Source organism: Pteropus medius, unplaced genomic scaffold (genome assembly GCF_902729225.1).
Source record: "Pteropus medius unplaced genomic scaffold, Ma_sr-lr_union100, whole genome shotgun sequence".
NCBI lineage: Eukaryota > Metazoa > Chordata > Mammalia > Chiroptera > Pteropodidae > Pteropus > Pteropus medius.
Window position 1 is genome coordinate 42,977 of NW_024349802.1, and position 135,555 is coordinate 178,531.

Here is a 135,555-nt window from a genome sequence, read left to right on the forward strand (position 1 = left end):
GCCTGCGACAAGACCAGCACACGCCTGTGACGTCCAAGCACGTGGTCCTTTTCCTAGTAATTCACTTTTATTATATTTTTTCAAACATTGGCCCATAACAGATTAGAAAACAACAAAAACCATAAATGAAACCAACTCTTTACTCCAGAGAGTCTGAGAAGCACCTGCCTGGGTTAGGCCCGTCTCTGTAAATGCCCAGCTGATGCCTGACAGACTGCGGGTCCTGTCACGGTAGGGCTGTTCAGATGTCCTTGACTGTAGAGACATTTGTTTGTTTGTTCACTCTGCTTCACGATGCACAGCAAGCAGCCTATTAAAATCGTCCAGATTTCTTGCTGTAAGTCTGCCAGTTTTTATACATTTGGAGCCCTTTTTATTGGATGCACTGAAGTTAGCTCAGTGATGCACAGTAGGAAGCCCAGGCTGCAGGGTTGCTCACGCACACCCCTAACCGTCTGAAGGGGACACGCATCTCTGCAGGGCGCGCTTGACCCCTGTGTTCCTTAGAGGATGGACGAGGGGTTTGGGGCAGGCTCAGCTCATGGGCAGCACTTTGCTTCTCTTGGGGCCGTAGCTAGAGGCAGGGCTGGTGCAGGCGCATGACCCCGTTAGGTTATACAAGGGACCACAGGGTGGAGGACGAGTCCTGCTGCCTGCCCTTGGCCGACGGATGTGCAGGATGCTGGTGGTGATGCCACCGTAACACATCACGGTGAGGAGGAAGCTGACCAGCAGCAAACATCCCAGAAGGTGTCCTACCCACCCGTGCCTCCCCCTGCCAGATGTCACACAGCAGGGGACGAGTCTGACAGCAGCCTGCAGGGTGCAGGGTGCAGACAGGCTAGCCCGTGGCACACCGCAGCACGGTGATGACGGACAGTCACATGGTGGTCGCAGACTGTGACCCTGAGTGGCAGCATCTTGGACCCAAGAAAGCCCGTCTGGCAGGGGAGCTGGGCCGGGCAGCCCTGCTGGAGGCGCCGCCGCCCTGGCCACCGGCAGCCAGAGGAGGACAGATGTGCAGCTGTCTACAGCGGCCAGGCTGCTGGGAGAGATGGGGCCCGCAGGGGTGTGGAGGCTGGGTACAGCTGGTGGCCGTGGCGACGAGGCCATGTCCCACAAGCACCTCAGGAAAGGACTGGGGAGCAGCAAAGGGGAGACCCAGCCCAGCACCCTCTGAGGAACTGTGGACACAGAGTCCCTCGGCCAGGCAGTCCGTGGCCACTGGGCGGGTGAGCCCCTCTGGTCCCTGGGACGTAGCCCGGCCTGGCAGAGGAAGGCACGGCTGGGTGCGACAGCCTCTGGCGATGCTCGCTGCTGAGAGCACACGATTAAGATACCGGCAAAGGGCCCTGCATCCAAGGACACAGCCAGAGAATTAACTCTGCCTGCTGGACTTCCTGGGCGCTCTGAGCCCTGCAGACCCCTCCGATGCTGCCTCCCTGCGGGCCACTGTCACAGCAGGTGACGCAGGAGGCGCGGCGCGAGCCTCCCCTCACTCTGCTGTTGCACACAGCCTGCACGTCAGGAGACATGGAAGCTTACTTGCATCAAGTCTCACCCTGTCACAGGGTGAGAGTCCTTGCCAGCCAGGCACAGCACCCCAGGTTCCCAGAGGAGAACCCAATAGCTGGGGCTGGGCCAGAACTTAGATAGAGCTTTACCCTTGGGGGCTACAAGGTGGGCACTCGGGGGAGAACAGGGTCCCGGGGGGAGCGAGCAGCTGAGGGCACCATGGGCCTCGGGCTCTGTGGGGAAGGTCCCTGGCCATCTGGGTCAGCTGTGGGTTGGCCTGGCCCAGTCCCTAAGTTGAAAGCACAGCTGCCCAAGCCCACCCGGCCACCCCAGGCTGCCCCCTGGGAGGGCGGGCCCCTGGCGGAGTGAGGCCATCAGCCTGGCTCCCGGTTCCAACCACAGCCTCTGCTCCGGGCCCAGCAGGAGGCTCGTCCCCTTGGTGGGGTCAGGCTGTGCCAGGGGCTGGAGTTCAGGGAAGAAGGGCACAGACTGAGCTCAGCGCGCCCCACGACCCCAGCCGACCCCCTCCCAGGCCCCGGCCAGCACAGCTCCCCTCTGTTCACACACCCTCCCAGGCCCAGCGGCTGCGGGCTCCCTGCTGGGCCAGCCTTCTCGGAAAAAGCCGACCTACTTAGAGACCAAACCGCAGGCTGGCTCCTCCCTCTGATGGGTCACAGATGAGCAGATGCACAGAGGCCTCGAGGGACGTCAGCAGCTCCAACCCAAGCGGTAAAAGGCCAGCAAAGCGCTTTTGGCATCATTTTTTTCGTAGTAAAATAGGTCAAGGAAAAAGTGAATCTTTCTTTTCAGAAACATCAAAAAGAAAATGAGGATCGAACTGGGTGCACAGAAAGAAGCCCATAGAACGACGGCCAAGTGATTTTGACAAAGCGAACAAGTCAGTTCAGCGGGGGAAAGAACAACCTTTTCAACAATTTGTGTTGGGACAGTTGGACGTCCACATGCCTCACACCATGTACAAGAATTAACTTGTACACATGAAAAGGCTCAAAGACCTAAGAGCTGAAACTATAAAACACCTAGAAGAAAACGTAGGGTTATATCCCCACGACGCTGGGTTCGGCGATAGAGTTTTAGACACAACGCCAACAACGCTGGCATCCAAAGAAAACAGATTGATTCGACTTCAAAATTTAAAACTATATGTCAGAGGACTCTATCAAAAACTTGAAAGACAACCCACCAAATGGGAGAAAATATTTGCAAATCATATATTTGATAAGAGACCCATATCTATAATTTTAAAAATACTCTTAGGATTCAATAATATGAATGATCAATTAAATGAGTGAAGAATCTTTTTAGAAATTTCTCCCAAGACACGTAAATGGCCACATGAAAGCACATGAAAGGGGCTCAGCATCATTATTCATCAAGGACATGCCGATCACAGCCACAGGAGATACACTCCACGCACATCGAGATGGCTGTGAACCAAGACAGAAAACGGCAGCTGTCGCCAAGGACGTGCGGAAGCCAGAGCCCTCGCACTCCGAATCCGGGAATGGGCACCGGGCGGCCACTTTGGAAGACAGTCCTGCAGTTCCCCGAGCATTAAACGAAGGTATCGCGTGACCCAGAGACCCCACTCCCAGGCCTGCGCCCAAGAGCAACGGAAGCGATGCACGCACAGACCTACTTCGATGTTCACAGACGCACCACTCACGAGAGCCAAGAGTGGAAACAGCAACTGCCTGCAGCTGATGAGCAGACAACAGAGTGGCATGTCAACAAGGACACGCAAGACCCACACGCTGGGCACTGCGGATGCTACGGAGACGCGACAGCATCTGAACAGGCGGAAAGGCGCCCTGTGGAAAAGAAGGGTCCCCGGAGCACACGACGGCATGGGTGGACCTTGATGACACCATGCTAGGTGGGAAAAGCCAGTCACGACACACTTGCAAGTGTTAAGTGATTCTGTTCTGGAAACATGCAGAGCGCGCCCACGCACAGGGCCCCGGGCAAAGGTCCCAGGGCCCCTCCGCTCTCTGCAGATGCGTGGCCCCGAATAAAGCTCCATCTGACCATGACCCTCACTCGGGATCCGCAGCAGTAAAAGTATGAACACGTGGATACCCTCAGGAGAGCAGCACGGTGAGACAACTCCGCTCACGGTGCCTGCGACATGCCGAAACATGGCGGTGCCACTCAAACCCGTCAACTCGAGCTGATGGCGACCCTCGTCCTGCTGATGACCCCACTGTATAGCAGCGCCAACTGAGGCAGAAGCTGGTCTGAAGAGTCCAAGGCTCACACTGCAGCAGGAGTCAAGTCAGGAGCCAGAGTCCCGTCCTGCCCAGGACCTGCCCACAGGAGGGGCCCCCGTCAGCATTCCCGCTGGTCCTTCCTCTCAGGGATATGGCAGTGCTGGGTGGCCCCGGAACCACATGCCCTCTGGGCTGTCTTTCAGGGGCCAGTGACCAGGCTCTCCGTGTCTCTGGCCAGGAACTCAGCTTCGTCTAGACGATTGGGGACTGCTTTCTGCGGGCTGCTGCATGAAATGAAGGAAACAGACTGAAAATGCTGGTCTGATCCTCCTTCATCCAGTGGAACCCACGTAGCTGCCCTTTGCCTGGGCAAGCGGAAGCCCAGTGTCCAGAACGCTGGGCGCGCGGGGCTGCAGCGAGGCTGGCAGGGGCATGGGCCCTGGGTGCACAGACCGAATTGTGCGTAGACAGAGCGAGTTTTTCACCCACCCGAGACCCACCTGGATTTGTCCCATCCATGTGTCAATCCTTTCCTGTCTAACAGCTGACACACTGAAAGCCGCCTGGGATTCCACCTGGCCATGATCTAAAAGAGAAACCAGAATTCAGAACTAGAGAGTGAAATAATGAGGTAGAGATGAGAGGATCAGGCTTAAATTCCCTTTCTTAGCTCAGTCAAAATGCAGTACCAACGTATCCCACACAGAATAAGTCCAAAATCACACGCGGTCTCACTCGGAGCTCCTGGGACGGAAGCACCAGATGACGACCCCCGCCATGCGCCTCCAGGCCACGCGGTCTCTGTGCGAACTGTCCTCGGGGGACCCTGCGCCAGGATACACTGCCTGCCCCTCCGGACACTGTGTGGGAGGCTGACCTGGGCAGCCCTGTCTTCTCTCCCTGGGCCCCGTCACCTCCCACTGGCCCCCCCCGGAGTGTAAACTTCAACCTGGCCGGCCCTTCGTCCGCAGTCCTTTTGATGGGTATGTACGCAGTCATGAGTGACAGGAGAGAAGGCCCAGCTCTGTAACCATAGAAACCTCCCCTGAAGACCTCCCTTAAGGACCTCCCTGAAACACCCATTTTGTGGTTATAAGTCACCCTAAGGCACAAAGGCCACAAATGCTGCCGGCTTACAGCTGCCACAGATGCATGCACAGAAAGTACTGCTCTAACTTGCCCATAACCTCAGCCTCCTTCTACCATCGTTATAATATCACACATGTGCCCGGAAGGTCATGAATCTAATTATAACAAGCTGAATTCTGGGTAAGCACATACACTGTAGGCAAAGGCTTATATGAAAGCCAACTGTCAATCAAAATGACCTCACATGCCAACCATCGGGCACCACTCTCAGGCCCTCCCACCATGGCCCGCTTCTGCGCTGTCACGGCCCTCCTTGCTGTAACCCGTCCCCACCTCGGAGTGAACTCTGGCTGCTTCTTTTCACCTCCCGAATTCCACAGGGCTGCAGCCTTCCTTGGCACGGCCCGTCTCCTCCTAAAAATGCATTTTCAACAAATCTTACTTTTTCTAAATCTTCCTGTAATTCTTTATTGAGTTGGCGGGGAAGAACCGAGGACCCCCTCCATGTGGCTGGGGCGACGCCGGATCTCACATCACCCCGTACGGTGGCACCTCCATCAGAATGTCCTCCATCCCTCTGGGTTGGCCGGCTGCTCTTGCTCAGAGCCCGGCACCCACCTCGCTGGACAGACTCCAATACTGTGTTTTCAGTAAGTTTTTTGAACTAGAGAAAATATTAGCAGAAGAGTACCCCAATAAATGTGTGCAGTGCGAAACCGCAGCCTTGAGCGTGGTGTCCGTCTGGCATGACAGGCTCAATGAGTGTTTCGTCACTGTCACCGGCTACTCACTTGGGTGGACGGCACCCACTTGCTGGCCTGGCAACCACGGGCTCGAGCTGCCCAGGGCCACCACCCCGGCCCCACCAGCTCTCCCTGGCCATGTAGTGAACCCTCTCCGCAGGACTGGGTGCCCTCCGCAGTCTCTGCAAACCAACTCGAGGTACAGACACCCAGGGGACACCTTGGGACTTGCTCTGTTGTCGGGACAGAACTGGGAGGGAAGAGACGTTGTCAATGTGAGCGGCCAGGATGAGCGGACGGGCCACCTGGCTGAGGGACAAGACTCCTCAAGGCCTGGCTGGCTGCGCAGCTGGCACTCGGGACCCTGCCTCCAGCCAGAAAAAGTGGCAGTAGCTCGAAGCGGGGCGCTGACTTCCTTCTCTGTTGTCGCCGTCCAGCGAGCTGATCTCGGAGGAAGGAAGGAGGCTCATGCTGCCTGGGCGTTTCGCGACCTCCCGCGTCTGTCGGACGAAAAGCCTCCTCCAGCTGTGCGCCTCACTGAAGCAGCGGCGCCAGGTGTGATTCTCCGGAAAGACAAACCAGATGCCATTTCAAGGAACCACTTTAAAAGTGGGTGCGAGTGTTTGTCAGAAGCAGGTGTTTCCTGAGCCTGGGTGACGTGTGGGCAGGACGGGAGCAAAGGAGGGTGGGTGCGTGTCCCCCGCACCAGCCGACTCTGCCAGCCGCCCTCGGCTGCTGGCCGTCTGCGTGGGGCGACGCCCCCACCCCGACCAGGCCCGGCGCCTCCCCCCACCGCAGTCGGTGGCCAGAAAACACCCCTCCGCTGGCTTAACTCAATCCCCGGGGAGCCAGACGCTGCGGCCTGTCCCACAGCCACCCTGCCCCGGGCTGGCATGGACAGGCCAGCGCACGGCGCTAAGAGGTCGCCCCGTCAGTCCTGGAGCTATGACATCCGCTAACTGCAAAGGACACAGGCCAGAGGCCCGAGCTCACGGCCCTGACGTGGTTGCTACCTCGAGAGCGGTTCCCGAGCTCGGCCGCACACTGCAGCCACATGGGAGGCCAGGCAGCGCCCGCCGTGCCGTCACGACGACCGAGGATGGACCCAGGCATCCGTCAGATAGACAGCCCCGGGTGGCTGTCGGTGTGCTGCCAAGGCCGAGCACCCACCCGGAGACCCATCTCCCACGGACCGCCACCAACACGCCCCACGGAGCGAAACGCTTCCTCTCTTTTTAGAAAAACTTTGCAGCATTTTATGGGTTGTCTCTTCGTTTGCTATATTTTAGTCAGTTCAAGGGGTTCAAGCAAACAGACAGATTAAGTCAATAACCAGAAAATAAGGAAATTCAGAGAAAGAAACCTCAGAGAGCAGAGCTGGGCACCCTCTATTGCTCCCCCGCCCCCGCCCCAACCCCAGGGACAGCAGGCCCAGTCAGGACTCCAGTGAGCTGTCTGAGGCCTGCAGGAACCCAGGGACAAGCAGGGCCCAAGGCGTGACACTTCCTCTCTCAAGGTGCTCGGGGAGAGATGTGTCCTCAAGCCAGACACCAAGACAAACTCCACGGCAAGACGCAGCAAAATGCTTTCAGCAACGCATGGCCGACTGCTGGGCCAGAGCCGCCGGTCCTGACTTCTACGTCACCGGTGGTGCCAGCATTGCTTCCTCTTTGACCCAAATTATTTGAATGCACGGTTTTAAATCTCCAACTAGTTCATTATAAAAGTTACCCCTTTGTTACTAATTCTAAAGTTTTGACTTATAAAGGACATGACTAGAAAGAGTCTACTTTTTAAACTTACTGAGGTTTCCTTGGTGGGATTGTGAACTGGTGCAGCCACTATGGAAAACATATGAAGATTCCTCAAAAATTTTTAAGAAGAGCTACCATACAACCCAGCAATCTCACTTCTAGGTATTTATCCAAGAAAACGAAAACACTAACTGCAAAAGATATCTGCACCCACGTTCACTGCAGCATTGCTCATGACAGCCGAGACGCAACACCCTAGGTGTCCATCAAAGATGAATAGGTAAAGAGAATGTAGTGGATGCAGGATGGAGTACTACTTGGCCATAAAAATAGAAGGAAATCTGTCTACGGCTATGCCACCATCGACAAGCCCGATCCTGTCTGATCTCGGAAGCTAAGCAGGGTTGGGCCTGGTTAGTACTTGGATGGGAGACCACCTGGGAAGACCAGGTGCTGTAGGCGTAAAAAAATAAAAAATTAGGGATTGTAAGCTGACAAGGTCCTTGCAATCTGTGAGGTCAACCAAGGGTCGCCTATCCTAAAAAAAAATTGAAAACATAAAAAAATAAGGAAAAAAATACACTATAGCAAAACTCTTGGTAGGTAACTGAAGCCAGGTTGAAGAAAGTTATTGCTTTAGGTTAAAAAGAAAAGATGCTGAAAATCAATGTCCAGATATCCCAGTCAAAAAGCTACAATAAGGAGAAAAAAATAAATTATAAAGATGAGAGAAGAAATAAGTGAAATAGAAAACAGGTGTTCAATTTAAAAAATGGAGAAAGCCACAGGGGTCCCATATGCCCTTGAAAATACTGACAAAGTGACTAAACCTCTAGCAACGCTGATCAAGAATAAAAGAGAGACATCAAAAATTACCAATATCAGGACTGAAAAATGCACATAACTACAGATTTTATGGACATTAAAAAGATAGTTCAAAGATATTATCAATAATTTTATGCGAAACTGTCAATTTAGATAACGTCAAGTCATTGATAAAAGAACTTAACAAACCAGATCTAAGAAGAAATAGAAAACCTGAATACTCCAATTATCTACAGTTTTAAAAATTGAATCTGGAAAAAAAATTCCCAAAAAGAAAACTCCAGGCCCAGATGACTTCACAGTTCATCCGAAACACCTAACGAAGAAATAAAACCGATGCTACACAGATTCCTGCATTTTTTAAAAGAGGGAAATGTCCTCGTTTTTGAAACCTGAATAATCTTCATATCAAAAGTGAAGCAGAAACATTTACAAAAAAGGAAAACAGGAAAATCACAGGTCAAACTCTCGTCTAAGTGTTGATCCAACATATTTGCCAAATTGATCCCTGTGGTGCGTAAAGAGAGTAATATGCATCAGGACAGAGTTTAGTGTGTTTAACCCAAGGTTGGTTTAACATTTGAGAATATAGTTCGTCACGTGTATCATAAGGGGAGAGAAATCGTATGTTGCCTTCACAGATGCGGAGAATAGATGCATTTGATTAAAATCAACACTTTCATGACAAAAACCAAAACCCTTAGAAAATCAGCCATAGACTGGATTTTCCTTAATCTGATAAATGGCTCCATATTCGATGGTGAAACGCGATCTGGAGCATTGTCACGCTGAGGCCGGCAGCGGGACGTGGGGCCCAAGGTGCCGAGCGGCCCGGCCCATGACACCAGGCACAGAAAGAGAGGGCACGGGTGAGGGGACGGGAAGGAGGGATCCCACATGATTCACAGGTGACAAGGACACACACGTCGAAACCCTGGAATCCAGGACTCTGGATCCCATTAAGAAGCGTTTACAAGAAAAAAATGAAGGTGGACGTCTGCCCGGCACCGCATGGCTGGCAGCAAAAGCTGGGCACAGATGGCACATGAAGATGTTTAAAGAAACAGAAAACACACTCTGGATTTCTATCCACATTAGTATTTGTTGTGTGTGCACGGGAAGCATGCAGGTTATGGGCAAAACTGTCCACTGCAAAACTGTCCACAGAGCGGGCAGGAATGCGGGGGCAGGGGGGTTAGGAGGACATGGGTTGCATCTGGAGGCTTGGCACCAAGAAGCATGCCCTGTGTCCTCCTGAAATTCAACACAACTGTAAAGGGACGTGCAGGACTGTCGTTTTGACACGGTCAGCGGTGTATCTGTCTCCAGGTCTTTACGCTGTCACGTCCTCCAGTGGAGACGCAGCATCATCATAACCCTCCTCAGGCACAGACTGTCCATCCGTGAGGCTCGCCACCTCTCCTGAAACGGGCACACGAGATATCATGTCACCACACTGCCCAGAGGCCGTATCTGGCCTGTTAAGTGCCCTCTTGTTAGGGAGGCAGACACACGTCACCGAAAAGCACTTGACAAAGCATCTGGGCACCAGGGATCCTCAGTCATCCTGGCACAGCACAGGGGCCGGCTCCACCACACCCACCTCCCGGCGGACCCGCAGCCGGCTGGGTGCCGCAGAGCGGGCGCGCCTCAGGTGTCCCCACATCGCGGCTCGCCTGCCAGGGCCCCAGCAGCCCGCTCTGCCCTCACTGCTCTCCCCACCATGGGGCCTCACACCCAGGTGCCCTGTGCTCAGCATCCCCCTCCTGGTGGGCCCTCCGGAGCTGGGGACACACCCGCCACGACCACCGTGGCCGCAGCCTGGCCCTCCTCACCCGGGGCCCCGTCCTTGCCCTCCAGGATCTCCTCGTACAACGCGGCCAGAGGCAGCTCCCCGATGACGTCATAGGTGGGCTCCCCAGGAGACACCTCTGCACTCCCCAGATCTGAGGCGGAGTTGGGCAGGGTCACCAGAGCCAAGTGACGCCGCCGTGAGGGGGCAGGACTTGGGGCCAGGCCCCCAGGGCCATCCCGCCCCGGCCCCACCCCCTCCTCAGGAAAGCCGGGTGCTGCTCCCCACTGAGCTTCAATGTGGTGCCCAGGTACGACACCCTGGGGCTCAGCTCAGAGTCCCAGGGGCCCGAGGCCAACTCATTTCTAAGTCATTCTCTTTGGCCAATAAAAGGCCACCTCAGGGACCCAATACCACCTCTGAGTTTCCACTCGTCCCTCCCAGGCCAGCTGCTGGGACTGTGGAATGGTCATACCTCTCTGCTGCACGCAACGCAAGCTCCAGAGGCCCAGGAGGCCCAGAAGGCCCAGGAGGAGGACTCCGAGAACCGCCCCAAGGACTGTGCTGACCACCCTGAGCGTCAGGCAGGGTTCTGTGGCTGCCAGGGGCCCAGGACCAGGCTCTGTGGCCGCCAGGGGGCCGGGGCCGGGGCCAGGCTCTGTGGCAGGAGACCGTGAGTAGTCACATGGTGGGTGAGGCATGTGCAAGCCACTCAGTGGGAGACGGTGGCCCCCAGGGCCCACGCCCTTCCCCTCAGGGGCCCCCATGTGGCTTCGGAAGTGCTGGGGGAGGCATCTGCTGAAGCCTGCCAAGTAGAGTGCCCCAGAGTCGGCCAGTGTGAGTGTGGGGGCCCCCAGTTTCTGCTCTCATGGGGCAGTGCCCCCTTGATAAAAGTGACTCTCGTGGCCCCCAAACAGAGGCTCAAGAGGAGCCACAACAGGTGACTTATGGGCACGGGGTGAGACTTCTGCCAGGAGAGGCTGCCCGTGGGATGTGCTGCTGCAATTGTTACTGTGGACCCTTTTGTGCTCTGCAAACAATGAGGTGCACAGCTTGGGAATAAAGACATTGTCCAAAATAACAGAGGCCACCACATCGCCCTGGACCAAGGTGACACTACTCCCCAAGAGCGAACATGGATTGTGGGTAAAAACAAGAGATATCCCCAAAATATTAGCAGAAACCAAAACAGCCTCTTATCCCAGGAGACTGCCACCACCGGAGCCGTTTCCCAAGGCACAAAAGGAATAGCGCGATTTCGGCCGCCCACTCACGGGAGCAGACGACGCCCGCGTCCTCCTTGTGCTCGCAGTCTGTCCGTCCCCACGGCTCCGCCGGGCAGGCCCACAGGGACGCCTCGCTGCCACCGCACCCCACCTCGTCCAGCCACACGGGGCCCGAGCCTGGGCCAAAGGCCGCCCCCGCCGGGGCGCCCACGGCCCGGCCACAGCCCAGCTGGCGGCACACGACCTCCGCGTCTGCCAGGTCCCAGGAATCGTCACACACGGTGCCCCAGGAGCCGGCGCGCCAGAGCTCCACGCGGCCGGAGCAGCCGTCCTCGCCCCCGCGCACGCGCACGGCGCCCTCCTCTGCAGACACAGGAGCCCGGGTCAGCAGGTACCGGGCAGGCCCCACAAGGGACAGGAAGGGTACAGGGCACACACCTGGGCAGGTCTGAGATGCAGAACAGTTGAGGGTCTCTCCAGGGTCCTGAGGAACTGAGCCCTCCTTCTCTGTGTAAGAAATTAGGGTCCATCTGATATTTGCAAGGTGAAATGCTTCGAATACTGTGAAATACGTTTCTTTCCCTTTTTCTTTTCCCATCGCCAAGAATTTCTGCTTCTAAAGCAGGGGTCCCAACCCCCAGGCTGCAGACTGGTACCGGTCTGTGGCCTGTTAGGAACCGGGCCGCACAGCAGAAGGTGACCGGGGGGCGAGCCAGCAAAGTGTCATCTGCATTTGCAGCCGCTCCCCAGCGCCAGCATCACCGACTCAGCTCCACCTCAGATCATCGGGCATCGGATTCTCACAGGAGCACCGGTCCCCGGGGCCACAAAGGTTGGGGACCGCTGCTCTAAAGGAAGAGCACTATATACATTTAGCCAAGGGGAACCCATAGGTTGAGGGACCCTACACTGTCCTCAGCTTCTCCAAGAGGGACATTCTCTACCAGAAACCTGTAGAGCCATGGTCAAGGGCATGGCGGGCAGGGGACAGGAGCAGGAGATGACTCCAGATGACCCAGAACTTCAGATGGCTCAGACCTTCGGGGCAAGGACGGGCCCCTTGTGAGACCAGCGCACCCCAGAATTGTAAGGTAAAGTGGAGGTGTTCCTCCCAGAGAAGAAGGGGCCCGGGCTGTGTTCCCTAAAGTGGATGCGCGACAGGATAGCCCTGGGGCACCGCCCCCCAGACGGCGAACACACATAGCCCTGCTCATCACCTGCACACACCACCCAGGCTTCCATGTCGCTGGAGCAGGAGTGCTGGTCCCAGGGAGACGACGGGCACTGCCACAGGGACGTGTCGTGTCTGTGCCGGCACTGCACGGAGGTCACCCAGAGGGCCTCGGGGGTCCTCTGGGACACTGTCCCAGCCCGGGGCCACCCATGGGGCCCACAACCCAGCTGCTGGCACAGGACTCCCAGCGAGGCAGAGCTTAGGGTCAGGCAGAGGCCACCCCAGGACCCGTTGTAGAACACTTCCGGCCGTCCGGCGCAAGGGTGGCTGCCGCCCTGCAGCCTCAGGTCGGTGAGCCCTGCGCAAGGAGAGGTGGGTCAGCGGGCCGCCCCTGGGGCGTCGGGTGGCGGCGGGAGGCCGCACCCACCTGCGCAGAAGACGCCGGCGTCCTCCTTGTGCCCGCAGTCGTGCCGGCCCCAGCCCCGCGACGGGCACTGCCACAGCGCAGACTCTTCGCCCCCGCAGCCCAGCTCGTCCAGCCAGATGGTCCCGGTCCCCGCACCGAAGTGCGCGGCCCCCGGGGCGCTGAGGGCGCGGCCACAGCCCAGCTGCCGGCAGACCACGTGCGCGTCCCGCAGGTCCCAGCCGTCGTCGCACACGGTGCCCCACGCGCCCCCGCGCAGCACCTCCACGCGCCCCGCACAGCGGCCCGGCCCCGCGGCCAGCCGCACCCGGCGGCTCCCTGCGGAGAAGGGCCCCCCGAGTCAGCGCGGCGCCCCGCAGCCCGGCGGGGGGGGGCGGGGCGGGGCGCGGCCCCCACTCACCAGAGCACACGACGCCTGCGTCCCGCGAGGCCCCCGCGGCCACCAGCAGGGACGCGGACACGTTGCACTGGCTCAGGCGGGTCTCGGTGCCCGCACAGCGCGCGCGGCTCAGCGCCACGCGGACGGCCCCGCGCCCGGGCGCAGGCGCGTCGTAGGCCCGCTCCGCCTCTCCGCACCCCAGCTGCCGGCACACGACGCCGGCGCCACGCAGGTCCCACGCGTCGTCCAGGACGCGGCCCCACGCGCCGTCCAGGGACACCTCCACGCGGCCATCACAGCGGCTCTGCCCGTCCCTCAGCCGCAGGGCGTCGGGGAGACCTGGGAGGGACGGGGGAGGGGCCGGCAGGGTGTCAGGCGCCGGGACCTGGGCCTCGAGAGGGGAGAGGGGGCCCCCGCCTCCCCCACAGCCCCGTCGTCCACTCCCAGCCCGCTCTGCCCAGCGCTCCTGCCGACCCACCTGAGCAGACCGCGGTGGCGGCGTTTCCCGGGTCACAGGCGGGGGCCCCCAGCGTGCCCACTGGGCAATTCCACAAATAGGGCTCTGTCCCCACACAGTGAAACACGTCAGGCCAGATGGGAGCGTCCCCGTCCCCAAAGTGGCCTTCTCGAGGTGTGGCCACCGCGCTGCCACAGTTGAGCTGGTGGCAGAGGACAGTGGCGTCTGCTAGGTCCCAGTGGGCGGCACAGAGGGGCGCCCAGGCGCCCTGAACCTGGAGCTCCACTCGCCCCTCACAGCTGCTGCTGCCGTTGACCAGCCGGAACCCTGCGGGGGAGCGGGTGTCAGCACTGCTCCCTGGCTGGCAGGCCGGGTCCTTAACCACAAGCTCGGGCAAACAGCGCCCACTCTCAGGCTGAGAGCAAGAAACAGCTTTGCCCCGTGAGGCGGCTGTAAATAGTGGGCAGGGCACACCAGAATACACCTGTCCACCACCAGTTGTGATCACCAGTTGTGATTACACTGGGGAAAACAGGCAACGTCAGATTTCCAGGACTCAGCAAGGTAAGCGAAAGCAGGGAACACTGATAAAAAATGAAGTTGAGGGATGCTGCCTCCATGCCAGCAGGACGGGACACTAAGGCAGAATGTGCTGGTCTGCAGAGTGGCCGCTTCCCCTGAGCAGCCAACACCCGAGGGAGCAGCAGGGCACCGGGGCCCCACTGCCCCGTGTCTGCATACACTGGCGCCTGGATCTCAGCATGAGCCTGAAAGGTCACCCACACCCTGTAACTGGGAAGGAAAGCCTGAGATAGGGCAAAGGAGCAAGCTGTGAACTCTGTCTCTCCCCTAAACAATGGTTAGGTAGCCTGATAAAACTGTCTTAACCAGCTTTCTAGAAATTCTAGTATCTAATCAGAAAATTACAACTGAGAAACACTTGATGAAGCAAGAAGTTGGCAAATTTGCCTCTGGCAGGCAAGAAATAAATACTAAGGCAAAGTTGAAAATTGGCCTGCCTCAGCCTTGAAGGTGTGATCCAACAAAGAGCTAACCTGGAAAGACCAAAAGTTATGAGCTTCGTTTGTTTATTTTTGGCTACAAGCATTTAAGAAAATCTCTGTTAAATTGCTATCTCACCACTGAGATAAAGAAAAAAGGACCTCAGTGGTCACACACGACAAAGAATAGAGCCTTTACCAAAAGAGCTTAGAGAAGTCACTAAGCAAACAACTGTAACCCCACAACACTTAGCAAAAGACCTGGGGTGGGGAGAGGGTCTGGTTTTCAGAGCTGTCATTTTTAATACTTTAAACATGTCCAGTTTTCAACAAAAAGAAGTAAGATATATGCAAAGTATCAAGGAAGTATGGCACGTTCACAGGAAAAAAAAAATAGAAACTGTCCCTGAGGGAACTATGTCATGAGACCTACTCGACGAAGACTTTAAATACACTGTCTTGAATATGCTCGAAGACCCGAAGGGAGCGGGCAGTGATGTCTCCTCACTTAGGGAACTCCCATAAAGAGATACAAATTATTTAGAAAGGAACCAAAGGGAATTTCTGGAGCTTAAAAGTGAAATAACTGAACTGAAAGATTCACTTGAGGGGTCAAGAGAAGATTTAAGCAGGCAAAAGAAAGAAACAATAAACAAGACCAGCCCACTGAGATTATCCAGTCTGGGGAGCAGAAAGAAAGAAGAACGAAAGAAAATGACTAGATCCTAAAAAACCTGTAGGGTAGCAGCAAGCATACCAATGTACAAATAAAATGAGTACTAGGAAGAGAGGAGAAAGAAAGAGGCAGAGAAAATATCTGAAGAAATAATGATAAAAATCTCTCCACGCGTGATGAAAAACATGAACCAACACATCCAAGAAGCTCAACAGACTCCTAGCAGACTATATCCCAAAAGATGCACGCCGAAATACATTCTCATCAAACTGTCGCGCCCCAAATACGGAGTCCTGAGAACAGCAAAAGAGAAGTGACTTGCCACGTAAAAGGGCCCTCGACAATTTTAACAGTTGATTTCTTATCAGAAACCATGGAAACCATGAGACAGAGGGATGACATACTTAAAGTGCTGAGAGAAAAGTTGTTACCGCAAAACCTACATCCACCTTAGCTATTCTTCAAGAATGAAAGAAAAAAGAAAGCAGAGCTGAGGGGATTCATTGCTGTCCTAGAAGAAGCGCTAAAGGGAGTAAGTACTTCAGGCTGACATAAAAAAACACTCGACAGTAAGTCAAGGCCGTACTATTAAATAGACAACACTGTTGAAAGTGATTACGTAGGAAAACACGAAGCCAACATTATTGTATTGGGGGGTTAATACTCCTCTATTTTTCCTATATGTTTTAAATGATAAATGCAAAAAACATTAATTATAAATCTATGATAATGGAACACAATGTATAAAGATATAACTTATGACAATAAATGTATAGGAGCAGGGATTATACATACTATTGAAGCTAAGTTGGTTTTAACTCAAACTAGAGTTTTAAAAATTTAAGATGTTATTATTGCCAGGTTAACCACTAGGTAAAAATCTTTAAAATGTATCCCCCCCACCAAAAAAAAATGATAAGGGAGTCAAAATGGTAGACTACAAAAGTCAGTTAAACACACAGAAAAGGACAGTATTAGAAGAACTGAGAAACAAACAAACAAAAAATGCATAACATATAGAAAACAAGTACCTAAATGACAGAAGAAAATATTTCCTTATCGGTATTATTTTAAATGTAAGGGGATTAAACTCTCTAATTAAAAGGCAGAGAAAGGTAGAATGGATTTTTAAAAAAACGTTGTCCAACGATATGCTATCCTGAATGAACCACTTTGGATCAAAAGACAGAACAGGTCTACAGTGAAAGGCTGAAAAGCCTAGCCATGCAAACATTGACCAAAAGGGAACTGGAGTAGCTATGTTAATATTAGAATAAATTGACTTAAAAAAAAGAAAAAAATGGACTTTATGTTTGAAAAAGTTACGAGACAAAGATTATATACTGATTAAAGGGCTAATCCACCAAGAAGATGCAATTATAAATATATGCATCTAATAACAGCCACAAAAATTGACAGAATTGAAGGCAGAAATGAATTATTTAAAAATTATAATTAGAGCCATTAATATCTCATTTTTACTAATTATTAATAATGAATAATACACATAGGTCAATTGGAAAATAAAGAACTAAAACAACTAAACCTCAAGACATACAGAACACGATGCTCCCCAACAGCAGCCGGGTACACCTTCTTTCCAAAAGTTCATGGAACATCCACCAGGACGGACCATATTTGGGGCTACAAATCAAGTCTGAGGAAATATGAAAAGATTGAAATCATAAAAATATCATCTTTGACTACAGTGGAATGAAGCTAGAAATCAATAACAACAACAACAACAACAAACTGGAAAATTCACAAATACAACACTCTCATAAACAACCACTGGGTCAAAGAAGAAATCACAAGGAAAACTGAAAATACTTTGAGATGAATGGAAATGAAAAACAAGATATCAAAACTTCAACAGATTGAAGCAAAAGAAGTGTTCAGAGGAAAACAGAGTGGCAAACGAGGGATGCTGCCTCCACGCCAGCAGGACGTGACTATCAGAATAATGACAACAAAAGTTTATTCTTTGAAAAAGTCGACAAAATTCTCAATTTAGCTAGATTGGCCAAAGGGGAAAAAAAGAAAAAAAAAACAAAAAACAGAGACGACTCAAATGACTAAAATCAGAAAAGAAAGTGGAGGCATTACTACCAAAGTTACAAAAAGGAACATAAGTGAACACTGCGAACACGCACCCCAACACATTAGATAATTTACATGAAATGGGCGAATTTCTAGAAACACACAAAGTACTACAAATGACTCGGTAAGAAATAGAAAATATGAAGAGGCTTTAAAAAAGTAAAGAGAATGAATCAGCAAACAAAAATCTCTGAACAAGAAGAAGCCCCATACCAGATCGCTTCAGTTCACTAACGGAACAAAGAGAAAACCAAACATGAACATCTCAGTTGATGCAGAAAAAGCATTTGACAAAATTCAAGACTCTCATGATGAAAACACTGAACTAGGAAAAGAAAGGAACATTCGTCAACATGATAAAGGGCATTTATGAAAAACCCACAGCTAACACGCTCCATGGCGAAAAACTGAAGCTTCCCGCGGAGGCAGGAGGAAGACAGGCACGTCCGCTGTCACCACCACTGTCCCACACTGCCAGGGATGTCTGGCCACAGCAGTCAGGCTAGACAGAGACATTGGAGGCCTCCGGACGGGAACGGAGGAGGGAAGCCTGTCTGCACTCATAGAGACGTGGTCTCTAGAAAATCCTTCCGGACCACAAAGAACGATTAAAGCAAATAAGCCCAGCAAAGTAAAGGGTTCAAGATCAGTACAGTCAGCTGTGTCTCTCACTCTGGCACTGAGCAGTCTTCGAGGAAGTTAAGAGAACAATCAGGGAGAACTTACTTTCCCCTGAGCACCGCAGCCCGGCGTCCTGGCCGTGTCCACACTGGTGCCCAGGCCCCCGCGGGCACTGGTACAGCAGGGACTCGTTGCCCGCACAGCGGAAGGCCTCCGTCCACACGGGCCCAGAGCCCGGGCCGAAGTGGGCACCCCGGGGCCTGGACACGGCGGAGCCGCAGTGCAGCTCCCGGCACACCACGTGGGCCGTGGCCTGGTCCAGGTCGGCGTCGCAGACGGAGCCCCAGGTCAGGCCGCGCCTCACCTCCAGACGCCCAGCACAGGGGTGCTCGCCGTCCACCAGCCGGGCCTCGGTGTGTCCTGGGGGAGGAGGCGCCTCAGAGGCAGGCCTCTGGGGAAGTGGCCGCCTGCTCCACCCCACAGGGAGGAGGCTGCAGGAGGACCAGGACCACCCAGCCTGGCCCTGAGGGGCCCGAAGGGAGCGCCAGGGTTCCTGGGGCCTGCGGGCCGGAAGGGCTCCCCCCGCTGCGCCCCCCGCCTTCGGCCGCCCTCGCCCTTGGCATCTCACTCAAATTCTGAGAGCAAATGCACAATCCCAATCCCACCCGCTGAGCCAAGAAAGCAGACGCTGGAGAGAGCCACCTCCCTGCGTGACTATGGACGGGGTGGGGGTGCGGGCAGAGTTCTGGGGATGCTCCAAGTTGCTCTCCTTCCCCGGGCAGGGATGCCAACCGATGGGCAGGGGGCGGGCACACTCGTCTGCCTCTCTTCTAGGCAGTGGACCTCCCATTAGAACCCCTCCCAGCTGTGAAACGGTGCTCCCCTCAGAGGCCCGGGGCTGGCGTCCCTACCTGAACACACAACCTGGGCTTCCGTCAGAAAGTTGCATTGGTACCAAATGTTCACGTCGAGCTTGCAGTTGAAGACGCTGGACTCTGTTCCCTGGCAGGTCACGATCTTAGGGCTCCGGTCTCCAGGGTCCTGGATGTTGTGGGGTCTGGATGCCTGGAGTGCCTCGCCACACCCCAGACTCCTGCACAAGACACTGGTCTCCTTCGCCTGCAAGCCGCACACCTGGACAAGGCTATCTGACAGATGGAACTGTGGGGTCCCGGCACAGGGGCTGCCTCCTGCTTCCAGCCTGACCGTGGCCAGACTCCCACCTGCAGGAAGCACAGAGGCCGGCCCTCCTTACCTGAGCTCCATCTCCCCCTGGACTGGGGCATATCCCCCTCCGCAGGCAGTGGCTGGGGACCGGAGAGAGGGGTTGGCCTTTGTCTGGGCGGAGCCGGCAGCCTGTCCAGCCAAGGACCTTCCTCCCTCCAAGGACCACTGAGGAGGGGCGGGGCGAGCAGCGTGTCCTGTGCCCTGGGCGACGGCCGGAGTGCACAGCCAGACGAGCTCCGAGGCATGGGGAGGCCTCGCGGGGCAGAGGGCCAGGGCCACAGGCCTGAGCCCATGGGAGAGGGAGGCCGGGACCCTTCACTGCAGAAGGTTGCATGGTCACCACTAGGCCTCACGCCAGACCCAGAAAGGGCTGCCCTGGGCGTGCGACCTGCAGCTGGGGACGCGCAGGTGTTCCTCGCGTGTGCCATCCCCGCCTTCGGAGGGGACACGGCTGTTCGCACGGGGTCCTCGCAGTGTGGGTCTGAGGGGCTCCGCCGGAGCTGCTCGCGGTTGCGGGGTGGGTGGGGACAGGGCTGGGCCTCACCTGAGCACTGCACGACGCCATAGCACTCACACGCGCAGCCCCGCACCGGGCCCCACGGCCCCAGGGCGCAGTCCCACAGCGAGGCCTCGGTGCCCGCGCATCGCAAGCCCTGCAGCAGCAGCAGCTGGGTCTCCTCGTACCACACGGCGTACTTGGGCGCGAAGCGGGCGGTGCCGCAGCCGAGCTGCCTGCAGACGACGGCCGCCTCGTCCAGGCCCCAGTTGTCCCCGCACACAGCGCCCTGCCGCCCGGCGCGCTGCACCTGCACCAGGCCCTCGCAGTGGTTCCAGCCCTTCAGCAGAGCCACGGAGTCTGCCGCCTGGCCTTCGGAGCAAACACAGCGGCCGCCCGTGCCAAGCTGAGCTCCGGAATGTTTCGTCCAGAATTTTCAAAATTAGAAATCTAATTTTCGCCTTCCATCCCAATTTGTACCCTTAATTTCAATTTCTTCACTTTTTCTCACACGTCACTGACGGTGTTGATGATGGCCATAAAGTCAAAAGTTGACAAAAACGAAAGTCTAAGGACCGTTTTCTGTGGAATCTCCAGCTACGGGCTCAGCCTCCCACACACATACGTGTGGGTCCCCTCGCTTTGCCTGCGAAAGGCTGAGGCTCCCAGGATGCACACCCCTGAGCTATGTCATCCCCTCCCCTCTGGACCCGGGATGCCGAAGGCCTGCAGACAGCAGCACTCACCTAGAGGGAGGGTCCAGCAGGCCAGGAGGAGGGGCCACAGCCTTGGAGGGGACAATGCCATTCCTGGTCCCCTTCGCTGCTGCAGCCACTCCAGGCATAGGCACAGGGGCAAGTGTGTTCTACCCAGTTTGGGAGGTGGCTTCCAGCTCAGTGGGAAGCTGTTCTGAGGAGGAAGCCTGTGGGCCCCACCCATCTCCCCAGCAGTATCGGAGCTGTCAATCAGAGCCGTCCTCTGCCCTGTGGGGGACGAGCTCCCCTGCCGGGCCTGAGCCCAGACAGCGCCAGCAGCTGAGGCTGGGCTTCCTGCAGAGCAGGTGCCCAGTGCAGACCCAGGTGGGAGACTGACAAAGGAGGGACAGCCTCAGAGCCAGGAGCCAGGGCTCCAGGGGAGACACGCTTTTCTCTGCCTCACACAAAAACTGAGTTGAAGAACAAGGATCGAGCCCAGCTCCTCTGCTCCATGAACAGACACAGTAGTTTGGTCAAAACCCATAAAAACATGCCTGATCTGTAGCCGGCACTCATAAAAGGTGCACACACCTCTCTGTGAGCATGGTGTCCTTGAAAAGCAGCCTGTAAACAGGAGAGGAATAAATGAGGGAAGATACGTAGGATGGGATGCGAGGCAGCCATTTAAAATGACGTCAACTGCATGTTTCAGGGGGAACGGGAAGCAGGATGTGCACCCGAGACATTACTGTACCTCATGCTTGTATCTGCATCTGTGCAAAAAAACGTTCTCCGTGGATGTAAAGCAAGATGCTGAAGTATTCACTTCTGAGTGACTGAATAGCATTTTTTAATTTTTCTTGGGTCTATGAGTTTTTAAATTTACAAGAGTGTGTATTGTTTTGTAAGCAGAATAACATTTCTAAGGTTACTTCCCAAAAGATATGCCAGAGATCATTTTAAGAGAAGGCAGCTCAGGTCTTCAGAGCAGCGTGGATTTCCAGAGAAGGCAGGAGGCCCCCTCCAGCCCCTGCCACACCGCAGCCTGGCAGCGCGCTGAGCCACACCCCCAGCTCAGGCCTCAGGGGCACACAGCCCTGAATGCGTGCGGCCTGGGTGCCCAGGGCAGGCGAGGGGGGCGCTGTGCGGGGAAAGGTGACGGACCCTGCACCCTTCCCAGAGCCCCAACCTTTTCCAACTGCTGGGCTGAGGTCCTTTCTCTGTTACCCCTGTCTTCCAGGTCCCCTGTCCCATGCTCGGACCCCAACCCCACTTCCTGCCAGCTCACTTCTCTCCCTCCTGAGCCTGAGGACACCCACCCCCTGCACACCTTCCCCCATCCCCAGGGACATCCAGCATGCACCCATGAGCCAGGTGGGCCAACTCCTAGGGCCAGAAGGTGGGCCCCGTGTGTGCACAGTGGTGCAAGGTGAGCTCAGATGTCCAGGACATCCCTTCTCGTCCTACAAGGCCCCGTCAGGAGCTGCTCCAGCCACGGCCCCAGAACCTGGACACTTGCCTTCCTCACCCTGCCTCACCCCAGAGGCTCTGTCCAGCCTCTCTGGACATCACCCTATTTCCCTTGTCAGGGCTTCCTGTGCAAAAGGGACCTTCAAGTTCATCTTCTCCAGCATGGTGGGCCTCGAGACCACGTGCAGCACCTCTGACAGCCCAGAGTGGGCACAGGGGAAGGGCTGGAGGTGGGGGAGGCAGTGCTCAGAGGCCCTGAGGGGAACACTGGGAGGTCGCTGGTAATTGCTGGCACCAATGGGTAGACCTGCAGGTAAGGGACTCAGGATGACTGAACCTGGTCTTCTGCAGGACGCCGACCTGGGAGTGGCAGCTGAGAAAGATCCAGATGCGGACGGGTGCGGTCATCTGCAAACCTGTCCCAGGCCCACACGGGGAAGAGGATGCAGAGTAACATTTCCCAGAAAGGGTGTGGCAGAGGTGTGTTAGGGGAAGCCCTGTCAAGGTGGGTGTGGTCAGGGTGTGGTCAGGGGTGTGGTGATAATGGAGTTGTGGGGTCATCATGGGGCAGCTGCGAGTTCTGTAAATCTGGCACAACACCTGAGCCAGGTGGGTGAGGTCTGTCTGCCTATGAAAGATGAGGCGGCCGGAGCTAGTTTATGGGTAGCCCCACCCCACACCCCTGGAGAACCTGCAGGCAAGAGGACAGCTGAGGACAGTCCATGCGCACAACAGAGCTGGTGGGGTGGACGGGCCCAAAGCAGAACCTGGGCCCTGGTGGGTGGCTGCGGGGCATTTCTGCGACCCGTTAATGGATGAATGAATGAGTTCCAGGAAGTTTAATGATATCACTTTTAGAAAGGAGGAAGATGAAGGCCCCCAGGGGACCTGGGTTCTCCCACACCCTCTGGTCTCGCTGATGTCCCCTCACGGCCAGCTCATGGCCATCATGTCCTGGGGCCACCATGATCTTTCATGCTAGCCTGAGCTTCGAGGCCTGGGCTGTGAGGACCTCCACCTGCATTTAAGGAGAAAGACGTGTATCGGGACCCTCAGCAACTCCTCAGGGCCACCAGGACTTCTTTGCCCTGCTCTGTCGCCATACCTTGAAGCCAGAGAGCCAGCCAAAAACTGGACAGTGCGAGCGGGGGTGAGACCAAGCTGCTTCCCACACCGTGCCCCCTCTCACCCTGTCTGCTCGGGCCCTGCCGACCAACGGAGTGCGTGGACACAAACACACCGAAATTAAATTCTAGGGCCCTCCCTAAACTCCACATCTGCCCCCAAGAAGATTCCAATGTGACGACGACCGCGTTCCCCAACACCCAAGCCTCTGATGGGAGTGAGGGTTACGGACACAGGGACAGGTGGCTCTAGGATCTTTAAATGTAGGCACCGGCCAGAGCAGGGCCTCGGGCGTAGAAGCAGCAGAGTAGCAAAAGCACAATGGACACCACGGCACACAGATGCACACCTGCAGGGCTCAGCGGCAGCCCCTCGTCCTGGTCCTGCTCCTGGTCCTGGTCTTGGTCCTGGTCCTCGTCCTCGTCCTGGTCCTGGTCCTCGTCCTGGTGCTCATCCTCGGGGCCATGCTCGGGCTCCCAGGCGTCGTCATACTCCTCCCCCCTCACCAGGTCCCAGGACACACTGGGCCCCTCATCCTTCTCCCACATGGGGACAGCTCCGATGTCCTCATAAACCCCTTCCGAGGGCAGGTTCCCCAACATTCCAGAACCTGCAAAGGCCACACCAGAACCTCTAGGAGGGCCACTGCCACAGTCTAAGCCCACTGCTGCCAGCCCCCCGCAGGGGCCTCTCCTGCGTGCCAGGACCCCCTAGACCCCAGCCCCTCCTGCCGCAGCTCCCAAAGGAACATGTGCTTCTTGGGCACCCAGTCATGTGCCACTGAGGAGTCATTGCGGGGAAATCTGGGTGGGACCTGGCACACAGAGCAATGACCAGGACAGAGAAGGCCTGCAGTGGGCTGGGGTCTCAGCACACCCCCAGCCTCCCCATCCCCAGGGCCTGTGTCAACCTCACCAGCCCAACCCACCTACCCGTGCAGGACTCTTGGCGGCGACACCACTGTGCTCCCAGGACCAGGGCAACGACGCTCAGGATGGTGCCGAGGACCAGGCAGAAGGTCATGGGCAGGACGCCAGCCTCCCGGGCAGGTAGAGGGGCCAGGGGAGGGGATGGTCCTGCAGAGACAGTGAGAGGCGGGTCTTCCCTATGTGCCAGCAGGGCCTGGGGGATTGTGACCTTGGGCCTGGGCCACCTGAGCCTCTGAGGAGGGGGAGGGGAGGTGGGCCTAGTGCCGCTCCCCCCATAGAGGGTCCCGGGGCTGAGATCGGGAGGGAGGAGACGAGAGGGCAGCTTTAGGACCCTGACTGGCTCGCTGCCTGCAGCTGTGACTTGGACACACACACACACCCAGTACTCAAGAGGCCACGGGGCACCAGGGCCAAAGCCCCAGACAGCAAGGAAGACACCCTAGAGGTAGCCGAGTGTGGCTTGGGCCTGCTGTCTCCCCCAGGGCTCTACACCCTGCTGGCACAGTGGGAGGGGCAGCAGTGAGCCCCAGAGAAGGGGCGTGTCCAGCACCGCAGCCCCACTGGCCTAAGGACGGGTGACAGGCACAGGAGATCCAAGGGCCCCTCACTGCAGGGCGCCTCTGGGTCAGGGCCAGGAGGAGCACACGTACGCGATGCCGGCGGCCCGGAGGTGGTCTCCCGGTCACCTGCGGGAGAAGGGGCGGGGCCTAAGGGAGAGGCCGAGCGCGAGCAGCCGGGACCCTCAGCGCAGCAGCCCAGCCCACTCGGCCCCCACAGAGGCAGCCCGTGCGCCACCCGGAGGGTCCCGGGCCAGCCTCAGGGCTGGCCTCTGGAACACCGGGTGGGGGATACTGCAGAGGAACCCCAGGTGACCCCTCTGCCGCCCCCGCAGCACTGCCCTTGCTTCCCGCCCACTCACGGGAGCAGACGACGCCCGCGTCCTCCTTGTGCTCGCAGTCTGTCCGTCCCCACGGCTCCGCCGGGCAGGCCCACAGGGACGCCTCGCTGCCACCGCACCCCACCTCGTCCAGCCACACGGGACCCGAGCCTGGGCCAAAGGCCGCCCCCGCCGGGGCGCCCACGGCCCGGCCACAGCCCAGCTGGCGGCACACGACCTCCGCGTCTGCCAGGTCCCAGGAATCGTCACACACGGTGCCCCAGGAGCCGGCACGCCAGAGCTCCACGCGGCCGGAGCAGCCGTCCTCGCCCCCGCGCAAGCGCACGGCGCCCTCCTCTGCAGACACAGGGGCCGGGGTCACCGCGCAGGCGGGGCCGAGGAGCCGGCGGCCGGGCGCGCGCAGGTACCTGGGCAGCTGTGGTTGGAGGAGCAGCCGACGGCCTCCCCGGGATCCTGCGGCGTCTTCCCTGACGATCCTGTGGGGTTAAGCGGCGGCAGTCCCAGTGTGAACGCCCCGGGACACTTCAGAATAAAGTTTGTGAAGCCCAAGGGACCCCCAAGCTCCCAGTCATGGGCCAAAGGCCGCCCCTGCAGTGACCTGTCGGGGTGCGAATGCCGCCTCCAGGCCCCCCAGAGACCCCTGGGGCCTCACCTGCACAGGTGATCCAGACCTCCTCCTCACGCGCACAGGAGCGCGGGTGCCATGGGGCCGAGGGGCAGTGCCACAGCGTGGAGTTTCGCAGCCCGCGGCACTCAATGTTGTCTACCCAGGAGGCGCCCACGCCAGTGTGGACAGGCCTGTTCTCCAGCCAGCCCTGCTCCCCACAGCCCAGCTGCTTGCAAACGATGGACAAGGAAGTGTCCTTCAAGGCGTTACTGCACACGGCGCCCCACGTTCCATTGTAGAACACGTCCAGCCACCCAGCACAGTGCTGGGTGCCACCTCGCAGCCTCAAGGCCACTGACTCTGGAAAACAAGCACAGTCAGGCCAGAGAAAGACCTCTGAAAGAGGAGGCCAGTCAACGTGTCTGACCAGGCAAGCCCCTGGCACTGTCCGTGTGTCCCCATAGCAATACCCCACTTCAAGGCTGCAGGTGGCAGTTGATCACAAGTAACCAGAACCAATCCCCAGTTTTAGCAAGTCTGTAAGCTGATTGTCCAGAAACCCAATCTTGGAAATTATTTGAAATACAGAATGATCTTTTTGCATAAGATCATCAATTTAGCAGCGATTGTAAAAAGTAAAAAGGAATTAGCCCCAAGCTCCATGTGCGAACAGAGCATCGGTCCCGGCTGGCCGGCGCCCACGTATTTTCATAACACCCTTGACCTATGTAATTCGAAAGTGGGATATGTTAAGTAGACTGGAATATCGACACATAATAGAGAATTAGACAATCCTTTAAAATGACATTACAGAGGTCCGTCATGCATAAAAAATATCTATACCAAGATCAAGAAAGTTGGATATAAATTGTATGTGACAGGGTCATAACTAAAAAATCTTAGAAAAAACGCAAGAAGGAAATACATCTATGACAGATCACAGAAGTGGCCACAAAGACCTCCTGCCTGTCTCCATGTCCCTTGCAATGAGCCAGTTTCCCACCCCCTGAATCGGGACTGGCCTGGAGACTTCGGCCAACTGAGTGAATGAGACAGGAGTGACCCACGCCCATGTCACACCTGGGCCTCTGCTCTTGCCTTGAACCGTGCTGCCAGGCTCAGTCGTGACAGAAACAGAGTGTCCCCCACTCCTGCCAACGGCCAGTCCCCAGCAGCAAGGTCCTATCGGTCAGCGAACAGCAGCAGTTGCCTGAGGGAGCCCATGGCACAGAGGGAGGACTTCAAGGAAATTAAAAATGCAGTGGCACACCGAGATGTACACCCCAGAATGAAAGACCAGAATTGACAGAAAGACCAGAATTGACATGGTAGCACCTGGAGACACTCTCCCAGAGAGCAGGGCCCCAAAAAATGAATGAAAAGGATGGCGAAGTTCCAAAATAATGAACCTCAGTGTTACTTCATAGAAATACAGTGACTTAAACAGGTGCGATCATCTAAGACACAGGCCGGGAAGTTTCCTAAAGTAAGGCTAGGAGCCAAACCAGACACCGCACTGGACGCGCGCCCTGCCTGGAGCGCTGCCTGGACCCCTCACTTGCTCACGCCCCCAGCAAAGGACACCACTCTGCCACTCAAGAATGACCGCACCCACACAAGAGCCACATGAAGAACATCAGCTATGTATGAGCCAAAAACCAGGAAAAAAAAGTCTTAAAAAGGCTCTGGAACTCTTCTACCAACCCTCTCAAATGCGTATCAAAAGAATTCGACACGGGAAAGCTGGCGCACCGCGTGGGGCGAGCCGGTGAGGAGGGGAGAAAGACCCCAGGGCGCCGGCGCAGGACCACCAGCGATGTGACCCGGAGCGGATGTGACGCCACAGGGAGGGGAAGGCACTTCAGTCGAGCTGCTGCAAAACCAGGCCCGGAGACTGCGACATAGTCCAGTGTGGGGCTGCACCCTGGGAGGGAGCCCCTGGGGACACGAGTGACCCCGTGGGCGCGGTGTGCGCTCGTTACCGGGAGAGCGGCATCATCGATATGTCACCGCTCGGGAACAGGACCGACCTGCGCAGAAGACGCCGGCGTCCTCCTTGTGCCCGCAGTCGTGCCGGCCCCAGCCCCGCGACGGGCACTGCCACAGCGCAGACTCTTCGCCCCCGCAGCCCAGCTCGTCCAGCCAGATGGTCCCGGTCCCCGCACCGAAGTGCGCGGCCCCCGGGGCGCTGAGGGCGCGGCCACAGCCCAGCTGCCGGCAGACCACGTGCGCGTCCCGCAGGTCCCAGCCGTCGTCGCACACGGTGCCCCACGCGCCCCCGCGCAGCACCTCCACGCGCCCCGCACAGCGGCCCGGCCCCGCGGCCAGCCGCACCCGGCGGCTCCCTGCGGAGAAGGGCCCCCCGAGTCAGCGCGGCGCCCCGCAGCCCGGCGGGGGGGGGCGGGGCGGGGCGCGGCCCCCACTCACCAGAGCACACGACGCCTGCGTCCCGCGAGGCCCCCGCGGCCACCAGCAGGGACGCGGACACGTTGCACTGGCTCAGGCGGGTCTCGGTGCCCGCACAGCGCGCGCGGCTCAGCGCCACGCGGACGGCCCCGCGCCCGGGCGCAGGCGCGTCGTAGGCCCGCTCCGCCTCTCCGCACCCCAGCTGCCGGCACACGACGCCGGCGCCACGCAGGTCCCACGCGTCGTCCAGGACGCGGCCCCACGCGCCGTCCAGGGACACCTCCACGCGGCCATCACAGCGGCTCTGCCCGTCCCTCAGCCGCAGGGCGTCGGGGAGACCTGGGAGGGACGGGGGAGGGGCCGGCAGGGTGTCAGGCGCCGGGACCTGGGCCTCGAGAGGGGAGAGGGGGCCCCCGCCTCCCCCACAGCCCCGTCGTCCACTCCCAGCCCGCTCTGCCCAGCGCTCCTGCCGACCCACCTGAGCAGACCGCGGTGGCGGCGTTTCCCGGGTCACAGGCGGGGGCCCCCAGCGTGCCCACTGGGCAATTCCACAAATAGGACTCTGTCCCCACACAGTGAAACACGTCAGGCCAGATGGGAGCGTCCCCGTCCCCAAAGTGGCCACCTTGAGGTGTGGCCACCGCGCTGCCACAGTTGAGCTGGTGGCAGAGGACGGTGGCGTCTGCCAGGTCCCAGTGGGCGGCACAGAGGGGCGCCCAGGCGCCCTGAACCTGGAGCTCCACTCGCCCCTCACAGCTGCTGCTGCCGTTGACCAGCCGGAACCCTGCGGGGGAGGGGGTGTCGGCTCTGCCTGGTGGCCAAAGCAGCAGGTCTCAGGCTCTCGCCTGCCCCCACCCCTAGGCTCAGCTCGCTCTCTTGCTGGGGTGTAGCCTCTTGTTGGCACACGCACCCCTGGCCAGAGGAACCCTGCGAGCTGGACTTAGAGCGCCCAGCAGGGTCCTGGAGGGAGGCAGCAGGAAAGGAGGCAGGCGAGTGAGCCTCAGAGCTCACCTCCCCCTGGTCTCACCTGAGCACCGCAGCCCGGCGTCCTGGCGGTGTCCACACCGGTGCCCAGGCCCCCGCGGGCACTGGTATAGCAGGGACTCGTTGCCCGCACAGCGGAAGGCCTCCGTCCACACGGGCCCAGAGCCCGGGCCGAAGTGGGCACCCCGGGGCCTGGACACGGCCGAGCCGCAGTGCAGCTCCCGGCACACCACGTGGGCCGTGGCCTGGTCCAGGTCAGCGTCACAGACGGAGCCCCAGGTCAGGCCGCGCCTCACCTCCAGACGCCCAGCACAGGGGTGCTCGCCGTCCACCAGCCGGGCCTCGGTGTGTCCTGGGGAAGAAGACAAATCCTCAGGGGCAGGTGTTCTCAGGTGAACAGCTCAGCCCAGAGCCACTGTCCTGGACCACAGGAGGATCATCTGTGTCCAGGCAGTGGGTCTGCCAAGTCCTGGACAGAAGTTGACAGCCATAGGCCCCTCTGCCCTGCACCCAGAACAAAGCAGGGGGCCCTGGTGGCTTCCCAAGGTCAGCAGTTATGGTCACCTGCTGGAGGTGCCCACGTGTGGCACATAGCCCCTGCCTGCCCAGGGCAGTGGAATCAAAGCCCTGTATAATCTCAGAGGCCAAGTCGAGACACCTTCAGGCCACAGTACCACTGCCTCTCGGGGGCAGCACGGAGGACGATCCGGTCATTTTAGCCGCCTCGTTCCAGATCTGTGAGGGCTGATTCACTCTCCCGCATCCGAGACAGGGCTGGGAGGCAGGAAGTCACTCCCCAGCCAGACTCGTGTTAGACACACAACAGCGTTATCTAAAAGGGCACAGGTGCTGTGGGACAACCGGGACCCCACACCTGCTGTGAGCCACCCAAGGTGCTCACCCCCTCGTCTCTGGCCACCGAACAGTGAGCGAGAGAGCCGCGGACTGTCAGAGCAGCCTTCTTCCCTCCCGTCCTCTCCTCCCCCCTCAGCCTGCTCTTGGCCTTGAAGCGGCAAGCCAGCAGCACTGGTGTCCTGGAGGGGAAGGGCAGCAGGAGCCGGGCATGGGCAGTGGGGGACGCCACCTGCGCAGACCACTTCGGCGTCCTGCCGGGAGCTGCAGCCCTGGCGGAGGTTGTTGTCGAGCCTGCAGTTCCGGATGGTGGGCTCGGTGCCGCTGCACGTCATGTACTTCCCGCGGCCGCCCACGTCTCGGCGGGAAGCCTGGAGCGCGGGCCCACACCGCAGCTCCTGGCAGAACACGGTGGCCTCCTCCTGGTGCAGGTCACACAGGCGATCCACCCCGTTCGCGTTCCTGATCTCGGGGAGGCCCGCACAGGGGCTTCGGCCCTTCACCAGCCGGATCTCCCGGAAAGTGCCGTCTGCAAGCACAGCACTCGCTCAGCAGGTACAGACTCCACTGGCCGTGTGGTCACCTGAGCCTGCAGCCTGCCTCGATGACCAGCTGTTTCTGCTGGGGCATGGCAGTCCCTTCCAGACACCCCACCCTGGGCCAGGGTCCGAGCCCCAGACCGGCCCTGCTCCTGCTCAGGGCATCAGCGCTGGACTGACGGGCACTCCTCTGATGGGGCGGTCACGAAGGGCGCCTCGCTCAGGACTCCCTCACAGGGCCCGGGCCGGGCGGGCGTGAGCTCACTGTCACGCTCTTAAAAATCTTACTCATGTGCAAACAAGAGCACCTGCCTGTCACTTGGCCCCAGGCCCCAATCCAGCAGGAGGCCCACTTCGGAGGCAGGACATTATGGGAGCCTCACAAGCTGTAGGTCACATAAGAACCCTAACACAGCTCAAGGCCCACAAGAAACACCTGCCGCCACTCGGGTGAGAAATCCTGATGAGATGCCCAGAGTGCCCCTCGACGAAGTGACCCCCGGCCTAGCTGCTCTTTCAGCGATCGGCTTGCTTCCTCTCTGTCCCGTCCCAGGTGGCACAGGACACCCAGGGTCATTCACTGCTGCACGCCTCACACCTAGAACGGTGCCGGGCAAGGATGCATGCCAGATGACAAAGGACAGCCACACGGGAGGCAGGAGGGACCGGATCGTCCCAGAGGGCTCCGATGGCCCAGTGCCCAGGAGGGGCCCCCTAAAGACCCCCGCCCGCCCTCCCGCTCCGACTCACTCGCGCACAGCGCCACCACCACCCACTGGTGGGGGCACGAGCTCCGGGTCCAGGCCCCGAGGCTGCACTCCCACAGGGCGGGCTCGTCACCCCTGCAGGACACGTTGTGCAGTGCGGGCAGCACCATCTCGCCAGGCAGCGGGACATACTTGGGGGCGCCCACAGCCAGCCCACAGCCCAGCTGCCTGCAGACCACAGAGGCCTCCGCCAGCGTCCACTCCCGGTTGCACACGTGTCCCCACTGTCCCCCGTGCCGGACCAGCACCACGCCATCACACGGACTGTGTCTGTACGCCAGCCTCAGGTCACCCGGTCCACCTGTGGAAGGACAGACCAGCCTTGGAGGGGCCAGGCCGTCTGGTGCCAGCTCTGTGCCTGGGGCCACCTCTAAGGCCTAACTGTGAGGCCTCCACCCCTGGGAGAGCCGGTCCGGGAAGGTGACCACGGGCACATGCCCCAACCATGCCCGTTCTAGGCCAGCCACGTCCCCTCATTTCCTCCATGCTTGACTCAGCCCATCCCCTGGGCTCCAAGCAGTAGGGCTTGGAGACAAGAGTCTCCAGGGCTATGTACTTTGGAGCCCAGACGCCCTCCTGCCCCAGGATATCCCGCCCACCTCTGGGCTGAGTGAGACCCAGGCAGCTGGTCGCGGCAGGAGGTCCTCACACCCCAGAGTCTCAGCATCTGCAGAGCCACCGCCTTCAGAGGGATCCATGGATGAAGAAAGGAGAAACTTACCGATGGGGACCGCCCAGAGAGTCACGAGAAGGGGCCCAACTCCCAAGGCCCAGAGAACTTCCCTCATGGCCCTTCCTCAGCCCCCAGGGCCTCGGCCAGCTTCTGCTGCTCAGCTGGAGCGATGGCAGAGATGCCGGTCCAGAGCCAAATATACAGACGCGGGAACCACCGATGGCCTCCCAGGACCAATGGGGACAGCGAGAGCCTCTCCTGAGCATATCAGGGGCTCTGACTCCCGGTTTGTGAGCTGAGCAGCCAATGGCCTTAGCAGCTCTGAGCACTGCCAGGCATGAGCAAGGGGCCCAGGCTGTGGGTTTCCTCCCATGCTGATCACTGCTGACGGGGCGGCTTTGCTCCGACCCCACGATCAGGCAGGTGGTCCTATCTGCCCACAGACACAGCAGCAGCAAATCCCTGTGTGTCTCTGCCCTCCGCCCAGGCCCAGTGGCTTCGGCTCCCCACTACAGAGAGGGACATGGTGACACCAGACATCTAGGGGCTGGTAGGGACTGAGTGGGGTCTCTGCAGCACCAGCAAAGTGGGATAGGCCAGGATGGCTTTGCAAGGGCTGTGACAACTAAATGTCACTGGAACCAAGTCCACAAAAGAAGGCAAGAACCTGCTCCCTAAGCCAAAACAGGTGACCACCTGCTGACATAGAAGACTTAAACACAGTCAAGAATCTCCTGACATCGTAACCAAAATGTCCAGTAGGCAAGTGAAAATCACTCATCACATAAAGAACCACAATTTGGTGATAAAAGACCACCCACCAACCGACGCCGACACTGAGTGGGGGAGAGGTTCCTCCGACAAGGGCTTCAAGCCGCGTTCACAACAAGGCTTCCAACGTAGACCGCAGAGTCTTCTGAAACAAATAGAAGCAGCAGAAAGTCTCAGCAAAGAAACAGAAGCTATAAAAATGGGCCAACGGCCAGGAGGTGCAGACACTGGCATAGTCATACTTTGCTGGTCAGGCGGAACGCAGTTCACTGTTCATCAAAACGCTAAACCCAGAGGAGCCCCAGGGCCCGGCAGTGTGCACCGGGGTACACCTCAAGGGAAAGCAGTCAGACACGAGAGCCCTTGGCTAAGGCTCCATTGACAGGCAATGTCGCGAGTGAGCAGGTCCATAGTTGCAGCAAGTGGACAAGGGGCTGCCTGGCGCTGGGGGAGGTGGGTGTGGAAAATGGCTGTTTATGGGCACAGGGCTTCTTTTGAGGATGATGAAAATGTTCTGAAATTAGCTAGCGGTGATTGCTGCATAACTCTGAGAAGGCTAAAAAATACTGGATCCGACACTTTTAAAGGATGCTATTGTAGTGTATTAATCGTATCTCAATAAAGATGTTATTTTTTAGGGAACCAAATGGATATTATAGAACTGAAAATACAATAACTGAAAAAATTTAAATTCACTGAAGAGACTCAGTATTAGAATGGAAGTGACAAAGGACCGATCAGTGAACTCAAAGATGAACAAACAATCTACTCCAACAACAGAGAGAAAATGGGAAAAAATTCACAGAGCAGCAGAGATCTGTGCAGCAGAGACAAAAGGGCTCATAGTTCTAGCAGTGGAGACCCAGGAAGGAGGGGAGAGAGTGGACGAAAAAAGAATTTGAAGAAGCCGTAGCTGAAAATGTCCCAAGTTAGGCGGAAGACACAAACTTAGAGATTCGAGAAGCTGAGCAAGTTCCCAAACAGGACAAACAGGAAGAAAGTCACATCAAAACACATCATAATTAAACTTGTGAAAACAAAAGACAAAGAAAAAAATCCTAAAAACGGCCAGAGGAAAATGACGCGTTACCTACAAAGGAAAGCCAGTTTGAATGACAGCAAATTTCCCATCTGTGCGGAGGCCGGTGTGTGGTGGAGAAACAGTGTTTAAGCGCTGAAAAAAATATGTGTCAAGTCTGAGTCCTGTATCTGTGAAGCTGCCCTACAGAAATGAAAGGCAAACAAAGACATCCTCACATGAAGGGAAACTAAGAATCTGTGCCTAACAGACATATCCTTGAATCGCGGTTAAAGAAAACCCTCCACTCAGAGACCACGATGACGCGAGCGTCCAGACTGGGACGAGCAGTGAGTGAAGGCAGAATGGAACACGGCAGACTGCCCTTCACCGTACGAGCTTCTCCATCACGTGTTATGTTTGAAGCAGAAGCCGTAACGCTGCCAGAAGCAGTGCTCGGCGCACAGAGGGCATACTTAGCACAATTACATTTTTAATGGGGGGGCGGTAAGTAACTTTAATGTAAGCAAGGTTTCGATATTTCATTTGAAGTGGCAAAACGTCGACAGTAGCCTGCTGTGTGTATAATGTCTAGAGCGACCAACACGATTACACAAAACTGGAAAACATTATAAACATATCAAAATGGAACTCTAAAAATGTTCACATAAGTCATAGCGGGACAAGAAAAAAGTAAATAGAGGCATGAACAGCAGTGGGGACAAATAGAAAACAAAAAATAAAATGGCAGACTTAAGCCCTAAAGTATCAATAATATTTTAAATGTAAATGGTCAAAATACACAAATCAAAAGACAGATATTGGCAGAGTGAACACACACACAAAAAGACCATGACCGCAGTACACGTTGTTTACAAGAAACTCTCTTCAAACACAACAGAGGTAGATTGAAAATAAAGTAGTAAAAAAACTCATGTAAACATTAATCAAAAAAAGCTATATGAATATCAGAGAAAGAGTTCGGGTAAGAGAAAATTACTAGGGAGAAAGGGGGAAGTAATCTAACGGTAAAAAGGCCAATCTGCCTAAAACAGATAGAGCAGAAGTGAATGTGTGCGCACCAAGCCACAGAGCATCCAAACACAGGAAGCAGAAACAGACAGAGCTGAAGGGAGAAACAGACAAATGCACCGTTCTGGTCGGAGACAATGCTCGTCCAGTAAGACCAGCGCACCTGCCACTAAAACCAGACAAGACGGCACAGAAAGAGAACACTGCGGGCCATGTCTCAACAAAACCTTATCAGACGAATCCAATATTTTCATACATAAAAAGAATAACACACTACAACTAAGTGGAATTATCCCAGGTATGCAGGGCTGGTTCGATATGGAAAATCGATCATTGGGATCCACCACATCGACAGGGCAGAGAAGAGAAATCGATCTATCAAGTGATCCAGAAAAAACTTTTGACTTTTGACAAAATCCACACCCCATTTGTGACAAATAAAAAAGCTCTCAGAAAAGTCAAAGGAGAAGGGAACTTCGTCAACCTCGTAAGGAGCAGGTACAAAACCTAGAATTAATGTCACACGTAATGGTGAAAACCGAGGGCTTTCCCTCGACCGTCAGGAACAGCACGAAGATGCCCACTGTCAACACAACACATTCTGGGAGTTCTAGCCACTGCAATAAGGCAAGAAGAAGAAAAACAGAGCCAACGTATTGGGAAGGAAGAGAGTTTTTTAAGTCTCTATTTACAGAGGAAAGAAATGTCTGTGTGGAAAATCCCAAGGAATCTACAAAAAGAAAATCCCTGGAACTAGGTGAACTCATAAGGTCACAGGATAGACGATCAGAACACAAAACTCAATTGCGCTGCTCTATACTAACAATTAACAGGTGGAAACTGAAATAAAAAAAGCAATGCAATTTATAATTTATCCCAAGAAAATGAAATACTTAGGCACAAATGGAACAGAACTTGCACAGGATGTGTCCGGTGAAAATGACCAAACACCGATGAGAGAAGTCGAAGACCCGAGTGCTTGGAGAGGTAGTGGGAGCTGCAAAGGGGCGAAGACGTCTGCTCCCCCGAATTCGATGTGCGGGTTGAAGACAATTCCTATCAAAATCTCAATGAGGATTTTCGTAGACATGAACAAGCTTATTTTAAAATGTATATGAAGAAAGAGAGATTCTAGAATAGCCTGATAGGTGTGGGGGATGGGAGGAGAGTCACCGTTACGAAAGTTAGGACTTAGCGTGTAGTCAGAGTGACTGAGACACGCCGACGAATGGGGACGAGTGCAGACTCCAGGGACAGGTTCCCGCGGGTGCGCCGAATCGGCTCTGGGCAAAAGAACAAAAGCAATTGAATGGAGGAGGTACAGACTTTTCAATAAATGGTCCTGGAAGAATTGGGTACCCATGGTGGGGGTGGGGGATGAACCTCGATGTAAACCTCGTACCTTATGCAAAAATTAATTCAGAAAGGATTATGGACTTCGATGTGTAATGTGAACCTATAAAACATCTCCAAAAAATAAAATAATCTTTAGTACCTAAGAGGAGGCAAAGCATTCTCAGACTTTTTCATGGAATTTTGGATCTTGTAAAAATTAAAAATCTTTGCATCGTGAACATATTGTGAAAATACACATTGGGAGAAAAGGCTTTCAAGTCACATATTTGACACAGGACCTGTATTCGGCGTATGTTAGAAAAACTCTAAAATTTCAACATTTACAATATTCACTTAGAAAACGGATATGTGAAGCGATTTCTCCAAGGAAGATATACAGATGTCATATACGGACATGAAAAGACATTCGTCTCCACTAGCCACTGGTCGATGCGAGCTAAAACACGGCAAGCGGTCGCCGTGGGACTGCCACTGCCACGACGGCTTTTAAAGACGCAGCGATGTTGCCGACCGCGGGTGAGGAAGTCGAGAAACCAAATCGCGGGGTAGGGGCTGCGGGGAGCAGAGCCGGGGCACCCACAGCCACCCACGAAATCAGCAGCCGCTTCTTCTGAACCGGACACCAGACTCAGCCCGACTCAGCAAGTGCTCTCTGGCCCCTTTTTACCAAAGAGATGAAAACTCATTTCCATGCAAAAAAACGTACAGTGACGTGTACAGCAGCTTTACCTGTAGCGGCCAGAAGCTGGAGACGACTTTAAGATGTGGTGACACGTACCGCGTGGCCCGCACGCAGCCCGCCTGGAGCGCGCTGCGTGCACATGTTCATGTGACCATCATCGCTTTTATTGGGTCGTCTGGTCGACATGTCGTTTACATTTTCTGTGAATGGCTGACTCTTCTGTCTACATGTGCTCTCAGTTACTGAGCCCCGAGTGCTAAGTCCTGCAACTCTGACGTGGCTCTGTCTACTTCTGCTCTTAGCTACCTCTACTTTTGTTTCTTGTATTTTGAATCCGTTCATTGTTGCACTCACCTTTGGCCACCAGGCCGCCGTGGTTACCAGGCCGTCGTCACTAAGGGACGACCCTCCATCTCCATGACACTCTGTCTTGAAGGCTAGTTTGTCTCTCGCTCACATAGCCACACCAGCTTTCAAACAGTCACCATTTGCATGCTGTATATTTTTCATCTTTTAGTTTTTATCCTGTTTCTATCATTATATTTAAAGCACATGTCAGGGGCACTTTACTGTCTGCAGATGCTGTCCCAACCACACGCCCAGGTCCTCAATGACAGAGCGAGAAGGTCCAGCCATTCCATAGCCCGGGACACGCCGTGGGGCCAAACACAGCCGTGGCGCCATCTGGCTCTTGGGGGCAGTTATGAGGGGCTTGCCCCAGGGAGAGCAAGGCCCCGGGACGGAGGGCACGGAGGCCCCAGCCACCTCTCTGCAAGCTGCCATGTAAATAGTGTACAACTTGGCCTTGGTTTTTTTTTGTTTTTGTTTTTTGTTTTTTGTTTTTTATCCAGTCTGCCATTTAGTTAGATTGCTGGGTCCATTTATGTTAAGTGCGATTTTATGGTCGAGTTACATCTGCCATTTTGCTATTTGTTTTCTATTTGTCCATCTACTTTCTGTTCCTCTTTTCCTAACTTCTGTTGGGTTAAGTATTTTTTTAGTATTTCGTTTTATTTCTATCGGCTTTTTAGCTATATCCCTAACACGACAAGCATTTCCAAATGACAACAGCCCACACTGAACCAACGTAGCATTTCACATGGTCTTTTCATTTCATGTCCTGATATTCTGGTCAATGGTATTCTTAAAAGGATATTAAAGAAAATGTGGCATTGAAGTCAAGACAGACAAATGGATCGATAGGACTGAATAGGGAAAGCAGAAATGGACTCGCAAATATATGGACAACTGGTTTCTGTTAAAGTTACAAAGGTAATTCGGTATGAAAATGAACTTTGAACCATAGCTCACACCGCATGCAAAAATTAACTCACAATGCATCATAGACCTAAAGATAAAACCTAAAACTACGAAAGTTCTGGAAGAAAACATAGGAGAAAATTTCTGTGACCTTGGATTATGCAAGTATTTCTTAGATATGATACAAAAATATGAAATATAAAAAACAATAGATAAATTGGACTTCATCAAAATTTACAACTTCTCCTTGAATAGGCTGTAAAGATAACAGAAAGACAAGCTATAGACTGGGAGAAAATATTTGAAAATTATCTATCTAATGAAGGACTTACATTCAGGAGCTATAATGAACTCTCAAACTCAAGGATAAGATTAAAAAACAACCGGATAATATAATAGGCAAAGTAACCTCACCGAAGCAGAAACATGGATGGCGAACAACTCATCAGGGAAACGCAAATTAAAGCTGCATGCGACATCACTACGCACCTGCCAAAACGGCCAAAATCACAGCCCCGACCTCACCAGTTCCTGGGGACGGCCTGTGGGGGCAGGAACTCCAAACGGCACAGCCCCTAGGAAACGCTCCGGTGTCAGAGTGAGCCACCCACAGTCTGCCCCGTGACGCACTGTTTACCCCCATTCTGCTGCCCAAGAGAAATCAAAACACGTGGAAAAGAGACCGAGACATGAATAGTCACAGTAGCATGATTCATAGTGACCAAAAACTTCAAACACCAGAGAGTCCAACAGCAGGCGAGGCGCAAACAAGCGTGGCCCACCAGGCGGTGGTGGACAACTCGGGTCAAAAGGCCCAAGGTCTGGACACGTGGTGAACCTCAGCATCATGCTGAGTGAAAGAAGCCAGACTGAAAAGCGTGTCCACTCTACAGCTGTTTAGATAAAGCTCCTGAAGATGGAAACCCAGTGACAGAAAGCAGGTCAGAGGTTGCCGGGAGACGTGCGTGTGGGCAGGGGCAGGAAGGAGGCGACTTTCGGGGGTGACGGAAGTACACACTCTCTTGATGGTTTCCGGGTGTATATAAATGTCAGAACGAATCAGACTGGACATTTTAAATATTTGCTATTTGTTGTGTGTCTATGACACCTCAATAACACTTTTTAAATAACGGCTAAACCTTCTGTGGAAGAGACCCCAGGCCCGGAGCCAGCAGAGCCAGCCAAGTGCACGTGGACGCCATTCACGCCCGGCCTGGCTCTTCTCCAGGCGAAGTGGGTTCGGCATTGGAAAACTGATCACTGTCCCTGGCCACATCAAAATACTAAGGGAGAAAAGTCATATTACCACCTCAAGAGACACATAAAAATTATATAGAATTCAACATCCATTCATGATAATAAAGTCTTCGAAAACTGGAAATCGCGGGCAACTTCCTTAATCTAAGTGCCATCGAAACAAAACCCATAGCAAACGTCCTACTTTCTGAAATCGGAGCAGTGGGGCTGCTCTCACCCCTTCTGCGGGACTGCGCCTGGGGCCGTGACCAGAGCAGGAGCTGGGAAGACGTGGCGAGGTCGCCAGACACGCCCTGGGAACGGAAACCTGGCGAATCTACATATGAGTTAGCAGCGTTCACAAGGAAGTTCGCGAGCTCACTGGACACAGGCCATAAATGGACCGCGCTTGTTTTTCTACATACGGGCAATAAAGAAGGCGAATTCTCGTACATAGCTAGCTATTAGGAAAGCACCAAAAAAATTAAGTACCGAGGAACTGATGTAATGAAAGACGTGGAAGACCTTGGTGCAGAAAACTGCGAGGCGGCAGGGGTTAAATATCGAAATGCACCGAGGCTGTGGGTCGGAAGACTCAATCTTGCAAGGGTGTGAAATTCCCCCAAATTAAATTGCTGAAGGAGGGGGCTGGAGTTGACGAGAGGATTCTGAAATTCACAAGGAAATCTAAATGGGCGGAAGCGGCCATCCAGGCCAACCGAGTGACTGACGGAGCAGCCCCACAGGGTTGCTGGCACGGAGTCCCGCAGGCGTCTGGCTGGGGTGCGGGGTGGGCAGAGAGCAGGGAGCTGGGCGGCCGCGCCCTGCCCGGTGGGGTGAGGCAGCGGGGTGAGGGTGCTGGGACCCGGCCGGGAGAGCAGACGGGCTGCCGGGGTGGTGTTCCCTTCCGTTTACCGGGCGGGAGGCTGCAGCCTGTGTCCAGGCTGACATTAGGAGCCAGAGAGGAAGAAGGGGCAGGGTCCCCGGGCTCAGGATGAGGGCGAGAGCTGGCACTGCTTGGGGAGGCCAGGAGCTGGGTGGACAAACACAAGGCCTCACAGGAAGGCAGGAAGGCGGAGCCCGCCCCAGGCTTGCTCTGAGAAGGGGGTGGCGGTCCAGGTCCTGGGAGCTCAGGGAGGTGGACAGAGAAATGGGCAAGACCTCACCCCCACGCCCGACCGGGGTGAAGCTCTGGGTGCTGGGTGCTGGGGTCTGTGGGAAGGAGGCCGAGGGGCTGGGGGCTGTCTGCAGATGCTGGGTCCCAGCCGCACGCCCAGGTCCCCACCGATAGAACAAGAAGGCCCAGCAGTCCACAGCCTGGGACCCGCAGTGGGGCCGAGAACAGCGGTGGGGCCCCCGGCTCCTGGGGGGCGGTCACGAGGGGCTTGCACCACGGCGGGTGAGGCCCCGGCCGCCTCTCTGCAGCTGCCTGGTTGGCCCGGGCAGAGCCAAGGCCGAGGCGCTGCGGACGCAGGCACAAGCAGCGATGGGGCAGCTGGAGTGGGCACATCGTGTGCACCGCCACAGGTCTCAGCGTCCCCATCACCAGCACTGGCCACGTTCCCAGTCACCTAAAATCACAGCCTGAGTGGATTAACTCTACACACTCAGAAAGCTCCACACCAGGCACAGGGAGCCAGGTATGGCAATGGGAAGCCCACCTGGCCGGGCCGACCACCACCCGCCCCGCCTGCTCGTCAGTGGGTGCCCCAGCCTCGCCGTCTCCTCAGACTCAGGAACAAATGCCATCCAACCCTGACGAACCCCGGATGCCACCTCCAGCCCAGCTCTGAGCTCCAGACTCGTGTCCACATCGCCGCCCGGCTGTCCCTCCACCTCTAAGCACACCGAAGACTTCCTCCTGACTCCCCCAAATCCCGCAGACCACAGAGCGCGAACCCCTCACCCTTCCCCACCCACATCCAATCCACCAGCAAACCCACAGGCCCTGCTAGGGATCCGTCCGGGGACCTGGCCCCACCACAGTCATTGCCACTGCTGACCACAGCACGCCAGCACAGCCCTGACCAGACCCGGCCCAGTCCAGCAGCTGGCATCGTTCAAGGAGAAGCAGCATCGGGCCCCTCTGCTCAGAACCCTGCAGACTCAGCCGCTGAGGGCCAGGGGTCCAGGACACTGCCGGGTGTGCATGCCGGCCACGCACCCACCCCTGTGCCAGCTCATCGGGCCTACACCCCGTCCCCAGCAGCCCAAGCCCAGCCCACCCTGTCCCCCGCCTACATGGTCTCTGCCCCCGCCGCCTGGCACGCCCACTGTCCCCAGGACCCTCTTCGCGGCCCCCGCAGCCTCTCCTCCCTACAGCGCTGGCCCCGAGCGCCCCTGTCCCACGCTGCATAGCGGCCGGTTGGCCAGCCTGCCGTCTCTCCCTGCCGGCACCTGAGCTTCCATGGCAGGGACCTGTCTCCTTGCTGCCTGAGACACCGTAAGGACCCAGCAAACATCACTGAATGACCGGCAATGTGACTTCCATAAAATGAATGCAGCACAGGGACAGACCAGCCAACCCACCCCGAGACCATGGGACGGGGTGTCCGGGTTGGTGTGGGCTCCACCGGGGCCAGGCCGCCAGGCCAGGCAAGCAGCAGGCCCTGGCCATGCCCCAAGGGGATGGTCAGCGGCTCCCTGCAGCCTATGGTTCAGGCTCGTAAATGTCTGGTACCGGGTCCTGGGGGACAGGGAGGGTGACCTGGAGCAGAGGCACAGTGGAGCCCCACGGACGCCTCCTCTGCGCTTGTCACCAGCTGGGGCAGCAGAGTCCCTGGCACAGTGGGCTTCCATGCTGACCAGAAAGGCCTGGGACGAGGGGGCGAGATGGGAGGGTCAGAGGGGCCACGGAGACGCGGGGTAAGGCGGGACATGGGCACACGGGTCGTCCTGGGCTGGGAGGGAGCTGCCTCCGGGGTTGCCCAGCCCCCAACAGCTCTAGCTAGGGCCCCATGCCCTCGCGTGCTGAGTCCAGGGCCCGGGGGGGGGGCGGTCCCTGCCAGACTGTCCCTGATGTAGGCAGTGGCCCTCCTCCAGGCCACACACAGGAGCTCACGGGACCCTGTCCAGGCCAATCCTCACCCCCAGCTCCACCCTCCTGAGTACCCACCACTTCCCCTGGCAACAGCAGGACCCTCCTACGGGCTCCAGGCCCATACCTGCTCGGGACTTCCCACCGTGGGCCCCACAGGGCCTCACCCTACAAGGCCACCCAACTGCTGCCCCCTCCTGCCAAGAGGAGAAACCAAGTCCTCCGGGAAGGACCGGGGGCTGCTGGGGCACCCTCCAACGCTCGTCCCAGCCGCCAGCCCTACAGGCCTAGAGGGCTGCACGCCCGTCTCCCTCTGCACCACCCCGGGGGGACCCCTGCCAGCCCATCTTTGTCTCCTGCCCCTGACTCACGCTCTTGCCAGTGGGAGCAGCGCCCTGCACCCCAGGCGGGAGGAGGGCCGCGGCCGCCCAGCCCGGGGGAGGGACACGTCTGCATCCAGGCCGCCCCTTCCTCACTGGCCGCCCCTTCCTCACTGGCCGGCACCTCACTGGCCGCTGCCCACCGCCATGTCCTCAGCTCCCTCCTCCCATCCCCAGACTTGAGAAGATGTCTTGAATGTCACCTGAACCACAGTGAAGGGACCACAGACAGTGAGGGTGGCAGAGGATGGAGCTGCGAGCTCCGGGCTCAGACTTGGCAGCGGCACCAGGCACCTCGGAGAGGGAGAGGCAGGGGGTGAACGTGGGATTTGTGGACGGCCAGGCCGACCTCGGCAGGGCTCTAGGGACGGGGAACCAGGGCCGGGACGAGACGCAGACATCTGAGGGCAGACAGACATCGGGGCGTCAGGAAAGGCCCCGGCTGAACCCTGACCCTGGCCGGGTCCCTACAGGATGCGGTCCCGTTCCATCTCCAGACGGGAGCATAGATGGCGCTGCTCCGAGGGTGTGGACATCCCACGACTCAAAGGACCAAACGCCAACGGTTGGGGGAGCCCGGAAATGGCCTGGGCACCATCGGCACCTCAGGCCTCTCCAGTGTGGGCGTCACGAGAGGCTCTAATGGGAAGATGGAGTGAAGCGAAGGGAAGAGAGGGTGACGGAGGAAGCAGAAACCTGGGCACCCTGAGGGACGAGAGGGAAAGCAGGCTGCGTCTCCAAAACAAGAGAACAGAAGAAAAGGGAAGTTGAGAGAGAGAGAAAAACTCACAAATCGGAATTATGATGAAAGAAACAAAAACGCTACCCGCGTTGAAAAGGAATTAAAGAAATCACTCAAAAGCAAACCAAATAAAGTATGGAAAATGAACACCGGATGTGCTTTACAGTAATGAGCCCACGAGGCACGATGTCTAAGCACGAGTTGCAGAAGACCAAGGAACGTGGTCAAGGAGAATCGAGTAGTTCGGGTTAACTCCTTCCTGGGTGAAGTGTCTTCATCTTCAAAACAGCAGAATGAGTCTACGGCTGCGCCAGCCTGACTTGCCCGATTCCGGCTGATCTCGGAAGCTAAGCAGGGTCAGGCCTGATTAGCACTTGGATGGGAGACCACCTAGGAAGACTGGGTGCTGTAGGCATAAAAACTATTTAAAAATAAGGGATTGTAAGCTGACAAGGTCCTTGCAATCTGTGAGGTCAACCAAGGGTTGCCTCGCCTAAAAAAAAAATTAAAAATAAAAATAAATAAAAATAAAACAGCAAAATGATAACATTGAGCAAAGCTGACAGTCTGAGGGACGGGAAATGCCTGTGCCTCGCGAGGAACACCCGGCACTCAGCCTCGCAGAGCAAACGAACAGTCAGCCTCAGGCCACTGACACGGCCACCCTGACACCCACGCCCAGCCCGGGTGGGGAAGCCGAGGGTCGCCCCCCCAGGAATGAGGGCCAGGACAGCTGAGTCACAGCAACACAGCCCGGTGCAGACTGGACGGAGTCACACGGTTCTAGACAGGGAGCGCCACCACGTGTCTGAGTGACCGCACACCCACAATCCCTCCCAGCGGACAGGCCCTAGGGAGGCCGCGCACCCCTCCAAGCAGTCTTCAGATGCAACGTTCCGCACACAGAGGCCCAGGCCCATGAAGAGATAGATAAAAGATGGTGCACGGCCGATGGCTGAGAACCGTGACCGCTGCAATTCCCCGCGAGCGACTTTAAAAGGCAAACCTTGTCATTTACACAACCACTTCAATAGATGCGAAAAGCATCTGACAAAACCCAGTCTTCTTCCTTGAAAAGGCTCTCAGCGAACTCAGAGCAGGGAGGGCCGGCGTCCTCTCGGGAGGGGCGTGGGCAGGAGGCCCGGACACCGCCCCCCCACCCCCATCAGGGACCAGGCAGCCGCATCACCCCTCTCTGCGGCCAAGGCCACTCGGCACTGTGCTGCAGGTCCTCGCCAGGCCGACAGGGCTGGGAAAGGAAAACAGAAATCGAGGTATGAGGGGAAGGAGAACTGTCTCTACCCGCGGCTGACAGGGTCAGCAAAGGAAAGATGCGAATGGGATCGACAATAAAGCTGCTGGAAGCAAAATGCCCGCTCAGCAAGTTTGCAGGCTACAGATCGACATTCTAGTCAATCCTTATTTCTATGCACTAACAACAAACAATAGGAAACAAATATTTTAAAATCCCATCGGCAGTAGCATCAAAAAATGTGAAATAGCTAAGTATAAATCTCATGAAAGATGTGAGAACGATACACCAAAAACTACAAAATAGTGCTGAGAAATTTTTTAAAAACACAAAGGAATGCAGACTTAAGCCATGTTAACTGGTCGAAAGACTCAGCACTGCTAAGATGCCAACCCTCGCCAAGGCTGAAGGAGAGCCCAGCCAGCCCACAGCCCCTCGGCCAGCACGGCCATGCCAGAGGACGGCCGACAGCTCACAGGGCACCACTAAGGGCTCTTATCTGATGAACCTGTGGCGGCCACTTTAAACCGCCGAGGCTTTTGTCAAGGTGTTCTTTGCATACGATAAACACTCACATAAAGTGCATCGCATCGCTCAAAGCATTTCGTGAGCACTTAAAATAGCGTGACCACCGCTGCTACCAAGATGTACTCTGGTCCCCTCACTCTATAGGGTCCCCTCTCCACTGGCCTCCCCTACAGCGTCGCGGCTGCAAGTGGCACGGAGCAGCCCTGGTGCCCGCCTCTGCCCTGAGCTTCGGAGCGCCAGCACGTTGCCGTGTGTACCAATACTTCGTTTCTGTGGTCCAGAGTGTGAGCGCCACTGCTATTCCCCAGCTGACAGAGCTTGGGTGACCTTGCGCGTGGGGCTACCATGATCTGTGCTGCCATAATCGTACCCGTGAAAGCCTCTGTGTGGCCGCACTATTCCATTTTTCTTGGGTAAATACCCAGAAGTGGAACTGCCCGGTCACATGGTCAGCATCTGCTTAACTCTGGCACGCTGTCATGCTGTTTTCCAAAGTCACCAGATGGAGGCAACTTGTTACCCAGTGAGTGTGGGTTTTATAGGTGTGAGTATATGTACACATGCACCTGTGTGTGTGCACCTGTGTATGCATGTGGGGGTACACCCGGTGTGTGCGCACACCTTGGGCTGTGCACGTATGTGTTTGTGTGCATACGGCTAGTATGTGTGTGTGCACACCTGGAGGTCTGCATCTGGTGTGTGCGCCTGCATGCACTTGCATGTGTGTCCATGTGCACCTGGTGAATGCGTGAGTGTACCTGGGTGGATGGGGTGCGTGCACATGCCTGGCCATGCACCTGTGCGTTGGGCAGAGAAGAGGATACACCTGAGAGCATCTATGTGAGCATGTAATAGGGGTGCATCTGCACGTCCTGGAGCGAGCCCCTAGCCCCCTCACCAGGCACTGGCCCTGAGTAACTGTGTGAGTCGGACTGAGAGGTGGACAGGTAAAAGCTGCAGCACCTGCTGAGGAGAAGTCACAGTACCCATCCTGCTGTCACAACCTGGACCCCTGCTCAAGCCCGACACACATCACACCTGAGCCCCACACTGTCCCAGGTGCTCAGAAGTGGCTTCCCGCCAGGAAGGGCCGAGGCCGTGGTGAGAGTTCATCCTGCAGGCTTTCTCAGAGCTGTGTCACCTGCCGTCCCGTCATCCCTTACCATTTCCGTGGTGACCGGTCTGGAGAATTCAGTCAAGGCGACATTCTGAGCCCACACCCAGGTACTTCCTTGCTGGCCAACCTGTTGGTCCCAGAGACCCTCTTACACCTCGCCGCAGTCCCCAGGCTGCTGGCCGACCTGGAACGGGCCGGGGCATCTCCTTCCCAGGGTGTCTCACTCGGCTAGTCCCCTCGCTAGGCCCTGCAGAGTGCTTTCTCCCCACCACCCTGGCCATCTGTCATCCGCTGCACGGCCTGGCCACTGTGGACTCGAGGATCTGCCTACACGTGGCCTTTGGCCCTGCCTGGGCAGCTTCCTGACCTGAGTGCAGAGAGCTGGACACCATGACCTGGAGCTCAGGGTGGGACCCGTGCCTGGGACACCGGCCCAAGGCCCGGAGGAAGATGAGGAGTGGGACTAGGCGGGGTAGGGGGCAGGGAGGAGGAAAGGCAGGGAGAGCGCACTGGGGTGCAGTTCCACACGGGTGATGGAGATGGAGTGGGGGGCATGTGGGGGTTGGGCGTAGGGTGAGGACTGGTGAGGTAGGCCGAGGATGCAGCAAGGCCGGGGTGCTGGGAAGGGAGAGGGGCTAGGCGTTAGGCAGCCGCCTGGATCTCCTCCCTTCCTGTCTCCCGAGGGACGAGCCTCCGCGTCTGCCCGCCCCCAGTCCTGGAGCGGAGGCCTCGCACAGGACCCGGGCTCGCGCTCTGGCGGAGGGCGCAGCTCCGCTCTGCTGCAGCCGCGGGAGCGGCCGTTCCGGCCCCGGCTCTGACCCAGGCCAGCGGGAGGTAAGGCTGGGCGGCGGGGCCGGGCGTGGACCGGAGGCTGACGCGGGCGCCTGGGCCCGGGAGGAGGGTGGCGCCGGCGCCAGGTTGTGGAGCTGTTCCTGCATTTCATCCGGTCCCGTCCCAGCCAGGCGGTGGGGGAGGGGGGATGAAGCGCGTGGGGTGGGTGGGAGGCAGGGAGACCCTCCTGGGTCCTGGCCTGCGCCTGCGCATCACCAGGCTGCACCTGCGCGGCCAGTGAGGGCCAGTGGGTGGGGGAGGTGGCCATCGGGCCTTTCTCCAGACTCCCGGACACGAGCCCTGGGACCTGGTCTTGGGTGATCGGCAACCTCCCACAGCCAGTCCCTACCCAGGCACAGCGAGCCCTGGAGGCTTCCAGGATAAGGGAGCCCCCAGGCCTCCCCTCCGACTCCAACCCCACCCTTGTCTTCACTCTACTGCCAGGCACAAAAGAACCCCAGGTGCCGAATGCACTCAGCACCCACCCACCCCTTTTCGTAACTGAACAAGACGCCCACTCCTCCCCGGGCCTGGGTCCCTAATCCTCAGGCATCAAACCCCTTACCCCAGCCCCCAGCCCTGAGAATGCAGTCCTCCAAAAAGCTGAGCCCACTATCCCCACAGCCTGGACCCCATCCCCATGTCCTGAGCTCCTGACCCCAGGTACAGAGACCCTGGTCCTCAGAGGCTGAGGCCCTGTGTTGTCTTCCCACAGGCTTCACCCCACAAAGATGAACTGGACGGTGGCGATGTGCTGGGCCCTGCTGCTGGCCACCGCCTTCCTCTGCGACGGCAGCGAGGCCAAGGGCGGCCGCGGAGGGGCTCGGGGCAGCGCCCGCGGAGGGCTGCGGGGCGGCGCCCGCAGTGCCCCCAGGGCGCGTGTGAGGCCCGCCCCCCGCTACTCCGGGTCCTCCCTGCGCGTGGCTGCGGCAGCGGCGGCCGCAGGGGCGGCGGCGGGGGCTGCTGCCGGCCTAGCGGCGGGGTCCAGCCGGAGGGCCCTGGGACCTTGGGAGCGCGGCCTGGAGGACGAGGACGGGGCGCCCGGCAGCAACGGAACTGGCCAAGGGCTGTACAGCTACCGGGCGTGGACTTCGGCCGCGGGCCCCTCGGGCAGCCTGCGCTTCTGCCTGCTGCTGGGTGTGGCCCTGGGCGCCCTGGGGCTGCTCCCGCCATAGGCTTGCTGGGCTTGGGGTCAGGGTGGTCCCCAGCCTGTGCCCTCCCGGCCACCACTCACAGCCCGACCCAGAGGTGCTGCCTGGGCAATTCCTGCCATCCCAGTCTGGGCGAGAGCTGCAGCCTCTCTCGTCTGAGATCCAGGGCCACCTCCTGTTCGCCGCCCTGCCCAGCCCCCCACCCCAGGCCCCCACTTCCACCCGCCAGGGTCTCAGCGGCCTCTGCCGAGAGGCCCCGCCCACAGTTGGAGGCTGGCTCCTCCCGGGCAGAAAGGCAAGCGTCCTGTGGTCTCCGCACTGGCCTAGCCAGCTGCCCCCCACCTCTCTCCAGAGCTGCCCAACACAGGTGCCAAGACCAGGCTGCTCAGGCCATTCCGTGTCCCCAGAACCCACCCTGGACAATTGAGGCGAGCAGACAGTGCTGACAGCAGGCAGGGGCGGGCCCCGAGGGCTGCAGCAGCCTGCCACACAGAAGCTGCCAGAACAGGCCAAAGGGGTCGACCTGGGGACAGGGCAGCAGATTGACTCCCAGGTGAAGCATGGAGGCCGGTGCCCGCCGCGGTACAGAAGCGGCGGACTGTGGTTTTCAGAGCCTGGTCCTGCCCACAGCGGTCCTGGTGACCCCCAGGAGGCCGGGCCCCCGGCCGTGTCCCCTCTGCGCAGGCGCTCGGTGACACCCGCTGCCGGGGCTCCCTGGTGCCACCTGGCTCTGAGTCGTGACCGGCCGCTGAGCTCTTCCAGGCCTTCTGGAGACAGCAATGTTCAAACTCCCAGAGCTCTGGCTTCATGAACTCAGGGGCACAGCCACACCCAGAGCCCGCACCTGACAGGACAAGCCCTCCCTGGCTCAGCCCGCAGTGGTCCCGGCAGCAGCACCCTCAGAGGGTGGCGAGAGCGGAGGGGACGGACGCGGCCACAGGCAGGTCCCTGGAGAAAGGCCAGGATGACCAAGTAGCACCAGCAAGGACACAGGTATGAGAGCCTTGCTCAGCAGAAGGAAGCGCCCAGGAGGCCACGCTCCCCAGACGCCACAGCAGGCTGTCTGAAGCCACAGATGTCATGGGGACAGGGCGGACGCCCAGGGTGGCTTCTAGGGAAACGCCAGGCAAGTCCTCACAGGTTTGTTGACCTTATGAATAAGGACAGTCCATGTCCCTCGAGCCACCGCATCGGTGCACTCAGCCCAGGGGCCTGGGCTCTCCACCCGTCCTCAGGCTCCGACACCCATAGTCCCGAGGCAGGTTCGCTCCTGGGCCTGGCTCCTCGGACCTCACCCCCTTGGTGCTCTGCAGGAGCCTCCAGGACATGCCCTCGGCCGCCGGACCACGGGGCCTTTGGACTCAGCCACAGCACAGCAGTGCCAGCAGCAGCCCCCGCTCCCTCTGCTGCCCCACGGCTGGCTCCGGTTAGGGTCTCTGGGAGGACCCCGGACCACGTGTTTTTCTCTACAGACTGACACACTGAGCTGCGGGACGAAGCTCCTGGCGGTCCCCCACGTCCACACTGCCATCATTCTTGGGGCACAGCAAGCCCAGACACTCCTCTGTCCATTCCAGACAAGCTCGATGCTATCAAAGACCAGTGAGCTGTGGTCAAGCCCTGCCCAGGGCCTCGGATGCAGCGTCTGCTACTCGCTACACGGATGGCATGGGACTCTGAAAGTGTGGCACAGGGAGCCCTCAGGGCCCGGGAGTGTGGGCCCAGCCACCCGGACGACGGGCTGCACAGCATAGCAAGCTGTCGACTGCTCATGAAACAGCATTCCAGCCGAGAGCTCTCTTCACCCCCAGCCCGGGGCGTGCTTGGCGCTGGGTGCAGCCCCAGATCTCACCCTTCCCGCCCGTGCGCTCAGGGTTCTGACAGGAGGGAGACAGCACTCCGGGTGGATTATCTGGGGAGATCAATGGCTGGCATGGGGTGTGCGGAAGCCACATGGGTGGAGGAGCCCACAGCCCCGCCTACGGGAAGAAGAGCCTCCGGGTGGAGACAGGACCCCCGGGAAGGCCAGGCCACCCCGACAGGGAGCAGCCAGAGCTCCTGGCCAGGGGTAGCTGCCCCCTCCTGCCTCTGCCCTTTCCCAGATGCAGGCCGCAGGGCCACACCTCCTGGACAGTGCGGGAGGTGGCCCTGGGAACAGTGTCGGTGACCTGGACCCCTGGGTCTCCACCAACCTCACTGACACCCTGCCAGCGGGTCCGCAGCAGGGCCATAGCAGGGTGGCCCCCAGGGTACCGAGGGACAGGCCAGTCCTTGGGTTCTGCTCCAGGTACTGAAGCCACCTGTTCACCCGTGTGCACGTTTCAGTGGCGCTGTGAAATAAACACTGTGCTGGCCACGATTGTCCCTTAACTACAGGGCCCAGGGCTGACGCCCTCGGTCACTAACCAGTTCACCCTCCACTTTTCCTTGGAGAGGGAGCCCTGACACAGGGACCTAAGTTGGTGCGGGTACACAAGGAACTGGCCGATTGAGACAGGCCTTTTAATTTAAAACCTGAAATGACAGGTCACAGCTTCACTCCTAGGACGATACTAGCTTTTCCTTAAGACCTAGTGAGCGTCCTGACTGGGCCAGGCACGCAGGACTGCTCGGGGATGCCAGCAGCCCTGCTGTCCACACCCAGGCCCCGTCTCCGGAACCAGCAGCTGGCCTGGCTGTGGAGCGGCTGGAGGGCACAGCCTCTGGAGCAGAGACCTGAGTGTACAGTGACCAGTGGACAGCCCTGGAAGAGGGTGCTAAGATCTGGGCTGCTGCCCATCCCTGGGGCTGAGGGCCAGGCACGAGGGAGGCCCCCACTGGCCGCAGCAATTCAGGGGTCTGCTGGGGGCGTGTGCAGCATGTCTCTGTCCAGCATCACAGGGCCTAGCAGCCCACTGCGGAAGGTCCGCAGGAAGTCACGGGCTGCTGCAGTGTAGTTGGGCTGGATGACGTTCACATCACCTAGGGAAGATGGGAGGGTCTGGTAAGGAAGAACCCCCATGCAGGGCGGGCCCACCTCTCCACCACCCTCAGGGACCCTGAGCTAGATATCTGTGGAGCTCTAGTACCTGGGGACTTTGAGGCTGCAGGAGGAAGGTGTGGGACACAAGGTGCACCCGGCACTGCTCAGGCCTGCAGCAGGGAGGATGGGCAAGAGCCCCTCCCCCTCGAGAGCCTCTCCCTTCCCCACAATGTCCTCCCCCAGACAGCAGGCCGCTCACTGGGATGGTCCCCAAGCCCGGCCAGATGAGACAAAGCGCCGCGTCTCACCTGTGCCCGTGAGCACCTTCACTTTCTGCATCTTCCCCAGCCTGACGGCCACGCGCTTCAGCACGCTCACCACGTCATCACAGGCTCCATCCAGACCATAGTGCTGCACGTACCTGCACAGAGCCACTGTCACCACAGGGAGCCAAAGCCAGCCAGCAAGGGTACTCCCAGCATCACAGATGACCCCTCGTGCGGGTGGGTGACCGCAGCATGGCCGTGGGTGACTGCAGTGTGACTGTGGGTGACCACATTGCAGCCAAGGGTGACTATGGTGTAGCTGTGGGTGACGGTGACTATGGGTGACTGCAGAAAGGGGAGAAGGGAGGATCACAAAGCAGCACGAGAAATGTGCAGTCTCCGTGACCGTGCAGGGCTCACAGATGTGCCCGTGTGTGTCAGGACGTGTCAAACACCCGCTCTGAAGGCCTGCAGACTGCTGTCATCTGCGACACCCCAGGGGGCCCCTCTTCAACTGCGTCTGGTCAGCGAGAGGAAGGATCGGCCCACAACCCGCACTCACCCCAAGAGCTGGTGCCGGTTGAGGGTGTAGAGGAGGTAGTCGGCCAGGGTCTCCTCCCCCACCAGGTGGTCCAGCACGGTCCCTGGAAGCAGACAGCCAGTGAGCACCCAGGAGGCCACCCTGCCCCGTCTGCCCAGCAGGATGGGACGGGGCCTCTCCGGGCATGGCTGCAGGGGCAAGCGTGGCCAGGGCGAACGGGCACAGAGACGCCCCCTCACTGGGCCTGCCGGCGGCATGGCAGAAGGCAGCCCCAGCTCACCGCACAGTGCCAGCTTTAGGCCCGTCTCCACGCTTCCGATCCGAGGAGCCAGCACCCCAGGCGTGTCCAGTAGGAACATCGGCGGCCGCTCACACACCTGCAGGCATAGCAGGCAGTCAGATGGCCGCTCAGGGAGCCACGCACAGGAGGCCCAGGACCTGCCCTGCCAGCTGTCGCTCTCGCCAGCTTCCAGCCTCCCCACGGGACCCGGTTCCACTTCACATGGAGAATAAATAAAAGCAACGGCCCCGACAGCCCCTCTTCTGCTCCCAGGGTGAAGAGAGATCATGTGGAGAAGCTGAGCTGTGGCTCCACCCGGCTTGGCCCTGTCCCAGGTGCCTGTTTCCTTGTCCATCAACAGGGCTCAGTGTGCCCCCCACAGGGCTGGCGTAAGGCCCAATGCGGAGCCCGGCACGTAGCAGTGTGGACAGAGATGGTTCTGTGCACGCGGAGCCTGGGGCCCGGCAGCCGAGTGAGGCCCCTACCTGGATTTTAGACATCACAGCTCTGGTGATCCCAGGCTCGCCGCCCACCCTGGTGGCTTTTCCTGCAGGATAAAAAGAGCTGTCAAATACATACTGAACTCACAGGCCTGGCATATATGGCACAGAATAAGCAATGGAGCACGTGGAAGCCCACGAAAGCCCAAACCAGCTCACAGTAACGACCCTTTCTAAGTCAGGTTCCGGAATGTGCGTTCCGGATGCCTGGAAAGGTACTCTAAGCCCTAGGGAGAGATGAAGGAGGTGAGTGCCTGATTGTGAAGATCAGAGGAAGCTGCCCCTTCCAGCAGGCCCTCCTCTGCTCCCAGACTAGCCCCTCGCCTGGGGCCAGGCCTGCACCTTGTAGATCTGCCCCACAGCGCTGCCCACCGCAGGCCTGGCTGTGGGGCTGAACTGACCCAGGTGCCAGCCTGTGCTACGGCAACCAGCTCAGGATGTGTCGCCAGCGGACTCAGCACCATCTGCCGAATGAACTCGAGCATAAAGGGCAGGCGTGAACACTGGGGGCTGAACGGATGTGCAAAGGTGGTCCATCCACACAATGGAATACTGTCAGCCTCAAAAAGGAAGGACACGCTGACACCTGCTACGACGTGGCCAGGCCTAGAGGACATCATGCTGAAACAAGCCTGCCACGGAAGGACAGGTACTATGTGATTCCACTCAGATGAGGTCTTAGGGCTTCACAGATGCACAGACAGAAAACAGATGCGAGGGTGCCGAGGTTGAGGGGCGGGGGGACAGTATTTAAGGTTGCAGAGCCTCAGTCTAAGATGACAGACATCTGGAAAAAAACACTGATGGTTGCACAACTTGATGCCACCAATTTTTTTTTAAGCTACAATTAAAGGAAAAAAACTTTAAGAACAGATAACCAACCACGCCCCAGTGAGCACCAAACACGCCGCCCGCACACAACGGCTCAGCGCAATCTGCAGCCCTTGAGTCGCGTGCCGGAAGGCGTTAATAAAGAACACGTGCGAATGTGTGTCACACTTCAAAGTGCTCAGAAAGCGAGACGGCGCAGCGAGTGCGCCGTGGACGCCTGTGTGCCTGTGTCGCGGCCAGAGAACCAGCGGCACCCCCGAGGCCCCGGGAGGGCAGCGCACAGCCCCCGAGGGCTGAGCGGGGGGAGCGCCTCCCACCCCACACCAGACCTATCAGCCGTGCGGCGTTCCAGGCACGACTGATCTAAGGACCTCGGTAGGTGCAGGGACTAAACCACCAAAAGTCAGAAAGCCGCCACACGTGAAACGCTCTGAACAGCCAAGGCGCGGGCGAGAGCAGAGCATGGCACGTCCACCGGGCGACTGTGTCACTATGACCGCATGGCGGCCGGCTCCCTGGGTCCTCTGGTGGAAAGACAGCTCAGGACCTGTGGGCTTCGGCTACCTTTGTCTCAGGCAAGCGCGGCTGCTCTAGGAAGAAGCATCGTGTCAGCTGGCGCGGCTGGCAGTACCTTTCCTGAGGTGCTGTCTCCGGAGCGAGTTGATGAGTGAGGACTTGCCCACATTGGGGACCCCGATCACCATGATGCAGTACTCCGCATTCTGCAGAGGCACAAAGGCAGGGGATTGGGCACAGCCGCCCCCGCCCAGCCCCCCACCAGGCGCACGCCATGGAGCCCCACCCTCCCTACAGCCAGGCTCATGGCGAGAGACTCGTGCCCGCACCATCCTCGGGCCACAGCCCACCGTGGAACGTGCGCAGCTCTGCCTGGCAGGTGAGCCACGGGCTCCATGACCAGCACAGGGCCCCACGAACCCACCTCGCCTCGGTGATAGCGGTAGCTGCTCCCAACTAACGCAGTGACCATGGGGACGATCTGCAACACACCAAGCACACAGACATGCGTGTGCGGGAACCACTCCCACCTCAGTTCCAGTGTCCGCATCAAAAAGCCAGTGTCCGCATCGCAGGCTCAGAACGCATTGGCGGGGAGGGGGTGGTCACCTGTGCCCTGTTCTGTTCCTCCACCACGAACAGCAGAACAGTCGCCCAGGAGGATGACATCTATAACTACAACCACCTTCCAGCAGAGATGCACGTCAGCCAGTGAAAGTCTCCAAATGCAACTGGGGAAAATTAAGCCCTAGGCTTCCCTAGGGCTCCCATGCTCAGAACTGGACCGGCAGGTGCGGCCTGCCCCGGGCCCTCTCAAACCCATCACGGCTGCGTAGCGCCCACTTGCTCTTGGCACCAGGAGACAAGTGTGCCCCAGGAGCCCCAGCACATTTGAGACTTGTCTCCAAAACTCCACTTCTTATAAAAGCATAAAATCGTTCATACTGTTTCTTGGAAATTAAGCAGAAGCATTAGAGTATTAAAAAAAAATAAAGCCTACCTGCTTGACATTTTCATCTTTTACACAGTTGGTAAAAATGATATTTTTCAGGCCTTCTCTTTCTAAGTGTTGTATAATTTTCTGAAAGAGAGAAGCAAGGCAAGAGACATTCATGTTAAATGCTAATAAAAACGTGGGTGGCGCGATATGCCAGAATCCCAGGCCCCCCCGGCCAGGCACACTCTCGGCTGAGAGCCTCTGCAGCTGCGGATGCAGGGGGGCCAGGCAGCACAGGTGGCAGACGCAGGCACCGGCAATGGAGCACCGGGGACAGTGTGGGCTGTGAAGGGACTTCGGAGGAGGGCTGCCTAGGGCAGCTGGCTCCATGTGAGAGAGGACAGGAGGGAAGGGCCCAGGGCCAGGGACTGAGCTGCCTTTTGGCCCCTCTTCAATCTGTGTTCCAGGTTCAGCAGACACTGCTGCCCTCTGGGGACTCCAGTACTTGTCATTTGAGGCTAAACTAGGTTATCGTGAAGCCACACCCGGGACAGGAATGACGCGGTTTGGTCCTCTAGTATCCGCGCTACTCTGTGCATCTGACGAGCTTCACCAAGTGAACTCCACTTGAAGCTCGGAACCCACCCTGATCACGAAGCACAGGGAACACTTTAAAAGCCCGAAAGTTAATCTGAGTTTACTGATCTTAACATCCAGTGAAATCAGCTTATGAAACGTATTTTTTAAAACCAGTATTGTACTGTTCGGTTAGCTACGGATCTAAAAACATGATTAACACTTAAATGAACAAAAAAGTCACATTAATTCAGTTAGTTTTAGTTATGTATTTTAGTGGTCCGTTACGATGCAGATTAAAATACAGACCAAAACAAAGACATATTTGAAGGCACACTCTGAAGTGTATAAATTCAAATGGGACGAACCACCCAGTGTGTGGAGGACCGCCACTGGGGACGTCTCCTGTCCAAAACCTCGGCCGCAGCAGCACCTCACAGGAGGAGCAAAGGAAACGGTCCTGCTGACTCCCAATCAGGTGAGACCCTGGTGGGTCCCTGCCAGGTAACCATGTGCCCAGTACTCTGCGAAAATTAGCATTTAAAGACAGAAGCAATTGCTGATGAGACTCAGCTGCAAGCCTGTGAGGACACATGCTAATGCCTGCAAATGGAGTGAACCCGCACAGCCTCCCCCAGCCCAGAGGCTTAGACACTCAGAAACGGGAGCACGCGCAGTGAGACAGGGCCCAGGGCGGGGGGCTGAGGTTCTAGTGAACGGAGGTTCTAGTGAACGGAGAGCAATGGCTTTAGTATCCGATGTCTCTTGGGGAACCTTGTGGCAGAGGCTTGAGGCTGGAGTTTAACTCAAGCGTAGCATATCACCTAGGAAGCCTGGAGCACATTCTTCTTGTTGCAGCAAAAGGAAAACTGCACCCCTAACGGCTTGAAAAGCCAGAACTCAACATTCTGACACCCCTCTCTTTGCAAAGGCGTTGAGGACAGAGCAAGAAGGACAGAGATGCACATTTCATAAATAACATTCTAGAATCCCCAGTGCTTTGACCTCTGGGACACATGGGACATACCCTGCACTTGGTAACTTGAGTCCACTGACCCTGCCTGGCTTTGGAGAACTCCGTTAGCTACTTTGGGCCTCCCCAGTCCTCCAGGTCACACGGTGCAGAAGGCAGTCCGCAGCCAGGTTGGGGGGTGTGGGAGGCTATGCCTAAGGGCAAACGCAGCCATCGCGGGAGACCGCCAGGCCAGTGCTATCTAGGCCTGCGGCCACACGGCCACTAAAACTTCAGGTGATTAAAATGATATGGAATGTGAAAGTCTATTCCACAGTGCTGCCTGGAGTGCTCCCAACCACAAAGAGCCAGAAGCCACCACCTGGGCACTTCCCCCGGGAGGTGCACACTTTGGTAACCCAGATTAAAGAGAAGCATGTCAAAGGGGCACCGTGCAGAGCAAGCCGGCCTGGGCGCTGCCGGGCATCTGCCTGAGTCAGCTTGTGGCAGCTCCTTGCGACACCTGACGGTGTCTGCGTGACGGCCTTTACCTGCTGCTCGCTCAGATCTGCCAGGTCCATCTTGTTGAGGACGAGCACGTGCGGCTTAATCCCCAGGGTCTCCTGAAACAGAGGGTTGCGGCCCGAAAGCGGGATGTGGCGATGTTAAGGCAAAAGCTCCGAGCTGCACCAGGCAGTCCATTTACTTTGCCCCGTGACCAGGTCAACACCGCCTTCGGAAGGGACTGACGCAGAGGAGGGAGCCAGCCTCGCAGCCCTCACCATGGGAGAAAGGTACACCATCCGTGAGGGCCCCCCGGCCACAGAGCCAGCACAGGCTGCTTCTCAGCCGAGAGGCAGACAGGCAGGCAGTAGCTCTCACGTGGCTTCTCAAACAGGAACAATGGTAACAAAATCAGAAAACAACGCGTGCTGGAAGGTTTTACAACTGTTGTTAAGCTGCCAATGTAGGTTAAGTTCAAAATGAATGACCACTCGAAAAAGTGCCACCCATGGCGTTGTAACTAGAGCATCTCAAACCACCACTGCCACCTCTGTGTAACCCGATGGAGACAGTCACTAAAGGTTTCGCCTCCTTACTACCATCGCCAGGCCCTTCTCCCCCTCAGCCAGGGACCCATCGCCAGGCCCTTCTCCCCCTCAGCCAGGGACCCATGGGGCTTACTGTAGGGTCCCATCGGGTGTGCCACTAACACAGGTAGGAGGGGAAGCCTTATCTCATCTTCTGAGCACTCAGCCCCTTCCTGGTATCTTGTCTGAGTCCAGCATGCCTAGGGTGTAGGTCTAGGACCCCAGTTAGCCACTGTGTCCTCACCCACACGACAAAGGAACTTTCCATAAACCGCACCCTTCCCTCAGGTTCACCAACGCTGTGCTGACCCAGAACACTAAAGCCCCCAGAACCCGCGCAGGGCTGCTGTCCGGCGTTAGGGCTTCCCGCCACGTCCTGGGTGACAAGGCAGGAGGTCTAGAGAATGAAAGGAGAGCTGTCCCCCATCACAGGACACTGAGTCACACCTACAGGTTTGACGACTTTCTAATAATCGACGTATAATCACCAGTGAACACTTGTGACCAGCATGGGACATTGTATGAACGGAAATCTTTACCTACAGTTAAGAAACTCGCTACTTTATCACAGTTCAACAAGCCTTTGAAATCTTGAAAATGGTCCCTCATCCTTCAACCTAGAGATGGTAACTCAAGCTTTCGTCATAAAAGGAGAACCTAAAAGTGGCTCAAAGAAAACAAAAACAGTTCAACAAAGCATTCTCATTAGGGAGCGAGACCAGCCACCTTGCTGACTAACGCCTCAGACACAGGTGGAGAGCCTGGGTAGCAAAGATATCTGAATCAGGATTTCATGTCCCACCTAGAGACTACCACCGCTGGGCACGCCAGGCGCAGGCAGGTCTGAGACGAATGATGCTCACGTGTACCAGTGGGGGGCTCCAGACACATGGGCCTGACCCTACACCACAGAGTGACTGGCCTGGAGAGGAACCCAGACTGGTAATTTTAAAAGCCTCCTGGGGGAATTCTAATGTGTTAACAAGGGGTGAGAACCACTGCTTTAAATACCAATAACTATGACAGGTGAGGCTGCTGCTGGCCACTGTGGTGGCTGACTGGACCGGAGCAGGGACCAGATACCAGGAATGCTTCCTGCTGCCTTGAGCACTGCCTGGAGGGCCTCCCCTGTACCACCATGATTCTGCACCCAGTTCCAATGGGGGAGTGGGTTCCCGCGCCACCAAGCAATTCTTGGACACCAGCTAGGCGTCCAACCATTCAACTCAATTCTGACACCAGCTACCTGGAGATGACATCGGATTCCACAGCTTAAGGGCTCATGACTGCCCCCATCCCATTCCAGAAGCTAACTGCAAATCCAAGTTGTCACCTGTGCTTCTGACCAACTGGCTATGAATTGGAAGTTCCAATGACTACCTTCTGCCACTCTTAGATTCTATTAATTTGCCAAAGTGGGTCACAGAACTCACAGAAATGTTTTACTCTCCAGATCACCTGTTTATGGTAAAAAAGTAACTCAGGAGCAGCAGTCAGAAAAACTTACAGGGCCAGGTCTGGAAAGGGCAACAGGGAGCTTCTGCCTCTCAGGCTCTACGCGCCTTGCATCTCCCTGTGTCCACCAACCAGGGGGCTCTCAGAACCCTGTCTGCTTGGGTGTTCAGGGAAGTTTCATTACACAGGTGTGACTGATTCAATCACTGGCCACTGGCGATCAATTCGACCTCCAGTCCCCTCCCTGCCTGGAGGTCAGGGGTTGGGGCCGAAAGTTCCAACCCTCTCACATCAGGGTTGGTTCCCTTGGCAATCAGCCCCCATCCTTAAGTGATCTAGGAGTTTTCCAAAAGTCACCTCATTAATGTAACAAAATACACTTTTTATCCCTCTCAGCAGTTAGGAAATTCAAGTGTTTTAGGAGCTCTGTGCCAAGAATGGGGACAAAGGCCAAATATGCATTTCTCATAATAAATTCCAGTATCACAACAACCAAAGGATATCCGGGCATCATGGACCTCGATGATACAGTCCACCAGCTTTAGGCTGCTCTGCATCTTCTTCAGCCCTGGAAAAAAGAACAACACCTAAGGCAAGGGGTCCACCGCCTGCCAAGGGTGGGAGAAGATTTAAGCTGGCAGTCAGGAAGGGCACACCACCACCAACCACCTAAAAAAAATACATCTGAGTTAAGTGCTCTAAGTAAGGACAACTGCTGACCATTTGCTGGGTGCCTCCTTCAAGTCCAACAGTGGTGGCTCAAGAGAGAAACACCAGGCCATCTGAGGCCAGATCCTGTCTCTACCACACCTGACACTTGGGTGACTGTGGGTGAAATATTTAACCTTTACGGGTCTTGATCTGGGCTGCAGAACAGATATGCCAACTAACCAACTCGCTGGGCTTCCATGACGTGTGGAGATGATGCTGTGAGGACCGACTCTCACAGCACTGAAGTCACCCCTAACCAGGAAAAAGACCACCCACAAAAGTAACAAAACTCCCTTTCCCGCTGCGTTCCACTCAATGACGGCGACACCACCCCTCAGCCTCCATGCACACAGCCAAGGCCGGTCATTTCGGCACACCCTCAAACACCTCAGGTCTCCCCACTTCCTGCCCCCCGCGCCCGGCATTCAGCAGAGTCTGGCAGAGCAGGCACTTTCACTGTTCTGAAGACACCTGCAAAGTGCTTTGCTATCTCTATTTCCGTCAGCGCTCAAATAATGTCCAGGGAATTACTTCTTCTTAAAAACAGACGTGGAAAGTGAGGCTTCGGGGAACAAAGCGGAAGAAGAGCCTTCCCGGGACTCAGAGATCCAGTCAGCCCCGGGACCCGCGCGCCCTGCGGCGCGCCGCAACCGGACCCGCTCGCGGGCCGCCAAAGAAGAGCCGGGCGCGGGGGGCGCGGGGGGCGCGGGGGGCGCGGGGGGCGCGGGGGGCGCGGGGGGCGCGGGGGGCGCGGGGGGCGCGGGGGGCGCGGGGCCGCGGGGGCCGCACGGCGCACACGCGCGCACGGAGGCGGGCCCTGCCGCCTCGCGCCCGGACCCCACCTTTGGCCATGTGGCCCGGGAACCAGCGCGCCACGTCGCGGCCATCCACGGGAAAGTTCTGCCGCCAGGCGGCCCGGGCGGCACTAAGCAGCGCGCGCGCAGTCCCCCGCATGGCGCCGCGTCCCCGAGCGCCGCGACGGACCACTCCGCGCGGCCAGCGACCTGATCCGAGGGTTCCGGCGCTCGAGGGTTCCGGCGCTCCAACGTTCCGCGGCGCGGCGCGCGCGTGCGCACGACGCTCCCCCGGGCGGCGGACGCAGCCCGGTGCCGGGCCCGGGGCAGGGAGCAGGGCGGGGCCACAAGCCGGGGGCGGGGCTACGAGCCGACCCCAGACCCTCCCAGGCCCTCCCGGACCTTCGCAGCCCAGGGACTTCTCAAGGGTCCTGAGTTTTGGGGGTTTTGAAAGAAATTCGTAGACATGGTAACATTAATTAAATTTAAAAATCCAAGTTCTTCCTTAAGCATGTCCTGAGTATAAGTGTAACAAAGTCGAGCAGTCCCCTTTGGTCCCTTTTTACAAACTTTCAAATACTTTATCTTATAAACGTAATATCCTTTCTTTTTCATTTGCTCCAGGTTTTAGTGTAACAAACAAACCCTTTGCAAATACTGACTGCAGTTCTGCTCGAAACTGTTAACGCAGTAAGCCTGAGCCTCGCGGTCACAACACTGCGTCTCCGCGATCACTCCGCCGCACACTGGGTCACAAGAACATGACGCTGGTGGAAGTTCTGAAACAAGCTCCTAAAATTCCAAACACGCTGATTCTCGGCACAAAAATATCATTACTGTGGTCTCAATGGTCTTACACCTCTATACACAGCGCTAAATGTCCCTGGGGTTGAGTGCCCACCACGGAGACAAGTCCTGCCAGGTGGCTTCTCCCGCAAGCGGTCTCAGCCTTCTGATGAGTCAGACGCCAGGTGGGGACCCAGCCCCCTGCCCCTCCTCACTGGGCCACCCTCCCACCCAGAGGCAGCTAAGTGCTGCCTTGGTCTCTTTGAATGTGGAAATGTCTGCCAAAGGCTTGATGAAACCTTGGGTGCCAACAACACAGACCTCTGCATGTGGTGGAAGGTGCATCCCTTTTTAGCCCAAGGACCTTAAAACCAAAGTAAAACCCTAGTGAATTCTGAATTTTTCTCACAGCCAACTGACTGGCAGGTGTCCGAGCAAAACCATTCCAGTCACACAAAACAGTGGACACATACAGAACTCTGGGGCAAGACACCGGGCCAACACACTCACCTAGCACTGCCCAGCAGCGCACCAGACACGTTCCCCACATTCACCCTGACACACTCTTCACGCTCACCGTGACACACCTGTCTCCTCTGCCCCCCTGTGCACTAAGTCTCTCGGCCCACCACACAGAGGGGGCCTGATGAAGCAGCTGTCAGTGAACAACGGCAGGTCCGTCAGCTACGCTGTGGCCCCGGCCGCCAGCAATGAGAACTCAGGAACACCTGAAGATGTCCGAATAAGGGACAACCACAGCTCCCAGAGTCCAAGGAACCCAGGGGAAGACGGGCCACGTGCCAGGGGCACAGGGCCCTGCAATGACCTGAGCCTGGGACAAGTCGAGACAGAACCCACTGACACTGCAGCCCGGAGACAAAAGGACGACTCTGGACATAGGAGACTTTGACACACTTTATGTATGAGCCACCAGCGCCAGCGGTGGCACCTGTATCACTTCTCTAGGAAGACTTCACGCTCAGCTCCAAATCGGCCCTGGCCAGACTCAGCGACAGATGTGACAAATGGGAGAGCTGATCCCGGTGACGACACACTCCAAGTCTCAAACCATGATGAACACCCGCCTGTCAGAGGGAAGGGTGCTGCCACCGTCACTGGCATAGGAGGAGTGGGGCCAGGCTCAGAGCCTGGGCTCAGGCGGCCGCGCCTGGGGGTCCCTCAGAGCGATGAGCCGGTCAGCCTCCCTCCAGCCGGACAGCAGAGCTCCGTGCGTGGTGGAGTAAAACATCCGATGTGTGGCTTCCCCAGCAAACAGTATCTGGAGCTGCAAAGAAGGGCCAGCGTTAGAGCAGGGTGCCAAGGTCGAGCTGCAAGCCACAGGCCCTTCGCTGGTGGCCGCAGAGCTGATGGTGAATGTGTGGCTTGCTCTTCACCTAATCTCACAGCCGGAGGTGGCCACAGAGCAAGAGCAGGTGCTGCAGTCACGGAAACCAGCAATGGTGGTAAAGGCCGCCTCAGAGAGCAAGCATTCGGGAGCTAAGCATGACCACAAGGCGGAAAACTCACGAGGTTCGGCAGACGATGTTAAGGATATGACCCCAAAACCAGAGAGACGGCAACTAGAGGGAAAGACAAGAGCATCTGCGGACCAGTCCAGAACCCACTATCCAAACAGCAGAAATACCGGAAAAGCAGAGCTGCAGAGAGACAATGAGGCCATTCAAAGGCGCCCGCTCGGATGGGAGCAGCGGGGGCCATGCGGGGGTGTGACACGGCACCACCGCCAACAGGCACAGTGCCACCCCATGAGTGCAGGAGCCAAGAGCTCGCTAAGCTTCCTAAGAGATTTGAAAGTCGGACACAAAGCTTCCAATGGCTGTGGACATCCCAACAGCTACACTGAGGATGCATTACGCCCCGAGGGTGCAGCTCTCACCAGGATTCTGTGCCCAACCCGGGGCGTTGATTGGACCGAGGAAGGTGGGCCCGCATCCTGGCCTGGAATCTGGGCCGGCCTGTGGAGCGTGGCACGAGGTGCCCCTGACTTTCGAGCTTGGTTGCAGGGGTCCATGCGGCCGGGACGCCCGTGCTGGGCAAGCGGCTCTGAGGCTGCCATGCTGAAGGAAGCGAAGCCACACAGAGCAGCCACAGCCAGGCGCACCAGCCAACGTCCCAGACGAGCTCAGCCTTCACGTCGTCCCAACCCAGGGCCAGCTATGTAAGAGAGGCAGCCTCAGACGACCCCAGCCCTGGCTCCGAGTCACCCCCAGTGGCTCAAGTCTTCCCGGCTGAGACGCCAGACACCGTGGGGCAGAAACAAGCCACCCGCAGTGCCCCTACAGAACTGGCGGCATGATCACGGGGTTGTTCCTCGGGGTGGTTTGTTGCACAGAGATCAGGACAGGCACAGCGAAGCATGAGGGTAGAGAAAAAGACATCTTCACATACGCAGCTGTCTCTCAAATTCTCCTCCCATGCACGCCTTAGTCAGGAAGCTACCAGAATAAGTGCTCCTACAAAGCCAGAGAGCAAACCAAGAGATGACGCAGACCCCAGAGTGGGAACGAGGCACAGGGAGCGCCAGGGCAGTGGTGGTGCAGGCCCAGGTGGGCGGGCACAGGTTCCAGCTGTGCCTCCAGGAGCTGAGGCTGGCAGACACCTGTGCCCGGAAGGGAGCGAGGACAGAGACCAGCGGTCCCCAACCTTAGTGGCACCAGGGCCCGGGGCTCCTGCGAGAATCTAGTGCCCAATGACCTGCGGTGGAGCGGAGGCTGCGATGCTGTGAACACAAACCCGCCCGCCGCTCGCCTCCTGCAGTGCAGCCCGGTTCCCGACAGGCCACAGACCGGTCTCGGTCCACGGCTCAGGGCCTGGGGACCTGGGATATAGGCAGCTGGCAGAACCCAGGCCGACAAGTGCACAGAAAACTAAGTCCCGCACACTTGCTCACACACTGACACGCACACCCTCACTCACAACATACACACTTGTACTCACATGTACACACTTGCTCCGACGCGTGCATATTCACACACTCGTTTCCCTTGTACATCCACTCGCTCACACACACACACTTGCATGCACTCACACACAGATTCTCATACTCACAGACACGCGCACAAGTGCTTACACGCTGACCTCTCCACATGGGCAGGAAGAGCAGCTCACCACCGCGGCTCACGTGTAGATCGCGCTCGGAGCAAACGAGAGTGTGCACACCAAGGAGCGCTGGTACCAGCCGGTACCACAAGGACCCATCGGCGTGCCGGGCGGCGGAGGGCCGGAGGGAGCAGGAGCCAGCCCGCGCGGTGAGTGGTCAGCGACAGGAGGGAGACACCACCAACACAAAAGCCCAATGCCGAGTCAATCTTTAACTACTGAATTGTTAATGTTTAAGTGTGATAGCGCCTTTTAGTTACGTATTTTAGGAGAGCACCCTTCATCTTTCAGAGATGCTCACTGAAATATCTGCAAGTCAAATGATGTCACCTGTGGAGCATGCTGGCCAACAGCAGGGCGAGGGCGAGGACAGGGACAGGCGGCTGGGGATGGGGACCCAAAGGTTCTGCCTACCCTCGTATCTGTGACGTTTTCCACAACTAAAGGTTTAATAAAGGTGGTGGCAGAACCACGTTGCTGAGAGAGGACAGTCAGCTAGGACGGTCTGGGAGGGGGCGATCGGGTGCCCCCGCCAGCCTCCTGTAGCCTGTCATTTTATGTCACTGGCTGGCACCGTGGGATTCATTAATGCCTGAAGCTACGTGTATGTATAACTCTGATGAGAATAATACATTTAAAAATTATTTTTAATCTCAAAAGGAAAATAGATTCTGGGGTCCCAGCTACATCCACCACCCCCCATGTCCCAGCAGCTCCAGGCCTGTCCAAGCACACGGACAGGTGGCACCCTACCTGGGGCTTCTCTCCGCCCACGGGGAGGGGCTGAGCCAGCAGGTCGATGTCGTCGCCAGTGCTGCCCACGGCCACGTAGCTGTAGGAGCCCCTGGTGTACGGGGCACTGTGCCAACACGACCGCAGCACGGCCCTGGGCGCCGGGAGCTGGGGGTTTCCTGAGCACAGAGATGCCACCGTTAGCTGGCACTCCCGCCACACGTCTGCAGCTAGTCTGCTCTGAAGACTGAGCTGTTTAAAATGAAAGCAACTGTCCGGGGAGAATCAAGCCACGGAGTGTGTGAGTACCTCTCCCTGTCGCGTCCACCTTGCTCACCTCAGGACACTCACAAAGCAGCGCCCGCCACCCCACAACACGGCCACCCACAAGGGCTGCGTCCCGATTCACCACGTGTGCCTCTGATGGCGTGCCCAAGCCATCGGAGCCTCAGCGTCCGCATCCGTGAAGCTCGGGCTGAGGACCGCTGCGTTTGCTTTGGTGGCAGTGTCAGAGAGAGGCAGTGCGGGGTGTTTGCAAAGCCATTTCAGCTCCGCAGAAAGAAGCACACGGACAGGTGGCCCTGCCAGAAGAAGGCGGGGCCACCCCTGGAGGTTCGCAGGGGCCAGCTCAGCGTCTCCTATGTAGATCTCAGCCAGCGGGAGACACAAGGTAGTGAGGTGGCAGCAAGCGGTCAGTACCTGTCACCCTGCGAAGCACGTGGGTCAGAGCCTGGAGCACCTCAGCGTCCGACAGCGTCTCCATGAACTCGGACTCGAGCCCAGCGATGAACCCGCAGAGGACATGGGCCGACCTGTGTGGGGACACACGAGACTGTCGAGGTCGGGCCCGGCCCCCCGCCCGTCACCTGGGTGTCTCGGCAGGGACCCGACAACCCACACACACAGTGTCCCCCGTGAGCATTCCTCGGGTCAGCGGCCCTGCGAGTGTGGGCCACAGAGTCCAGGGGGCCCGCCAGGTCAGAACTCTGCATGACACCGGACGGCGCTTCCTGCACCCCATCCGCCCACACTCGCCCCACCGTGTGGGAACAGCCCAGCCTCACTGCTGGCCTGTAGCAGGCGAGGCCATGACACACACGGGACTAGTAGTGCCCCCCCTAACACGCAGGAAAGAAGGCCAAGGTGACCTGAGAGAGCTCGGGGAAGCAGGGAGGCAGCTGGCAGCGTTAAACCCCACCTCTGGGGGCTCGCCTCTCTCATGCCCGTGTGAGCCCAGCAGGGCGGCAGGAACAGGAGGGAGCACCCTCTGCGCGGGACAGCGAGCCGCCCTGCTGACCGCCCGCCCTGTGGATCCGGTCGCAGCTGACCGGTCTCTTCTGGGAACCCTTACAAGCGACTGACAGGCCTGGAGTTCAGGCTTAAGGACATGGAGGCATTCTTGAAAATGAGCAAGTGTGTCTGTCACCAGGAAAGCAACTGCAAGTATTTACTGTGGGTGATAAAATTTAAGCTTTCAAGCAAAAATTAGAATTTTAGAAACTTTTTATCTGCCACCAACAGCTTGCTAGGCTCCCAGTACTGGGAGACTTTTCTGAGATCGGTGGTGATGTTAACAAATTTAGGTTTTGGCCATTGTGCACGAGATGTGTCAACACTTGGAATACGGCACCAACGCAGCTTTCGGGATGACTGAAAACGTGGAGGGAGATCCACTCACGGAGCCGGACACAGGCGGGTCCACGGGCCATGGCAGCCGAGCCCGCCCTGCGGCTCACCTGTGCGGAACTACCACTTCCTGAGTTCGTGCGGACCCGGGAACACCTACTACCTGGAGCCGACACGCCTGTGTGAGTCCAGGTGTCACACGCTCCGCCCAGGACGGGCCTGGCGCACAGTGGGCCTGCACTCAGCACGAGAGACAACTAAGTAGCCTTTCTCACTAAGTTCCGTTTAGAAACAGTTATTTTTCGTTAAAAATGTTATTTATACTAACATGGAACAGGTCTGGCATCATTTCAAAGAACAAGTATTTTTAAATTTCTCAGATTTAATTTCTGATGCGTATATGTATAGACAGAGCCCACACAAACACAAGCTCTTTGGGATCCGTGATAATTTCTGAGAGTATAAAAGGGAGTCCTGAGGCCACAAAGTGTCCCACGAAGACCCCCAGGGCCACCTGGGACAGTCGTCTCCACGGCATCCTGAGTGTGGTGAGCAGGCTGTGCACTGGGCCTGCAGCAGGTGGCTGGGCGCAGCCAGTGACAGGGCCACCACCCGCCTATAGGCCTGGCACGTGTCCAAACCCCTGGATGTCAGCCCTTCCCTCGGTGCAAACAAGACCCACGTGGTCCCCTCACAGGCTGGAGGCGCCCGCATATCCTGCTCTGTGGCTGGTGGGGACGGACTGCGGTGGCAGCTGTGCCTGCCCTTCCTCTCTTCCCCTGGTCCCCAACTCCGCCACACCTCAGCACGGAAGCCCAGACTGTGTCTGCCACCTGACACGGCAGGATAACTATGTCTCTTAATCTTGCAGGAGCCACCAGCGCTCCCTCCATAAACTGGGCGGTCTTATTTTCTGAGGTGGCCCAGGTCCACACGGGCAGCTGTACTTATGCTGTGTGTCCGGGCCACACATTCGGCCCTTCAGTTACGTGTCCATGATTCCACGGCTTACAGGGAATGTTTCCTTCAATTACTGTATCGAGTCTAGGTTTCGCCTCCCACCTACAGACATTTCAAGTTTCAAACTTCTTCGTAAGCTGTGAGCACTGGCTTCCCGAGAATTTTGGTAAACATTTGCTCACTGATCGATCATGCCTTCTGGCCACCAGCACGTCCTAGTCTCCGGGAAAGGCTGACAAGCTGCACGCAGTGGGCTTCTGGCTGTCCCCACAGGGGTCAGGCCCAGCGCACCTGTCCCTAGGGCTCTAGGGTGCCCTTGGGGCCTCCCCCATTAAACCCTCCAGAAGCACCACATGGCAAATGCACACGTGGCTGGATCCTCAGCCAAGCAGGCCGCCCCGCCACCCAGTTGGAGCTCCGGCCTGAGCCCCCTCAGAGGGGCAGCGTTCTTACGGGAAGGAGGGCAGGACTAGAAAGCCAATCAGCTTCCGGAACCAGGCGTCCCGCATCGCAGGGGCGGCATCCTGCAGGGGTGACGCATCCTCCCACACCACCTGGATGTGCTGGCAGCCCGGCTCCCAGAAGGGCTCCGCGAACTCCAGGAAGATTTTGTTGTTGGTCCCAAAGCCGACCTTCCTGATGGCTTCTGCCTTCTCAGTGGGCAGCGGCGGCTCGAAGAAGGTGTCCAGACGTTCCTTAAGAAAGCCTGGAATTCACCAGTGAACGTGACTTACAGCACATCTCAAAACCAGAAGCAACAGCCACAGGGCCCCACGCTGACCCGGGCACAAGAGTCAGGGAAAAAAGACCCCAACACACCTGCCTGCTGGGGACCCCACGGCCTCACTGGCCAGCACTGCCTGGAGGCCCCAGGGCCACCTGCTCAGGCAGGGACAGTTGACACTCCCTGCCCCGAATGCTCTGTAGGGACAGGGTCACACCTCTGAGCCTCTGCCATATTAAGCAATGACGCCTACATACAAGAAAATTCCGCATCTGTAAAGAACAAGTGCGAGGGGCCCTGCTCCCAGGAAGGACAGTCAAGGTCACAATAAGGCAGCAGCTGCTCACAGCAGGCGCTCGGTGAGCAGCAGGAACTGTGAATGAACGAAGCCGCTGGGGTAAAGAAAAAAAGAACACGGTGACGGAGCTGCGTGTGCCGATATGGAAACAACCACGAACAGTTTTAACCCCACCCCACCCCCAAAAAAGGAAAGGCAAACAGAGCGTCAGGGCAGAACTTTAATACTCTAGATGGTTCCATTTGTGGGAAACGCGACAGGGCTGAACGAGTCTACCAGACCCAGCCCGTCTGCCAGGACACACCAACATGGTGACACGGCCACCGTGGGTGGGGCTGGGGAGCACGGGGAGACGCTTCATCTCGCACCTGCTAGCTTTGTGAACTTGGGTGATTAAATGAATTGCCTCTGCTGACATCTGTCAAACAGGGCATGGGGCAGGTAAGTCTCCCGGCTACCTGAGGAGATGAGTACGCTGGCACAGTTTCGCCTTTCAGCAAACTGCCAGCCCCGACTCAAACTTTCCAAAGCATCAGGTCTAGGACTCAACAGACCCGCCTGCTGTCACCGAACCTGGACCCACGACCACACTCTCTCCCGGGGGCACCTCCCTCCAGAGGCCCCCCAACCTTTCCGAAAACTATGTCCAAAGGAGCAGGACAGCTGACTTGCCTTTGCTCTCTCTCTTGCTAAACCTCCAACTGCGATAAAACACAACACAGCAAGCCTACCCCACGAGGAACGAAACGGAAGTGTGAGCTAGGGCCAGGACAGAACTGGAGGCCGGGGGCGCCTGGCAGGGGCAGGGAGGAAAACCACGGAGAGCGGCTTTACCTAAAGGCACGGTGAGGACCACATGATGTGCTGGGAAGCAAGTCCCGTCTTCACACTCCACCAACACTGGGAACGTCTCCCCAGGAGACACGGCTTCCTGGAACGACCCATTCCAGTGAACGGTCTTCACAGGCTTGTTAAAAGTCATCACGTCCTGGGGCAAGGAGGCCACTATGTGGTCAGGGAGCCCTTGATAGCCCCTAGGAGACAGAGGTGTTGATGCTGTTTAGGGCGCCAGCCTGCAGGCGGGTAAGATGCTGAAATAGCCCACCGGTCCTCCAGCATCAAGGAGCTAAGGTGGGGCGTGGCTCAGCAGGAGGCGGGCACACCTGCCAGGCTGCAGCCTGTGCTTTCTGATCCCCCACAGGAATGTGGACACCCGCCTAATGGGAGGCTTAAGGAGTAAGTGGATTCGAGCTCCCAGGGGATCAAACAAGGCCTCTTCTCTCTGCTCAGCACTCCAGTTCTAAGCACTTAGTAGTCACAGAGCCTCCTCCTCCCAGGAGCCTCGGGCCACATGCCAGGCGTGACACCTGGGAGAGCCTCGCAGACAATCCTGGGAGTCTCTGGCAAGTGCCCATGGAAGGACAGGGCCCCGTCTGCCCCTCACGCAGTGCTTAGCACCTAAGGGGCTTCTCGAACGTGGAGGAAAAACAGAACAAGATGCACCTCCTTTTAATCACTTTTTCTGAAACATATCTCGTTTTTCCTAACTGAGCAAAAGTAGGGCAATAAATGACCGATCTCTCTGAAATACGGATGACAAAAGGTCCCCTTGTCCCTCCCACCCTTCCGCTGCCTCCAGCAGCTTGACCTGAGGTAGACGAAGGGGAACTGGGGTGCACGGAGGGGACGGGGCGTGTGGAGGGCTGACTGGGTGAGTGCAGCATAAGCTTACCCCGGGAATGTACAGTCCAGCCCTGGCAGCACAGTGTACTCGCCAAAAGGCGCGAGGGCCACCAGGTCCATGCTGTGGGTGCCACTCACGCAGCACTCCAGGTTGAAGAAGCTGTTCAGAATGGCCAGCTTGAGCTTTCTGGTGCCCTCATCTTCTGTCCAGCGGGCCGCGTGCTGACTGAGCTCCTTCTTGAGGTACTCCCCAACACTGGGCACTGGCGTCTCGGCCGCGTGCAGGAACTCCCGGGTCTGGTCTATGAGACTATAGAACAGGTTGGCCATCTCCGCCACCAGCTCAAGGCTCACGCTTCCCCCGGAGCTGGCATAGGACACGGAGGGCAGGCCCACATGACCCCCGGTCTCCACCAGCTGGTTCTCCGCTGACAGCTCCTTCTCCCCCAGCAGCCCGTACTTGGCAGCCAGCTGGAAGACCGGGTTGCCCTGGGAGGGTCCGTGGATCCAGTGAGCGCCTACCTCCACCACACCACCTGGGAGGGGACAGGAGATGCCACCTGGAGTTTCTCTCCCCACAGAAGTAACCCCTGAGCCCTCCTCCTGGACCACACATGCCCTTCCCAAATATGCTCTGAAAACCAGCCCCAGGGCCTGGTCAGACCTAGCTTAAGGGAACACATGACAGAGGGAGTGCTGGCCCGAACACTGGGGGGACACGCTGGGAACAGAAGGAGGCCCTGGGAGCTAGCAGCAGGCTCCAGGGAGACAGCCACAGGTTACCCCCCGCGGCAGGGGCCGGCCCTGCTAGCTAAGCGCCACTGAGTTTCGGGAGACCAATGGGCTTTGGCCAATTAAGAGGGGCGGGCGGGCATGCACTCGGGGGCCAGGCAAGGCTTCTGGGCCGGTGAAACCTGGGCGCAGGCCGAGCCCGCAGGCGGCAGAGCTCGTGCAGCACCGGTTGGGCTCCGGAGAGCGGTTCCCGGAAGAGTTCCGTGGGAGGCCGTTACCGAAGCTGCGCTCCGAGCGGATGCGGCCTCCGGCGCGGGCCGTGGCCTCCAGGACCCGCAAGTGCGGGAAGGCCGGGTGGCGACAGAGCCTCTGCGCGGCGCCCAGCCCCGCGATGCCGCCGCCCACCACCAGCACCCGCAGGCCGCAGCCGGGGGCCTCGGCGTCGCCGCCACTCGACTGCATCGCGCCGTCTCGGGCAGTCTCCGCTCGTCCCGGTACGGGGCGGACGGAAGAGACCGGAGACAGGCCTGAGAAGGAGGGCCGACAGGAGACCCGGGCAGGGGGCTTGCGGCGAGAAGTGGAGGAGGGCACGAGGCGGCGCAGAGGCGGGGCGAGGCTGGGCGCGGATGGGGCACGGGGCGGGGCGCGGATGGGGGGCCGGGGTGCGCACCCGCATTGGCTGGGCCAAGCTCCGCGGGCCGCCCTGGGCTGGGCCTGGGGCTTCCCCCGGATGTCTGGCGCACTGCCCCGGATGACAGCGGAGGACTGCGGGTTCTGCAGGCCGCTCGGGAGAGCGAGGGCGAAAGTAGAGGAATGGATGTGTGTCCCCCTTATCAACCTACGCGCAGGACACGGGCGGGGCCAGCGCCGCGGGGCTGGCGCTGCAGCCCCGGCTGCCGGTCGGTGTGGGCGAGGGTCTCCACCGAGGAACACTCGGGCCCTCCGGTCAGGCGGGTCATTCTTCCAGAGGAGACAGGGGGATGATGACCAGTTAGCAAAGGAGGTGTCTCCCTCTGGTGTCACAGATGCGGGCGAGCACCCTCGCCTTGGGACTCCACGGAGCCGGTCGGTGGTAATCGGAGGACGGTCTGATGAGTGCCCCAATGTCAGGGTGGGGTGGGAATAGATTAACGTGACCAGAGCGGGACTGCGAGGTAGCCCCCAGGCGACGGCCCTGCTCTGTGTGTAGTCACGTGTCTACATACACACAGGATGCAAAGCACCTAAAGTACAAAGTTCAAGCTAAGTGAGGTAAATGCAGAGACCCCTCTGGCCCCAGGAACCCCTCTGAGCAGAGTAGAGACGTCCAGGCTGCGGCCAGGGTGGAGACCACACAGTTACCCAGTGCCACTGTTGGGAGTGTGGAGAGAGGCTTAGGAAGCTAACTACTTCTTGGGCCTGAGAATACAGTAGCTATTTAAATCATTCGAGGTGCTGAGGACTTAGCCCTGAGTAACCGGGACAAAAGTCCCAGCTTTCTGGGACTCAGTGGGGGAGGCAGAAACTAGATGCATGAACATCTGATAGTGTTCTCCAGTGAGACGCGGGTACAAGGGCTGTGCACACTTCCACAGAATGATGTCGGGAGAGGTGCTGCCATGTGCGCAAAACAGTCTGGAAATTCCTGCAGACTATGGCCAGACCTCAGGCTGGCCGGCTCCTGACCCCTGAGCAGTCTCTGTAGCTGGTCCTATAGGCAACACACAGGTCGAGGCGTCCGTGGCATGACGGCCCACCGCTCTGAATGGCAGGAGAGGGAGGCTTGTGTGCTGCATCGTTTGTTGCCTGCCGGGCGGTGGCGCTGGGGTCCCTCCCGTTCCCCCACACCTGGACTCCCGGATCTCCCATCCCTTCCCCATCTCCTCAAGGCCTTCCCACCCCCGCTCTCCTCCCTCCACACCTCCCGCCCGCGCTCCTCCCCAGCGGGCCGCGAGAGCTCGCCGGCGACTCCGGGACGTCCCGCCAGCTTCGAGGCCCAGCAGGGAAAGCGCGCACGGCGGCCGAAGAGCAGCCAGAGCTCCCAGCGCGGCAAGTGCTGGTCCCACAAGGCGCACCTTGCACCTGCAGGCGCCCACCGACCGCTGCCTGTCCCCAGGAAGGGGCAAAAGCATAGAAATCCAGGAGGAAACGCCAGAGTCTTGGCCGCTGTGGACGCGGGGACCCAGAGGCGCTCAGAGTCAGCACCGCAGCCTCCTAGATAAAGCGCTGGGCCTAGGACCAGCACTCCAAAAAGGTGACGCCTTCGCCCCTGGCCTCCTTGCTCAGCATGACAGCCGGCAACTAAGGAGAACCGGCGCTGGGGAGTCCGTTGCGACTGCTGACGAGTGCAGCCACCCCGGGCCCAGTGTCACCTGTCTAGAGGAGGGGCAGCCTCCATGGGGGGGGGCTTCTATTTCCCCCACACTGTGCTGCCCAAAGCAGTCTCTGGCTCAGAGGGTCCCCCCTCCAAGACTCCCCTACACGCCTGGGTGTTGGAAGTCAATCGTTGGCGCCGCTTCCCTGAGCCCTCACAGTGGTGTAGCCCATGACACAGAGCCTCTTGTAGTGGAGGTTGTTGCTGACGTTTCTTTGTGTGTGAAAGTATTGCACTCAGCCTTGAAAGGAAGTTTCATTGAATAGTAAATTTTGGTTCGAATTTTATTTACTTGCTTTTCATTTGTAGGTGATCTTTCATCTCACCCTGGCATTGGCAGAACCTGGGCAAGAATACAAAGGGGGGGGGCGCTGATGATACATATGTAAACATTTGAAAATTACAAATCGAAACAAAATTTTCCAGTTAAAATTTAAATTTTATTTTCATAAAAACTATAGTATTCAATATTAACTAGTTGCCAATATAAAGAACCAGTATTGTGCTTCATGCCTGTTACATTTAGACCTATAAACACATTCATCAGTGATATGAATTGTTTAACGTCCCACAATGTTCCTCTGTGGCCCTGTGCAGCTGCTGTGAATAAGGCACTACTTCATGAGGACTCTGGCCCCTGAGCTGGTCCAGGAAGAAAAACAAAGGGAAGATGGCCACCCCTAGGAAACAATGCTCAGTAATGATGAAGTCAGCTACGTTATGGCTCTGAAAAGTCTTGATAATCTGTCTTCTCCTTTTCTAAGCACTTCTGCCTCTCAACTCCTTCCCGCACTGCAAAGCAGTGTTTATCTGAGTCCTTGCTGCTGCGACCCACAACAGTTTGGGCAGAGGACGAGTGTAAGAGAGGGGAGGTGTCTCCCTGATTCGTGAACCGACCCGAGAGCCGTCGCAGGGTCACAGGCTGTGCCCCGCCAGCACTGAGCAAGCTCCAGAGACTAGCCGTTCGCCAATGTCTGCATTTGTGTCCCGCTCAGAGTTCGGGCCTCCAGGAATCCAGAAGTCACCCAAGAAGTGAGGGAATGTGTCTGACCCCCAGACGCCTGAAAAAATGGTGGGACAAGGGCCAAAGGCTAAAAGCGAGGCAAAGCTAACCCCCACCACTGGTCAAGGAAGGAGGCGACGCGGGATGGGTGGACAGCGAGGAGCGGCCAGAGGCCCCGGGCTCCTCTTGGGGGACTCTCAGGCCACGCCGGGCATCACGGGCCCGGGTGCTGCCTGGGTCGCAGAGGGTCCCCGTGGGCGGGTGGCCCCCGCCGGGTCTGCGCCCAGACGTCTCGGGGGATCCCTGCTACCGCTCGGGGTCAGAACACCACCAGCGCGGGTGAAGGGGGCGGGGCTCGCAAGAGGGACGAGCGCGCCGCCCACGGCGGACGCTGCGGACCCCCCGCCACCGCTCAGCCTCGTCCCCATCCCCGCCCCTGCACCGCCCCCGCCCGCCCCGCCCCTGCGCCGCTTCCGTCCCGTGGAGTTGGACCGCGCGCGGCGATCTCGCCGCGTCCCCATACGCAACGACCCGGTCTCGCGATGCCGGCGGGTGGGCGGGGCGGGCCCTGATTGGCGCGGCCGGGGGCGGTCCCGGGGCGGGCGGCGGGGTGTGGGTCGTGTCCGGGGCGGTGGGTTTGTCGCAGCGCCCGCGGTGTTCGGAGCGCCATGGCTGCCCTGCGCGCGTTTTTTCCCTGCGTCCGCGGCCTGCTGCGCCCCCGGCCCGGCTGCGCGGCGCTGCGCCCGTTCGCCTCAGGTGAGTGCGGCGCCCAGGGGCGTGGGCCCCGGGCGGGAGCCCCGCCCGCCGCTGCAGTGTCCCCTCAGCGGGGCACTGAGTGCTAGGACTTGCCGTTCGGTGTCTCTTGTTGCGATTCCACTGGGTTCACGGGGCTAAGCGGACTGACAGGCCTCTGGAGTTGGAGTCGCTCGTCATGTCCTGCTGCGCTTCCTGTCCAGGCCTGCCCGTGTCCACTGCTTCTCCCTCGGCCAGCCGCCGCGCCGCCTCTGCTCGCCTGCAGCCTCAGCGCTCCGGTGTCCGGAGGGAGCCGGCCACGTGGCGGAGCTGCGGGGCCTCCTCCTTCACCGTATATCGGGTTAACTACCAAAACACAGACCAAGTCGTGCTGGGTTTACCCTAAGTCCTCTTTGACCCTCCCCTTCTGCATGCTGGCCTGTGATCAGCAATCATTTCTTGGTCTATGTGACAGGCATGTGGCTACTGGACACCTTATATGTGTTATTTCAGTTTCTCCCTGACAAGCCCACGGGACAGGTGATGGAACCCTGTCTTCCCGTTCCAGAAAGCAGGCGCTCCAGCGTGCAGAGAGACTCTGTCTTCTTGGACTAACCCTCTTCCTCTCCAGGTCATTACTGACCCCCCAGTCTGAGCCGGCTGCCCTTCTGGGGTGTTCAAGTCACCCTTTGCCTGGTTGTGCCACCCACCAGCCTGTCCAGCCAGGCTGTCCTGTTCTCAGTTCCCCTCACCTCGATGGCATTGATTGGAGAATGGATTTCCCCATCCCCTGATTCTGCAGAATCACAGGCCACCTGGTGCGTGCTCCGGGAAGCGCTGCCCCCGGTATTCAGGAGCAGGAAGGCTGCTGTGGGCTGCTGTTCATTGCTGGGTTGTTTTTATTTAACTTAAGGAAATGTTCAAACATCTGCGAAGACAGTGAGACAGATGCCACCCATGTGGCTGAGAGCTGCGTGCTGCTGCCACCAAGGATTGGGCAGGAGTCTGTCGGGGTCACTCTGTCCACTGATGGGTGTATAGCCCTCAGTTCGATGCCTGCATGAATGAAAGACCCTTTTCCCTGCTTGCCCCAGGTGCCGAGTTCAAGTACATCATTACAGAAAAGAAAGGGAAGGCCCACAACGTGGGGCTGATCCAGCTGAACCGCCCCAAGGCGCTCAACGCACTCTGCACTGACCTGGTCACCGAGCTCAACGAGGCACTACGGGCCTTCGACGATGACCCGGCCGTGGGGGCCATCGTCCTCACGGGTGGGGAGAAGGTGTTTGCAGGTGGGCAGCGTGGGGGCAGGTCACGGGCTGTGCGAGGGGCGGTCTGACCGTGGCCATGCCCATGGTCCATGGTGTCGCACACACACGTACATCTCCGAGGTAGGGTAATAAAAGCCAGTACAACTTGGGGTCACATACACATAAAGTGGGGATGGGCTAGGGAACTGCTGGGACGAACTGCTTTGTATGTGTCACACTAGGTGTGCTCTGCCAGCCAGATAAGTTTATTCAAAGGGATTCAGGTCCTCAACCATCAGGTATTGTGTGTTGAGGGCTCAAAGAACTAAGGAATAAGCCCAGTCTCCTCTGAGTCCCCCTCAAGTCTGTTTCCTGTCCCGTAGTCCCTCTGCATCCCCTCCTTGGACACGTGTCACAGTGTATTGCCACTGTCCCTGCTGTCCAGCTGTGTGTCCACATGGCCATCGACACATAGGCCAGGCCCCACGCTGGCACTCCCAACATCCCAGTGCCTGCACACAGTGCATACTCAGGGTTTGGGGGTCCCAGCCACAGCGGGGTATCTGTGCCCTGGTAACTGGGACTCTCTCGTGCCAGCTGGAGCCGATATCAAGGAGCTGCAGAGCCTAACGTTCCAGGACTGCTATTCCACCAGGTTCCTGAGCTTCTGGGACCACCTCTCACAGGTCAAGAAGCCCGTCATAGCTGCCGTCAATGGTTATGCTGTGAGTGTCAGCCTGCGCCGCCCTCTTGCTCAGTTCTTTACAGAATTGTGCTTGTGCGTGTGACATGGGACTGATTCTTGTTTTGAAAAGGCCTAAGCCAAGTTCCCCAGACAGCCGGCCTTCCCACTCAGTGCCGTTAGACAGCCAGGGACTGTGAGGAGAGGAGCCGTTTCAGCACCTGCTTTCGTCAGTGGACCCCTGGCCCCTGGGACTCCCCAGAGTGTTTTTCCCCTCTCCAATGTCCAGGACGCACGTGTTGGCTTTTCTGTGCAGTGGTAGCGACTTTCTGACCAGCGCTGCACCTGTACAGTAACCTCTTCCACTGTCGTCGAAAGCTCTGAGTCTCCTCTGTGGGGCCTCGGGGTCTCTTGTGGGCATGTGGACTATTTGGAGGTGTTGGGCTGGCGGAAGCCTGTAGAGAAGTGATGAGGGTGTGTCGGTTGTGATTATTTAATAAAGTTCCCTTGGGGTCAGCAAATAAAGCTGATTGGAGCCCGGAGGTCCGCTTGCGCCTTGCAGCTGCCTTTGAGCCTCCACAGCAGAGCCCGTGGGACACAAAGCTGAACACGTTTGCCGTCTGGCCCTTTACAGAAAGACTTGAGCGGTATCAACCATTCGTGGGTCATTCATGGGGACACTTAACTAACTTTGTGCCTCTGTATTAATCTTTCCCCCGGACTGTGTTTAATTTTAATAGAAAATTTAAATAAGCAAATAGAGTGATCTGTCTGTGTTCCCCTGGTGACACCTCATGTTGTTTTACAGTTTGGTGGTGGCTGTGAACTTGCTATGATGTGCGACATCATCTATGCTGGAGAGAAAGCCCAGTTTGCGCAGCCAGAAATCCTGCTAGGGACAATCCCAGGTAAAGGGCCACCTTTAGCACAGTCTTCAGGTCTCTCCCCAGAGTCTGTCCACGTCTTGGACACTTTCCCAAGGCTAGACAGAGCGTGCTGGCATCAGAGGAAGGACGTGTCTGGGCCCATTGCTTCCTCTGCTGCCCAGCCCGCTTAGTGTAAGTGGACACAGTCACACTCAGAGTGGCCCGGGGCCACGGAGCTGTACTGGCGCCTCGGGTGATGGCCAGATCGTGTGTCAAATGCTGCCGGGAAGGGCTGACCGCACAATGGCTTAGGATCCTTGTACGTCAGAAGCTCAAAACAGAGAACATGGTAACCAAGGGCCAGCACTGAGAGCTCATGCCCAGAGATGACACATGTCACATCTGCTGGTGTTTCAGTGGCCAGAGCAAGTCCCATGGCCTCACCGAAGTTCAACAGAGCAGGAAATCAGATCCCCACATGGAGGTCAACGGGAAGGATGGGCAAACAGTGCAGACCCGCGCCTCTGCCCCCTGGGGCCCACCCGATGAGGGCTCCAGACTCTTGTCTGCCCTGGTGCGTGTGGAGCCTGGAGCCCAGGCTCCTGAGCCACTGGGCGGGCAGCAGGCCATGTCGAATTATCTGCGGGCCTTGGAGGATCTACATGAACTCCGCTGACCACTGGGCTCTTCCAATCCCAACACCCTAGGTCTCCGCTTCACTGAGGCAGTGCCTGAGTCTGCTGGACTGTGGGAGTCTCCATCAGATGGCCTCCTTGGCTCACCCTGGCACCCACGGTTCAGTGTGAGGCACATGTCCGGACAGGCGGTGCTCTCTCCAGCTGGCGGGAGGGTGTGCAGACATGTCGCGGAGCTTACTGGGGCCAGACAGCCAGAGTGCTGGGAGAGAAGGGCATATCCAGAGTGGCCCCGACCCTGCGGGGAGCAGCTGGGTCTGAGGCCGGGAGCTGCAGGCTCCGTGCATCTGTCCAGGGTCTGACTCCAGCACGACAGGTGCTGATGCAGGGGGCCGCGGTGCCGGGGTGGGCCCGGACATGGGCCGGATCCACCCCCCGGCCTGGTTTCTCAGGTGTCCCGCTTCCCCACCTACGGCCGCCACCTCACTTCTGCACACCCGCCCCGCCCGAGAGACCCGTCTTCAGCTCCTCAGCTTGTCGGCCCCGCGTCTGCGGTATCTTGGCTACAACCAGCCACGGAGCCAGCTGTGACCAGCAGCCCTCTGCCCCTGCAGGTGTAGGGGGCACCCAGAGGCTGACCCGCGCCGTCGGAAAGTCTCTGGCCATGGAGATGGTTCTCACTGGTGACCGGATCTCAGCCCAGGATGCCAAGCAAGCAGGTACAGGCTGAGGTCGCTCCATGGAGTTGCCCCGTGGGGAGTGGAGGGGGAGAGTGATCAGCACAGTGCTTTCAGGTGTCCCAAGAACGCAGGGGACCGCTGCCTCTTTTATTTGACCTGTCATATGTATAGAAGAGGAGCTGAAACACGCAAAGGCTAAGAAGATTCTAAACCATCGAATCTCCCAAAGCTCAACCAGGCAACGGGGGATCCCCGAGCCCCTCTGCAGACACAGCCTCTCCCTGCCCCTCAGCGGCCGGCACCTGTCAGAGTTGGCCAGCCCTGGGGACAGTGCAGACGGTCGCCTCTGTGGCCACAGCCCCTCGTTGATGCCGCAGCGCCTCTGCTGGCAGAGCATCGCCATTGCGCAGAGCGCAACATTAACCAGTGCCGTTTCGACGCGTCATTCACCTTTTTGTGTTTTAGGTCTTGTAAGCAAAATTTTTCCTGTTGAGACGCTGCTTGAAGAGGCCATCCAGTGTGCAGAAAAAATTGCCAGCAATTCTAAACTTATAGCAGCGATGGCTAAAGAGGCGGTGAATGCAGGTGAGGCCCTCACGGGAGGGTGGCCGAGGGGCCGCTGGGCGAGGGGAGCTCTGCACGCCGCCCTTCGTAACGGCGGGGCTCCTTTTCCAGCTTTTGAAATGACGCTGACAGAGGGAAATAAGTTGGAGAAGAAACTCTTTTACTCCACCTTTGCTACGGTGAGTGGACGACATTCATTCCCATAAGGTCACATGCTCCCGCCGAGACGTTGCCAGGACGTCCTTGTGACTTTTAACACCGTTCCCCTTTGCTCAGTAGCTGGGTCAGGTGTGTCCATCAGTGAGCATCGGTCTTTGTGACTGAGTCCAGGGTGTGGAAGCTCGAAAGGACAGAAACAGTGATTTCCCGTTACAAAAGGGCTTCCGAGTTGCACCCCTAAATGCAGACCATTTTCCTGTAATTTTCCTGTGTCGTCCCGGTTACTCAGGATGGGGTCCGAGTGTATTCTCATGCTGTGATCTGAAGCTTCAGAGCAGTGTTTGCTAGGATCCTGCCAGTAACTTAAAGGAAACCCTTTCTCTAATAGTCATTAAAATTCATCTCTTCAGTTATCAGTCAGTCACATCTAGGTGTTTTGTAAAAGGAAGATGAAAGTGGCTTTGGCTCTTGAAGTGATGATGTGTGTGCGCGTGTGTGCCTGTGTGTCCGCACGTGTGTGCGTGTGTGCACACCCACGGGAGGATGCAGAAGTTCAGCCTGGATCCCAACCTCGTGACCCTCGGGGTGCTCCTGAGTGCGGGTGGTTTGGCGCACGACCCAGTTGCCACACAGGGTCCAGGTACTGAAGGACCATCACGTGGGGTGCGGGCCACCAATACCCATTTCCAGGCCTGCCCTGCTTGGTGGGGCCGTTCAGAGGCCCCTCCCCGCCTGGCCCAACAGGGGACAGGAACGGCCAGCTCTGCTCTCCCTTCCCACAGGAGGACCAGAAGGAAGGGATGGCAGCGTTTGTGGAGAAGAGGAAGGCCAGCTTCAAAGACCAGTAAGAGCTGCCGCCTCTGCCTCAAGCCTCCGCTGACGGAAGTGCGGTCTGCCGGCTTCGGAAGCCAATAAAGCCCTGTTTTAAAGGCGGTAGATGTGCCTGCGGTTTCTCTCGCGGCGCAGGGCTGGGCCTGGCCCGTGCGCAAGGTCGTGAGACGCGCCGTGGCGAGTGTGTTCTGACCTTAATCAGCTCGTGAGCCTTCGCTGTGTACAGGTTTGCACTCGATTTCAGGACTGGGATGTTTCGATGCCAAACTGTCACTTTGCCCACGTTCGACGGAAGCGAACCCCCTGGGTGGTTCTGTGTGGCTTAGAGCTGGCGAATGTGACCACTCAGGTGGCGTTGCTAGTGGGCGCTTGAAAGAGATACTCGTCGCCGAGCGACAGACTTCAGCCACGCTGTACCTCTGAGTCATCTCTAGACTCGAACGTCTTCTCACTTTTTTCAGCTTTTGTTTTGTCACTGTAAGTGACACCGTGAAACAGAACAGAAGTCCTTAAAGTAAGTCGCCCCTGCCACGCTCCTAGGTACATAGCTTCGGAGAGATTTTCTGTGCCCACGCGTGCGCACACGCACGGGAAAGTAGTTGTTTTCTTCTTATGAAACGGTGCTCCAGGTCACTGGTCTGCAGAGTGCACTGTTCTCTTTCTACATCTGTCACCCCGTGCACCTTCTCTTGTTTGACTCTTTATGGTGGTAAAATATCTATAACATAAAATTTACCTTTTTTAAATGTGCAGTTCAGTGACATTAAGTGTAGTCACAGAGTCCTGCAACTGGCACCACCATGCACCTCCGGTGGCTTCACCGTCCCAGACCGAGGCTCAACATTAGCTGCCCGTCCCCCCACCCCAGCCCTGGTGTCCTCTGTCTCTGTGAACGTGTAACGTTTTCAGGGTCCGTCAAGGCCGTAGTGCGTAACGGCCTGTGGCTGGGTGCTGCCCCCCTGGCATTCTCCACTGCCCTAAGCACAAGGCCGGTGCTGTCACATGTACCTCGAGCCGCTGTGTGTTTGGGCTGCAGCAAGGCCTGTGGTCAGAGCTGTGAAGGGGAACGCGTCCCCACACATGGGTGCACGTCTGTCGGATGGAGCAGACATCTTTCTGCAGGGACACACGGGGGCCGCCCGCTGCCCCAGCCACAGGAGGTGGAAGCTCCAGGACTGGTGTCAAAACTGCTGCTCCCGGTCCCCCGGCCGTTTACCCAGGCGCATGTCCCCTGACCCGGCTCAGAAAGGCACCAGTGCGGCAGGAAGTGTTCCGGGTGATGACACAGGGCTGTCGCACTTAGTGCCGTTTGCTGGGTGAGACAGATCGTAGGCAACAAGGTCCCTCTGGTGGCTTCAGACTCCAGGAGGGCCGGCCACACCCCCTGGTGGCTGTGTAGTGTCAGGTACCCCACAGGACGCTGGGTGACAGAGTGACTGTAGTTACAGGAAACCAGTTCTGCCCCCCTGGACATCTACCACTTAATCCTCATGTGACAGCCCAGCTCTGAACCCTCCACTGTTGAGATTCTCCAGCAAACGTCCAGGGTCCCCACAGGCGGGGGGCACTTACTATCCCAGGTCAGGCCTCCTCGGGCCTTCCAAGGCCAGGCACCCGGAGGCCCCACTGGCTGTGCGCACGCAGCAAAGCGGCTGCTGATGGACAGGTGGGCCCGGGTGAGGTGGGCCCCTGCTGGTGGCCACCTGCCCCACTGGTCTTGCTCCATGGCGAACCCACCTGTCAGGAGCAATGGGTGCCACTTACAGACTCAGGGCGGAGCTGTGCCAAAGCAGGGTCCCCACAGAGCATGCGCCCGGCCTGTCCCACGAGCTGAGCCTCAGCCCGCCCCAGAAAGCCCACCATGCCAGCAGCTCAGTGAAGACCCGAGAGCGTTCGCTACAGGTGTCTCCTCCACCTTGTCCTGCAGCTAGGTGCAGCAGGTAGTCTGACAACCGGAACATGTCTGAGGTTCCTTCTATGTGTGTGGCCTGCAGTATGTGCCTCCCACCCAGGACCGGGGCTAAACACCCCGCATAGCCCACCTGTGTTCGTGGGAGAATTGGAGCCACCTCCTGCGGAGCTGCGGCTATCGGGCACCCTGGATGTGTGCCCCTGTGCCTCAGGTGCCTTCACAGCAAGGTGAGGAACTGGTTCCACAGTCCCCGCCAGGCCTGGCCTGGAGGTGCCGAGCTTGGAGCAGGCTCCAGAGGGAGAAGGAGTTTAGGAAGGAGGCGGGGTGTCTGCTAAGTGATTGCCTCCTCCCCCCGTGCCCACCAGCACTGAGAGTGGACACTGGGCCCTGATGCAGCGCCCTTGAGACTGAAGGAAGGCATGGTGACATTTTTTCAGACCAGCCTGTGGACTTTACTGTTTGACCCATGCCTCTTACAGAGGTGGGACAAGGGGAACTGGATTCGGGCCAAGCGCTCAGATCCAGCTCGCCCTGCATTGGTCAGCTACCGCTGCATAACCGACCCCTCCACTTAGCAGCTTAATGCAGCTCTTCCTCGCAGTTTGTGCGGGCCACAGACAGGCCACGGTGGATCTCAGCTGGAAGCACCTGAGCCGTCATCTGTCCGGTGGTTAGTGCTGCGTCAGCGGGGTCTCGCTGGGGCCACGGGCTGAAATGTTCATGACTTGGCTCTCCATGCACCTGGGGCTCCCTGCTGGTACCGCCTGGGGCCCCAGTACTGTGTCCTGAGAGAATCTGGGAGCCATACCCCTTTCATGACCTGACTGCAGATGCCAGGCAGCACCATTTCCAGCATATTCTGTTGGTGGGGGCAGTGACAACGGTCCACTTAGTTCAGGGGAGGGGGACGGACCCCCACCTCAGCACTGTGGGGTGGCAGATATGATGGTGCCCTAATTTCTGGACATCGCAATTAGCTAAACACCCCAACTAAGATCAGGCCCAAGAACCTGTGCTCGGACACGGCCCTGGACACGGTGGGGGCATCGACTGCTGGTGGGCAGGGAGTGGGAGGTGGTGGCATCCTGAACAGGGAGAGCTGGTTGGTGGTCCCAGCACTGAAGGGGTGAACAGGAAGCCCAGACTCCAGGTCTCAGAGGAGCTCCTGGTCAAGGGAATCATCCTGGGCCCTTCTGGGGACAAAGTGGTGGCCCGTGTTCCCCTCCTGGTGGGTAGGTGTGAGGGGTCACCACTCCGCCTGCATGCTGCAGAGCGAAGGGGGCGGGCAGGGCTGGCCCAGTGCTGGGAGAGTGACAGGTGCCGCGGTCAGGGCGAGGAGGTGCCAGTGTGACCTTAATATGTGACACCAGGAGGGAAGCAGATGCCAGCTGCCCTTGGTCTGTCCTAGGCCCAAGTCTGTCCTTGCTGGCTAGCTCAGCAAGGCCCTCTGTGAAAGGTGCGGCTGGGCCAGGCCGCCAGGTGGCGCTGCCGGCGGACGGGTGGGAGAGGGGCGGAGTCTGTGGCCGGCGGCTCCTGGAGCCCGAGCTCCAGCTGCTGCCCCTGGACACCTGTGCCAAGCGCGCGGTGAGGGCCACTTCGTCACACGGCGCGTCGCTGGGCCTCCGTTTCCCCTTTCCCAGACCTCAGAGGACTCACCTGCTTTGGGCCGCGGGAGGACATGTGTCCTCAGAGGGCTGTGACCCTGATGGGAGGAGCCCTGAACCATCGCCCAGCAAGGGGGGCTTCTGGGTGGGAGGGCCGCAGGGCTGACCCCTCAGTCCCCAGGCTGCTGTCATGGATCTGGTGCCCAGTGACAGGGGGAAGGGTGTCCAGATCCCGGTATGGAGGCACTACCAGTCCACCCCCCGGGAGGCCGGCTGCTTGGTGAGCTGCGTCCCCACCGAGAAGCCTGAAATGGGCAAAGGACAGGGGCCCAGACACCAGCTGTGTGAGCGCCCACTCACTCTGAGTCCAAGAGTGGCCTGGGGTGTGACCGCCTTCCGCCTCGCCTCCCTCTTTCTCCCAGGAGCCTGGCCTGTCTGCCCCGGGACCTCACACACCCCAGCCTGTCCAAGCTGAGCCAGGGGAGTAGGGTGCCCCGGGCCCCATCCCATGGTCAGAGGCCTGACCTAAATCTCTGTCACCTTCCACCCCACCCTCACACTGAGGGGACAAGCCTGTCCTGGGACCACCCACGCCCTGAGAGGGACATCTGGGGCTCCCACCCTGGACGGCAGCCCCCCATGCATCTCCTGGGACAGTTCAGAGGGCTCTGGGGCTCCAGGCAGGCACCTCACCCACCACAGTCAGTCCTTGCCGGTAGGAGGCAGAGCATCCTTGGGACCCGGCTGGGAGAACCAGAAAGCTAGAGCTCAAAGAGGCCACGTCCCTGATGCCCTGTCACCTGCTGGGCCCTGACGGATTCTGGGCAGGGTAGGTCCCTCCACCAGCACATTTGCCTTCCAGAGGCCCTCGGTGAAGGTTGAGAGGTTTGAGTTTTGTGAGTGTGCCAAGAAGGCTTTTGCGGTTGAAGCAGCTGGGTAAGCTCCAGCTGGGTGTCATGGGTCTGGGCAAGCATGGGGCCCTCCCTCTCCCCACTGCAGAGAGCCCCACCCTCCACTCAGCCCTGCCCCAGTGAGACCAGGTATCCCATGATGTGTGGGAGGGCTAAGGGACTGGCCTGGGGGTGGCCCCGGATCTGCCCAGTGGGTGCGATGAAGCTGGATGGGTTGGTGGCAGAGCAGGATCTGGGCGCCCCAGCCCAGCTTGCTGCTCCGCTCAGCTCTTTGTGCAGGGAGATGGCCCTCTGTGGAAACCTCATCCTCAAGAAGGGGGTGCAGGGCCCTGAAGCCCTGTCATAGGCCTGCAAGGACCCCCACCTGGCACACCCAGGCCTGGGCTGCTGGGTCCCGGGGGGCCTGATGGGCTAGGATCCCCCCAGCCTGTGTAAGTGTGGCGTGAAGTGTGGTGACTCATCACGGTTCAGTCCAAAGCGTTAAACAGCAGCGCCCTTCCCACCAACCAAGGCTGTGTGCACCGAGCACAGGGAGGCCGCCAGCTTCCGGGTGGGTAGCCCCACCGCCCTGGATGGAGCCTCAGGTGGGGAGCGGGGCCTCCACCTCCCAGGAGTTTTGGGACCCCTGACTCGTTGAGTCTCTGGGTTTGGGACAAGCTCACACAGGTACACACCCTCATGTGGAGGGACCCACTGAGGGCCTAGGCTGCAACCTGGGGGCTTGGGCTCGGGGATGGTGACCCAGCACTGCAGGAGGCCTGGAGGTAGGTGCAGTGGCCACCCAGGGCACCCTGAGCAGGTAGGGGCTTCTGAGTCAGCCCCTGGGCTGCAGACACCGAGGTGGCCCTGGAAGAGGGGACCAGGGCCTTCTTTTAGTCCCAAAGGCAGGAGGGCAGGTGGCAGGGGTGGTCTGGAGGCTATGGGAGGGACCGTGTGTCGGGGTGCAGGTGAGATGGGGGTGGGGTGCTGCTTGGCCCCAGCCTGTGTCCCCTCACCCCATTGCTTAGGTGCCTCCTGAACACTCACAAGCCTGAGCTGTCCTGGGAGATGGCGGGGGGTGAGGAAGAGGGGACATGCATGCCCAGGTGGAGGCTAAAACGGCTTCTGGTACACTAGGACTGGGTCTCGGGGCCGAAGCAACTCCTGCCAGCCGCTGTCCCAGACCCTAGGTCTCTCCCCAAGGGCCCTCTCCCTGCCTCTCCAGGCCGTCCTACAGCCACGCAGGTTGGGGACTGGAGTGACTGGGCTCCCGCGTGGAGGCTGGTGTCCCAGGTGTCTCAGAGACCCTGGGACCAGCAAGCCCACTGGGCTCAGCATCAGGGGGGACCCTGTTCTGGGCCCATCGCTGCCAGCCCCGCACCCACGGCCATTTCTAACCACAGAAGGGCCTGTCTTTAGACAGCTTTATCGAAAGGTTTAACTGGCACCTGATAAACTACACATGTTTGAAGTGTACAATTAAATACGTTTGGATAGTCTGTACTTGAGAGCCATCCAGCACGTCCACCAACCCATGTCTGTCCCCTCTCGTCCCCACCATCTGACAAGCGGTTTGCACTTTCTGGGTGGTGTGTGCTCCCCCCAACAGCATGGCAGTTGGGGGATGTGTGTGTGTTGCTGTGACCATGACTTTGTGTTGCTGAGGAGGACTTTCCATCCTGCAGACACACACAGTGTCCCATCCATCCGCCTGGTGGATGCTGCATGGTGTCTGGTCATGACTGCTACTGATAAGCTTGCTGTGACCATGACCGCTTGTCTACCTGTCCCCCTGAGCACCTGTCCACTATCCACCTGTGCCCCTGTAGTTTCATTTCTCTGCAGACTGGTCCCAACCTCTGCCCTTGCCCATGGCCCTGGCCCCATTTCAGCAAGCGAGGAGGCAGCCTGGGGGAGCAGAGGTTCTGGGCAGAGTAGAGGGCGAGGGTCAGCCCGGTGTTACCCTGAGCATTCTCCACGTATGAGGCAAACCCAAGGACTCAGGGGGACGTGGCCTCCCTTCCATCAGATGAACAAGCCAGGGCCCACAGTCGCTCTTTCTTTAGAATCTTCATAAGAGTTTATCCGAGCCAAGCTGACAACAGTTGCCAGGAAGCAAGACCTCAGATGTTCAGTCACTGTCCTTGAAGTCACACGAGACCCCGATCATCGTGCAGGGTTTGTTTTCTCAGTTGGGGAGGGACTGGGGCCTCCAGGATTCCCCCCACCGGGGCGGTGGATGTAGCCTCCATCCTCCTTTGATCCCTGAAGCACCTGGCAAGACAGTATCATCTGAGCCCAGGGCCCTTCTTCGTCCTGGGCCACCCTGTCCGGGGCTGTGCAGACTCGATGCTGCTAGTACATAGAAACAATCAATTTCCGTTTATCGATCTTATATCCTGAGAGCTTGCTACACTCATTCTAGTAGTTTCTTTTTGGATTCTTAGAACTTTGTAAGGATAGGATCGTGTCATCTGCAGATAAAGACGGTTTTACTTTCCATTCTAACTCAAGCGTCATTTTCCTTCCCTCGGCCTGTTGCACGGCCCGGCATCTGTGGTTCAAGCTTGAGTCTCCGTAGTGAGGTGGACATCCGGGTCTCATTCCCAGTCCCGGCCTCTCGCTAGTAACTGTGAGGTTCACTGTGAGCCTTTTTCTCGGGTTCGAGGAGCTGCCTTCTATTTCTAGAGTGTTAAAGTGTTTCTATATACTACGCACTCGAAAAAGTTTGGAATAAAATTAGGAAAAATTTCATCATAGCATTGAAAACAAAAGAAGCACAAAACTTGTGCTGAGAAAAACTTAGGAAAATCTGAATAAATGGAGAGAGATTCCATATTCATAGATCAGAAGACTCAATTTTATTAAGATGGTGATTCTCCCAAAATTGATCTACAGATTCGACACAATTGCTATTAAATTCCTAGCAGATTCTTTGTAGAAATCAACGAGCTGATCTTAAGGTTTATATGAAAATGCAAAGGACTCAGAAGACCCAAAGCAATTTTCTAAAAGGACAAACTCATAAGGCATATGCTACCCCACTTCAAAATCGCCATAAAGCCAGAGTGATAAAGGACATGCCATAGGCATAAAGACTGGGATAGAGACCAGTGAAACAGGGTTAAGGTCCAGATGTACGCCCACACAGACAGGAACGACTGATTTTTGACAAAGACGTCAGGCAGTTCAATATGGAATAGTTAGTGTTTTCAGCAAATGGTGCTGAGACCATCAGATAAACAAACTCAGAACTGTAACTTATATCGTACATGAATATTGAAATGTATGATAGATGTAAAAGTTAAAATTATAAAACCTCTGGGAGAAAAAATGAGAAATTTTTCACAGACTTGTGTTACGTAAAGTTTTTAAATACAACACCAAAAACACTATATATAAAAGAAAAAAATTAATATGTTGGACTCCATCAAAATTACAAACTTTTGTACTTCAGAAGACACCATCGACAAAGTGAAAAGACAAGTCACAGACCGGGAGAGACTCAACAAATCATACATCAGATAAAAGACTTGTATCCAGAATATAAAAAGAGTTCTGACAACTCAATAATAAAAAGTCGACCCAATGGAAAAATGTTCAGAATGTGTGAACAGACATTTCAGCAAAGAGACACAAGCAGCTCATAACCCATGAAGAGATGCTTCGTCAGCATCGTTAGTTGTTAGGGCACAGAGTCGACCCACAGTGAGGTAGCAGCAGCACTCGATAGGTCAGTTGTGGGCAGAACTCTTTCTCCCTAATTCAGGTGCGAGAACCCTAACCTTCAGGACCTCAGAATGGGATGAATTTGGAGAGACGGTCTTTAAGAAGGTTAAATTAAAATGAGGTCGTACGGGTGGGCCCCCATCCATTCTGATGGGTGTCCTTTCTAAGAGACCAGGACGGACACACACAGGACGACCACCCAAAGACACAGGGAGAGGACGGCGTCTACGCCACGGGGAGAGGCCTCATGAGCAACCAGCCCTGTCCACACCTGGATCCCAGGCGTCCGGCCTCCAGAACTGTGAGAAATAAGTCCCTGTTTAACGCCCCCCCCACCACCTGTGGTACTCTGTTATGGCACCTGACAGACCCATACAGATAACTATGATAACAAGACAGACAGCGCCGAGCGGTGGGAGGGTGTGGAGAACCCGCAGCCTCACACACTGCTGGGGGCGACGCTCGACGGCGCAGCTGCTTTGGGAAAGAGTTCAGCATTTTCTTAAAAAATGAAATGTAAACTGCCGCCCGGCCTAGCAGCCCACTCCTAGGTGCCCACCCAAGGGAGACAAGGCCTGCGTCCACACGGGACTGTGCAAGAGCATCCACAGCAGCACTGTCAACAACAGACCAGCCAGAAAACGATGCCTGTCTGGATGCTTGGATAAAACGGGGCACGTCCATGCACGAGACACTGACACATGCTTCTGTCATCGCTGTCCTCCACCAGCCCTGAGCGGGCTGAGCCCTGGAAGGCCATGTCTGCCCTGACACTCCCTCACTCATTCACTCGATGAACTTCCACTGAGCACCTTCTCATGCTGGGCACTCAGCTGGAGCACAGCGGTGACTGAGAATGACAGGTTTGCCCAGGGAAAGGTGACAGTCCAGGAGCTTAGACACTGAAACGCAAGGAGGCCCTCCTCTGGGTGGGTGGGGGCCAAACCCAGGGGGCCTCGACCTAGGCGCCCGAGGGGGCAGGAAGGAAAGTCTGAGTGCCCTCCGAGGTCTTGCCCCAGAGCCCAGATACACCCAGGCGGAGGAATCCGGCTCCGCCGGCCAGGTGTGTGCTCCTGTGTGAGCTGTGCGTGAGTGTCTGAGCGGGTGTGAGGCTTTGGGGCCCGGCACAGCTCTGATGGGGACACGAGTAGGAGGGGGCACAGCTCTGATGGGGACACGAGTAGGAGGGGGTGCAGGCGGGCAGCAGGCGCGGGCACCCTTCCCCCAGCCTGCGTCTCCCCGGCAACAGCAGCCTCGGTCTGGGGCTCGGCCCCTCCCCCGCTCCGCCCCGGCTGCGGCTGCGAAGCGTCTGGAACCGCATCCTTCCTCCGCATCCTCATCCAGAAACCGCATCCTGCCGCAGCTGTCCGTTGGAGCCTCCCGTAAGCCTTTCCACATTTCTCCCTGTGGAGCGGGGCAAGGGGTCCGAGTGTGTGCAGGTGTGTGCGGGTGTGCGGCGTGAGCGTAAGAGGTGCGTGTGCAGGGTAGGAGGGCGTGGGGGTTGCACTGCGGCTGACCCGATGGCGGCCAGGCCGAGCCAGGGTCCTCCCTTGGGGTCTGTGCTGACGGGAGCGGGCTGTTGTCCCCAGGCCTCCGCGACAATCGGGGGAGGGGAGGGTCGAGGGGGAGCCTGCCTGGACCTTCTGGAAAGGCCGCAGGTGTCCAGCCTTGCACAGACCTGACATGCGGGCCCCTGTTGTTCAGCAGAGCAGGCCAGGTCGGGGAGGGGTTCGGACCTGGACATCAGCCCCCAACAGACTGCAGCCCCTCCCTGAGCCAGCCCACCCCTGCAGATCAGAGAGAGCCAGTGGGAGCCTGGCCTCCCAAGATGAGGAGGAGTGCGAGTTCCAGGACCCGAGTCCTGTCCGGGGGTGGGGGAGGTGAAGGGAGGAGGGGGCTGGCAGAAGGGGCGCCAGCGCCAGAGTGCCGGGAACCGCTGTGGGCCTTCGAATGGGGCGGGGCAGCTGCGGGCTTCTGGAGGTCGCCAGGAGGCCGGGAAGGGGCCTTTCCCAGAACCACCTGCCGCACACAGGCTCTGGATGCGGGGCCACAGGCGCTGCTACGTGGCAGCCGAAGTCGGGTGCAGCCCTGGGTCCCCCTCACCGGGGCCTCTCGGCTGGGTCGCCAGCCCGCAGTCCACCTGTCCTTGAATCAGGAGCAAAACCCACGCCGGGTCTGCAGAATGAAGGGCAGGAGGCACGTGGGTGCGGGGTGCGGAGCCGGGGGGGTGGGGGCTCTGCAGGCTTCCAGCAAAAAGCTCGGGCCCCCAGCGCTCCGCAGTCACACGCATGCCAGACGCGCGGACGCTCGTGCTCGTGCGCACCGGCGCGCACCTCTCCTCCTGACGCAGCATCCAGGGCGGACTGTGTGCGGAAGCGAGGACGAGCCTGCCGCCGAGCTTCGCGGGCTTTCCGCTAAGGGGCCGAGCCTCCATGCCTCCGTCCGTCCGTCAGCACGGCCTCGCCGCTCATCCTGGCCCCCACCCCAAGCCTCAGAGAGGAGGCCTGCACTGGCCCCCGACCCCGAGCCCACAGCGGCGACCCGCTGGACAATACACAATTACAGGGTGGAGGGAGGGGCCGCTGGAGGGGTAGGGACGACGCTCTCCCCACTCCACGGAGCTCTGTGTCTGTCATGGGAACGAGCCCAGCCAGCCTTCCCAGCGGGTCCTCATGACTCAGCAAGGAAAAGGCATGTTGGGGGAGGTGGGTCCCCACATGCAGCCCAGCCCCTCCCCCAGCTTTCTGCCCGGGGCACGGGGCCTGGAACCAGATGCGGCGGTCTAGAGGGCCCCCAATAATTCCCTTTCTCCGTGAAGACCAGTCATCGCCGGCCGTGACTCCGTTGCCGTGGAAACCCGCGATGATGGGACGTGGACGTCAGGCTGCATCACAGGAGTTGGAGCTTACGTTTGGCTCAAAGGGGCGGAGCCCCTTTAGGGAGGGGCCGGGGGAGACACCGGCCGTCTCGTTCCAGCGACCCGAGATCCGCGGGGCTGCGGGGCAGGGGCCGAGCCCCTGTGATCCTCCCCACTCCTCTGTGCACCACGGGCTGGGTCCTGGAGCCGCGGGGCGTCCGCTCCATGAAGACCTCCAGCCCCCTTCCCCTGGGTGGCGACCCCTCCAGCCCTCCGCCCAGCTCCCCTAAAGCCCTGGGCACTGGCTGCCCCCACTCCCGCCGCCCCTCCGCGGCGCCCCCTCGGCGCTTTGAGCTCTGGTTTCTTTCCCCTTGCACTGGGTCGCCCGACCACCTTATGCCTGGCGGCCCCTGACCGCCTCTGCCTCTCGGAACGCAGACGTCGGCACCCTGCGACTGCAGGGCGCCAGCCGGGCCATGCCCCGCCCTCAGCCGGCGGGGGGCGGGGGGTGAGTGGGGGCGCGCTGCGGGTGTGCGGGTCCCGGCGGGCGCGCACGCCCAAGGCAGGGCCCGAGGAGCCCCCTCCTCCCCGAAGCGACGGGGGCGGCCCGTCTCCGCCCGGCCTGCTGCTTCCTGCCTGCGCCACAGTGGCCATCCCTGGCCACCCCCAGCACGCGCGCGCGCACACACATACGTACTCACGCTCAGCACTGCCCTGGTCTCCGTGCCCAGCGCCTTCCTCTCTGTGCTGCACACCCGTCGGCCTCTGCCAGGGCTGGAGCCCTCCTTTGTACCCCGCTAGGCCTGAGAGAACAGGGCGCCGGCGCTGGTGGGGCTGGTGCAGGGAGAAACGTTTGGGGATGGGAAGGTCACCCTAGGACAGGAGCGTGGGGGTTCAGAGGCACGGCAGTCTCTGCAGGGGAGTACAGGCCGTGGCGAGAGAGTGGGGACGTTTGGACGCCTGAGCGGGAAGCACAGTCCCTGGGGTCTGCCTTTCTCCCCCAGCGTCCGCACAAAGAAGGGGGCACAGGTGCCAAGTGGCTGACCCTCGCTGTTCAGCTGAACGTGAACATGGGGTCCAGTCCTGGGGAGGCCACTACCTGTGTCTCTGCCACTAGCTGTGTCTCTGCCACTAGCCTGCTGTTGGAAGCCCTGCCATTTTGGGCAAATACCGTCTCCAGTCTGGCTCTGTTCCCACTCTTTGAAGCCAGGAGCTCACAGTTTTAACGCAACCCTTTCTTAATATTTCCTGTTACGGTCGGTGCTTACTTATCACACTGAAGAACTTCTCCTCCCTGAGACCAGAATATTACCTTCAAGGTGTTTTTCCAACTGAAGTTGAGCCACCTGGAGCAAGCTTTCGTGTACAGTATGAGGCAGGGCTTGGGTTCGCCGTTTTCCATCCAGACAGGTGTTTGTGGGAAGGTGGCCAGCCCCCTTGCCTCGCACTGACAGCCCTGTCATAAACCCATGGTCCGTGTGTGTAGGGTGTGTCACCTGGATCTTCGTCTCCCGCACATCGGTACCACATGGCTTAATTTCCACCGCTGTGTAACAAGCTGGATCCTGGCAGATGGAACCCCCGTCCGTGTCCTCAAGATGTCGTGTCTGTTCTTTTCCCTGTGCCTTCCACATAAAATCACGATGCTTGTCAAGTTCACACCAAAAAAAAAAAAGAAAGTCCTCTTGGAATTTTGGCTGAGGTTTATTGATTCAACAGATACATTTTAAGAGGAATCAACATTTTAAAACTTGGACCCCTCCAAAGCCCGTGACACGTCTCCTCCGTTTATTGAAGGGATGTAGGCCGTGCGGCCTCAGGCGGCAATGCTGGCTTGGGGTCTTCTCCATGCAGGTCTTTCTTATCTCATCTCTCATTAGACTGATTCCCGAGCACTTGATATTGCTGATAATGCTTAAATGAAATCTTTCCAGAAAACTCTTTTCTCATTTTTTATCACTGATATATAGTAATATAATCGATTTCCGAATATCTGAAATCCATCCACCTTGCTGAACTCACTTTCCAACCCTTAAAATTTGTTTTTCCTTTGGGTCCTCTGCACACAGAATATGTTTCATCTGTAAACAATGCAGGATCACCTAGCCTTGTCAGGCCTGTGTCTCCTCTCTGTTCCCAGCCCCTCAGCTTGGCTAGACCTCTGGAACTGACAGCAAAAGGGCCATTTTGTCTCCTTCCTGAACTTACAGGCAAAGCTTGAGCCCTTCAGAGCAAGGTTTGGTGCAGGGAGTTCTGTGGATAACCTTCATCAGATTGAGGAAGTTGCCTCCTATGCTAAGATTTTTAAAAATAGTACACAAATACTTGTATAAAATACTTGTTCAGCTACTGCTGAAATTGACGAGATAATTTTTCTTTTTTATTCTGTTCATACGGTAAAAACACTAATTGCTCTTTAGATATTAAACTAAATTTCATTTCTAGAATACATCCGACCTTTCGTGACGTATTACCCTTTAATATCTTGCTGGATCCCGTTCGCTTGCATTTCATTTAGGGCCTTTGCATTGATGTTTGTGGGGGCGATTGCCTGAGACGTCCTGTCCAACATTGTCTTGCCAGGTTTTGAGATGTTTGCCTCATGAGCCATTCCTTTGTTCTCCCTGAAGAGTTCTGTATGAAACTTGCATGATTTCCTCCATAAGTGATCAGTGGGATTCAGCGGTGATGTCGTCTGGGCCTGGAGTTCTTTGTTGGAAAGCTTTAATGACAGATTCAAGTTCTTGGTGGACACAGGACCTTCCTTTCTTCTTCTGGTTGACTGAGTATATTTCTGCTTTTTCAGTATGGAAGTCACTTGCTGTGTCTCTTAGCAGTCAGCATAGCTTTTCAGAATAGGTCTGTCCTGTATTGCAAATTTCATGGGAGGTACTTATTCTAAAAAAAGAGAGAGAGAAGCATCCTTTTTACCTGAAGTTTGGATTTAACCAGGTGTCCTGTACTTTTACTTGCTATGTCTGACCACTCTACTCTCCAGGTTTATATCTGGGATTGTTTTCTGTTGACAGGAATAGCTGCCCCTAGAATGTCCTCTAGCAGGTCAGCCAGTGGAAGACAGTTACTGTTGTGTGTCTGGGCAGTCACTGGTTAGAGGTGCCACCACTGCATGGCTGTGGGGCCCAGAGGAAGCCTAGGAAGGGACTAGAAGCCTGTGGGAGTTTGGCCTGGCTGTCCAAAGCCCACCCCATCCCAGGGGCCAGCCCTCTCTGGATGGACTCTCTGTCCAGACCCAACTGGTGTGGATATCTACTAGGTGGCCAGCAGGCAGTGACTCTGTGTCTGCCTCTGGACAGGACAAGGCCCACCGTCGACCATGGTGAAGCTGGGCTGCAGCTTCTCTGGAAAGTCGGGCAAAGACCCCGGGGACCAAGACGAGGCTACCACGGACAGCGTCCCTCTGATCAGCCCCCTGGATGTCAGCCAGCTTCAGCCACCTTTCTCCGACCAGGTGGGGCGCCCTCCTCTGCCCGCCCTGGGAACAAAAGGGTATGGGGCGTGGCTTATTTAGCAGTCCCCTTCCAAGTTGCAAGAGGACAGGTGGAGGGAGGGCCAGCTGGATCGAAGCCCATGGGCCACATGTGATCAGCTCTCTCGTCACCCAGAGACACCCTTTCCTCGTTTGTGAGCAGGGTAACCTGGTCACAGGTGACTGAGAATTCCCACGCTATCTCCCAGATAGCGCCCAGCCCACAGTGCTGCCCCGCGGGGGCTCAGCAAGCGAAAATGCCCACCTGCCCCTGCTGGGCACTGTGTCATGGGTCAGGCCTGAGATAAGGTCCTTCTGGGGCTGGTGGCTGGTGGCGTGGGGGGCTTCCAGTAGGGATCTGTAAGAAGCAGAGCTCGGCACAGTCCCCCCGACCCCATGCGAGCTCCCAACTGTGAATGGCACTCAGAGCTGTCCACGCCGGAGAGGGGGCAGCTATCTGTACTATGTCAGTCAGCTGTTGGCTGGGGACTGTGGGGACTGGGAGCCTTCCCAGGCATTGGCTGAAGGCAGTTCTCCAGTGACCTGGGTGGGCTTCCACTGCGTCTGCTCCAGTTTTGGACTTGGTTCTCAGTGGACACCATGGGAAGGCTCAGTGCTTGCCCCCGGGGAATTACAGGACCACACCAGCCTGTACTCCGTGTGGGAGGGGCCTCAAGACTCTGGGGGCCAGAGAAGTCAGGGCAGACTTCCTCCTGGAGGAGGGGCCGCGCTGTGGGGCTGCTGAAGGGGACGCTCCTGGCGGGCAAAGCTGGCACCCTCGAGATGGAAAGCTGTCAGCAGACGGCAGAGCTCCATGCGTGATCTGGCCCGGCCTCGCGGCTGCCCTGGACCCAGCAGGCTTGCAGCTTCCACCTTCCCTTGGCTTCAGCTTGTATCCACTGGAGCCCGGCCACCAGACAGTCCTGGAAGATGGTCCGCACTCACACCACTGCTGGGCAGCTGACCCCCGGCGCCCTCCCCTTCCAGCCCTCCCTGCTCAGGGTCCTCCTGGGTCACCTCTTTGCACAGGTGGTTATCAAGACACAGACGGAATACGAGCTGACCTCCATGGACCAGCCGAAGAAGTTCCCGGACCTGGAGGCCCAGAAACTGGCCTGTAGCCACTCGGAGGAAGGGCGCAGGGTAAGCCAGCCCTCCCGACCCCGTGGTGCCAGGGTAAGTCCCAGGGGAGTCAGAGGACCCAGGCCGGGCCAGGCAGGCTGTGCTCAGAGGAGGTGGACGAGGCAGGAGCTAATGGGGGTGCTTTGGGGTGGGGTGGCTGAGGGACTTGGGGCTGGGCAGCACCAGGCTGACCCCTAGCTGGCCAAGCCCGCAGCCTCCCTGCTGGACAGTGGGGTGACAGCCAGGGTAGGCCGCACCTGCTTGTGTGTGCACCAGCCTGCCCAGTGGGTCACTTGTCTCTTCCCTGGTGACTCGAGGGTTTTCTGTATACTACGGAAAGTCACTTTCCCTGCTGTGTACTCTGGCAAATGTTTTCTGTCGTCCTTTCTTCTAGCTCCTAACGTCGCTAATGATGGCTTTTCTCATTATTCTGTACTATCTCCAAAGCTCTTCATTTTCCAGTAGTAAAATCTGCCCCTTTCCTCTTGTTTCTGAGGTGGGAGGGGGGCCCCCAGAGGCCAGGGCGGGCCGGGGCTCGGCTGTGTGTGCACCTCCCCCAGGGCCCCCAAGCTCAGGCTGGATCCAGTGCCCCCCCACACCTGGTCCCTCCTTCTTCCCGACCCCAGCTGCCCACAGCACGCATGATCGCCTTTGCCATGGCGCTCATGGGCTGTGTCCTGATCATGTACAAGGCCATCTGGTACGACCAGTTCACCTGCCCTGACGGCTTCCTGCTGCGGGTAAGGCCCTGAGCCTGGGCTCTGAGGTGGGGAGGGGTCCCCCAAGAAGAGTGTCAGGGAGGGGCTCCCAGAGGTCGCCTGTGGAAGCACAGGGTGGGGGGTGGAGCAGCCCCAGGGTGCCCTCTCCTGTCCCAAGCCACCCCCAGGCAGACACACCCCACCCCCACAGAGGCCTGTGGCCCTTGCGGGATTCCCGGGGCTCCCTGTGTATTCTTGGGCATCTGCTAGGTGCTCTGGAGTATAGTCGTGAGCCCCTTCCTTTTCACTCATGACACAGGGTCCACCCTCGTTCTGAGGGGGTTGGCTCTACATGGATCCTTAATTCTGAATTGGAGGTGGACCTTTGGTGGCTTATAATTACGGCAGAAACAAATATATTTAAGGACATTGTGTATAGTGTGATTGGACTGCTCAAAAGCAGAAAGGACTGTTCCTCCCTCGCGTGGCACACAACTGTGGCTCTGCCGTCGTGGCCAGTGTCACTGAGGAGGGCTCGCCGGCCTTTGCACACCTGAGCCCAGGGGTGACGCCAGCCAGCCCCTCCAGACCGAGACCCTCTGCGCCCCCCACCCCGCTCCGGGCCCCCCTTCCCGGCCCCCCGCCCCTGACCCGCTCTTCCCACAGCACAAGATGTGCACCCCGCTGACCCTGGAGATGTACTACACGGAGATGGACCCTGAGCGCCACCGCAGCATCCTGGCGGCCATCGGGGCCTACCCGCTGAGCCGCAAGCACGGCACCGAGCCGCCCTCAGCCTGGGTGAAGAGTCACCGCATGGCCAAGGAGGGGCCCAAGGCGCCCACCCAGGCGGGCACGGCGGCGACTGCCGAGCCCCCTGGGAAGCCTGTGGCGCCTGAAGAGGAGGCAGAGCGGAAGGCGGCGGGGAGCGTGCCGCCCCCGGCCGCGCAGTGACGGCCTGCTGCCTGCGCCAGCGTAGGTGACCCCTGGGCGGGGGACCCGCCTCCCTGCACCCCACCGGGAGAGGGGGCGACCCTGCGCGCCACAGCCTTACCCAGGGCTGCGGGTCCCCCACGCGGCTGCCGCAACCATGTCTGAGCAGCTGGGGGCGGGGCGCATGTGCGGGAGTCAGGTGAACCGGAGGCGGGTGCGTGGGGTTCAGCTCCTCTGTTCTTCCCAAGCAGGTGGGCGGCTGGGGGGCCGCGTGCCGCCTGGCTCTGCAGCTCTCACCACCCTCTGCCCTCCCGTCTTCACAGCGCCCGCGCCTGCGGCACCTGTGACTGCTTTTGCCCGACGCTGTCCGCCCTGTGGTCGTGCCCTTGTCCCCAGGACCCCGCCAACGCCTTCTCCCTCTGGAGCCTCTAGCTCTGTAGCTTTTCCCTAAGTAAAGATTCACATCCGCCTGGTCTCTGGTTTCTTCTGAGCAAAGGTCCCACCTGCCTTTTTCCTACCCTCCAACCTCACATGGGTGAGCCCCGGCATGGTGCCCCCACCACCCACAGGGACCACTGAAGGACCGTAGAGCAGCCGCGGCTGCCATGGGGCAGTGAACTGGCCCCTGGGCAGCAGGTGGAAGAGGAGGCCACTGCCCAGCCGCCAGGCCCAGAGCCACGGGGTTGGGGCAGGCCCTGTCCAGTTCCTAGGTCAGCAGGCTGTGATGTCTGGAGCTCACCTCCACCCTGGGCAGCCTCTGGGTCCTGGGGTCCATCCCTGACCGTGCTCAATCCCATGCCCAGCTGTGTCCTCCACCCATGGGAGCTGGGCCTGGTCCCCGAGCCTCTGCCACCTGACAGAAGCCTCTGAATCCCCTGGCTCTGGGAAGTATACATACAGCTCCTGTCCCCTAGCTGCCCGGCCCCCCAGATGTCGCATAGCCATGTAGCCCTCAGGCATGAGTGGAGAAAGGGCAAATGCTGACCTGAGGGATGGTGGGCCTGGAGGGGCTGAGACTGGTCCAAGGCCTAGGAGAGCCCCACGCCCCCTCCCCCCCCCAGCACCCCTATCTCCCATGGCTTTGGAGCTGGAGGGTAGGTGGGAGGGTAGATGGGAGATCTGAGGGGCCCTTGGACTCCTGCCCACCTGGACGGCTCCAGAAATGCAGCCCCCATCCCACACCCCACCCGGCCCCCGTTGCCTCTGGCTCTGGGAGTCCCTAGGCCTCTCCCCACCTGGGTTGGCCAGACCTGTGTCCCCTTCCTCCACCCCAGCACTGTCCTCTTATGGCTTTGGTCCTGAACCCAAATACCCCACCTCGTGGGAGGTGAGCTCAGGCCTTGGGACTAAGGGCCGGGCTGGGGGGCAGGTGACAGCCTGGGGAGGTCACACAGCCAGAGGAAAGGGCTGGAGGCAGGACAGGCCTTGTAGAGGTGCCAGTGTCCAACACACAGGTGGGCACACTGCACATGGGTAGGAATTCCTGGGAGAGCCCTATCAGCCCCAGCATGGAGCCCCACAACTTGGATGAGAGCCCAGAGGGGTCCCATCTAGAGTGAGCATGAGTTCTTCTTGGAGCTGGGCACTGGGGCCGGGTGGGTACCAGAGTCCTAGGAAGGGGACACAGGACGGTGTGCGCAGATCAGGAGCGGGACCCTGACCATCCAGCCTCTAGGCCCGGGAGGGGCTGGGCAGTGCCCAGGAGGTGGGTGCGTATAGGAAACTGTGGGTACACAGAGGTGGGTGATATGGGCAGTGGGAACAAACTAGGGGTGTGGGGAGGAGGGTGAGGCTGGAGGGTTGGGGAAGGCTCACCCATGCTCACTGTGCCCTTCATCGCACATCGGGGCCGGCCCGCACACTGCCATCCACCCATCCATCCATCCGTCCACCCACCCGTCCATCCACCCGTCTATCCCTCTGCTCCCCAGCATCTGTGCATCTGTCTAGCCTATATCATCTCTCTAGCTATCATCTCTGAAGTTTTTCTGAGCCAGTTGAGAGGAAGTTACCTGTTCACCCTTAGACACCTCTGTGGATGTCCTAGAAACAACAAGATTTTCTTGCATCACCCATGCGATGACCAGAATCAGGAATTCCACTGATAAATACCATTATCTGATCCACACACCTCATCGATATTTGCTAATTGTCTCAACAGTGTCCTTTGTAGCAAAAAAAAATAAAAATAAAAATAAAGATAAAAAAAATCTGGCCCAGGATCCAACTCAAGACCCCTCATCGCATTGTCAGGACCGCTGTCTGTCCGTCCTCGCTTGGACAGTTTGGAAGCCTACAGGCCAGACACTGGCTGACCAGCCTCGACTTGTACTGGTGTGCTGCACTGTCATGGTCAGCTGGGGAGGTCGCATTTTAGCGTTTGTCCTCCTCAGTGTCATCAGGAGGCACATGAGGTCCATCACCAGTGATGTTACTGTGGATAACTTGGCTGAAGTGGCTCCTGAAGGGGCTTTTTCCCTGGAAAGTGACCATTTTTCCTTTGTAAATCAATACCCAGCCCCCAGGCCCAGGCTATCAGCCCTGCCCTGGTTATTCATTAGCCTAACTGGGTGCCTGAAAAGTAACAGGACACCTGGATCACTGAGGAAGTTCCCAGGATTTTGGGGGCTCTGCCTGGGAACTGAGGACAGAGGCCCAATCTACTTTATTACAGCCCACATCCGTGCACAAAGAATCTCCTCATCCAGCACCCTACTTACTCAACTACCTGCTAAATCTGAGCATTTAGGCTGTTTATAACATTCTGTAGCACAAACAAAGCTGCAGAGAGTAATTTATGCGGATGTATTTTTTTTGTTGGAAGTTTATCTTCAGGGCAAGTTACTACAAGTAGTATTGCTGGGTTAAATTTTTTCAATTTATAAAATTAGAAAATTTTATAATAAACTTAAAACCAGCTTTTCTCAAGCTTTAAAGCTCAATTTTAAAGCTTATCTATAAATCTAGTAATTTTTTAGTGTATGTCTTCAATTATTCTTTAATTAATATTCTAGTAACTTACACATTCGATATATTCAATCTCTCTAAAGTTCCTAAGACATTTTGCAGATATGACAAACTTGATCACTGAGATACCCTGGGGATCTCAAACTCATCACAAACGGGCATACGTGGGGCAGCAGGAGAGGGGCCCACCCAGCCCATGCCTGCCTGCGCGGTCACCTGTGACACTCCTGCCAGAGTCCCACAGCCTGGCTCCGTCCTCTCGGAGGGCAGGCGGCGCCCCACTGGCGCGGGGACAGACTGGAGCGGAGGGGCCCCTGCCGTCAGCCGCCCCTTGGTCAGAGTCAGAGTCCAGCTGGTGGCCGGTCCACGTGTCCTCCTGGCGCCCTTTACATTCTGTTCACACTCACATTTTGCAGAAACTCTTCTAAAAACTGTTTCACAAGTTGGATGCCTTGGAGTGGAACTCTGAGCTGGCTTCTGTCAGGTGGCTCGCAGGGGTGACCGGGGTGACATGCCCCCACAGAATCCAGGGCCAGGTCAACCCTCCTGCCATGGTGAGGCTTTGACAGTGTCAGAGAAAATGGCAAAAGGTGAAAAACATAATTCTCACCCAAAATAGAGTGTGTCCCAGGCTCACAGTCCCCCTGACAATAATGTGCTCCAAGGAGGACGTGAGAAGCTCCGTGTCTCAGCGGCGGAAGAGACCTTGGCCGACAAACCACAGCCCAGGGTAGTAGGTACACCTGGAGCTGGTTCATAAAAATGTGGATTTTCAGACTAGTTTTAGATGCGCAGGATGTTGCAAAGGTAGCAGAGTTCTGTGGATTCCCGCACATCCCACAACTGTGAAGTTTGCTTTTAAAGATAAATTTATCTGTTCAAACCTGGGGAAGCTTGGCCTCCCAGCAGGGAGGAGGGCCAGGACTTTCCAGAGGCCTCAGAGACAAGGCTTCTGCTTGTCACAGGAGCCTGACAATGGCTCAAGGTGCAGGCAGGGTGGGACCATGCAGTGTCCACAGACATATGCTGGTCTGGCCCTCCCCTGGAGGGGCCCAGGTTGGGGTGGGGCCGAGCAGGCGTGGCTGCTGGCAGAGTTGCGTTAGGCTGGTCAAGGGCTGGCTGCTCGGACCCTGGCCTTGTCCTCATGAGGTCCCATCTTCACCTGCCACCTTCTCTTTCTGCCCAGGGCCTGGCGGGGAGCGGAACTCAGGGCCAGGAGTGCAGGCAGCACTGGGCGGGGTCCAGGCCCCTCAGCCTCCAGCCCACAGCTGCTGCTCCAGAAGCTTCTGCACGAGCATGGGTAGCTCCTGGCACCTCTGCTTGCGGGCCTAGGAGACAGCTGCCTGTTGTTAGCTCAGAGAAAGAGGGTGCCCCAGCCCAGACCCGGGTCCCTGTCCATTCTGTCCCAAAGCATCACAGGCCCCTTCGCGCTCCCCTTCACCTTGCTTTCTCTCCCGTAGCCTCTAAATCCTGAGCCATGTGTCCCTGCAGGCTGCCACCCCCCTATGCTGGGCTTGGCCCTCGTGACCTCCTGCAGGAACATCAGATCCCAGGCCTTGCTGTTGCCCTCTGAGATAGCTCAGAACAGCTGCTCGTGGCCAGGTGGGTGATGGTCAAGTCCAGAGACACCCACCTTCTTGGGCAAAGACGACCACTCTTCCTCCATGAACCCAAGACGGACACCCTCCGGAAGCTGGACCCTGGGTGGGCTGTGTGCTGGGGTGCAAAGCCGGCTGGTTCTGCCCCCACTCGCCCATGTCCAGGCCCTGCAAAGGAATGTGGCAGACCAAGCAGGGTCTGAGGTTAGGCCCTCCCCCACTGGGCTCTCCTGGCCATGACCCCTAAAGGGCAGGCCGAGGACCCTGCGGGGTCTTGCCCGGCCTCTGAGCACCTTCTTGTTTGGAAGAACTTCCTGGCCTCCTACCACCAGACCCTGCTGGGAGGGGCCAGCGGGGCAGCCACTCCCGCCCAGCGGAGTGCCTGCCGGGGGTGAGCATTGTCTCAAGTGCGCCCAAGCCATGCTGGTCACTGCAGTGCTACCGAGCGGCCCTGTAGATGCAGCCCCAACCGGCCGTGTGGACAGCACTGTGACGTCCACCTGCTTGCTCAGATTAGAGTCAGTTTCATCGTACACCTATCTAAAGTACATGTGGCAACAGACCTCTTACCTTAACGTTGCAGAGTCAGCCTGGTTTACGATGCTGAGCTCATGCGTCCGGGCACGGCTGCACTGAGGTGTCACCTCAGGCTGGGGTCAGCCCCCTTCATGGACAGGCGCACCCCGTCCTGGCCACACCGGTCAGCACAGCAGCTGAAGAGGGACCGCTGCCATGTGTCAGGCACACTCTCTGGCCCCGAGCTGCCCGAGGGTCACCACCTCGGGCCCTTCCTCACCAGACATGGCCGACACTTCTTTCCCCCCATAATCAGAGAGGGTGCAGCCCGCATGGAATCGCCTCACGAGCCACGTCTGCACGTCTCCAGGGGAAGTGACTTTGCTTACATTAAATAAATTATTTCCTTTGAGGCGGAGCAACACTAGCTGGCCTGCCGTGGACACCGGCTGGCGACTAGCGTCACATCCCCCCCAGATCCAGGTAGTTTCCAAGGAGCCAGGTGCGCACAGCATGGCTCTGGCTCCACTGGGGCATCACAGCCTGGGCTGGGGCTGTGTCACCGAAGGCCCCAAGCAGCTGTGCCAGGGGCACCAGCTGTCACTCCTCAGCTGAATGTCCAGCTGCAGGCCTGGCTGGGCCGGGCGACTGCGTTCTGAGGGCCCGGCCCCTGGAAGGACACCGGCGCCCATCTGTCCTGGGCTGGGGAATAGCGGGGCTGGGGCGCGGGCCTCTGCTCCACACCTCTGGCCGGCTCCCCAGGCCCCACTCCCCAGCCCAGCAGGACGGTTCAAAGCTAGGCCTGTTTCCAAACCTATCTCAGGGCACACAGCTTCGAAGAAGGAAACGTTGTGTGTCTGCAGTAAAGTTGCGAATTACACCTCAGTCAGCCTGGGGACTGTGGCCTGGGGAGCGCGCCCCTCCCTGTCAATCCAGTAAGCCCCAACCACTTCCATGTGCAAAACGAGCTCCGGGGGGTTCCCGCTTCCTGTGTGGGTGTCCCAGTGTGGTGGGAAGCAAAGGGTCTCCTCGGAGCTGGCGATGATGAGTGGTCCCCTCGGCTGGCGGGCGCCCGGGGCCAGGCCTGAGCCGAGCTAGGGTTTCGGGTCTGCCTTTCGCTCTTCCGGCTCGGGGAGGGGACCTGAGAGCCGGGTGTCATGGAAGCTCCGGCAGAGTGGTGCCGGTCTGGCCGCTGGAGCGGACACGCAGCCAGCCTGTGGGCCTTTGACACCCCGAGGGTGTATCAGGGACCAGATCTGGGCTGGGGCGCAAAGCAGGTGGCCTGACGCGGTGGCTCTGCCGGGCAGTTGGCAGAGGCTGTCCCTGGCAGGGGGTGTCTCCAGAGGCGGCCCAGCCCCCGTGTCCAGCTGGGCCTCACATCACAGGCGGTGGGCTGGTTTCATGTCTCTGACATTGAGGAAGGGGCGGGAATGGCACCGGCGGTGGGCCCTGGGCCTCGTGAGAGTGCCGACCGCCAGGCTGGGTGGCCATCTGCAGAGGACAGGTGCTGGCTTACCATGTCAGGACTGGCTTGGGGTCCCACGCTGGGGGCTGCAGCATGGAGGCCCCTCCGGAGCCCTGCAAGCGGGTTCACGGAGACCCGGCCTTTTCTCTTAGCTTTTCAAAAGTCAGCCTCCGACTCGACCTTGACCAGTGGGGTCCTGCCCTGCTGCTAACTTGAGGCACCAAACTCTCTGTTCTGTACCAACCTGCCCAGGGCTGCCTCAGGATGGTGCTGGGGCCCCCCTGACAAGGAGCCCCTCACACCCTTCCTGCCCTCTGACGTCAGGGCTGGCCCTGGGCCCACCACCCTCCCGGTCCCGCACTCAGGCACAGAACCAAGATGTCCACGTGGCATCCTGGCGGGGTAGCAGACACCCTTGAAACCTTGGAGCACACTCTAAGAGAGACTTCCCTAAGAGGACCAGTGCTGAGAGGGACGGCCAGTCACCTCCGCCCCCGTGTCCTTGGGCCATGGCCTCAGGCTGTGACCATAAGTCACCTCTTCTGCGCTGTGGCTATGCTGGCAAGGGCACCAGCCCCCCGTGTGACCCTGATGACCTTGGCCACATGCCCTGGCTGTGGGTGGCATGCTCTCCACCCGCCACTGGACGAGGACCCAGTACCCAGTGTCCCTGCTTGGCAGAAAGCTGACTCCGTGGTGCTCGACAGGAAGTGCTAGACCAGGCTTGGGGCAGCACCCTGCTGTGGCCCCGGAAGCAGAGGAAGTGAGTGCCCTGCCCCCTCAGGAGAGGCCGGCTGGCCTAGGCAGGGTGCGGGCAGGCTTGGGGCCTGCCCCGTGGACACGGGGCTTCCCACCAGCTTCCTGTCTGCTGTCTGGCAGGCTCGGCCAGCTCCTGTGGGGCTGGACACACAGACACCGTGTCCACCTCGTGGAGCCCAGCCAGGCGCGGTCAATGGGCTGGGGCTCAGTGCCCATGCTGGGGTCGGGTGAGATACCATGGGGGCCTAACTCAGAGGCCAAACCCGGATCTGGAAGCAAAGAGAGCAAGGGCTCCCAGCAGAGGGAGCGGAGGCCGGGCACGGCCGCGGACCTGGGCAGAGGAGCCAGGCCAGCAGGGGCCCCCCTCCACCCCCACAGTGCCCAGGGCTGTGTAGACACTTCAGAGAGGCTCAGACAGCAGCGGGTTGAGGCCACCTAGTCCAGGGAGCAGTCCCACATCCCAGAAGAGGTGACGATCAACGCCGGGAGGAAATGGCCAAGCGAGAGGCCAGGAGGGAGCAGTGCGCCCAGCTGGTTGGTGGCAGGGCCAAGCTGGTGGTGGTGTTGGCTCACCCAGGCTCTTCCAGGGAGGCAGGAAGCTGAAGCCTGCCCCAGCCTGTGGAAGCTGCTTTGCTGTTTTAAGAAAGCACAGGAAACCCCAGAGGTCTGGCCAGCTTGGCTCTGCCAGGTGGCATGTCCTCCTCCTGACTCTGGTGGCATCTGCATCGTCAGCATCTCTGGGGTCCTGCCGGGTGACCAGAGTGGCCATCACTGGCCTGTGTTTACAGTGCTCTGGGTGTTTTTTATTTTTTTTTCAGTTGAGATGTAATATACATAAAATTTACCACTTTAAAGTACACATTTTAGTGGTTTTTAGTGTTTTCACAAAGTTGCGCAGCCGTCACAGTGATCTAATTCCAGAGCTAACATTTCCGTCATCCTGATGAGAAACCCGGTCCCCATCAGCTGTCATGCACTCCCTCTCCCCCAGGCCCTGTCTGTCTCTGTGGATGGGCTGGTTCTGGATGTCTCCTCAGTGGGGTCAGACACAGGCCCTCTGCGTCTGGCGGCTCCCACTCAGGACGACACCCCAGGCTCACACGTGGGGCTTCACTGGTCCCACCAGTGTCAGGGCTTCACTGGTCCCACCAGTGTCAGGGCTTCACTGGTCCCACCAGTCATTGCTGTCCCCTGCGAGGGTGTCTCACAGTTGGTTTGCCTTCATCAGGTGATGGACGTCTGGGTTAACCCCAGTTCTGGCCATGGCGGGCTGTGCACCATCTGATGCTGTGAGTGGCATTGTAGAGTGACACGTGTCCAGGACCGTGTAGAAAGTGTCATGGCGGGATCTCTGTGTGCTGAGGTACCCCTTCCGCCCTGCCATGCCAGGCCCTGCCTCCCACCCTGACTCTGAGATGAGGGGGCTGGGAGTGGAAGGGTGAGCTCGCTTCCTGTGCCCAGGAAGCAGGGGCCGTTCCCGGAGCCTCCGCCCCCTGCTGCCCCTTGCCTGGCCCCAGCTTCTCGTCAGCACTTGACCGCTGTGCACCCCTGGGACGGGCCCACAGGCTCTTGGATGAGTGTCCAGGCCAGGGCAGTGCACAGAGATGCTATGCAGCCCGCAGTGTGAGCCGGCCCTCAGGCTGCGGAGCTCCCCGCTGGCCCTGCCCAGCCCAAACCCCACACAGGGCGCAGCACACGCGTCCATGACACACCCGTGCCCACACACATCTGTGTGCACACACACGCCATGAGCAGCCCCGCACGTGCACGTGCAAACACGTACCCGCCAGTCGCCGGGAGGATAGCACGCTGGAAAGCCCGTTTCGATGGGGCGCGTCGTGGCCGTTGGAGTTCTGTCCAGCGCCGTTTCACCAACTTCGACTCTGTGTTATTAAGCACCGACGACTTTCGAATTATTGCATCGTCCTAGTGAGTCGAATCGTCATGGGTAAGTGCTGGTCTGTCCTGTCCCTAACGAAGCGCCGATGCTTACCGCGCCCGCCTCACGGAGCCCGGCGAGCTCTCGTTCCGCGCGCCGGCACCGGCACCGGCGTTTGCTCAGTGTGTCTTCCTGTCTTCTCTCTCTCCGCTCTCCTGTCTGCAGCAGGTTTGAGGCAGGTCTCCTGTAAATAGCGCAGAGCTGAATTTTACTTGTTAGGAAATCTGAAAACTTCTGTTTTAACTGATATATTAAATACGCTTTCTATTCAATGTAATTGCTATATATTTGGATTTAGTTGTGTGATCTTTTCTCTGCTTTCTGTTTGCTCCTTTTTTTCCTCCCCTGATTTTCTTTAGATATTCTTATTTTTTAAAATCATTGTTTCTTCATCTATAGTTTGGAAGTCGAACATGCTATTTCTGTTGTCTATTTCTGGTTAGGATCTGTGCAGTTTTTCAAAAAGACAGGTCAATTTTTTTCGCCAATTCTGAAAAGTTATTAACTGCTACCTTTTCAAATATCGCCATTTCCCCGTGTCCTTCCTCTCCGAAACCCCAATTCAAATTCTGCCAGATCCTCTCGAGCTATCTCTTGGTCTCCTAACCCGTTTGCATCTTTTACCTTTAGTCTCTGCCTCCTGCACTGCATCCTGCATCATTTCTGCAGCCGTATCGTCCACATTCCCAACTTTTAATTCAGATGTGTTTGATGCTATTTAACTGTCCATGTGTTTCGTTTTCAATATATATTTTTTCTCTTTTTTCTATTTCACTTTTTTTCGAATTGTCCTGTTCGTTTTTTTTTAAGTGACTTTGACCCTGTTTCCCATTTTCAAGTCTTTTTTTTTCTCACATGCATTTTATCCTTGCTATCTCTAATTCCACTGTCTGAGGGCTGTCGAGTCCGTGCAGCTCCCCTGCACATTTAAGGGATGGGGGTTTATGGGAACCACCATGGTCAGGAGGTGGTGATGGCCGCTGCGGAGCAGGGGGAGTGTCCTAGGAGCCCCAGGGCTCGTTAGCAGCTGTGGGTTCTAGAACTTTCTTGCGGGCAGTGCTTGGCACCAAGACCTACCCCGAGGGGTCCTGCAGCTGATCACTGAGACGTCCGAGGCCGGGGCACAGTCTGGGCCCCACACAGAAGCCCCCGGGAAGAGGAGGGGTTGCTGCTGCCTTCCAGGGCCCTGCTGGACTCCATCGGGTCCTCTGCCCCGCAGGGACCCCAACAGGACCCATCCACATCCACTCTGCGCCAAGGCGGAGCTCGCAGACAGCACGGGTGGCGCGCAGGGACATCAAGGGTCCACCCAGAAAGCGGCTGTGCCAGAGAGCCAGGAGGGCTGGGTGCAGAGCGGGACCCGCCTTCCGGGACTCACTCTGGGGACCCAGACCCCCGCTTCGGCACGGTGAGCTGAGGTTTTAGTCATGAAACACTACAGTGAAGGGAAAACGTTCAAATGAGCCCTTTTACGGGACAGTGGCTCTTCTGCCCCAGCCGTGGAAACCCCAGCGTCTTTCAGAGCGCGCCCGCGGGGCGGGGCGGGGGAGGGGTGCGGATGCGCGGGGCGGGGCAGAGCTGGAGTAGCCGAGGGCCGTCTTGGTCAAGCGGGCAGTCAGAGCTGCCTGTCGCTGCGAGGGCCGCGCAGGTGACCGTCCTGAGCACGCTGGCACTTCCCGCCAAGCCTGGGCGACCTGCTCCAGAGCGGGTCAACCCAGTTGGTGAGAGGCCCCGGCCCCGTCACAGGGTGTCGCGTTTCACACACTGAGTTTGGGGGTCTGGCCCGCCACCGAATCGTGTGCGGGCCGGCCCCGCCGTCTGAGCCCGGCTGCGGGAGAGGGACAGGATCCCGTGCTGACCAGGGCAGGAGGTTCCCCTTGGGGACGCAGCGGGCCGGTCCACACAAAACCCGCGTAGGCTAGTCTCCGGCCCCTTCGTGAAGCGGTGCCGCCCGCGGGTCCCGCCCGACGGGAGAGCGCGCGGGTGGGGGCGGAGCGAGGGTGCGTGTGCACGCGCGACCGCACGTGTGCGTGCGTGTGCCTGTGCGCATGCGCACAGGGGGCCCTGGAAGGGTCACCACGTCATAGGACACCTGGAGGAAAGGATGTGTACCCTGACTGCTGTGTTCCACTGTCTTGCTCAAGCTTCCGCTCAGTGGATCACGCTGTGTGTCACACTGCAGGGTCATAGTTTGGGTCACGCCACAGGTCACATGTCGGGGTCACACGGGGAGGCCACATACCCAGTCCATAGGAACCTGTACACCTAAGGGGCTCTAGGCACATGGCCCAGGCATGGAGTCATCTGCAAAGCCCCTGCCTGCCTGGGAGCTCCCGGCTCCCCTCCGGCCTGCAGCTCCTGCCCAGGCCCCCTGGCTGGCCTGTGCTCTGCCCCTGGGAATGAGCGGACCAGCCTACCGGCTTGTTTCTGGGACTGGCGGCATCCGTGAGGGCTGTGACAACCAGTTTGAGTAGGGCTCCCACCTGCTACATCCTGTCCCTGTGCCCCCAGGCCTGGCCCTTAGCGTTTGCCACATTGGGGCGGGGGGCTCTTAACCTTAAAACGACCTTGAGGACATGGGCATCCGAGGGCACCTGTGAGGAGGGGCAGGAGGTGATAGGGAGTGGGGCAAGTGAGCCAGAGGTGGCTGGGTGATGTTGACTTGACCATTGAAAGGACAGCCATGAAGGCCCAGATCCCCCACGCTGGGAAGGCGCAGTGGGTACATTTCTGACCAGCGGCCACTGGGCTTGCAATGCCACCATCTGAGGTGGCCCCCCAGGGGCAGGAGGCGGTCTTCCCCACAAGCCCCAGTCCCAGGATGGCAGCCCCTGAGGACTGACCCCCAACCCGAACCCCAGGGCAGGGAAAGCCCATGTAAGGCCCGGGGCAGAGGGTCAAGCTCGGTGGGGGTGCTCTCCTCCAGAGCCCTGTCCTGCTCCCCAAGGGCCAGGGGCAAGTCCATTTGTTCCAGGGCCTGAGCACACCCAGGTAGAAGCCCCATAGGTGTTTCTTAGCTACTGCATGAATGAGTGAATAATAAATGATTTCACAGCACACACTCCGCACACTCGCAAGAAGAGCCGGTTTGTTCAGGTTAACACGGATGCACCCAGCCAGGGCTGCCCCCTCCAACTTGCCCCCCTCTCTGCTGACCAGGCCCTCACCCCAGAGGCAGAGCTGGGGTACTGGGGGATAAGAGCTGAACCCCATGGACATGCCCGTCCTTGAGCCACCGGCTTGAGTCCCAGGGGCAGGTGGGGCCAGCACGGACTCTGAGGACTGAAGGGTGGGGGGACCTGGCGCCACTGTCTCCCGAAGCTCTCGGAATTTTCTCTCCCTTACCCTTCTCATTCTTTCAACAAACACTAAAAAAAAAAAAAGAACAAAACAACCAGAAGGATCAGAGCGGCGGGACCTCATAGTGCTGCTGGACAGTGAGTCCTGGAAAGGTCATCTGGTCACTTTGGGGCCCCTGGACTTTGGACCCAGTCTGGGGCCAGGCGAGGCTCGGGCGGGGCGAGACGGCCGCGGAGAGCGTAGGCCCCGCCCCGCGCTGGCTCCGCCTCTCCAGCCGGCGGCCCCGCCCCGCGCTGGCCCCGCCTCCCCAGCCGGCGGCCCCGCCCCGGCCCCGCCCCGCCGCCAGCGGCCCAGCTGCGCCGAGTTGCAGCCCCAGCCGCCGGCTGGTTTTAATAAAGTTGAAAAGGGAAGGATGAAAAGGAGCTGAAGCCGCGCGGCCGGACTGCAGCCCCGCGCGCAGGGTGGGAGCGCTCGGGGCGCCGCGACGCCGGCCGGGGCTTCAAAGGAGCAATTACCGCGGGCGGGCGGCGGGAGGCCGGGGACGGGCGGGGGCCGGGGTCGTGGGAGGCGGGAGGGCGGCGAGGCGGGGAGGGGGCGCCGAGTGGGGCGGCCGGGCGCGGGGAGGGGGCCCCCGGGACCGCCCGCCCTCCCCGCGGAAGCACGCGCGGGCGGGGTCGCACGTTGAGTGGCGCGGCCATTGTGCCGGCGCTGTGAGCAGCGACACGCTCAGAGCCCGCTCCCTGGTGACGTCTCAAAGGGCCTTTGACGGGGAGCCCCCGGCAGGAGGGCTCACCTGCAGAGAGGCTCTATAGAGCCTTTGAAAGCGCAGCAGCTGCCAGGGGCTGTCGGCGGGGCACCTAGGGGGACAAAGAATGAGAGGCCACTTGGAAACAGCAGGCATGTGCCAAGCCCGCAGGCTGGGAAAGAAAAGTGCTCTTCATCGGTGACTCAGTGTTTGAAGGGGACCCTTTCTCAGCCTCGGCGCCCTCATGTGCATGACAAAGGGGCGCGGGCGCGGGCCGCGAGGCCAACAGTCCCGGCCGCGCGGCGGTGCACTCAAGTGTGGCGGGTCCCTCCGAGGTGGAGCCCGGCCCTGGTGCCCGGCGCGACCGGGGCCCTTCGGGTGCTTCTCCGGGTCCCACGCCATTGCTCTCCTGCCGGGCAGCCAAGGGTCTGGGATTCCGGCCCTGCCTCGGGAGATGGCGAAAGAGGCGGAGCCCAGCGCCCAGCGGGTCCTGCTCCAGCGTCACCATCCGGTGTTCGTCCAAAGCAGAACTGCCTGTTTAGTGACCACGAAGGAGGATTTGAGGTGGGGGAGCCTTGTGGCCACAGTACCCTGAGGCGGGGGAGCCTGGCTCGCCTTCCCCCTTCGCTGTCCCCTGAGAGGCGGGGAGGAGCTGGGGACAAGCAAGGGCCTCCCTGGCCCAAGCTTTGAGGCCCAAGGGGTTGAGGCTCTTCCAAGCCTGGGGGAGGGAAAAGCATCAGCTCACAGCCCCTCCCCCAACACGCTTAGTGGGCCCGGGTGCAGGCCTTCCCATGTCTCCACAGCTGCGGGACTTCCCCTAACCCAGCCTGTGGAGGAGGAATAGGCCTGGCGCTGGGCTCAGGAGAGACGCAGGGCGTGGGAATGTCCTCACCAAGTATCCTCACTGGGGACATGGGGGGCCTCCCAGGGGGTGGACCCCAGCTCCTGCTCACCACCTGGGGCCCCATGCCCCCCATCCTGGTCAAATGGGGTGCTTTTTGGAGCCTCGTGGACATAGGGGTGCAGAGGGTGTGAATGCCTGCCTCCTGGGGTTCAGCACACCTCACAGGCAAGAATCTGGGAAGCATTGTCCTTCTTTGGTTTGGGGTCATGTGTGGCTGCAGACCACCCAGGCCTGCCATGGCAGGGTGAGGGGGACATGCTCGTCTTGGGTGACCAAGGGTCGTGTGGCAGCAGGAGCCTCAGCCCTTGGAGCCTTCAAGCCTGGGACATCTATTAGCTTGGCCTTGGCCCCCTTGCAGCCCCTTTGCAGAGCTGGGCTGAGGGTCCCCCGCCCCAGCCTCAGAGCACCGAGGGCCCTGGCCTCAGCCCTGCACAGCTTCCTGCGACCCGGGCTCCTTGCTGCTGGCTGAGTGGTCGCCGCCAGGATTTTTATGCATGCCCTAGAGGTGGCACATGGGATGGGACCCCTGCTCAGGCCTGGCCACCAAGGAAGTGAAGAATGACCCAGAGCCCAGGCTCCAGACACGGCCAGTCCACGCTGGCCCAACACACAAAAGCCCTGCCAGCTGTGAGACACGAGCTGCACAAAGGCCACACGTGGGTCCCGGAGGTCTGGGATGCGGGATGGTGCCTGGGGCCTTGACTCTCCGCGTCAACCTGGCAGTAAGCTCCCCCCACTTTGGGCTGTCACCCTGTCTCAACTGGGGTGTGAGAGCACCACAGCATGCTGGTCCCCAGCTCCCTCCTGACTGGAACACCAGCCCAGACAGCCACCCAATAGTCTCCCACCCCCAGGATGGGGGCAGGCAGACCGGGGCTGAAACGCCCACCCTCTCAGCTGCTCAGGACTAAATTAAATGCTCGGTTGTTAATTACCCCGTGTCTCAGATCATTTCAAACGTCACAAGCCTTGAACCATGAGCCATCCACAGATGCACACCACCGTCTGCCAGCTTCGATCTAGGGCAATTCCGCAGGACCCCACCAGGTCCTAACTGGCCTCTCCGTCCTGGTTGCGGCCCCCGCCTCCTGCCCAGGGGTGGGATGGGACTCTGGTCAAGTCTGGCAGTCCCGGGGCAGGTGACGTCCCTCTCATGTGAGCACCAGAGAACACAACCCTCCCCCACACACACACACACACACACACACACACACACACACACACACACCATTTAGGATGAAACTCAAAGTCCCAACTGCGGTTCTCATGGCCCTATGTTCTAGCCACCCACCCCCAGTGTCATCGGGCACATGGCCTTGTTGGCCTGCCTCTGTCCCCACGACACTTCTTGGCATTAGAGTCTCTGCTCAGACTTCACTCCTTGGACTTTCTCACCCTAGTGTCTCCCCCAAGTGTGGATGCATGAGGTGACCGCCTGACCCCTCACCATCTCTGGAGAGGTCGAGGCACTGGCCTGGCAGCCACTGTGGGGGATGGACAGGGCCCAAGGGGCCCGAGGCCCTCCTTCGCCTGGACCCGGCATGGGCCAGGGCGGGGAGGGTGGGCTGGGGAGGCCGCCACCTCCGGGGTCTATTTGGCTCTCACACTAAGCTATGGCCTCCAGCTTGGCTATTTCCAGGGTCCAAGTCTGTCGCAGAGACATGCCCCTCACATACTTCCCAAGGCAGGCTTGTGTCCAGTGCAGACAGAAATGGCAGAACACCCTTATGGTCCCTGCATCGCACATCTGATCCTGACCCGCCCACCCACGGTGGCTGTGGAGGCCCCGCTCCGCTTCCTCTCGGCCCCGGACCTTGTGCTGAGCAGAGGTGGCACAGCGGCGGGCACGCCTGCCTGTCAGCGCCAAGCCTGTGCCACATCCCGGACCCGACCCCAGCGCCCGAGCCCAGCTCCAGCGTCCTAAGGCTATGCGTGTGGTCTTCCCCTGCCTGCAGGGTCCGCGGCCCAACAGGATTACGCCAGATTACAAGCCCCCAAAGCCCTGTGCAGAGGCCCAGCGGTTTGAGCCGCCCTCTCAGGCTTTGTCCCAGCTGCAGGGAGGGGCACGGAGAGCAGAGGGCACCCTCGCAGGATCCCCACTTCTCAGTGGGTAGAGGCCACTGTCTACAAAGCAGAGACTTTGTCAGTCTGACGACCCAGAGATCGGCCATCAGCACCCTCCTCACTTGGGGCCCAGGCAGCCGATGAGCACCAAGGCCCAGGACAGATGTGGCCATACCCTTCCTTCCATCTGAGCAGCGGAATAAAGTACCACCTGCTTCTTCTCTGTGAGGCCACCTGCTGCAGTCTGCGACTGGCCACCCACTCTCCCCAATGCCTCTGGGCCTGGCTAGCTGGAGAGCGTGGGAGGAAAATGGGCAGAGGCCTTGATGACCAGACAAATGGGCTACTTTGTAAGTTTGCTTCGGCTTGCGTGGGGGAGACTGGACAAGAAACTGAAGCCCAGAGATGTTAAGATGCCAGATCCGGTGTCACTGCCCCTCAGCAGAGCCAGGACAAGAACTAGGGATGCAATTCCCAGGCGAGGCTACACGCACCACCTGACCCCCTTCCTGCCCCCTGAAGTCCCAGGTGTGCCCAGGTGTTCCCAGCTCTGAGCTGCAGGACGGTGGGGGGGGTGGGGTGCAGGGGCCAGAGGCAGCACAGTGCTGGAGTGGGATCTGAGACGTGGGCACCCTCCCCAGTGCCAACGCATGCCCACGGGCCTCAGCGGCTAGCACCTTCCACCTGCCCCGGGTGTGAAGAGCAGGCCAGCCAGGCATCTGGCCCTGAGGCCTGGGCAGGGGGTGGATGGGCAGCTCCCCCAGGCTTCTTGTCACATGTTCTCACAGTCGGGTGCCGCTCGATGCCAGGGAAAAGGGAGACCCGCCTTTCGGATCGAGGGAGAGGAAAACAGCCTTTGAAGGGGATAGAAATAAGGAAGTTGGGCTGCATTTGTTTTGAAAGGCAGAGTGCTAGCAACAGCGAACCCCCAAGGGGCGCCTCAGCCTCCCGCCTATGGGCTCTTCTCTTCCCGTCAGGGAATTCTGAGGGGGCGGACTCCGGCCATGGTCACTGCCTGGCCTGTCCTGCTGAGGCCAGGGCCCCTGCACACCCGCCCCGGGATCGGCAAGTCCTTAAGCCACTTCTGGCCGCTCTGGGCTCTGGAAGCCGCAGGAGCGAGGTCGGAACCAGGGCTCAGCTAGGAAATCATGACAGGGTCCGAGTCCGCTGCCTTTGGCGGCCCCTCTGGGACATGGTGTCGGCATCTGGCTGCTCTGCAGCAGAGAGGCGAAGCCCCCGGGGACCCCCAGCATAGCCCCCCACCCAGGGCTCAGCCCGGCTGGCCAGGTCTGCACAGACCCCCAGCCAGACTGCGATGAGAACTCCGAGGCTGACCACCCAGCCCACATGGTGAGGACGGATCATGGTGAGGACGGACCATGGTGAGGACGGACCATGGTGAGGACGGACCATGGCTCCACCCGGAAGTGGGAGAAAATGACCTGGAAAGTGCTGCTTTCTGCTCCGGAATCTGCCACGCGCTTAAGGACATTTTCTGCGATTCATCCAGAACACCCCCCGGGTCTGGGACAGTCACCCCGTGGTGAATGTGGTGTCCAGGCAGCCCAGGAGCAAGGTAGAGAGTGACACCCTTCTCCTGGGGCCTCGTGGGTGTGGCCGGCCCGGCTGACCTCCCTGCCGCGGTGTCCACACCCAGGGGCCGGGGGCAAGGCGCCCTCCCCACGTGAGCCCTCCCGCCGTGTGCTCCAGTTTAAAAAGGCTGGGTTGGGGTGTGGAAAATGCAGCGGCGGAGGGAGGGGGGAGGAAGGCGCTGCTGTCTTGTTTGTTTTGGGGCCCCTGGTTCCTGGGGCTCCTCATGGAGTTCTGAGTCCTTCAACGTCTGGGCCACTTGGGGTCTCCGCCAGGATGCGCTGGGCCCTGGGGACAAAGGAAATCAATTCCGGGTTCTCCTGGCAGCTAAGTGATCCACTGCCCCGAAACGATTTTCACAGCCGAGAAGCGTAATTGTGTTTTCCAGCTCATTAACCCAGTGCACAAAGCCCCTCGGGCCCCGGGCCCCAGGCCTGGGCCTCCACTCTGAGTGCTGGCCGTGGCCGGATTCCACAGGTCCCTCCCCGCCTGGAGACGAGGCTGCCCATTGTCCCCAAGGTACTGCCTGTTAATTCGGGCCCTTTGAACAGTTCTCCTGCATTGTGGGCGCCCTGGGAGAACCCTGCCTCCCCCAGAAAACACTCGGCCATGATTAAGGGGCCAGCACCTTGGCAGAAACTTGGATGCAAATTTCCTCATAAGGTGCTGGGTCCTGCAGGCAGGGCAGGGAGAAGGCCCTCAGGAGGGGAGCCTGCGGCCCAGCCCCTGACCATCTAACTTGCCAGGGATGGAGGCCCACCCTCTGTCTGTCCCCCAGGAGGGTGGGGTTTGGGGTGCTAGCATTCCGGAACCATGCTGCCAAGCTGGTGGCCATCCACGGCACATTCCGTCCACGGTCCCTGGGGATTCATTAGCGGTTCCCCTTAACAGTGAGATGGCTGGGGTGGGGTGGGCCAAGGCAGCCCCAACCCACCCTCGTCGGTCCCTCTCCCCTTTCCAGAAGGGTTCCCCTGGGGGTGGGGGTGGGGTACAGGCTGGGACTGGGTGGCAGGGGAGGGCCTGGCAGGTTCGCCTGCTGCACTAAGGAGAGCCAGGAGGCTTGAAGCAGAGAGGTTTGCCCTCCACCTGCCCCATGCCCAGGGCCCAGGGGCAACGCACCTCTGTCCATGGACTTCCCAGAGCCCCGGTAGCAGGTGACGTGGAGGCAAGATGGACCTCAGGGCACCCCCTGTCCCTCCACACGCTTCCAGAATGGAACCCCAGCTCCACCCCAGACCCCCTGCTGCCTGGGGCCTTCACCTCCAGCTCCCACCAGCCCTTCTCAGCCAGAGGGTCCCGAAAAGATCTCGTGCCCAGAGAGACCTTCCGTGTGGATTGCTATTTCCAGACACGGCCTTAATAACACGCGCTCTTCTGTCCCCGGGGCTCCGAGGGGACCTCTTCTAACTCCCAGGAGAACGCCGATGGAGGGACATGGAGGCTTCTGAGGCTTCCGCTTGGCTCGCTCTGAGCGCCGTGGACCTGGCCTCTACCCTCACCATCTCCCTCTGCTCCAGCTTCTCCCTTCCTCCTCCCAAGCCAGGGCCTGTGCGAAGGCTGCCGTGCTTGGCTCGCCCCCAGCACGGGCCCTCGGCCAGGGGAGCACCGCCTCGCAGACCTCCCTGTACTTTCTGCTCTGAGTGGTGCAGGTGTACCAAAAACTGTAAGTACAGGGGGAAATAGAAAAGACATTTTTCATATTATTTAAGTCCTGGAGTCAGGAAAGGAGACCTGGGCAACACCACAAGGTCCTTGTGTAGCGGCAAACTGAAGCTCGACCCTGAGGCAGCCCCTAAAACAGTAATACGAGAGTTATAGCTAAATAAACCAATAAGGGAGATACGTTGGAGTAGCAAAAAATACGCAATTATCAAAAAACAAAACAGGAATTTATAAAATAATTAGCACGGCAATAGTTAAACCTCGCCATATCAATAAGTCCACCAAATGTAAATGGTCTAAACAGCCACGTAGGACGCAGAGGCTGCCAGGGCAGGAGGAGCCAGACCCAAGGACACGCAGCCGGCGGGCAGTGGCCACTCCAGACAGAGAGGGCCATGTTAGACGTGAGGCCTCGGAAAGGAGGCATCGTGCTGGTGCGGTCGACACAAAGCCGGGGTCTCTAATATTAGACAATGTGGACTTTAGAGCTGAGAAGTTACAGAAGTGAAGGTCATTTCATGCAGATAAAGGAGTCAGTGTGTCACGAGGATGAAATAATCTTAAACATTTGTGAACCTAGTAAGACAGGTTTGAAACACATGAAGTAAAGACTGGCAGAACCATCAAGAGCAACAGACGAACTTGCAGTTACTACTGCAGACTTCGGTCCCCCTCTCCCAGTGACCGATCGACCAAGTGGGAGAGAATCAGCAATGATATGGTAGATGGGTGCATGGCAACCAACTGGACCCAAGTTGACCACCCCACCCAGCAACAGAAGAATCTACATTTTTTCTAAGAACAGAACTTTGACCAACAGACCATAATTGGGGCCATAACACAAGTCTCAAGAAATGTAAAAGGACTCGTGTGAGACGCTGGGTTCTCTGACCGCAAATGGCGTGTCAAGTGGCATTGTGGGCACGGGCAGTGAGGCAAGGGCTGGCCTCTTGCAGATCCGGCAGGGGTCCCACAACCCTGGGTGCTCGGGGACCACAAGCGCCCCTCCCTCACATCTGCCGTGCTCCCCACTTCTCTCTGGCCAGACCACAGTGACCACCATCTGTGGCGAGCTGGCCCAGGGCCTCGGCCTTGCAGAGGTCTGGCAGCAAGGCGTGGCGGCCCAAGGATCCGTGCGGAAGGGGACGATTCCCTGGCAAGGGGGGACATCAGCTAAGAATTCGTGGTGGCATTTCCCATCCGTGAAGGACTGAGAAGTGTCCTAAGGAGTCTCGGGCCAGGGGACGGGACCACAGAGTTCTGAGAGGGACAGGAGCAAGGCCTCCAGAGAAATGGGGGGCAGGAGGCGGTACAGGACACGTCAGGTGTGGGCGTCAGGTCACACCTGTTCATCAGCTCAGCCAGTGCCAATCCTAGACCAGGGTGACGAGAGACGGGAACAGCAAGACAGAGACAGACAGACAGGCAGAGAGAAGGTGCACGGAGGCAGCGTTTGGAGCTGGCTGAACGGGGAGGGAGCCCCACTCTGCCCCTCTGAGAAGCCCGCCTTCCTGGCCTCTCGTGTCCCACCTGGAGGACCTCACGTCCCACCTGCACCTCCGCTATCACGCCTGCTAGCTGCTAGAGCTCACGTCGACTGGTCCGTCTCCAGCCAGAGTCATGGCGAAAGTGCTGCTTGTGTTTGGAGCGATTTTCCAACTAGTCGAGAAGGAGAAAGTCAAAGACTGTAACACAAGCAGCTTTGGGGAGGGGCAGCCCCGCCTTTCAGGATGAATGGGAAGCTGCGTAGGGCTGCAGCCAACAGCAATGACATGAGAGGGTGACATAAGTCGGTGGCTTCCAGCATGCTTCTCCTCGGGATTACAGCCTGGAAAGCACAGCCAATGGAGAGGCCCGGACCGGGTGGGCCTGCCCTGGAGCAAGACCCCAGGGGCAGCTGCCTACACGACAGGCTGGCGATGGTCCCCGAGCGCACAAACAGCCGATGACCACTGGCCACTAGACAGCGGGGAAGGTCTGCTCAGTTTTTCTCCATGGAGAACTGGACATACATCATCGACATCCCAAAAGGGACAATCCCCTCTTCAGTGCCAGGGCACCGTCTGGCATGGCCTGTCCAGGATGTCACCAACACAGCATCAAACACTCCCCTCCAGCAGAGAAGGAGAGAGAGTATTTCTGTCTTAGTCCCGACCAGTTCCAAACCTGGCTGGCTGGATCCCACAAAACAAAATCCATTCTCAAGAACCACGTCGAACGCCAAGCCCACAGAGGGGCCCTGCTCGGGATGTGCATCCCCACCGGGCAGCGCCGACAAGGAGCACCGACCCGGGACTCGTCCCGGCCCTTGCTCAGCTTCCTGTTCCTTCAAGATGCAGAGCAACCAGCAGGTCATTAGGGGGAACAAAGCCACCCAAACCGGGGACAGCATCCGCCAACGTGTGGGGTGCGTGGGTCAGTTGGGGTTCTGCCATCATTTCGGGGGCTCATGTGGGATGGAGATGGGCAGCACTGGCCTGAGCATTTCTACCAGCCTCAGGAAGGCCCAGCTGTGCCCAGCCTCCTGTCCACACAGCGCACCTGGGCTGCTGGGAGGCCAAGTGCCTGCTGGTGCCAGAGACAGTGTCCAAGCTTCTTTTCCACTTGGGACATGGATTTCTGTTCCCAAAGCCCCACAGCAGTGGGTCCCTCCGCACCTCTCCCACCCCTGGCCAACCTCCCAACCTGGGGCCTCTCCCTGCCAGGCCCGGCGGGGGACGGAGACGCTGCTGCACTGGCAACCATCCGTGCTGACCATTGGGGTTTGGGGCTCTTCCCGCCACCCTGATCCTCCCTCCCTCCTCTGCCCGCTGCTGGCGCCGGTGCCAGGTAGGGGCCCGATGGGCACTGGCCTAGCCTCTCTCGGCCTCAAGGGACATCACCAGTTCAGATGCCCACAGGGAAGGGCAAGACTGTCCTGAAGCTCAGCACCCGTGCCTGGTCACACGACCCCGTTCCCCCCCAGGCCACAGCTCAGGCCCCCACGCATCCATCCCGCAGCACCTTCCCAGCGTCCTGAGCGGATGTGGGGCAGGCTGGGGCAGCTGGCTGTCAACCTTATTAAAATTCTTCTTCAAACACTCCCGTGAGTGGCCTGCTGAAGATAAACTACCAGGAGAGAGGCCTTCAAAGAAAATGCTTTAATGATGCAATTATCTTCAATCAACTCGGAACATCTTTATTACATTAGAAAGGGGCGATCCATCTTGGAATACAGAAAGAGCTGATCCCACTGCAGACACAGACGCCAGGCCTGGCCTGGAGCAGGTCTGAGGGCCCCTACAGCAGTGCTTCTAAATTTGCATGGAGAGAAACTTTCTAACTGAATTTCTCTGGCTGAGCTGGACAGCTAAACTGTCCCCCAAGGCTGGATTTCATTAAAGCAACTTTGGTTTTCAAAAATAAATATAAATTGATTTAGGTTGCTGTTTCTGTGTTCTGGGATATTAATAAAACATTCAGTCCTTACACGCAAAACAGTCTCATGACTTATCCTAAACTTAGGGAGACTGCTGCTTGTCTGCAGCACCCAAGAAAGTTTACACTAAAGACTGGACCAGCTTTGGGGAAAGGATACGAGGGATCGCAGCTCCGTGTCGCGCCTCAGCCCCTTCTCCTCCTCAGAGCGCGAGCCGGGAACCCGGCCTCTGCCCGTGCGCGCTGGCGCCTCCGGGAGCAGCCGTTCGAGGCCCCGCCCGGCAGGGCCCCACGACGATCTGCAGAGCGACTGGAGCCGGAGAGACTGATGGCGAACCCCACCCCCACCCAGCGACAGACTCCGCGCTCCTGGCCAGGTTCCGCCAGCGGTGCCCCGCCTGTGTCCCCGACTCTGCGTTGGAGGCGGGTAGGAGGTCTGGCCCCTTTCTCCGGCCCCGGCCCCTGACCTTGCACGCCCCCGACGCTGCTCCTGGGGCTGGGCGGTAGGACGCCACGGCGGCGCGAGGGGCGGCCCCTGTCCTGGAGGACGCTCGGCAGCCACGCATGCCTGAAAAGTCCCTCAAGGCCACAGGCACCGCGGCTAGACTTCAACGCGTTGAAGCCCAGTAACCAGTCTGGACGCGCGGCCCCTACGGTACGGAGAGAAAGCTTGGGCCAAAGCAGGCACGCGCCGGCTCGGGGTTGGGGAGCAGCGGGAAGAGCAGCTGAGGGACGACACTGCGGGAGGCGCCGGTGCCGCGCGGCTGAGGTCGCCGAGCTCTCCGCCGTGCAGGACCCGTGCGCGGTCCGGGTCGGGTGCTCTGACCGCGACTCCGCCAGGCCGTGCCCGCCGTCGGCTCCTCGGGGCGTGGGGGCTGGGGCCAGCTCCGCATGCTCCCCAGGTGCCCCAGCAGCCTCCTGGACAGCTGAAGCGCGATTCCGGCCCGCAGCGCTGGGGCAGAGGGCGCTGGGCGCTGGGAGCGGGACAGGGGCGCGCCAGGAGGGCGAGGGTTGGGGGTGCACGGTGCCAGGAGGCGCAGGCGGTCCGGCCCCTCCCTATCTGTTCCGCCCCCCGTCAGCAAAGCCAATGGACGCCTAGGTCCACGCGGAAGCGGCTGCGGCGATTGGACAGCGGCTCATGAAAGGGGCGACGCCTTTTTATAGGACACCGAGGGCGGGGTCGCCAAGCCCCCGGCAGTCGCGAGGCGCGCTGCTCCACGTTGCGCCGCCGGGCTCCGCGCCCGCCGGCCCGCGCATGGCTCCTGCGCCGCTCGTCATGAACCCCTCTGGGCTGAGGACGTGTGGCGGAGACCGCGCGGAGCCCGGCCCGCTGCCCTTCAGTGTGGAATCGCTGCTGGAAGCGCAGCGCGGACTGGGCCGGGAGCCCACGGAGCCCCGGGAGGAGAGGCCGCGGCGCGCCGCGGAGCCCCGGGCCTGGTTCCCGCCGTCCGTCCGCGCTTCCTCCCCACGTAAGTGCCCTGTCGCACGGTCCGGGGCCCGTCTGGCCCAGATTCGGAGGACCAGGGCGGGAGGCGCGCTGTCGCTCGTAACTTCGGAAAGTAGCCACTAACCTCCCGGCCCGAGTGCGGAGAAAGAAGCCAGCGCACCCGAGCCCACCCGAGCCCTCGGGCGCGCGCACTCCCGCAACCGCTTCTGTGTCCCACGCAGCCCAGCTTCCGCCTGACCCTGGGCTGGAGTCGGCACCCCACGGCCCCGCGCCTTCTTGGCGCCCCGTCCCTCGGTCCGTCTTCCGCTTCTCGGAGTCGTCGCTTGGGCGCTCGCCGCTCAGTTCTGGCGGCGGCCTCCAGCAAGCCCAGGCGTCTCTCTCCTCCAAGCGAGCAGAGTTCCCCTTCTTCCTGGGGTGCAGGCCGCGGATTTGGGGATCGGAGCCCGAGACCCCGGTGCCTTGTTTCTCTTACCCCTGTGGCTTTTAGAGTATCGTCTCCTCCGAGGACCACGATTGCGGAGCCGGAGTGTGGAGCCGGGAGTGTGAGAAAGGGGAGCGCACTGCCCGTGTCTGAGCGCCCGCTTTGTGCTTCTCTTTCCTCCCAGGCGCCCCCAGCCCTCCACCCTGCACCCTCCGAAAACACAAGAACAACCGCAAGCCGCGGACGCCCTTCACCACGGCGCAGCTGCTGGCGCTGGAGCGCAAGTTCCGCCAGAAGCAGTACCTGTCCATCGCCGAGCGCGCCGAGTTCTCTAGCAGCCTGAGCCTCACCGAGACGCAGGTCAAGATCTGGTTCCAGAACCGCCGGGCCAAGGCCAAGCGGCTGCAGGAGGCCGAGCTGGAGAAGCTGAAGCTGACCGCGAAGCCGCTGCTGCCCGCGTTCGCCCTGCCCCTCCCCCTGGGCGCCCACCTGCACGGCTCCCCAGCCGCCTTTGGCGGCGCCGCGGGCACCTTGCCACAGGTGCAGGGACTCCTCGCCGCTCCTGTCACCGCCTACGGCCTGTATTACCTCTCCTAGGTGGCCTGGGGTCCGCTGGGGCGCGCGCGCGCAGGGCGGGGATCTCAGACGCGCCCCTGCCGCTCCTGGCGCAGGGCGAGTCCGGCTTCTCGCTGTGTTCCTAAGTTTTATTTTGCAGTTTTTGTCTTTGTTGTTGTTGGTACAGCGTTATAACCGATGCCTCGATCCGATTTGCGCGTATCTCACAGATATTTAAAAACTTTTGTAAAATCATGTTTGTACTAGACAAACTTTCCTGACAGTGACCTGGAAACGGCCCGAAGTAGAGCATCCTATTTTGTCTCGAGCGGCAGACAAGGAACTGGAGTTTCCCGTGCGGAGTCGCCCGACGCCCTCTCCTCCTGCAACCACCTGCGCTGGAAGAGAGCGCGGGACTGTTGGGGACAAAGACGGAGGACAACGGCCAGGACCGCCGCCGCGCCGCGCCGGTGCCTTCCGTTAAAGCGGCGCGTTACGTCTGGGCAGAAGGGGAACTTCTGCGCTCATTTTTGGGAATTTTTCCGTATTTATTGTTTTTTCACTAGACGACTTTGGCAGCTGACGCGAAATGCTGTCTTTGGGAGTGTGTAAGAGTGAGCGTGAGTGGGTGTGGGTGTGGAAGTGAGTGTGTGAGCAGGGGTGTCCCCCGGGGCGCCGGCCTGGGGCGCAGCCCCGGATGGGGTTGGGGGCGTGTAGGGGCTGCCCTGTGGCGCCAGCGCTCGGGGTTGTTCCGGACGGTTCTGCACTGAATCGCCAGGGCCCTGCCAGGGCCCTACTCGTCCTCCTGGCCCCTGAGTGAGCAGGACGGCCAGCGGATGACCACTCCGGAGGTTCCACCGCCGCTCGCAGACCTTGGACCGGGGACTGGGACAGCCCAGGTACCTGGTGGGGGGAGGGGCGGAAGCCGCGCTGCGGCCGCTTCTCCCAGCCTCGCACACGCACACAGGGCTTCGGCGCCACCGACGGCTGTGGGCAGCGCCGGCCCTCCCGCCCGCACCTGCCCGCCTGCAGCAAGGAAGGCGACTTCCAGCTCTTCTGTCCCTGCAGTGGCGGCAAGCCCGTGGGTGGGGCTGGTTCCGGCCACCCCAGGGCAGGGTGGGGGCGCTGCCCACAGGAAACAGCCCAGAGGAGCCTCAGGGGCCGATGACATAGCACCATCCTGCCTGTTATAGCCGCGTTCCCTGTGCTTCCTGGAAAAGTGAACACTCACGACAGATTTCAGAGGGACACTCACCAAGTTCTTGAGGTGCCAGCGGCTGAAAATGGAGGCTGCTGCTGAGGCCGGGCAGGGAGGCAGGCCGGCGTGTCCTTAGCTGTGCTGTCAAACTCAGAGCCCAGTCACCGTCTTCGTGGGAGAGGCCCTCCCTGGAGATGTGCTGGGAGAGGCTGCGCGAGACCACGACCCAAGGGCCCGCGATGGGCGAGCAGCACTTGCCTCCCGGAGACGGCCGTTGCCTTTAGGGCCCCTCAGTGCTTTGGTCCCCCTCTCACACCTGAGGTCCCTGAAGGGTGCCCACCAGGAAAGTCACGGCCGAGCTCCAAGGCCAGGACCATGATGCTCACTTTGCAAGCAGTTTGGGGATTGTTGGTGGCCTGACACAAGCCCAGGCAAAGGTGGCGACCAAACAGCACAGGAGGAAAGGGCGCGTCCGCTGCTCTGCACGGTGTCCCCCTGGCCCCCGTCTCTGCAGCGGTCTCACCACGGAGCAGGGGCAGCGCACACAGCTCTGCCACCTTGCACAGGTGTCCACGCAGTGCCACCTGGCCCTGCGGCCCTGGAGCGCAGGGCAGCCTGGGGCTGGCGGAGGACCGTGCCGCATTCTAGTTTGCTAATGTGTCTCTCCATAACCATCTCTGACCAAGACATCTACCTGGGAGGCTCCCCGCCCAGGTCCCCCCGCTAAGCCAGTCGACCACCTGCGCTGTGGGGCCCAGTTGGTGAGAGATGCCCCCGCCCCGAGCACCTGCCTCTCTCGCTGGTCGGGAGGGCTGTCCTCCCTGCCACCTGTGCTACCTGTTCCCGAACACCCTGTGCAGACCTTCGGCCGCCTCCTCCACCAGTGTCTCCACGTGAAAAATCTCCGAGGCCCCGAGGCCCCAGGAGCCACCAGAGTCACTTAGCCACACAACCCTCATCAGGGAACACACGCTCCACCCATGCCCTTTCATGTGCTGCTGGAGGATCTGGAGACACCAGCCCTGCCCTCGGGAGCAGCCTGGACAAGGAAGACGGGAGAGCGGCTCAGGGCAGACCATGTCTCTCAGCGGGGCCACCCGGTCTGGGGACAAGGAGTAGGTCGAGTTGTGCAATGGTAGGCACTGCGGTGACCCCTGGTGGGACCAAAGTGGGGACAGGGGACCGTGGGGGATGTCAGTGACACCCCTACCAAGCCTGGCTGTCTTGTCGGCTCATTAAATGAGTAACATGACATCAGCCCTGTGGGTGTGGGTGACCAGAGCCCCAAGAGACCCCCCGAGGCTCCGACATCAGTGTCATTTTGGCAGAGTAGCAAGGATTGGTCATGTTGTTCACTCTGGTTCCTGGTGAGGATCGGAACAGGCCCCAGGGCCCCTTCATGACACGGTCAGCTCCCAGAGGCCTTGCCGGGCCCCCCTGGCCTACTCCGTCTACAGGTGCTGCCCCCGCCCCCCAGGCGGTAGGTCCCATGCCTGTGGACCACTCAGAGGTGGGCCGGTCAGTCCCATTTCAGTATTTCTGGAGGGTTAGACTCCCCGAACTTGACTGTGGAACTCGGATGATTGTCTGGAGGGTCAAGATTCACTGTGCGACTTTTAGAAACGCAACCCTGGGGGCTCCCTAAGCTGGGCGGGGGGCGGCAGTGCCTACTGCCCCTGCCAGGGCGAGCGACCTGGCAGAGGCTTTCGTATGTGTAAGAAAACACCGCCAGGCAGTGCTGCCCCCAACGGCGTGTGAAGAGCAGCAGGGCTTCCGAATTCACCCAGCGGGGCAGCTTTTCAGCCCCAGGGGTCCCCCAGCCCCAAACCTGTGAGCCCCTCAGGAAGTGGTTCTGGACACCTGCGCCGCGCTGCTTCCCCGGCGTGACGGCAGGTAACGCTGTTCACATGGCCTCGAGCTCTAGTGCTTTTATTTTAACTTCCAAAGTGTTGCTCCACTTACCTAAACGGACAGCCTTCGCTGTTTCTGAGACTGTCCTGTATGCTGTGTTCCCACGACCTAGACGATTGAGAAAAGTAACCACGCGGCAGACTAAGCTGATGTGGCCAGTGGTGCCAGAGGCGAAAATGTGGCGGGGGATGTCTCTGAAGCGCGAGTTTTGAAAAGCCAGCCAAACAGCTACATTATCCCTAAACGTTCGAGGCAGGCTACACTTTGAAGTTCTGTGGACTGGAGAAGCATGTGCTCACCCCAGCCCCTGTGAGCCCCATCATCACACTCGGGGGCCAGGGCCCTGGGGAGGCCTCCCCGAGAGAAATGCGTTCTCAGCACATTGGGCTTATTTGGGTTTCTGTTCCCTGGTTCCTGCCTCGATCCCCACACACCTGAAGCGGGGGCGAGTTCACCCCACTGGGGCAACCACTGGGTGGACCATACTGACTGGGGGGACATGAGGCACACGCCCTCCAAGGCTCCTCCTGGTCTCCAGTGGGACAGAACCCCCAGAGGGGCCCACTCCAGTAACAAACGGCCTCCGGGGGGGCTTCACCTCCTTCCTGCTTTCCCTCTGCCCACCCCCACGCCTACTACTCAGGATGTCTCACAAAATAAACACCCTCGCACATGCCCCCACCTCAGCCTCTGCTTTGGGAGGGACAGGCTCGACAATCAGGCTCTGCCCGGTGCTGCTGGCACCAGGAACACCCAGTCTCTGGCTCACTGCTGTGTGGTGTGAGCCGTCCCCGACACCAGCGACTGTTGCCCTGTGTCGTTCTCGCAGGAGAGGTAGGAGAAAATCTTCCTTGATGCTCTAGTTTTCAAAGTGACGTCTGCCCCCCATATCCTCCTAAGTCAATGAGGTTTAGTTTTAAAGGGATCGTTAGCTCATGAATTTAAATGTTTGATGGTTGCGTCCGTTGTTGTTATTACTGCTCTTAAGGAGCCTGGCGATGCCCCCTCGGCCAGTGGGACGTGACCGCAGTGGCTCCCGCGTCCAGCTTCGTGGTCTTCAGGGACTTCCTTGGTTTCTAACCCAGGATTCTCAGTAGGGTGACCGATTTAACAAACGTGTAGCAAGTCTGTTTCGGCCTAGGACTGTGGGCTTTTATTAACAGCACAGATCCAGACTCCGTGTCCCCCTCCCCCATGCCAAAGAATCAACACTGCTCGGGTCCTCCAGGACTTGGGATATCCGAGGTGTTTCGGCCTTTAGCTATTAAAGCTTTTACTGAATAAACTGTCCCTTTAGGTCTTTTGAATTTTTGTCAACGAGTGATCAGGACGTATCCGACTGCTGTGTCGGGGTGACTGCAGGAGCAATTGTTAGCTGTGGTGACATTCTCCTTCTGAGGGGCTGCAGCACTCAGCGTCCCCACTGACCATCGCCACCTGGCCACCCCCCCACGGCCAAGACTCCAGGCGGCCGCCAAGCCTCCGGATTTCTGTCAAGGGCATGTGGGGAAAGGCCTGTGGGTGTGTTTTTATTCCTGTTCCTCCTGCTGTGAGTGAAATGGGGCGCCTGCTTCTAGCGCCTGGAAGTTCTGTTTTGGCAGAGGGCTGTGCATAGGAGATGCAGGGAAGGCATTTATGGAAAACACGAATTGGGGCTGAAAATTCACACCTAATGGTTTATTTTAAACCTAGGTTGGGAGTACCCCCAATCACAGGGCAGAAGCAAATACCAATATTTTCTGGAAGAATCTGGACTTGCCAGGAAAATTTGGAGGTAAAGTTCCAAGAAATATAAACTCACAGCCCCAAAATCATAAATTCACCAGGAAACAACCCATCACGAATGAGTCAGCAGAAAGAACGGACTGAAGAATCAGACCTACTGAGTCTTCAGATATTGATATTATTAATTAGAGAATGTAAGTTAATATGCTTAAAAAATAAAATGGGTTGCAAACGTGATGAACGCAAGCTACAAAGATCCAGCAAATTAGAAAAAACATAGAACTTACAGAATTAAAGATCATAATTACTGAAATTAAAAATTGAAATTTAACAATACCTTTGAAACAGCTAATAAAGAGTTCATCACCTGAGAAGCAGCCCTGACAACGGACCCGGGGCAGCCTGGCCACACCCCAGCTGAGGCTGGCACCTGCCCGACCCAGGGAAGTGCTCGTCAGGTCTGCTCGTCCATGTGCCGGGACCTGTATGCCAGGGTTTTTTTTTTTTCCACGAGCACCTGTGCCTGCTCTTTGGCCACCTGTGATTTTGACGGGGGGACTGCAGGACCGGCTTCCCGGCCCTGCGGGGAGATGCCAGTGGGCGGTCATGCCCCTGCGTGGGCCCCTTCCCTCCACCCCCGCGGTCCTTCCTCGGGGAGGCCGCCGGCTGGAGATCCCTTTCCAGAACTGACCACCCTGCCCAGGCGCCCGTGAGTCAGCCTTCTCTGGCCTCACCGCCTCGAGGGGTATGCTCAGAGTCAGGGGGCGGGAGAGTGACCCAGCATCTCTTGAAAGGCCCTGAGCCCTCGATGATAGCATCCCGCCAGCTGCCCACTGGAGGCACCAAGACTCCGCAAACCTCTGTGAAAACAACGCAGAAAACACAGCATTCCCGCGGCATCCCCACTTGACCCCCGTCCAGTTCAACACAGGACCAGCGGCCAGAGAGGCCAACAAACTGCGTCTGTGTCAGGTGTCCACAGAGCACGCTGGCAGATGGCCACACCGGGGAAGGCCGGTTCCCGAGTCTCAGGCCTGGAGCACGTGGCAGGTCATTCTGGAGTTCCGGCATCTCCCACTGCTGAGACCCCAGGGGCAACGGCCGGCCACTCCCCAAGGGAAAGAGAGGTGAGGGTGGCAGAGGCCTGGTCCTGGTGGCCACAGCAGGAGGTGAGAACACAGCTTGCCAATGACACGTCCGTAGAAGGCCCCTGGTCCTGCCCTGGAGGCTCCCGCATGCCTGTCGCAGCGGTCACTGGTGTTTATTTCTTTTCTTGGTGCTTTTAAATCCGCGCGACGCACCTTGACCAAAACAGATGGTAGGAGGTATTCTGAAACAGAAAACATCTTCAGACTAGTGTCGTATCTTTTGCCAACAAGCAGCCCAGTTCACACCAGCGGTCTGGTGCAGGTCTCCTCCCTGTTCCAGATGCTGCCTCTCTCACCGTGGAACATTCCAGATGGCAGCTCTCCCTTCATGCAGGCTCTGCCCCCGGGTCCTGGGATGCCTCTGCCCTGCTCCCTGCGGGAGACTGGCCCGGACAGCAGGCTCCGAGAACTCAGCTCCAGCCAAGCTCCCCAGGGTTGACCTCCCGTCGCCCTCCATGCGATGAAAACCTAACTGCCCACCGAACCCAGGTGGCTGAGCAAAGGCAGGAGTCCTTCTTCCTATTGGTTTGGACTTGGCAATTTTTCTCATTTTGCAATATTTTCCCCCAAATTAGATCTGGGTCAATTTTCCCCCAATAAGAACAGTTAATACTCGACAGAGAGACTCACACATTGTAACTCAAGCAGCTATGACCAAGGTCCTTTCTAGCCCAGTTCAGGTGCAAAGGGGGCTGTGCTTTGCACACTGTGCTGCGGGCTCCCAAAAGTGGAGTCTGCAGCAGGAACCACGTCACCCGAGGGAACCGGGAGCAGCCAGCCTCCAGCTCCCGCCCAGAGCAGACTCCGCAGCACCGGCCTCTCCCAGGGGCATGCCGGCCGCCAGACCCAGAGCCCCCCGTGAAGCACGCAGTCAGACCTTGCGTCAGAGGTGCCGGCTGCTGACCTGTGACTGTAGGTCCGCCTCTCGCCTGTGAGCTCTGCAGGGGGCGCTGCGTGTTCAGAGCAGACTTCCATGGGGTCCCCTTCCAACTGCTCCCCATGCGCCCCCAGGGCTTCTGCTGACACTGGCAGGCTGGACAGCTGCAGGGCGGCTGTGGGCGTGGCTGGGCTGCAGAAGGCAAGGTGTGGGGGGCGGCTCTGTGTAGTGGCGGCCGCTACAGCCCGTCCACCACCAGAAATGAACTCTTCAGGAAAAGACAATTTTTACTTGCAAAGAAATTTTATAACTATCTTGGCACAGTGCGATTTTCAGGCATCGGGACGAGAAGGATTACAATGAAGTCTTAAGTGTATGTGTACGTGGTAAAGGCCACATTTCATAAATTATGTGTAACAACTACACTTTGTCTTTTGAAAATAGTGTCACGTGGTAAATGCCAACTAAGATTACTACGTGTCTTTTCCTGACGATCAGCGAGAAATCTGCTACAGTTAACTGCACAATAACTGAGAGACTCCCACATAACATCAACATCTCGACCCAGCATCGTAGTCTTTTTCCTTAAAACGAGCACTCAGAAAGGAAGGAGTTCGCTCATGCTCAGAGATTTATAAAGACCTCCCATGCTGCAGAGAGTTCTCGCAATTATTTTACTTTAAACTGCAAAGTCCTGTTTGAAGAAAACAAGCTAATCTGAGAAAACTTCAATTAAGGCAAATTTTAAATGGTTATGAAAGTTCATTGCAACAATTAGAAAAAAAAAGGAAATAAATATAACACAAATTGAAGAATCATTCTCAGAAGCGTTTCTCCACAGTGCACGCTGAACAGTAACGGGTAACAAACAGTTTTGTTAACAAGTTCATAAATATGACAACAGGACGGATGAAAAACCAGAGGGCCCCACAGGATGGGGCTCATGGCCTGACCCAAGTTCCCAAAGGCCCCTATTAGAAGGTGACGTGGGAGTGGAGCTGATGTGCCGGGCACAGGTGAGGTACAACCTCATGACCTCTTGACCTCTGAGTGCCAAAACAGTGATGTCCCTAAGTGCTCGAGGGACGATGCTGCGATGGCACCACAGTTGCTCCCAGCCCAGAGTCTGGAGGTCAGGTCCCCGCCTTTCCCCTCTCTGGTGGGGGGATGCGGGAGGCACATGCAGAACTCACCTCTGTTTAACCCACCTGACTTGTCAAGGTTCCCGTTGCCTGCAGCCAAGTACAACATTGTGACACGGATGCTGAACTTCGATGCCTGCACCCCTAAGATCTATATACTCAAAACAGTTGTTCTAAGTTCTAGGGGTAGCCGCATTCCGCAGTGTGGGCATCACACCGCCTCACGTACCCTCTGCTTTTCTTCGGCTTATCAAACCGGAAGTCCGCAGGGTAGAGGTGACGTCTCACCAGGTGATCCTTCCTGTCTTTGCTGGTCTTGAACTTCTCTGCGCAGCCTTCTACCAAGCACTGATACTGAAAGAGAAATGGTGTCACCTCCATCCCGACTCTGAGTCCTCCTCCCCACCTGGATAAGCATGGGGCTGGGGGCCGGAAGGAGTCCCCTGGCCTTGCCCACAGCCCCGAGAGCTGGGAGCTCTGACAACTAGGCAGACAGCTCTGGTGTGATCCCGCCGGGCTGATGGCTCCGCCCACCATGTCCTGCCTCTCCGACAGGATCTGGAACAAGGAGTCATGCCACTCCAGGATGTGGATGTCCAGCAGGTGTCCTGAAGGGAAGGCCCGCTTGCAAAAGGAGCACACGTTTCTGTGCAGAGTGTGGTAATGATGCTCATAATCCTCCAGGACTTCAAACACCTGGCAGCAGCCCGCCACCTGACAGGTGAACTCCGGCACCCTGGCAAAGGAAACTGCTGCTGACAAAGAACATCTGGCTTCCCGGACAACTCCCCTTCAAGTGGCTGGATGGGACTTTGGACGTTGCGACCCCGAATCTTATTTTAAGAATATTAGGCAGTGGGCAGGCCAACCAAGTGGGGCTTGGACAGTGGTCCCGGCAGACGGCAGTGCGACAGGTCACCAGGGAGGCGCAGCTCGGGGAAGGGTGGCCAGGGCCAGGAAAGGGGAGAAGTGGGGGCCGAAGAGGGGCGGCGCTGGACCTAGAGCCGCTCACCTGGGCCGCTCGGGAGCCTCGGCCACCTGCGTGAACACGTCCTGGAGGTAGAGGTGCCGCTGCACGTCCCCGTCCTGCAGGATACGCACGCCTTGGGCCCACAGCACAGACCTGGTCTGCCCCGACTCCGGTCTACCCAGCCTCAGCCCCGCCCCACAACGGTAAGTCCCGCCCGCCTCGGCCCCGCCCCTCGGCGACCGCCCTCTCCCTCCTCGGCCCGCGCACCTCGAAGAACTCGTGTTCCCGCGGGAAGCGCACCCGACGCGCCGCAAAGCGGAAGGGTGCGGTCCCGGCCGCGGGGTCCCGCTCCACGGGAAGCGGATCAGGGGCCCCAGGTCCCGCCACCAGGCGGGCGTGCAGCGCGGGCGGCAGCTGCATCGCCTTCCGCGCCGGCAAAGTCGCAGCCCGCCGGCCACCGTCCGCGAGCCCGTGGGGGCGGGGCCGGACGTGACGTCGCGCGCCACTTCCGCCTACGTCACGGCTGCGCCGCGGGTTTCGGCGGGCTCGGGCGGCGGCGTCCGCGGAGAGTCTGGGCCGGGCGCGGCGGGGCCTTCCCCGGAGCCCGACCCCAGGCGGCGCGGGGCAGAACCCGTGCTACGGCGCAGAGCCTGCCCCAGTTGTCCCGCCGCGATCCAGGTCGCAAAGCGCGACCTCTGGGTGCTTCCAAAGCCTCACCGTTCAGGTACCCTCCTGTGGAAGGCTCACACCCTCCCTCCTGGGCTCTTTGCTGTCACTCTCTCGGCCTTTGTCTGCGGCGGCCTCTGCGTCATTCTTGTCCAAAACCAGCCACCACACTGGAGCCGGAGTGGTCTTCGGAAAAGTCGCGTCTTGTAAACCTTTGCTTGGAGTTCTTCGTGGCTTCCATTGCCTTGGTCCAGCGGCCCTGTCCCGGTCTGCCAGGCCCAGCGTGATCCGCCCACCGCTCCAGTCCCCCAGCGCCTGAGACGTGCAGGGCGCTGTGCCTGGGGCCCCTGCTACCCGGGAGCCCACCGCCTGGCAGGAGACACAGTTACCTGATGGAACAGTGATGGGTGGCGCACAGGGAGCCAGGGAGGCCTGAGACTGGAGTGGAGGGTGGGCGGCTGGCTCAGAGACCAACTCTGCCCCTCCCCCGAGTATTTCAGCATTGGGCAGCACGTATATGTGTACACGTGCAGTGGCAAGGAAAGGGGGTGCTGTTTCTTTACGAAGTTAAAATATAATTGAAAACGGGGTCACTTCAAACCTGGAGTAGAGGATGTGTGTGGCTGCTTCCCCAGCCAGTCCCTTTCCTGCCCAGGGAGTGCTCTGACCAGACCCAGACTCTGTTTTCATCTCTTGTACTTCATTCTATGTCTCTGACAAATTATTAGGGCTCTTGATATTTAACACAAGTTTTAAAATGTTTTTCAAGCCATTTTGTGCAATTAGCTTTTAGCTCTCAACAGAGACTCTGTCACTTTTTTTCTGAATATTAATCCAGTGCTGTCCACTGGGTGCCTGCGCCTGGCTCATTGAGGGGGATGCTCACGCAGTAAGCGGCATGGTGACAGTGCCCCTCCCTGTAGCGCTCACAGTCAGTGTGAGAAGGGGGTGAGTTCTGCTCAGTCACAGAGGTCCGTGTGGGTCCATTCATGGTGACTCCTAGAGAGGAGAACTCGGGAGCACCAGCAGGGTCAAGTGAGCTGTTGCAATTAGTTGTTTCTTAAAAGTTGCTTAGAGTGGGGACACTATCGGCAATTTTAGTGAGACGCTTCTGTTGGTATTTGGCTTCCCTGGTCTCTGGCCCACTGAATACCAGGGCCTCCTTCAGTCACTGACAACCAGAAGGTCCCGATGGACATCTCCAGAGGCCCTGAGGGGAGCCACTGCCGGCACGTGAGAGTCCCGGCTCGCAGGCATCGTTCCCAAAGCCGCAGCGCACAGCAGGCCCCTTGTGGTCTTAACACTTTGTGACGTGGGGTGGCTCGGCTTTTATTTCTATGACATGTAAAGTTTCGTGAAGATAGTTTTCAAACAAACGTTCACTAAGTGATTTTTCTTTAGAAGGGCTCTCTCCACCGCCTAGTATCTGTTGGAGGGGCATTCTCCTTTGGTGGTGTACACAGTGTCCTTGCCATTGACACCGCCAAGTGATCCAGCCGATGCAGGACTGTCCGCAGTCCTTGGGGAAGCTTGTGGGATGCTGGTGAAACTGATTTCTCGGATTCGAAGGGGCCGCCAAGTGGGAGAGTGCCATGTGATTCTTCTGCTCTGCTTGTGTTTTGCAGTGACTCGCTCAGCGCCCTCTGTGACGAGAGAGAGGGTGACTGGAAGTTTAGGGTGCCATCAGTGAGTCAGATCTAGTTTTCCTCGTGTAAAACCAACATTTTTGGGGTGACAGTGATTGGTCTGCTTTAAATCCCACAGCTCAGCAGCTTGGTGTGCGCAGGCTTCATGGGCAGAATCGTATTCCAGCCCCACACAGCCCTGGGGGGGTGCGCTCTTCACCCCGCTGCAGGGGACGCTCAGAGCAGAAGCGCTCCCGGCCCGCCGCCTGGCCGTGTGTGTGGCACCTCACTCCCGCAGCTGCGGTCGCTGTCAGTGCCCCCTGATTTAAAAGTACAGTGCTAGCGACCGATGCACCAGCTCATGCTTGCTGTCGCGCCTTCGTCTGTGGAGAGAGCCTGCTTCTGGCCAGGTTCGGGGGGTTGGATACTGTGAACTACGGCGCTTCCATTCGGAGACCTTGTTGTCCATGCCGCAAGATGGTGGGAGTGTGCGGTGTCTCCGCTTGATGTTATGTTTTACTCGTGTCTCGTCTTCACCGGAACTGTTAGCACAGTGGTTCATAACCTTTTTTGGGTCACAGAGCTTTCAGGAAAATTCACAGACAAATGATTTTGCCTTTGATTCCACAGGTTATTTGGTTACTGGGGACGCAGGCTAAGGACCTTGCGTAGGCACGTCGAAATGTTTATGTGAAGGCGCACGGTTTGCTCACGCGCGCTTGCTTACTCCCCTTGCATCAGCACTGCTGATGATAATGGCTAACTGGACCCGTCGGTGGGAGAACAGAAGCCCCCATGCAGGCCACTGCTCTCCCT

General features: G+C 58.5%; 9 protein-coding genes, 1 long non-coding RNA gene and 1 pseudogene across 19 annotated transcripts in view; 7 read left to right on the forward strand and 4 right to left on the reverse strand.

Moving 5' to 3' along the window:
• Positions 1 to 7,675: 7,675 nt before the first annotated feature.
• On the forward strand, positions 7,676 to 7,794 carry LOC120581868 (uncharacterized; annotated as a pseudogene).
• A 1,520-nt stretch (positions 7,795 to 9,314) lies between these two features.
• Positions 9,315 to 31,793, reverse strand: SCART1 (scavenger receptor family member expressed on T cells 1). The gene is made up of 13 exons (XM_039835938.1): positions 31,724 to 31,793; positions 30,986 to 31,303; positions 29,929 to 30,225; positions 28,888 to 29,196; positions 28,339 to 28,644; positions 27,882 to 28,199; positions 27,485 to 27,799; positions 25,500 to 25,814; positions 25,255 to 25,323; positions 11,224 to 11,538; positions 10,425 to 10,607; positions 9,993 to 10,103; positions 9,315 to 9,579 (listed from the first exon to the last, which is right to left on the reverse strand). Exons 1-13 carry the CDS (start codon positions 31,788 to 31,790, stop codon positions 9,491 to 9,493), a joined length of 3,012 nt encoding a protein of 1,003 aa, XP_039691872.1. The 5' UTR covers positions 31,791 to 31,793; the 3' UTR covers positions 9,315 to 9,490.
• Positions 31,794 to 46,568: 14,775 nt separating this feature from the next.
• On the forward strand, positions 46,569 to 50,422 carry SPRN (shadow of prion protein). Its single transcript, XM_039835948.1, has 2 exons — positions 46,569 to 46,920; positions 47,633 to 50,422. The coding sequence occupies exon 2, from the start codon at positions 47,649 to 47,651 to the stop codon at positions 48,090 to 48,092; it is 444 nt and encodes a 147-aa protein (XP_039691882.1). The 5' UTR covers positions 46,569 to 46,920; positions 47,633 to 47,648; the 3' UTR covers positions 48,093 to 50,422.
• A 134-nt stretch (positions 50,423 to 50,556) lies between these two features.
• MTG1 (mitochondrial ribosome associated GTPase 1) lies at positions 50,557 to 60,737 on the reverse strand. 4 transcript variants are annotated; one of them, XM_039835944.1, is made up of 12 exons: positions 60,529 to 60,737; positions 59,479 to 59,543; positions 56,981 to 57,085; positions 54,965 to 55,045; positions 54,574 to 54,633; positions 54,389 to 54,445; positions 54,080 to 54,170; positions 52,603 to 52,664; positions 52,118 to 52,214; positions 51,859 to 51,940; positions 51,339 to 51,451; positions 50,557 to 51,029 (listed from the first exon to the last, which is right to left on the reverse strand). In XM_039835944.1, the coding sequence occupies exons 1-12, from the start codon at positions 60,638 to 60,640 to the stop codon at positions 50,899 to 50,901; spliced, it is 1,056 nt and encodes a 351-aa protein (XP_039691878.1). In that variant the 5' UTR covers positions 60,641 to 60,737; the 3' UTR covers positions 50,557 to 50,898. The 4 variants fall into 4 exon arrangements, with proteins under 4 accessions (XP_039691878.1, XP_039691881.1, XP_039691880.1 ...); XM_039835947.1 differs by lacking the exon at positions 60,529 to 60,737 and adding an exon at positions 60,218 to 60,374; XM_039835946.1 differs by lacking the exon at positions 60,529 to 60,737 and adding an exon at positions 59,867 to 60,197.
• A 1,426-nt stretch (positions 60,738 to 62,163) lies between these two features.
• PAOX (polyamine oxidase) lies at positions 62,164 to 71,768 on the reverse strand. 5 transcript variants are annotated; one of them, XM_039835939.1, is made up of 9 exons: positions 71,420 to 71,768; positions 70,459 to 70,945; positions 69,561 to 69,760; positions 68,158 to 68,410; positions 65,818 to 65,930; positions 65,140 to 65,297; positions 63,164 to 63,441; positions 62,661 to 62,846; positions 62,164 to 62,551 (listed from the first exon to the last, which is right to left on the reverse strand). In XM_039835939.1, exons 1-9 carry the CDS (start codon positions 71,601 to 71,603, stop codon positions 62,446 to 62,448), a joined length of 1,965 nt encoding a protein of 654 aa, XP_039691873.1. In that variant the 5' UTR covers positions 71,604 to 71,768; the 3' UTR covers positions 62,164 to 62,445. The 5 variants fall into 5 exon arrangements, with proteins under 5 accessions (XP_039691873.1, XP_039691874.1, XP_039691875.1 ...); XM_039835940.1 differs by lacking the exons at positions 62,661 to 62,846; positions 63,164 to 63,441 and having other exon boundaries at positions 65,140 to 65,370; positions 71,420 to 71,764; XM_039835941.1 differs by lacking the exons at positions 62,661 to 62,846; positions 63,164 to 63,441 and having other exon boundaries at positions 71,420 to 71,762.
• Positions 71,769 to 75,097: 3,329 nt separating this feature from the next.
• Positions 75,098 to 81,001, forward strand: ECHS1 (enoyl-CoA hydratase, short chain 1). Its single transcript, XM_039835949.1, has 8 exons — positions 75,098 to 75,253; positions 76,324 to 76,521; positions 77,077 to 77,204; positions 77,970 to 78,069; positions 79,277 to 79,381; positions 79,808 to 79,927; positions 80,018 to 80,085; positions 80,848 to 81,001. The coding sequence occupies exons 1-8, from the start codon at positions 75,166 to 75,168 to the stop codon at positions 80,911 to 80,913; spliced, it is 873 nt and encodes a 290-aa protein (XP_039691883.1). The 5' UTR covers positions 75,098 to 75,165; the 3' UTR covers positions 80,914 to 81,001.
• A 1,644-nt stretch (positions 81,002 to 82,645) lies between these two features.
• On the forward strand, positions 82,646 to 85,669 carry FUOM (fucose mutarotase). Its single transcript, XM_039835919.1, has 8 exons — positions 82,646 to 82,787; positions 82,891 to 83,035; positions 83,290 to 83,347; positions 83,902 to 84,040; positions 84,139 to 84,392; positions 84,594 to 84,882; positions 85,246 to 85,348; positions 85,603 to 85,669. The coding sequence occupies exons 1-8, from the start codon at positions 82,646 to 82,648 to the stop codon at positions 85,667 to 85,669; spliced, it is 1,197 nt and encodes a 398-aa protein (XP_039691853.1).
• A 4,634-nt stretch (positions 85,670 to 90,303) lies between these two features.
• CALY (calcyon neuron specific vesicular protein) lies at positions 90,304 to 98,618 on the forward strand. Its single transcript, XM_039835950.1, has 6 exons — positions 90,304 to 90,413; positions 95,203 to 95,357; positions 96,405 to 96,518; positions 97,124 to 97,237; positions 97,862 to 98,170; positions 98,452 to 98,618. The coding sequence occupies exons 2-5, from the start codon at positions 95,223 to 95,225 to the stop codon at positions 98,147 to 98,149; spliced, it is 651 nt and encodes a 216-aa protein (XP_039691884.1). The 5' UTR covers positions 90,304 to 90,413; positions 95,203 to 95,222; the 3' UTR covers positions 98,150 to 98,170; positions 98,452 to 98,618.
• Positions 98,619 to 105,381: 6,763 nt separating this feature from the next.
• On the forward strand, positions 105,382 to 108,712 carry LOC120581217 (uncharacterized). The gene is made up of 3 exons (XR_005647170.1): positions 105,382 to 105,660; positions 106,662 to 107,381; positions 108,592 to 108,712. It is a non-coding gene; the product is annotated as an uncharacterized LOC120581217 (long non-coding RNA).
• A 19,523-nt stretch (positions 108,713 to 128,235) lies between these two features.
• ZNF511 (zinc finger protein 511) lies at positions 128,236 to 132,967 on the reverse strand. 2 transcript variants are annotated; one of them, XM_039835953.1, is made up of 6 exons: positions 132,716 to 132,951; positions 132,491 to 132,564; positions 132,013 to 132,214; positions 131,708 to 131,832; positions 130,364 to 130,528; positions 128,236 to 129,641 (listed from the first exon to the last, which is right to left on the reverse strand). In XM_039835953.1, exons 1-6 carry the CDS (start codon positions 132,866 to 132,868, stop codon positions 129,563 to 129,565), a joined length of 798 nt encoding a protein of 265 aa, XP_039691887.1. In that variant the 5' UTR covers positions 132,869 to 132,951; the 3' UTR covers positions 128,236 to 129,562. The 2 variants fall into 2 exon arrangements, with proteins under 2 accessions (XP_039691887.1, XP_039691888.1); XM_039835954.1 differs by having other exon boundaries at positions 128,243 to 129,612; positions 132,716 to 132,967.
• A 38-nt stretch (positions 132,968 to 133,005) lies between these two features.
• Positions 133,006 to 135,555, forward strand: part of TUBGCP2 (tubulin gamma complex component 2) — a 17,018-nt gene continuing 14,468 nt past the window's right edge. The window contains exon 1 of one of the 2 annotated variants that reach the window (XM_039835951.1): positions 133,006 to 133,172. The gene's annotated coding sequence lies outside the window, so the exon portion shown is untranslated. The remainder of the gene's footprint in view (positions 133,173 to 135,555) is intronic. The other variant, XM_039835952.1, reaches the window with a different exon arrangement.

Bases quoted from the DNA above. Each gene is read 5' to 3' on its own strand.
- SCART1 (XM_039835938.1), bottom strand. From the start codon at position 31,790: ATGAGGGAAGTTCTCTGGGCCTTGGGAGTTGGGCCCCTTCTCGTGACT. The intron at 11,539-25,254 runs GTACCTGCGCGC...CTGTGTCTGCAG, and splicing joins CTCCAACCACAGCTGCCCAG to AGGAGGGCGCCGTGCGCGTG. The intron at 10,608-11,223 runs GTGAGTGGGCGG...CTCCTGCCACAG, and splicing joins CGCGGGCGTCGTCTGCTCCC to AGCCTGGCCCCGGCCCCGGC.
- SPRN (XM_039835948.1), top strand. From the start codon at position 47,649: ATGAACTGGACGGTGGCGATGTGCTGGGCCCTGCTGCTGGCCACCGCC.
- MTG1 (XM_039835944.1), bottom strand. From the start codon at position 60,640: ATGCGGGGGACTGCGCGCGCGCTGCTTAGTGCCGCCCGGGCCGCCTGG. The intron at 55,046-56,980 runs GTAAAGGCCGTC...TCTCTCTTTCAG, and splicing joins CAGATCTGAGCGAGCAGCAG to AAAATTATACAACACTTAGA. The intron at 51,941-52,117 runs GTGAGCTGGGGC...GTCTGCTTCCAG, and splicing joins CCTAAAGCTGGCACTGTGCG to GGACCGTGCTGGACCACCTG.
- PAOX (XM_039835939.1), bottom strand. From the start codon at position 71,603: ATGCAGTCGAGTGGCGGCGACGCCGAGGCCCCCGGCTGCGGCCTGCGG. The intron at 70,946-71,419 runs GTAACGGCCTCC...GTCCCCTCCCAG, and splicing joins CCGCTCGGAGCGCAGCTTCG to GTGGTGTGGTGGAGGTAGGC. The intron at 63,442-65,139 runs GTAGGGTGCCAC...TCTCTTACATAG, and splicing joins TGGGCGGAGAGAAGCCCCAG to CTGGCCCTGGGTTGGGACGA.
- ECHS1 (XM_039835949.1), top strand. From the start codon at position 75,166: ATGGCTGCCCTGCGCGCGTTTTTTCCCTGCGTCCGCGGCCTGCTGCGC. The intron at 76,522-77,076 runs GTGGGCAGCGTG...CTCTCGTGCCAG, and splicing joins TGGGGAGAAGGTGTTTGCAG to CTGGAGCCGATATCAAGGAG. The intron at 79,928-80,017 runs GTGAGGCCCTCA...CTCCTTTTCCAG, and splicing joins TAAAGAGGCGGTGAATGCAG to CTTTTGAAATGACGCTGACA.
- FUOM (XM_039835919.1), top strand. From the start codon at position 82,646: ATGGGTGCCACTTACAGACTCAGGGCGGAGCTGTGCCAAAGCAGGGTC. The intron at 83,036-83,289 runs GTGAGGAACTGG...CCTCTTACAGAG, and splicing joins TCAGGTGCCTTCACAGCAAG to GTGGGACAAGGGGAACTGGA. The intron at 84,883-85,245 runs GCTGAGCCAGGG...TGGGCAGGGTAG, and splicing joins ACACACCCCAGCCTGTCCAA to GTCCCTCCACCAGCACATTT.
- CALY (XM_039835950.1), top strand. From the start codon at position 95,223: ATGGTGAAGCTGGGCTGCAGCTTCTCTGGAAAGTCGGGCAAAGACCCC. The intron at 95,358-96,404 runs GTGGGGCGCCCT...CTCTTTGCACAG, and splicing joins AGCCACCTTTCTCCGACCAG to GTGGTTATCAAGACACAGAC. The intron at 97,238-97,861 runs GTAAGGCCCTGA...CTCTTCCCACAG, and splicing joins CTGACGGCTTCCTGCTGCGG to CACAAGATGTGCACCCCGCT.
- ZNF511 (XM_039835953.1), bottom strand. From the start codon at position 132,868: ATGCAGCTGCCGCCCGCGCTGCACGCCCGCCTGGTGGCGGGACCTGGG. The intron at 132,215-132,490 runs GTGAGCGGCTCT...TTCCTTTGCCAG, and splicing joins GAGGCTCCCGAGCGGCCCAG to GGTGCCGGAGTTCACCTGTC. The intron at 129,642-130,363 runs GTCAGCAGCCGG...TTTCTGTTTCAG, and splicing joins AGGCGGACCTACAGTCACAG to AATACCTCCTACCATCTGTT.